Source organism: Anomaloglossus baeobatrachus, chromosome 1 (genome assembly GCF_048569485.1).
Source record: "Anomaloglossus baeobatrachus isolate aAnoBae1 chromosome 1, aAnoBae1.hap1, whole genome shotgun sequence".
Taxonomy (NCBI): domain Eukaryota; kingdom Metazoa; phylum Chordata; class Amphibia; order Anura; family Aromobatidae; genus Anomaloglossus; species Anomaloglossus baeobatrachus.
The window spans coordinates 323907883-324052061 of NC_134353.1; the positions used below are offsets into that span (position 1 = coordinate 323907883).

General features: G+C 49.3%; 1 protein-coding gene and 1 pseudogene across 3 annotated transcripts; both read right to left on the bottom strand.

The window, feature by feature from the left end:
- Positions 1 to 354: 354 nt before the first annotated feature.
- Positions 355 to 109893, bottom strand: YTHDC1 (YTH N6-methyladenosine RNA binding protein C1). 3 transcript variants are annotated; one of them, XM_075351743.1, is made up of 17 exons: positions 109526 to 109893; positions 99591 to 99692; positions 70103 to 70428; positions 67458 to 67812; positions 51194 to 51283; positions 50714 to 50767; positions 45812 to 45906; positions 19262 to 19370; positions 18674 to 18791; positions 17852 to 17936; positions 15990 to 16156; positions 11653 to 11735; positions 4851 to 4887; positions 4724 to 4763; positions 3175 to 3237; positions 1993 to 2127; positions 355 to 1456 (listed from the first exon to the last, which is right to left on the bottom strand). In XM_075351743.1, the coding sequence occupies exons 1-17, from the start codon at positions 109554 to 109556 to the stop codon at positions 1250 to 1252; spliced, it is 2097 nt and encodes a 698-aa protein (XP_075207858.1). In that variant the 5' UTR covers positions 109557 to 109893; the 3' UTR covers positions 355 to 1249. The 3 variants fall into 3 exon arrangements, with proteins under 3 accessions (XP_075207858.1, XP_075207864.1, XP_075207871.1); XM_075351749.1 differs by lacking the exon at positions 51194 to 51283 and having other exon boundaries at positions 109526 to 109892; XM_075351756.1 differs by lacking the exons at positions 50714 to 50767; positions 51194 to 51283.
- Positions 64280 to 64393, bottom strand: LOC142258676 (U6 spliceosomal RNA; annotated as a pseudogene).
- Positions 109894 to 144179: the final 34286 nt, after the last annotated feature.

The following is a 144179-nucleotide window of genomic DNA, read 5'->3' on the forward strand; positions in this document are numbered from 1 at the left end:
CTTGCCAGTGAACTGTAAAGTACTGTACTGCCCTTATGCCGGATCTGCGAGTGCCGTAGAATACCACTGATCTGAAACGGCCCTAAGCCAACTAATTTGATGTGTGCTGTTCAACTTCAGCATTTTAAAAAAAAAAAAAAAAATACACCAAATCATCATCTAACATGAGTCACTTCGACAATACATCTACAACCCCTTTTGCGTTTAACGGACTTAAAACTTATTGAAAGTTCCAAACTAAAAATAATAAAAACTATCTACAATTGGTTTATGTTACTTGGCACATGATAAAATGTGAATATCGGAAGTCAGTGTTAGAGATTTGCCCTGATTGCAATTACGGAGATGAACACATTTATAAACTTCCAGTGGTTTTATTATAAAAATGGCACAGCATTATGGTATGACTACACAAAAAGATACATTGCAGTAGAGAACATTAGCTGAATCGCCGCTATCAAATGGCTTAAGAAACCACTGCAGTAACAAATTAAATTACAATTAATCAAATACAAAATAACATAAGCTAACATAGTCATACTAGCTAGCACACAAGGTTATGCACTCCCTGTTAAGAGTCTGTAATTCAGACATGTAAGGTGGAGCTCAAATCAAAAAGTGAACCAATTACATATTTTAAACAAATTTAAAAATATTGCTTTCATCATTGCCAAATTGGATGGAGTGGGAAACAAGCTAGTCATTTACAACATGTTCATACAGAAATTCTAACCTTCAAAAATTGCATACTTGATAGCAGCATTATTTTTTTTTTTTTCACAGAATAAATTGCAGCTACATTTACAGGAATAGGGAGGATTTAAAAAAAAAAAAAATAAAAATAAAAAAAAAGATAAAACAAACACCCACAGATGGCAGTTCTTCAAACTTGGCCTTATGAACAGGCGCTCGATATCATGCACATTTTACTGCCTATGGAGCAGCCTTTGGATCAAAAAAGGTTTCAGAAAGTAATTTACGCTCACTTCCATATGGTTACAGCTTTAAAGTATTATAGGCTCTCTATATTGTATCAAACGTGCACCATATCGGCCATTTCAACAGGTCTCCAGTTATTACAGTACGTGCACAGAGGATCAAACAAGAAAACAGAAAAGCTAGTCATTTTACTTTTTTTGTTGTTTTAAATAAACTGCATGAACAGAAATGTTTTTTTGTAAACACATGAAGGACAAGTGGAATCTAAAGCAAAACATCCATGTGCATATTAGCAATGCTGGCCAATGATTTATCTTCTATATCTCCCGCGATCTCCTCTGTCGCGTAGTCTTTCCCTGTCCCGATCCCTGTCACGGTCACGACCTCGATCACGTCTGTTGTCTCTTGGTCGTTCTCTTTCACGTTCTCTCTCCCTCTCTCTTGGGCGGCTTCTTCTGCTACTGACAACAGCTTGTGTGCGTCTTAGAAAGTCATCCACTCTCATATCGTAATCATGCTGCAAACAGGAAAAAAAAACATTTTGGAGAAACATACGTTAGCCTTACACTTTGATACCCTTTAGAATAAATTTAGTCTACTTTCTATACCAACAGATAGCTGTGGACTGCCTAATAATAATAATAATAGTAATAATAATAAAAAAAGTTGACTTGAGTTGTTTCCCTCCATTTTAATGGAGCTGCATTTTATTAAAATTGTCCTGTAATACTGTGCTATACAGTGCTTTAAAGAGATCAGTTTCTGACAAGCTATAAAATCAGGTTTTTGTTTTACTTTTTTAGTATCACCATCTATATTTAAAAAAAAAAAACCTTGCAACTTTCACAGTGGTCAATGGAGCCATTTTAGACCCCTACTTACTGTTTCAGGAAGTTTTCAGTTGTCTCATTATCGGCGGTGGATATTGCCAATGTACATGTGGATTTCTCGAAATAAAAACTTTGGGTCTAGAATGGCTCCATTAATTTTTTTTCTATGATATCCATTTGTATCAAAACAGAATACGCAAAGATAATATACATCATAACTTACAACCCGTTTATCCCGGTAACGTGCATCATGCTGAACTGGATGGTGACCTGAAAACTGTGGATGTGCTTGGGGAGGGGGAGCATGATGTTGATAATACGGGTGATGTTGAGGTTGCTCCATTGCAGGATAGGGAGGCTGAAGAGGAAAGTGACATACCATGTAAAGTTAAAGAGCGGAGGGAGCAATGGGGCATATAATACATTAAAGACGCAAACACTGCTAAATAATCGCAGAACTACAAAACTTCCTCTTAAAAGGATATCTGTTCGTATGATCATCCCTTCTGTTTGGGAGACATCTTAATAGCTCATTTACATATTAAGTACATAAATATTGTAATTCACTATAACACACTGAACGCATCCTTTCTGAAGCAGAGGCGGCGCAGTGCTATGTTCTCGTCAACATACAAGCGCTGGCCGTCACCACCGCCTGCCCACAGCACATACGCCATCCATGGTGAGGGAGGTCAGCAGCTTCCGGACATCACATGACCTGAAAATGGCTATGCCTATATGTAGGCTGCTGACCAGTGCGCTGTGGTGCAGGGCACAGGCTCGAATTGTAAGCTGCAGGTTTAGCGTTCTTCACCTATGAGCAGTGGGGTCTCTGTGGAGGCTGCACAGTGCCGTGTGTTTAAAGTGTCCAGCAGTGGTGTCTCAAAAGTAGGATGCCCGTACAGCAGGAGATTGAGTAGGTGCTAAAACAGGTACAGCAGTCTGGAGGCTGGCATAGGTCACTGTGCCGACCATAAGAGAGGGAGCTGCTGCTCTGTTATATGCCAACACATACTATATCGGGCGGCGCAGCACCAAGTTCTCGTTGTAGTTTAATTCTTTAACAAAATCTGAGTCTGCATGTGTGTATCCTGCCAACTTCAGCGCCATTTTATTGAAAACACTGTCTCTGTGAACATCACCAGTTTCAGTTGATTTCTGCAGAGTTAGCTGCAGCGTGTGCGTACACACACACACACACACACACACACACACACACACACACACACACACACACAGTGAAGTATTCAACCACAACATGAACATAGCACTGCGCATGACATGGCGCACAATTTAAATAAAAGGGGAAAAAACAGCCAGGAAGACAAATAGATTTAAAAAAAATCCAACTCAACCCATAGTCACCCCTCCCCCCGCTCGAAAGTGACAAGATTACAATACAAACCATTCCCTGCCATGGCGGTGGTGGTCCCATATTATGGAACTCTCTCACGTAGTCGTTGTATGACTGGGAGGGAAGAAAAAAAAATACATTTTTTTTTACTTTCAAAAACAAATTTAAAGTTGTATGTGCAGTTTTCTGCCACATTCGTACAGAGGACAGCCTTTGAACTAACAGATACTAGAATGCTGACCAACGTACAAGCTTTTTTCATGTTATTAAATTCCTTTAGTTAGCACAAAAATAAGCAAGATTGCAATTAAGTTTTTCCTATCTGCTGTCATTTTCCTGCAGGGTGTTCAGCCCATTTCCAAGGAGATTGGCCACTAGACCCTGCCCAGTAGTTACATTTCAGGAAAGGCGTTAACTCTGAAGACTCCAGATCTCCAGCCCACGGCTTTCTATACAGCTATACCTCCCTCGTCTCCCATCTAAGTTTTTAATCAAATGGCATTAAATCCGGCCTGTAGAAAATCACAGCCACCAGCATAAACAGTTTCCAGAACAGTTCTCCTAATCATTGCTCTCACTTTCCTGAGCAAAGTGCTTCTTTAAATACCATTAGCTCTATATGCAAATACAGTGATAGTGTACACTACTAAACTATGACAGTAGCAGAAGGAAATTGACCAAAACTGGTGCTCAGTGAGGAGAGACCATCAATCCCTTTGCCCTGCAATCGGGTGGCAAGAAGACTGGAGAGGTCAGCTACTCAAGAGACAACTTGAAACTAGTCCTTTAATAACTAGCTTTTTTTACTCACACAGCAAGAAAGGCTATGTGCCCAAGCTGTGTTTTTATGTGTAGAAAATCTGCACATATAAACGCGTGTTTTAGCAGGAAAAAAAGCAGCTGAACAAAACACGCATTTTGTATTGCTTTTGCGCTTTTTTTCCCCATGCTTTTTGTGAGTTTTTTTTAATCATGGCGACCGTGGGGATTCAGGCGCTGTATTCCCGCGCTGGCCGCCAGGTCTCTGGCTGATGTTACAACTCGGAGCTGGTTTTCTGCTCAGAGGTGCTGCGCCGCTCCTGGCAGTTTAACCCCCCTGAATGCTGCTATCAGTGCGATTGCAGCATTCAGAAAGCAATGAGAGGGATCTCTTACCTCTTCCCTGGCGATCAGGACCCTGGAATGCGATCACAGGGACCCAATAGCTACAATAGTAACCCTGGGTCATCACCATGACAAAACTGTGTTACTGCGCTATGGAGAGCTTTGTATATATGTGAAGCGAAGTGCTGCGCTATAATCCCCTGTATTGATAAAGCACTGCAGGGGATTATAAAAACGCAAAAAATAAAACTCAAACAATTGACATGCTGCTTTTTACAGCAACAAAATCTGCGAGAAAAAAGTAGTAGCATGTGCACAGCAAGTCAGGATTCTCAGACTTTGCAGGGATGCTTTTTCCTTGTTCTTATCCATTTAACAAAAAGGAAAAAACACTAGAAAAAAAAAACGCAGCTAAAAAAACCACAACGTAGGCACAAGGCATAACAGAGAAGTCATATTAAATGAGAAAAACAAAAAAAAAAAACCTTCTACTTACTCCATTTAAGAATACATCTCTGCGAACTCCTGTAAATCTTCTGCAGAAAGAGAAAGCAGAATAAATAAGACTGGATGTATAAGTATTATCATGAAGTTTGAGAACTGAACAAAAAAAAGGTATTTACCGGTCCACTTCCTGGAAGCGAGGATCCTTGACAAACCCTGAGTACACAGAAATGTACCATGTTGTTAAATTAAGTGTTACTGGCACGCAAGTCAGGCCAGTAAGATTACACTATATAATATATTACATTCAGGAATCCAAAACCCCTTCACAACCATATAAGATAATATTACACACAGCTGTTGTCTGATTGCAACAGTAGCAGCCGGAGCTCGCTCTAATCACTGCCATTTAACTTTTCAAAGGTCACCGTCAATCACTGACAGAGGCATTTAAATGACCTCATTGCCATGTGCACAAGCATCAGACTCCCACCAAATGATAGTGGGGTAACCAAGGGGGTGTCACTGCAGCAGGCCCTGTAACTACACCACCTTGCCAGCCTGAGCTTCATAGAACCACAATCTCCCTATAAACTGCAAAACTGTGGTGCAAGGCTAGTTTCACACTTGCGTTCAGCGGAGTCCGTCACTATGGAGAATAGCGTAGTCCGATAACGCACTGCGCTATTCTCCATACACTTGTATGGATGACGCACTGTAACGCAAGTGTCAGCGTTGCATCCGCCGGACGACGCAGCGTCGTTATTTTTTTGAGCAGCGGAATCCTTTGGATTTCACTGCGCATGCTCTCTCTGGCTTCCTCCACCCGTAACCAGGGTACACATCGGGTAACCAAGGAACCCTGGTTACGTGTGCCGGGAGCCCGACACTTCCCTCCTCGGCTCCGCCCCCTCCCCGCACTCCGTATGTATACACACACAATCGCGCGCACACACACACACACGTCCCCCAGCGATGCAGTCCCCGCGGCACTGACGTCCTCAGCCATGGCCCTGCTCGGCTCCACCCAAAACATATGACGCCAAAATGGTATGAATACAAATGCATGCTCAATGCACCAAAAACAAGCTTCACTGACAAATAAAAAGTTCCAGCTCTCAGAAAATGGAAAACCACTCATCTCTTATAAGTTTGTCTTGGCCCTACTGCTGCTGACCTTTAGAAGCATACTGAGATCATTTTTGCTACATAATTAATGTCCTAAATACACCGTGACAATTGCAATTTTTTTTTCCCCATTCAGTTTTAATACACTTAGAACTTTGTTTTCAGTTTCACAGAACATTTCATGGTAAAGTTAATATTGGCATTTAAAACTACAACTTGTCCCACAAAAATGAGTCCTATCACTATTTTGATGCACTTGTGTGTACAGTAGTTATCTAATCTTTGTAAACATTTTTTTACTTTATTTTTGCAATAATTTGATCACTTATGTTACACTGCAATATCACAGTATTGCAGTATGTAATGAAATTGTGGTTCTGTGGCCGAGCATCACAGGAGGGCTAACAGTAACAGGAGCCTTCAGCATGCCCCAACTGCCATGGTAAACCGCTGGCTGCCCACAATCGCATTATAGGGGCTGATGAGACGATGTGTGTGCACAGCCTATTGCATCTTTAGCGAGAATCTGTAAACAGGTTTTGCAGGTCTGAGAGCAGCATAATGTAGGGGCAGAGACCCTGATTCGAGGAATCTATCACTTACTGGGCTGTTTTGTGTAACTAATAGAAATCACTGTTTTAGCAGCAGGAAAAGTACCGTATTTTTCGCTTTATAAGACGCACTTTTGTTCCCCCAAATTTTGGGGGAAAGTAGGGGGTGCGTCTTATAAGCCGAATATACGGGGGGGGGGGGGGGTGTATATATATATGTACACTGCAGCGTCCAGGGGAGGTGGGGGCAGCAGCTCTGGAGCACAGAGGAACACTGCGGGCGGCAGCCTTTGATCTCCTGCACCCGCTCATATAATATGCACAGCCGCTGTCCATCTCCAATGGTGCTGAAATCGCACGCAGTGTGGGGCTGGGGCAGCGGTGCATATTATATGAGCCTGCGTCCCAGTGTGATCGCACATGCCCCCCCTGTGTTAGATTTGGCCCCCAGGCTGCTGCTCATTCTAAAATAAAAAAGCTTTACTTACCCCTGCAGCGTTTCTCCCCGTGTCCCTGCTTCCACTGTGATCAGGCAGGCAGAGATGTCAGTCTGCTGTGCCGATCACATGACCGCACTGAGAACCAGGAAGTGGAAGAACAGAAGCACGGAGCCAGACAGGAGGGAGCTCAGCGCTGGAGGAGGTAAGGAAAGAGGGTTTTATTTTACTTTGGGCAGCAGCCTAGGGGCCATATCTGACACAGGGGGACTTGTGCGATCTATAGGGGCCATGGGCAGCACTATGGGGGAGATATCTAACACAGGGGGACTTGTGCGATCTATAGGGGCCATGGGCAGCACTATGGGAGAGATATCTAACACAGGGGGACTTGTGCGATCAATATAGGGGCCATGGGCAGCACTATGGGGGCGATATCTAACACAGGGGGACTTGTGCGATCTATAGGGGCCATGGGCAGCACTATGGGGGCGATATCTGACACAGGGGGACTTGTGCGATCTATATAGGGGTCATGGGCAGCACTATGGGGGAGATATCTAACACAGGGGGACTTGTGCGATCTATATAGGGGCCATGGGCAGCACTATGGGGGCGATATCTAACACAGGGGGACTTGTGCGATCTATAGGGACCATGGGCAGCACTATGGGGGAGATATCTAACACAGGGGGACTTGTGCGATCTATAGGGACCATGGGCAGCACTATGGGGGAGATATCTAACACAGGGGGACTTGTGCGATCTATATAGGGGCCATGGGCAGCACTATGGGGGCGATATCTAACACAGGGGGACTTGTGCGATCTATAGGGACCATGGGCAGCACTATGGGGGCAATATATAACACAGGGGGACTTGTGCGATCTATATAGGAGCCATGGGCAGCACTATGGGGGCGATATCTAACACAGGGGGACTTGTGCGATCTATAGGGGCCATGGGCAGCAGCATGGGGGCGTTATCTAACACGGGAACGTGTGCAATCTATAGGGGACCATAGGCAGCACAGGGGAACGTGTGCCATCACAAGGGGGCTATATTCAATATAAGGGGGCCATATCCAGATTAAGGGGGCTAATTTTAGGATGGGGGGCTATGAAGGACATATACCCTATATGATTTGTTTGAGGGACACTGGCATTATAAGATGGACCCCATTTAACATTAAAAAAAAAAATTCTCTTTTCCTTCACCAAATTTGGGGGTGCGTCTTATAATCAGGTGCGTCTTATAAAGCGAAAAATACGGTATATATAAACTCTCCTTCATGACTGATTGGCAGCTTTATGTAAATTGGACACAGATAGCTGCCAATCAGTGGTGAGGGTGGGGTTATACTGAAACCTACTACGGTATATCTGTAGCAGAGATAAAAAAAAACAAAATGTAACTAAAAGCAAAGCGATAATTTGCTGGAATTAGGATCTTTACCTACATTATGCTGCGCTCAAGTGGGTTAGCAAAAGCATGGTGACATGTCCTTCAAATGTTACAGTCAGTGACCAAAAGCATCATTTAAAAGGCTAAATTGCTGTGATCGGAGAAAGCTCCAATAGCTGCAAAAATAAATGCGGATGCAGCTATGTAGCAAAATGCAGCAGACGCCATTATCTCATGCGTACTAGTGGTTGTGACTATCACAACTGATACAGGTGAGAGTGTATTTCTCAGGTATACCCCACCGATCGCTTTGGTGTTACACTATCAGCGCTCCTTATTTTCAGATTTACAACGTCAGATGTTGGAGAGTTGGCCAGTAGAGAAGCCGTAGGAAGAAGAGTCCTGCAATAGCTAAAGCTTGCTCCACACTACGCCTGTGCCCCCTGAAGAGAAGCATCCAACAGTGTGCATAGTCAGGATGGATAGCAAGGCTTCCACCCACATTAGGAGCTCACTGTGGCCACATGGCCCTGTGTATTTGTAGTGGCCATCAACAGCTTATACCAGCAAAAGGGGAGGTCAAAAGAACACACCTTTAGCCTCCATTTGGTCAATTGTTGCTTTCAGTGATGTTACAGTATGTTGGGAATAGCTCCTAACGTCTACTGTACGCTAGGTGCCCAGACGCAATGTGCACTGACCCTCTCTCACTTTCAACAGAGTGTGCATTGGAAGAGAGAACTTACCTGTTAACAATTAACACCAACATTTGTGAAAGGGGTTTACCCACAAAGTACATTTTAATTAATAGATCTTGGAATAAAAATAAGTTCCACAATTGGATGTGTTAAAAAAAAAAAAAAAAAAAAAAAAATAATATATATATATAAAAAAGTTCCTGTGCAGAGATAATCTTATGTATGTGCCTCTGCTATGTACTGTGTAATGGTCGTCTGACCATACAGGAACATGGTCTGACCATACCACAGCTCCTGGCCTGGGAAAAAAGGAAAATAACTATACACCCATTACAGCACAGGGTCCTAGCTGCTGCTTACTGAGGTAACATTTTCCCCACCTGTTATTAAACATGTTTTACCTCACAGAATATAAATCAACTTTAAGATCATCCTCTGAGCTTTTAGCTAATATTTACAGGGACATGTATATAAGAATATCTCAGAACAGGAACATTTCTTTTGATACATCCAATTGAGGAATAATTTATTTTAAGATTTATTGATGAAAATTTACTTTGTTCATGGGACATGGCTCCTGGGGTGGTCTGATTGTCAATTAAAAAGGTAATTCACTATGTTAACATTGATGGCCTATCCATGGGTCATCGATGTCTGATCGTTCCAACACCCCCCACCGAGCAGCTGATTTTGCCGCCAGCGGCAACCAGATATGCTCAGCTCTGGAGGTGCCCCATCTTCTGATAGCGGATGCGCAGAGTACTGCACATCAGACTCCTATTGATTTGAATGAGAGTCAGATGTGCAGTAACCGGCTACCACCAGACAGTGATTACCTGTCCTAAGGACAGGCCATCTATGTAAAAGTAGTGGAAAACTTGTGTTGTGAGATGTGGTGACTGATCCCCATTCAAACTTAAAGAACTTTTCAGGCAATTAATGCTACCCAAACCAAGTGCAGCAAGAATCGCAGCCTGGCTGCATGATTACAGCGACATATATTAATGTATTTTATACATCCAGGTGGGAACCATAGCCAAAAAGCAGACTAGTCCAGCTCTGCCCCCGGCTGGCTTTTACTAGAGCTATGGCAGCTGATTGACTGGTGTGTGTGTGTGTGTGTGTGTGTGTGTGACCTACAAGTGTACATAAAGAGACCTGTCAATCACCTCCAGCAGCACTCGTAAGAGGTCTTCAAAGTATATTACCCAAAGCACCAGTGTTTTACAGTAGAATATAAATGACTAATTGTGCTCCCAGGTGGCAAATCATGTTACCCGCAATTTGGATAGCATGAATCGAGTGACAGGATCACTGTAATATTGTCATATTAACCACCTTCCAACATTTAAAGGTACATGTGGGATGCCATCTGTGTTATACAGACAATACCTGCCTCTAACGATTTGTAAATGTCTATTAGCAGCATGTAAGTGGTTTTAACAAGGGTAGGGGGAGAGAAGTTCAGATGCCAGTCATCCACCTCCCCCACCGAGAAGTAATCTTAGATGTCAAAGAAGATTGCCAATTTCACCATATACGGAGGTATATGTATTGTGAAAACGATTCAAATTATTTAATAATTATGCAGTGTGTATTGAACCTAGTGACATACCTGCATCCCTTGGTTTCAGAGTTTTTTGTTTTTTTTTTTAAGTAAAAACTAAAGCCATTATTTATTGTCCTGCTGATATAAAATAGCAAAGGTCTATTTTGTGAGGGTGTGAAAAAAAAAAAATTATAAGACTTGGCAGCATGTTTCTCCAGGTCAGTCTGATTACAGAGATACCTTAGGCTAGTTTCACACTTGCGTTCAGCACATTCCGTCACTATGGAGAATAGCGCAGTCCGTTAACGCACTGCGCTATTCTCCATAGACTTGTATGGACGACGCACTGTAACGCAAGTGTCTGCGTTGCATCCGCTGGACGACGCAGCGTTGTTATTTTCACGCTGCGTCGGGCGGATGGAACGCAGCATGTAACGTTTTTCTGCGCTTGGCGGAGTGTCAAAAAAACGCAACCTGCAGGAATCAGTTTGGCGTCCGTTGTTTTTATAATGGACGCCTATGGTGGCGGATTCCGTTACAATGCGTCATTTGACGGATTCCGTTAACGCATCCGTCTTTACACAACTGCGCATGCTCAGATGTGTAAAGTCAAGGAAAAAAACCTATAACGGATTGCGTTATTTTGTACGATCCGTAGTGCCACTATATGCAACGCATCCGTTGCATGCGTCACACAACGCAATGCTACAGATCCCGTCCAACGCAAGTGTGAAACTAGCCTTAGTTGCAGATATTTTTTCTTTATTTGGAGGCTGAAAAATGTTGATGTTTGTAAATAGAGAAAGAAACGCCATAGAGCTTTGTAATGGCTTGTTTCTTGCATGGCAGGCTGACAGATTTATTAACATCAATTTGCAGCATTTTTTGTTGTCGACGTGAGATGACTGAACAGCTCTAGTCCCGAAGTATGCATATTGCATACTCGCAGCCACGTGACCACCGTTCCAGGCTCTGACAATGGTAAATCATCACAGTGCATGCGATGTGAGGAATCACAAATCTGCAGTCACAGAGTAACTGCAGACTTGGATTTAGAATAGATAATCCCTTTAATGTCTGCAGCAATGTATCCATTGCTCAGTTGGAGACTGGAGAACAAAGAAAAAAGTCAAGCAATTCCACATGTACTATTGAGCAGATTTTGGTTTAGGTATAGTGTCTCTGAGGGGGTTAAGATAACAAAACATATTAACCTTGTCGCTGGTGAAACTCTTGGGGATAGTCAACTCTTGGTTTCTTTCTGTTGTTATGAATATCATAATCTTCTGGCCGACGCCTATATAAATTAAATTTAAGAATTAAACAGCAAACTTGGAGACATTTCTTAGTACATACCTGAAGAAAGCCAGTCTGAAGTAACATCGAAAAAAAAAAAAAGGCAAAAATAAAAAACAAAAAGATACAGGCTATAGCAATGACCACTGCGCTTCATGCTCACACAACTAACTGCGAAACACCCTGCAATCGTAAGCAAACTTACCTAACAATACAGGCAGAAACAACATTTCATTGATAAAGCTGCTCATATATACAAAAACGTAACGCTGGAATCTCTGTGCACTGCACCAATGTGATACAATATATAGTGTGACAAGTATTACACATAGGAAGGTAAAGATTTAAATGGCATCTTACTCTTTAAATGGCTGGATTTTTCCTTGTGTTAATGTCTTAAAGGGAACCTGTCACCAAAAAAAAAAAACCAAATCTGCAGATAAATTCTAGAGTGGAGCAGTTTGGTATACAGTTTTGTGAGAAAGTATTCAGTATGACCAGTTTTGCTCATTTAACCCTCTGCTCTTTCTGGAGGGGGGGGGGGGAGGGTTGTCCAGTGGCGGTTCCATCAGTGACTGACATACATAGACACATATATATATATACATACATACACACACACATACATACACACACATACATACACACACATATACACAAAGAAAGCTGTCAATCACTGATGGAACTGCCCACTGGACAAAGCCCCCCCAGAGAGAGCATGGACAAAGCCCCCCAGAAAGCGCAAACAGTGAAATCACAGGTTATACTGAATCTTGTCAAAAAGTATACATCTGCTCTGCTCTCCCAACTATTACCTGATATCAGCAGATTGGACTGCATTTTTATGGTGACGACAGGTTCCCTTTAAAGAGGATCAGTCAGCTATCCCAACGTGTGGACTAGTAAATAGGTGGCAATCCTGGATCATTGCATTAAATTGTGCAGTTATTCTTCTTGCAAATATAAAATACATCGATAATGGAAACAGTAACAGGCTGCCCGCATCCAACCAATGCTCAGTGTAGACAGGATGGAGACAGCTGGCTGTCAATGCTGTCACTGATTGTCAAAACCAATAACAGTGGAACAACAAAATGCAAAGCTCCAAGACCACAACCCCGGCTGAAATAGATGGCCGGAGAGGTGACAAGTCATCCTACAGAGGATATACCAACCTATACAGCTATCTGCATGGAAGATCAAAAACATATACAGCAGCCAAGTTACATCAGTCAGGAAAATAAATCGAATGGAGTGTATGGTAATGTAAATGGAAACCAAGAAGTGCAGACATTGCAGTAAGCAGTGAAAATTAACCCCTTCCCAACAGGGTGATTTGTCACGTTGGTACTCATTTTCCTCCTTGTATCAAGAGCTATAACTCATCTCGACGACTAAAGTCATGAAGGGTTGTTTTTTTTTTTGTGACATGCGTTGTAGTTTTGATGCAATTCTTTTTACTGTACAATGTAGTGGAAAAACAGAAAAAAAATTAAAAGCAGCAACACAGATTTTTTTTTTTTTTTAATTTCACCTCTTGCCTTCAGTGTTCAGTGTGGTAAAAGGGACCTGGCAATCTAATATTGCAGATCAGTAGGATAACCGCATTACAGGTTTTTTTTAAACTTTGTGTCACTTCCTGAGACCTGTTACTTTTTAGTTTTCCGTTGATGGAGCGGTGTGAAGAGTTTTTACGTGGCTAGCTGAGGTTTTCATTGATGCTATTTTGGGGTGCGTAAGACATGGTGTTTGCTTTTTATGGAGGAGCAACAATGTGGGGGGAGGGGAGTAAAAAAAAAAAATGCAATTCAGTGGGATTATTAAATTTTAATTCTTACAGTACTAAAGTTAATTTTATAATTGATCGATCAGACTTTTACAGCCAAAACTATACCAAATACCCCTTTGTTTTTAGTTCCTTCCTTTTTGAAAAATGGAAAGTGCTGGGATTCAAACTCTGTACTTTTAGTAATTCACACTGAGTATTTTTAGGATACTTGAAGCGATCGAATGATCACCAGCTCCAGGATGCCATAACAACCCATCAGCATCCTGCAAACGAGTTGCATGGAGGCTGATGGGAGTTGGTGCATGCGCCATGCTAATATGACCACCTCTGTTACATCAGTTATACAAAGATGGCGGCTGAATAAGGCCGGTTTCACACATCCGGCTTTTCGCCGGATCCGGCGCTCTCCCATACAGTGACTACAGTACAGTGACAGCGCAACAAGCGCCGGTCACATGCTGTCATGTGACCGGCGCATGTGACTCGGAAGTTACAGCGCTGTCACTGTACTGTATTGTCTGTACGGGAGAGCGCTGGATCCGGTAAACCGGCGAAAAGCCGGATGTGTGAAACAGGCCTAACAAAGCTAGAATCTGCTGGTTACGTTGAGGGCTCAGTTAAGGGGACCTGCCACGCGACGCACAAGTTGGGAAGGGGTTAATTGGCAACTCATTTAGGTTAATACTTCATCTTTATTGAATATTTACTGTAGTATTACTAATGATCAGTCAAGTGTAGATTTCATGATCTAGCCAAGACAACAAAATTCAGAAGTTCTAATCAATCTGCGGTTTCAGGCTGAAAATTCCTTAGTAGAAAAACAGTTCGGAGAAAATTAAAAACTACAGAAACATTTATACACAACACACAAATTAGGGTTAAAAACCTTCTAAAGCACCGACTTCTAAACAGCTCAGACACGTCACCACGAACAATGCCCAACACCTTATGTTCATATATTTGTACACTTAAATGAAACCATGACTAAATTATCTTGTGAAAATTTACACTGAGCAAGAAGCACAGCAGTTGCACATAAAGCAAAAATAAGATAATAAAAAAATTAAAAGCTGGTGTAAAGAGGGAACATACCGCATTCTTGTAGAGTGCATTTATGACCGGTATAAAATATAGCAACAGTTCATTTCATACAGAAGTCCACTAAGGATTTAAGCCGCACAAATACAAGGCGGACCTGAGGTGGTGTACTGGTGGTGTTACAATATATATTGCAGTCCATTGCAAAAGTGGAGTAAAAAAGAAAAAGAAAAATCACATGTATGCACTTTAGTATAATGGTAACCTCAGCTTACAACTTCTTTGTGCTCAGTCCATATAAAGCAAAAAACGGGAGGAAAAAAAAAAAATTAAAAAAAGTAATAGAAATGAAACGGGGGCTGTCAGGTTTCCTCCTACCTAATCGGTGGTGTCCTTTTAGGTTGAAAGAAACAGGGAAGTGGAGCTGGCTCTCTACCTACCACCGTAATGCCCACTGTAAACCAACACATCCAGTCTTTGGAGCAACCCGTTAGCTTTTTATGAAATTAGCCTATATAGGGGAAAAGTGATTGGCTGAAGGGCTTTTTAAGCATCAGTTCTTTGAAAGCCTTCTCCAATTCTGAAACCATGTTACACCCTCTTTTTCCTGGTACAGGATGTTAAGTTCATAAAGCAGTGGGAAATAACCATGTCGATCCACTAAATACTTATAGTCCACAGGTACTGCCAGCATCTGGAAGGGATGTACAGACACAGCAACAGCCACACTTTCTGGTTTGTTGCCGGGTCTCCAAGTGCAACTTGCTCCCCTTTCCACAGAACCTAAACCGGTTTCAGGAGCTCAGCAAGATGTATTCACTGTGGGGTTATTATAGATCACAATCTGCTTCTAAAACACCATGGTGAAGCCATATGGAATTAGTCCCAACAAGGCTCCTCTTGAAAACAAAAGCAACATTTTTTTTAATTTTTTTTTTAAAGCTTTATCTCCCCCATAGGGAGGTGGCATCTTCTGCAACACCATTATTGATCCTTTATAAAAGTCCCATATCTGATTGGGGATATCCTTGGTTATACCTGAAAGAAAAGGCTTTTAACAAGAAATTAACATACTTTCCTTGGGTAAGTAGATTTAATTCCTCAAACTTGTTTCTACCTGTGCATTCAGGAGGGGTGTGGTTTTGGTTTTTTACTCAACTTTAAATATCTAATTCTATTCTAGTCTAAAATATATGCTCTCCCCTGACAGATCTTGACAAATCGGAATGCAACATGAGAGTGGGTAGAATGGGTTTGGGCAGAAGGAATGGGGCCAAAATGAAATCCTCAATGAAGCCACAAACTCTTCCATGCAGCTTGATGTGAGGATTTTTTGCTCTTCATCACTGGCACCGACATGTGTGCTGTGTTGTCCGTCATGTTACTCCAGCACAAGTGCCTACTATCAGTCCAAAGAACGTTTCTAACCTTCCCACTTCTCGTGTTGCTTCGCGGCGTGAGGGACGACCTCGCGATCTGGGCTGAGAATTCATTCTTCTCTTGTGCCTCATTTTGTGAATGACTTGATACAAGTCAATGCTTTCATCCGTTGGAAACAAAAGGCAAAGCTGGGTTCCACATTCTGGTTCAATTTCCTGGAAACAGCCAACATTTATTAACATATTAAACATCCCATTACAGAATACACGCACTACACCCACAACACAAGCTCATTTCAAGACCAATTCTGGCATAATACAGTCTGCAGATTTTCCAGGCAAAAAAGCTTCACTAGAGTGCCAAAAAACCTACGAGTTATCCCTGATCCCTTGTGTCAGTGTAAAAAGCCTTGAATGACTGAAGCACCTGTGTGTCACAATGGTACTTAAAAGGGTTCTCCAACACTAGGCCAACACCTTCTGATTCCATATTTCCCCCCAGGTAAAAAAAAACAAAAAAAAACAAAAACCCAAAACCTTATACTCCCCTCCCATGCCAGCGTCATTCCATCTGTTCCCAGGACTCACGTGACATTGCTGGTACGGAAGGAGAGTATAAAGCTTTTTTTTTCTATTTTACCTTGGGGAAACATGTAGAATCAAAAAGGTATTGTCCTAGTAGTGGAGAACTCCTCTAACCCCTTCACCCCCAGCCGATTTTCAGGTCTTATTTACTTCCCTACTTTTGAGAGCCGTAACTTTAATTTTTCTGTTAATCTTGCTATATGAAGGTTTGTTTTTTGTGGGACGAGTTGTACTTTAAAATGAAACCATAAGTTTTCCCATATAATGTACTGGAAAACGACAAAAAAAAAAATTCCAAGTGCCGAGGGAAAAAAAAAAAAAGTAAAAAAGTGAGATTGCATGATTGTGTTTGAGATATTTTCTTCACCATATGGTAATATGTATTGGTGCGATGACACATGTATAGCTTTACTGTTATCTAAGGGGTTAAAAAATTCAGACGTGTAAAAAAAAAAAAAAAAAAAAAAAAAAAAGCAAGAGGCTTATTGTTTGAGTCTCAAACTGATGTTTTTAACGGCACCATTTTTGCTTTTTGCACAGATGCTATGTTTTGACTGTTATCGCATCTTGTGGCGACCAAAAAAAAAAAAAACCCTTGAATTTTGGCGTATGGAATTTTTTTTGTTTTGCCGGTTACTGATCAGATTAATTGCTCCTATATTTTGATAGTCATTTCTGAATGTCGCGATACCAAGTGTGTGTAGTTTTTTTTACCCTTTAATTTTCAATGGGGCGAATGGGGGGGGGGGGGGGGGATTTGAACTTTTAAGGTTTATATTTTTTTTTTTATAGGATCAGCAGTCTGATCGCTCATTCATTTCCGGTGATCACAGCTACTCAGCTGTGATCACCAGAAATACCTCTTGCTAAAGGCAGCACTTGCCTGGATGAAACAGGAAGTGAGTCATGTGAGCTACAGGAGTCATCACATGACCCTGTGCTACCATGGCAGTGATTACGTCACGGCGCCGCTGATGGAGACGGGTAAGTGAAGATTTACCAAGACTGGCATTTAAATCGTGCTATCAAATTTTAACAGCTCAATTTAAGGGGTTAACAGGCGTGGGTGGATCGTGGATCCACCCGTGCCTGCGAGGTACACGTCAGCTGTTCAAATCACCTAACATGGGCACGGCTCATCGCCATTACACCTATATGGCTTAGGGCGTAATGTTATGGCCTGCGGTCGTTAAGGGAGTTAAAATGGTACATAAATGTCAATGTGCAGGAAAAGGTAAAAAAAATAAAACGATTACAAGTTAGTGAAGAAAAAAATGGACAGATCTTAAGGTCTAAAACAGAAAAATTATAGAAAGGTTATCTAACCTGACCATCTCGACCAATCTTCACTGGTTTGTGTTCATTCCATGGGTTGGCCAAATGGACAGACTTTGTAAATGGCAGTTCTCTCCTGATCAGTAATAGAGTGGAGAAATTATAAAAAAAATAAAAAAACAAAAACAGTTTATGGTAATAAAAATTAGCCCTCGTTAAAATGTTATTTTATGCAGGTGGGGGGAAAAAATATATATATATTTTTATGAATGTGTGATTTTACTACCAGAGTTTTATCAACGATTTTAGCCCAGGCAATAATAAATTTAAAAATGAAATAACATTGCAAAGATACTCCTCACTTTTGCAAACTTAGAAATAAACCACAGGCAGAACAGCAAAAACAGGACATGTTAACAGCACCAAAGATGTTTGAGAAACCAAACGTCTGGATGAAGCCTAAATAAAACACCCATTCACTATTATATCCCATTTTACTACATAGATACTGTATATAATTTTTTTTTTGACCTAGGAAAAAAAAATAAAAAAAAAAAGAAAGAAAAATTACACGTAGAATAATTTTAACATTTCAATGTTGAAAATCTTAACAGCATAAACTTTGCTTATTGCCCGAGTTGCCGGACATTGAAAACTTGGAAGACACCAGGAAAATGCATTATACTTCCACTATAAATTGTCACCTGTTTATTTTCATCTGCTTTAGAAATTGCTTAACTTTAGATTTTTTTTTTATATCTTTCATTTTATTGTGATGAGAATGGAAGAGCTGGAGAAACAAGAAGCCTCTGTGGATGCAAGGAGAACTTTTTCCTGTACGATTTAGACATGTATAAAATATGCTGAGTGTACCTGCAAATCCAGTCTATCTTGAAAACTCCTCCAAGCATTTTTGCATTCATCCCTGCAGGAAGAACCCAGTGGATTGGTGATCCCCCATGGTGAGATTCAGATGACAACCGGGCAAAACCTGGGGAAAGTCAAGAAAAATTGTAGTCCTGAAATAAATTAAACCGTTTCTGCAGACACTTCCTGGGCACTGTAGTCTGTCCACAGAAAACAATGAGAGCAGAATTCTGCCAGCAATGCCATACTGTGCGGTCCCCGGCCATCTTTAACTCCTTTGTTCTCAGCATCTCAATCTATGGGGATAGGTGCGCTTACTAAATTGTCGTCTTGACCTTTTTTTTTTCCTAAAGCGTTAAGAAACAGATGACCCCCTTTGCCTACAGTAGATCCAGAAATGCTCCCGTGCTGTGAAGTCCTGGCGATCTTTCTTTGAAGCAACTATGGCCAAAATGTAGAGCTAGAAGCCAGGCGTTTTTGAACCAATCCCATTTTTTCTTTTTAATAAAAAAAACAGGCTGCAATTTTCATCGGTTTGAGCCAAGCCCAGTGATCTCAAAATGGGATTATAAAAGGAAGGACTGATTGTCTTACCTTGAAATTTTCCACTTTCTCTTACAGAGAATACCAAAATAACACTTCTAGCAGCTCTGAATGCCGCATTCAGCTTCTTTTCGTTGACTGGTAATGTTGACCAAACACCCTGCATTAAAAACAAAGAAGGGAATTTTGTTTACTTACCGTAAATTCCTTTTCTTCTAGCTCCTATTGGGAGACCCAGACAATTGGGTGTATAGCTACTGCCTCCGGAGGCCACACAAAGTATTACACTTTAAAAAGTGTAACCCCTCCCCTCTGCCTATACACCCTCCCGTGCATCACGGGCTCCTCAGTTTTGGTGCAAAAGCAGGAAGGAGGAACTTATAAATTGGTCTAAGGTAAATTCAATCCGAAGGATGTTCGGAGAACTGAAAACATGAACCAAAAGAACAATTCTTCATGAACAACATGTGTACACAAAAAAACAACAGCCCGAAGGGAACAGGGGCGGGTGCTGGGTCTCCCAATAGGAGCTAGAAGAAAAGGAATTTACGGTAAGTAAAACAAAATTCCCTTCTTTGTCGCTCCATTGGGAGACCCAGACAATTGGGATGTCCAAAAGCAATCCCTGGGTGGGTAAAGAATACCTCAATAAAAGATAGGCGAAAACCGGCCCCTTCCTACAGGTGGGCAACCGCCGCCTGAAGGACTCGCCTACCTAGACTGGCATCTGCCGAAGCATAGGTATGCACTTGATAGTGTTTAGTGAAAGTGTGCAGACCAGACCAGGTAGCTGCCTGACACACCTGCTGAGCCGTAGCCCGGTGCCGCAATGCCCAGGACGCACCCACGGCTCTGGTAGAATGGGCTTTCAGCCCCGAAGGAATCGGAAGCCCCGAAGAACGGTAGGCTTCAAGAATCGGTTCCTTGATCCATCAAGCCAAGGTTGACTTGGAGGCCTGCGAGCCCTTACGCTGGCCAGCGACAAGGACAAAGAGCGCATCTGAACGGCGCAGGGGCGCCGTGCGAGACACGTAGAAACGGAGTGCTCTCACCAGATCCAAAGAGTGCAAATCCTTTTCACATTGGTGAACCGGATGAGGGCAAAATGAAGGTAAGGAGATATCCTGATTGAGATGAAAAGGAGATACCACCTTAGGGAGAAACTCCGGTACAGGACGCAGAACCACCTTATCCTGGTGAAAAACCAGGAAGGGGGCCTTGCATGACAGCGCTGCAAGCTCCGACACTCTTCGGAGTGAGGTAACTGCCACTAGAAAAGCCACCTTCTGCGAAAGACGTGATAAAGAGACATCCTTCAGCGGCTCGAAAGGTGGTTTCTGAAGAGCCGTCAGCACCCTGTTAAGGTCCCAGGGTGCGCTTGTAAGGTGGAACTATGTGGCAAACTCCCTGCAGGAACGTGCGGACCTGCGGAAGCCTTGCCAGGCGTTTTTGAAAAAATACTGAGAGCGCCGATACTTGTCCCTTGAGAGAGCCCAGTGACAAACCCTTTTCCATTCCGGATTGAAGGAATGAAAGAAAAATGGGTAAGGCAAAAGGCCAGGGAGCAAAACCATTATCAGAGCACCAGGACAAGAAGATCCGCCACGACCTGTAATAGATCTTGGCGGACGATGGTTTCCTGGCCTGTCTCATAGTGGCAATGACATTCTGAGATAACCCTGAAGAGGCTAGGAGCCAGGACTCAATGGCCACACAGTCAGGTTGAGGGCCGCGGAATTCAGATGGAAAAACGGCCCTTTTGACAGCAGGTCTGGGCGGTCTGGAAGCGCCCACGGCTGACCCACCGTGAGATGCCACAGATCCGGGTACCACGACCGCCTCGGCCAATCTGGAGCGACGAGAATGGCGCGACGACAGTCGGATCTGATCTTGCGTAACACTCTGGGCAACATCGCCAGAGGAGGAAACACATATGGCAGTCGAAACTGCGACCAATCCTGAACTAACGCGTCCGCCGCCAGAGCTCTGTGATCTAGAGACCGTGCCATGAAGGCCGGGACCTTGTTGTTGTGCCGTGACGCCATGAGATCGACATCCGGCGTTCCCCAGCGGCGACAGATCTCTCGAAACACGTCTGGGTGCAGAGACCATTCCCCCGCGTCCATGCCCTGACGACTGAGAAAATCTGCTTCCCAGTTTTCTACGCCCGGGATGTGAACTGCGGAGATGGTGGAGCCTGTGGCTTCCACCCACTGCAGAATCCGCCGGACTTCCTGGAAGGCTTGACGACTGCGAGTGCCGCCTTGGTGGTTGATGTAGGCGACGGCAGTGGCGTTGTCCGACTGTATTCGGATCTGCCTGCCCTCCAGCCACCGATGGAACGCCTTTAGGGCTAGATACACTGCCCTTATCTCCAGAACATTGATCTGCTGGGAGGACTCCATCGGAGTCCAGGTTCCTTGAGCCCTGTGGTGGAGAAACACCGCTCCCCACCCTGACAGGCTCGCGTCCGTCGTGACCACAGCCCAGGTTGGGGGCAGGAAGGATTTTCCCTGCGATAGAGAAGTGGGAAGCAGCCACCACTGAAGAGAGGTTTTGGCTGCAAGGGAAAGAGACGTTCCTGTCGAGGGACGTCAACCTCCTGTCCCATTTGCGGAGAATGTCCCATTGGAGTGGGCGCAGATGAAATTGCGCGAAGGGAACTGCCTCCATTGCTGCCACCATCTTCCCCAGGAAGTGCATGAGGCGCCTCAAGGGGTGTGTCTGGCCCCGAAGAAGAGATTGCACCCCTGTCTGTAGTGAAAGCTGTTTGTCCAATGGTAGCTTGACTATCGCTGAGAGAGTATGAAACTCCATCCCTAGGTAAGTCAGCGATTGGGTCGGTGTCAACTTGGACTTTGGAAAGTTGATGATCCACCCGAACCGCTGGAGAGTCTCCAGAGCGACGGTCAGGCTGTGTTGACACGCCTCCCGGGAGGGTGCCCTGACTAGGAGATCGTCCAAGTAAGGGATCACCGAGTGGCCCTGAGAGTGTAGGACCGCCACAACAGATGCCATGACCTTGGTGAAGACCCGTGGGGCTGTCGCCAGGCCGAAAGGCAATGCCACGAACTGAAAGTGTTCGTCCCCGATGGCAAAGCGCAGGAAGCGTTGATGCTCGGGTGCGATCGGCACATGGAGATAAGCATCCCTGATGTCGATTGATGCTAGGAAGTCTCCTTGTGACATCGAAGCGATGACAGAGCGGAGAGATTCCATCCGAAACCTTCTGGTGCTCACATGCCTGTTAAGCAGTTTGAGGTCCAGAACGGGACGGAATGATCCGTCCTTCTTTGGCACCACGAACAAGTTGGAGTAGAAGCCGTGACCATGTTCCTGAGGAGGGACTGGAATCACCACTCCTTCTGTCTTCAGAACGCCCACAGCCTGAAAAAGTGCGCCGGCCCGAGCTGGGGGCGGAGATGTTCTGAAGAAACGAGTCGGAGGACGAGAGCTGAGCTCTATCCTGTAACCGTGAGACAGAATGTCTCTCACCCATCGGTCTTGGACATGTGGCCACCAGGCGTCGCAAAAGCGGGAGAGCCTGCCACCGACCGAGGATGCGGTTCGGGGATGCCGGGAGTCATGAGGAGGCCGCCTTGGAGGCAGTGCCTCCGGCGGTCTTTTGGGGGCGTGACTTAGACCGCCACGCATAAGAGTTCCCCTGGCCCTTCTGTGGTCTGTTGGACGAGGAGGATTGGGACTTGGCTGAGGGCCGAAAGGACCGAAACCTCGATTGAATTTTTCGTTGCTGAGGTCTCTTCGGTTTGGACTGGGGTAAGGACGAGTCCTTTCCCTTGGATTCCTTAATGATTTCATCCAATCGTTCGCTAAACAATCGGTCGCCAGAAAACGGCAAACCGGTTAAGAATTTCTTGGAAGCAGAGTCTGCCTTCCATTCGCGTAGCCACATGGCCCTGCGGACTGCCACCGAGTTAGCGGATGCCACCGCTGTACGGCTAGCCGAGTCCAGGACGGCGTTCATGGCGTAGGACGAAAAAGCCGACGCCTGAGAAGTCAAAGACACAACTTGTGGAGCAGAGGTACGTGTGACCGCATTAATCTCAGACAGACAAGCTGAGATAGCTTGGAGTGCCCACACGGCTGCAAAGGCTGGGGCAAAAGACGCACCTGTGGCTTCATAGATGGATTTCACCAGGAGCTCTGCCTGTCAGTGGCATCTTTGAGCGATGAGCCATCTGCAACTGATACTACAGATCTAGCCGCCAGTCTAGAGACTGGAGGATCCACCTTGGGACATTGAGCCCAACCCTTGACTACGTCAGAGGGGAAGGGGTAACGTGTGTCATTAAGGCGCTTAGCAAAGCGCTTGTCCGGAAATGCTCTATGTTTCTGGACAGCATCTCTGAAGTTAGAATGATCGAAAAACGCACTCCGTGTGCGTTTGGGAAACCTAAACTGGTGTTTCTCCTGCTGTGAAGCCGACTCCTCTATAGGTGGAGTTGGGGGGGAAAGATCTAACACCTGGTTGATGGATGCAATAAGGTCATTTACTATGGCATCCCCTTCAGGTGTCTCCAGATTGAGAGCAACGTCAGGGTCAGAACTTTGAGCTGCGACGTCCGCCTCATCCTCCAGAGAGTCCTCAAGCTGGGACCCCGAGCAGCGGGAGGAAGTCGGGGAAGATTCCCAGCGAGCCCGCTTAGCCGGTCTGGGACTGTGGTCCGTGCCGGAGTCCTCCACGTGAGACCTAGGGGCCACCCCGGGAGCACGCTGCGGCGCAGACTGAGAGGGGCCTGGAGGTGATGATCCAACAGTGCCCGGGGCCTGTGTAAGGACCGGTCTGGACTGCAAGGCTTCTAGTAGCCTGGCAGACCATTTGTCCATAGACTGAGCCATGGATTGTGAAAGCGACTCAGAGTTTCTCAGCAAAAGCTGCAAACTCTGTCCCTGCCGCCTGGACAGGGGAAGCAGGAGGGTCTGCCTGAGCCGAGGGTCCCCCTAGTGCCCGAGGCTCCGGCTGAGCAAGTGCAACAGGTGCCGAGCATTGCTCACAGTGAGGGTAGGTGGAACCTGCAGGTAACATAGCCGCACAAGAGGTACAAGTTGCAAAATAACCGTTTGCCTTAGCGCCCTTGCTCCTTGTGGACGACATGCTGTTGTCTCCCAGGAGAGTGATCACTGAGGGTATATAGCCAAAAGCAAAACAACCCGGCCGAGCAGAGAAAATATATACTTATATATTATATATAATATTATATTATAATATATATATATAATATTATATTATAATATATATATATAATATTATATTATAATATATATATATAATATTATATTATAATATATATATATATAATATTATATTATAATATATATATAATATTACATTATATATATTATATAATATTACATTATATATAATATTACATTATATATAATATTACATTATATATATACATACATACATATATATATATATATATATATATATATATATATATAATATAGTATAATATATATATATATATACACTCCGGCACCTAGGGGGGACCAGCACCGGGTGACCGGTGTGGCTTACCGACCGCTCAAGCGGTGTGTGTGTGTGTCCACCAGATTCCCTGCCTAGGTCTCCCAGAGCTGTGATCCATCCTTCAGCACTCGTTCCTGAAAAACTCCACCAGCAGAATGTAGTAAAAAATGGCTGCAGGAGCTCTCAGGGGAGGAGGGAGCCGTGGGCAGCGACTAATAAAGTGCGGGAATCTGGTGCCCCACAGTGATCAGTGAGGGGGGGGGGGGGGGGGAGGAAACCTAAAGTCTGCTCCAGCCCTCACTGCCGACGTCAGGTCGACCGTCCCGCCCTTACCCCTGACTGGCAGGCCCGGGGGCGGGAGTTATGGTACTAGGCCGCAATGAAGCCGGGGACTAAATTTAATACCGCGGCCGAAAAGAAGGGAATTTTGTTTACTTACCGTAAATTCCTTTTCTTCTAGCTCCAATTGGGAGACCCAGACAATTGGGTGTATAGCTACTGCCTCCGGAGGCCGCACAAAGTACTACACTTAAAAGTGTAAGGCCCCTCCCCTTCTGGCTATACACCCTCCCGTAGGAGTACGGATTCCTCAGTTTTAGTACCAAAGCAAGAAGGAGGAAAGCCAATAACAGTTTCAAAAAACAAATTCAATCCGATAACAAGATCGGAGAACTTAAGAAACAACATGAACAACATGTGCACCCGAAAAACGAAACCCTAAGAACAATAGGGCGGGTGCTGGGTCTCCCAATTGGAGCTAGAAGAAAAGGAATTTACGGTAAGTAAACAAAATTCCCTTCTTTTTCGCTCCTAATTGGGAGACCCAGACAATTGGGACGTCCAAAAGCAGTCCCTGGGTGGGTAAAAAGATACCTCGTGATCGGGCTGTCAGGCAGCCCTTTCCTACAGGTGGGCCACCGCCGCCTGAAGGACCTGTCTACCTAGGCTGGCATCTGCCGAAGCGTAGGTATGCACTTGATAGTGTTTGGTAAACGTGTGCAGACTCGACCAGGTAGCCGCCTGGCACACCTGCTGAGCCGTAGCCTGATGCCGCAATGCCCAGGACGCACCCACGGCTCTGGTAGAATGGGCCTTCAGTCCAGATGGAATCGGAAGCCCAGCAGAACGGTATGTGTGAAGAATTGGTTCCTTGATCCACCGCGCCAGGGTGGATTTGGAAGCTTGCGATCCCTTATGCTGACCAGCGACTAGGACAAAGAGCGCATCAGAACGGCGCATAGGCGCCGTGCGAGAAATGTAAATCCTGAGTGCTCTCACCAGGTCCAACAGATGTAAACCTTTTTCAAATTGGTGAACTGGATGCGGACACAAAGATGGCAAAGTGATATCCTGATTGAGATGAAAGGAAGAAACCACCTTGGGAGAAAACTCTGGAATTGGACGCAGTACTACCTTGTCTTTGTGAAACACCAGGAAGGGAGATTTGCAAGATAACGCCGCTAGCTCGGACACTCTACGAAGAGACGTGACCGCCACAAGAAAAAACACTTTTTGTGAAAGCCGAGAAAGGGAAACCTCTTTCAAAGGCTCGAAAGGCGGCTTCTGGAGAGCAATGAGAACCTTGTTTAGATCCCAGGGTTCCAATGGCCGTCTGTAAGGAGGAGCGATATGACAAACTCCTTGGAGAAACGTGCGTACTTTAGAAAGCCGTGCCAAGCGCTTCTGAAAGAATACGGATAGCGCGGAGACTTGACCCTTAAGAGAGCTAAGCAACAAACCTTTTTCCAACCCAGACTGCAGGAAGGAAAGAAAAATTGGCAATGCAAATGGCCAGGGAGAAACCCTCTGAGCCGAGCACCAAGCTAAGAATATCTTCCACGTCCTGTGATAGATCTTAGCTGAGGATGGTTTTCTAGCCTGTCTCATTGTGGCAACTACTTCATGAGATAAACCTGAGGCCGCTAGGATCCAGGACTCAATGGCCACACAGTCAGGTTCAGGGCCGCAGAATTCAGATGGAAAAACGGCCCTTGAGACAGCAAATCTGGACGGTCTGGTAGTGCCCATGGTTGGCCTACCGTGAGATGCCACAGATCCGGGTACCACGACCTTCTTGGCCAGTCTGGAGCGACGAGAATGGCTCGATGGCAGTCGGACCTGATTTTCCGGAGAACTCTGGGCAACAATGCTAGAGGTGGGAACACATAGGGTAGTCGGAATTGCGACCAATCCTGAACCAAGGCGTCTGCCGCCAGCGCTCGGTGATCGTGAGACCGTGCCATGAAAACTGGGACCTTGTTGTTGTGCCGTGACGCCATCAGATCGACGTCCGGCGTCCCCCAGCGGCAACAGATCTGCTGAAACACGTCCGGGTGAAGGGACCATTCCCCTGCGTCCATGCCCTGGCGACTGAGAAAGTCTGCTTCCCAGTTTTCCATGCCTGGGATGTGAACTGCGGATATGGTGGACGCTTTGCTTTCCACCCACGTCAAAATCCGCCGGACTTCTTGAAAGGCTTGGCGACTGCGTGTTCCCCCTTGGTGGTTGATGTACGCCACCGCCGTGGAATTGTCCGACTGAATCCGAATCTGCTTGCCTTCCAGCCATTGTTGGAAGGCTCGCAGAGCAAGATAGACTGCTCTGATTTCCAGAACATTGATCTGCAGGGTGAACTCTTCCTGAGTCCACGTCCCCTGAGCCCTGTGGTGGAGAAACACCGCTCCCCACCCTGATAGGCTCGCATCCGTCGTGACCACTGCCCAGGATGGGGGTAGGAACGACTTTCCCTGTGACAATGAGGTGGGGAGAAGCCACCAACGCAGAGAGTCCTTGGCAGTCTGAGAGAGGGAGACAGTCCTGTCGAGGGACGTCGACTTCCCATCCCATTGGCGTAGAATGTCCCATTGTAGAGGGCGCAGATGAAACTGCGCGAACGGGACCGCCTCCATTGCTGCTACCATCTTTCCTAGGAAATGCATGAGGCGCCTCAGTGAGTGTGACTGGCTCTGAAGGAGAGATTGCACTCCTGTCCGCAGCGAACACTGCTTGTCCAGTGGAAGCTTCACTATCGCTGAGAGAGTATGAAACTCCATGCCAAGATAAGTCAGTGATTGGGTCGGGGTTAGATGAGACTTTGGAAAGTTGATAATCCACCCGAAACTCTGGAGAGTGTCTAGTGCCACTTTCAGACTGTGTTGGCATGCCTCTTGAGAGGGTGCCTTTATAAGCAGGTCGTCTAGATACGGGATGACCGAGTGACCTTGCGAGTGCAGGACAGCTACTACTGCTGCCATGACCTTGGTGAAGACCCGGGGGGCTGTTGCCAGACCGAAAGGTAACGCTACGAACTGCAGGTGTTCGTCGTGTATGACGAAGCGTAGGAAACGCTGATGCTCTGGCGCAATCGGCACGTGGAGATACGCATCTTTGATGTCTATTGATGCTAGAAAATCTCCTTGAGACATTGAGGCTATGACGGAGCGTAGGGATTCCATCCGGAACCTCCTGACTTTTACGTGTCTGTTGAGCAACTTTAGATCCAGGACGGGTCGATACGATCCGTCCTTTTTTGGGACCACAAACAGATTGGAGTAAAAACCGTGACCTTGTTCCTGAAGAGGGACGGAGGTCACCACTCCTTCCGCCTTTAGAGCGGCCACCGCCTGCAACAGAGCATCGGCTCGGTCTGGTGGTGGAGAAGTTCTGAAGAAACGAGTTGGCGGACGAGAACTGAACTCTATCCTGTACCCGTGAGACAGAATATCCCTCACCCAACGGTCTTTGACGCGTGACAGCCAAATGTCGCCAAAGTGGGAAAGCCTCCCACCGACCGAGGGTGTGGGAATCGGAGACTGCAAGTCATGAGGACGCCGTCTTGGCAACGGTTCCTCCGGCTGTCTTTTTTGGGCGTGACTGAGACCTCCAAGAATCTGAGAGTCTCTGATCTTTTTGAGTCTTTTTTGACGAGGAAAATTGGGACCTGCCCGGTCCTCGAAAGGACCGATAACCAGACTGACCCCTCCTCTGTTGGGGTTTGTTTTGTCTGTGTTGCGGTAAGGATGAGTCCTTACCCTTGGAGTGTTTGATGATTTCATCCAAACGCTCTCCAAACAATCGGTCACGAGAAAAAGGCAAATTGGTTAAGCACTTCTTGGAATGAGAATCTGCCTTCCAATGTCTCAACCACAGGGCCCTACGCAATACAACGGAGTTGGCTGACGCCACTGCCGTACGGCTTGTGGCGTCAAGAACAGCATTAATCGCGTACGACGCGAATGCCGCCATTTGCGAGGTCAATGGTGCTACCTGCGGGGCAAATGCACGTGTGACTGAGTCGACTTGCACAAGCCCGGCTGAGATAGCTTGGAGTGCCCATACGGCAGCAAAAGATGGCGCTAACGACGCTCCAATAGCTTCATAGATGGATTTCAGCCAGAGCTCCATCTGCCTGTCAGTGGCATCTTTAAGTGCCGCTCCATCTTCAACTGCAACCAAGGATCTAGCTGCAAGCCTGGAAATTGGAGGATCCACTTTTGGACACTGGGTCCAACCCTTGACCACCTCAGGGGGAAAAGGATAGCGTGTATCTTTAAGCCGTTTAGAAAAACGCCTTTCCGGATAAGCGTGGGGTTTCTGGATTGCGTCTCTAAAGTCAGCGTGGTCCAGAAGAAGGGAATTTTGTTACTTACCGTAAATTCCTTTTCTTCTAGCTCTTATTGGGAGACCCAGACGATTGGGGTATAGCTACTGCCCTCTGGAGGCCACACAAAGCACTACATCAAAAGTGCAAGGCCCCTCCCCCTCTGGCTATACCCCCCCCGTGGTATCACGGGTTCTCCAGTTTTAGTGCCAAAGCAAGAAGGAGGAAGCCAATAACTGGTTTAAGCAAATTAACTCCGAATAACATCGGAGAACTGAAAAACCGTTCAACATGAACAACATGTGTACCCGCAAACAACAAAAAAACATCCCGAAGGACAACAGGGCGGGTGCTGGGTCTCCCAATAAGAGCTAGAAGAAAAGGAATTTACGGTAAGTAACAAAATTCCCTTCTTCTTCAGCGCTCTATTGGGAGACCCAGACGATTGGGACGTCCAAAAGCTGTCCCTGGGTGGGTAAAGAAATACCTCATGTTAGAGCTGCAAATCAGCCCTCCCCTACGGGGGTGTCACTGCCGCCTGCAGGACTCTTCTACCTAAGCTGGCATCCGCCGAAGCATAGGTATGCACCTGATAATGCTTGGTGAAAGTGTGCAGACTGGACCAGGTAGCTGCCTGGCACACCTGTTGAGCCGAAGCCTGGTGACGTAATGCCCAGGACGCACCCACGGCTCTGGTTGAGTGGGCTTTTAGCCCTGAAGGAACCGGAAGCCCCGCAGAACGGTAGGCCTCTAGAATTGGTTCTTTGATCCATCGAGCCAGGGTGGCTTTAGAAGCCTGCAACCCCTTGCGCGGACCAGCGACAAGGACAAAAAGTGCATCGGCACGGCGCATGGGCGCCGTGCGGGAAATGTAGATTCTGAGTGCTCTCACCAAATCTAGCAAACGTAAATCATTCTCATACCGGTGAACCGGATGAGTGCAAAAAGACGGTAAGGAGATATCCTGATTAAGATGAAACGAGGATACGACCTTAGGGAGAAACTCCGGAATGGGGCGCAGCACTACCTTGTCCTGGTGAAACACCAGGAAGGGAGCCTTGGATGACAGAGCTGCCAGCTCAGACACTCGCCGAAGCGATGTGATCGCAACGAGAAACGCCACCTTCTGTGACAGGCGAGAAAAAGAAACTTCCTTCAGAGTCTCGAAAGGCGGCTTCTGGAGAGCAACTAGAACCCTGTTCAGATCCCATGGATCTAACGGCCGCTTGTACGGGGGTACGATATGACAAACCCCCTGCGGGAACGTGCACACCTTAGAAAGACGTGCTAGCCACTTCTGAAAAAAACACGGATAGTGCTGAGACTTGCCCTTTGAGGGAGTCGAGCGACGAGCCCTTTTCTGACTCCTATTGTAGGAAGGAAAGAAAAGTAGGCAATGCAAATGGCCAGGGAGACACTCCCTGAGTAGAGCACCAGAATAAGAAAATCTTCCACGTTCTGTGGTATATCTTAGCAGACGTGGGCTTCCTAGCCAGTCTCATGGTGGCAACGACCCCTTGGGATAATCCTGAAGACGCTAGGATCCAGGACACAAAAGCCACCCAGTCAGGTTCAGGGCCGCAGAATTCCGATGGAGAAAACGGCCCTTGGGACAGTAAGTCTGGTCGGTTTGGTAGTGACCACGGTCGGCCGACCGTGAGATGCCACAGATCCGGGTACCACGATCTCCTCGGCCAGTCTGGTGCGACGAGTATGACGCGGCTGCAATCGGATCTGATTTTTGCGCAGTACTCTGGGCAAGAGTGCCAGAGGTGGAAACACATATGTGAGCCGGAACTGCGACCAATCTTGCACTAAGGCGTCTGCCGCCAGAGCTCTGTGATCGCGCGATCGTGCCATAAATGCCGGGACCTTGTAGGTGTGCCGAGACGCCATTAGGTCGACGTCCGGCACCCCCCAGCGGCAACAGATTTCCTGAAACACGTCCGAGTGAAGGGACCATTCCCCCGCGTCCATACCCTGGCGACTGAGGAAGTCTGCTTCCCAGTTTTCTACGCCCGGGATGTGAACTGCGGATATGGTGGATGCTGTGTCCTCCACCCACATGAGGATTCGCCGGACTTCCTGGAAGGCTTGCTGACTGCGCGTCCCTTCTTGGTGGTTGATGTATGCCACCGCTGTGGAGATGTCCGACTGGATTCGGATCTGCTCTCTTTCTAGCCACTTCTGGAAGGCTAATAGGGTAAGATACCCTGCCCCGATTTGAACATCGATCTGAAGGGTGGACTCCTGCTGAGTCCACGTCCCCTGAGCCATGTGGCGGAGACAAACTGCTCCCCACCCTGACAGACTCGTATCTGTCGTGACCAGTGCCCAGGATGGGGGCTATGGCCACTATAGCAGAGAGTCCTCGGCCGTCTGGGAAAGGGAGACTTCCCTGTCCAGGGAGGTTGACTGCCCGTCCCATTGGCGGAGAATGTCCCATTGCCGTTGGCGCAGATGAAACTGCGCAAAGAGAACTGCCTCGATGGCTGCCACCATCTTCCTTAGGAAGTGCATGAGGCGCCTTAAGGGGTGCGACTGGCCTTGAAGGAGAGACTGCACCTCTGTCTGCAGTGAACGCTGCTTGTTCAGCGGAAGCTTCACTATTGCTGATAGAGTATGAAACTCCATGCCGAGATACGTTAGTGATTGAGTCGGAGACAGATTTGACCTTGCCAAATTGATGATCCACCCGAAAGTCTGGAGAGTCTCCAGCGTAACATTCAGGCTGCGTTGGCATGCCTCGAGGGAGGGTGCTTTGACGAGTAGATCGTCCAAGTATGGAATCACCGGGTGTCCCTGAAAGTGCAAGACTGCTACCACTGCTGCCATGACCTTGGTGAACACCCGTGGGGCTGTCGCCAGACTGTGTTGCTGTTTTGCCGCTGCCGACTAGCTATCTAGAATTATATAGCCAAGATTGGTGACCGTACAGTGCAATGTATAGCATACAGGCATAAAGTACAAATGACCACTGCAGCACAAGCAATACAAGCAGCATAGAAGCCTGTGCCCTGGCACCCCTGCTCTTATGCTGCTGTATACTAGTCATCTAGGGGAATATAGCCAAGAGTGACCCTACAGTGCAATGTATAGCATACAAGCACAAGTACAAATGAACACTGCAGCACATGCAATACCAGCAGCATAGAAGCCTGTGCCCTGGCACCCCAGCTCTTCTGCTGCTGTAGACAAGTCATCTAGGGGAATATGGCCCAGAAGAGTGACCATACAGTGCAATGTATAGCATACAAGCACAAGTACAAATGCACACTGCAGCCCATGCAATACAAGCAGCATAGAAAAAAACCTGTGCCCCAGCACCCTTGGTTTTCTGCTGCTGTAGTCTAGCCATTCCAGAAGAATATAGCTAAGACTAGCGACTGTACAGTGCAATGTATAACACATAAACACAAATGAACACCTCAGTCGTGCAATACAAGCAGCCTAGAAAGCCTGTGCCTTAGCACACCTGCTTTCCTGCTGCTAATGTGTCGCTCCCCAAGCGGGCATATAGCGACCTGTGCAGTTAAAAACAACACATGTACACACTGCAGTTATCTGTGGTCAGCACTATGTGTGCCGCTTACCGCCCGCCTATAAGCGGGTGTATGATCGCCACCGTCCTGCCTGGTTGCTGAAAATCCGAGCTCGGACTTCAGTAATGGCTGCCGGCTTCTTCCCCAGCTCATGTGAGGAGGGGCGGGCCGTGGGCGTGCCCCCAAGGCAGAGCGGGAATCCGGCGTCCGACAGTGTGCAGTGAGAGGGCTGGAGCATGTAAAAAGGCTCCAGCCCTCGGCGCTGCTGATTGCTCAGCGCCTGTCCCCTTCCCTGAGTGACAGGGAGGGGGCGGGAACGAAGCGGCACTAGGCCGCAGAAGCCGGGGACTGGATTTATAAGCGCCGCCGCCGTAAAAGCGCGGTCGGCGCCCAGTCCCCGGCGAACTACAAGTCCCAGCCGCGCCGCCGCTCCCGGAGCGTCCGGCGCGGTAGTTCCCAAAACACAAAGTCACTCAGCAAAGCTGCAGTGACTGTAACCCATTACTGTCCCCGGCGCACTAGCACACCCAGCAAGTCTGGAGTGTGCTGTGCCTGTGTGTACGGGGACACAGAGTACCTGTAATGGTGCAGGGCCATGTCCCTGAACGGTACTCCAGCTCCGTATCCAGCAGGTTCAAATGGGTCTGTGGATGGAGCCCGGCGTCAGAGCTTTGAGGCCGGCAGGATCCCACTTCCACAGAGCCCCTCAGGGGGATGTGGAAGGAAAGCAGCATGTGGGCTCCAGCCTCCGTACCAGCAATAGGTACCTCAACCTTACAACACCATCCAGGGGTGAGAAGGGAGCATGCTGGGGACACTATATGTGTCCTCTTTTCTTCCATCCGAAATAGTCAGCAGCTACTGCTGACTAAAATCTGTGGAGCTATGCGTGGATGTCTGACCTCCTTCGCACACAAAGCTAAAACTGGAGAACCCGTGATACCACGGGGGGGGTATAGCCAGAGGGGGAGGGGCCTTGCACTTTTGATGTAGTGCTTTGTGTGGCCTCCAGAGGGCAGTAGCTATACCCCAATCGTCTGGGTCTCCCAATAGAGCGCTGAAGAAAAGTGCTTAATGTACGCTTGGGATATCTGAAATGGATTCTCTCGTGCTGCGAAGCTGACTCCTCTACAAGAGGAGCTGGTGGAGAAATATTTAACATCTTATTGAAGGATGCTATAAGATCATTAACTATGGCGTCACCATCTGGTGTATCTAGATTGAGAGCGGTCCCAGGATCAGAATCCTGATCAGTTACGTCCGCCTCATCACCCATAGATTCATCTCGCTGGGATCCTGACCATTGAGATGAATGTGAAGGCCTCTCATAGCGAGCCCGCTTAGGTTGCCTGGGACCATCGTCCGAGTCAGAGTCTTCACCCTGAGGTGTATGTGCCCGTCCCGGAGATTGGAAGTAATTCAGCTGAGGGGGACCAGGGGGCAATGATTGCACAGTGTCCGTGGCCTGAAGTACAGGCCTAGCCCGCAATGTGTCAAGAATTTGTGACATAGTGAGAGACATTCTGTCAGCAAAAGCTGTAAACTCAGTTCCTGTCACTTGGACAGCATTCACAGGTGGTACACCCTGGGTCACGTCCAGCGGAGGTCCCGGCTGTGCAAGTGCCACAGGGGCCGAGCACTGCACACAATGGGGGTCATTGGAGCCTGCCGGTAGAAAAGTCCCACATGCGGTACAGGAAGCATATAATGTCTGTGCCTTGGCACCCTTGCGTTTTGTGGACGACATGCTGTTGGCTCTCTGCAATGTGAGAGAGTCTATAGCCAAAAGGCGACCAGCGCTATGCAGTACAAAGTATTTGCAGGAACAAAATACTAAGATTACTACTGGCACAAGAGGGGGTGAGCCCGGAGGGCTGCTTACCGCCCGCTGAATAGCGGGTAAGAGGCGCAGAATTCCTTGTCTGGGTCTCCCCGGCTCCCCTCTGCAGCTCAGCGTGTCAGCAGGAATGGCTGCCGGCGTCTGTGGAGAGGGGCGGCCCGTGGGAGTTCCCAAACAAAAGTGCGGGAAACAGTGTCCCCTCTGTGCCTATTGTGAGGGCTGGAGTATGTAAAAACGACTCCAGCCCTCAGCGCTGATGCACTGACCAGCGTCCCGCCCCTCTCCTGACTGGCAGGTCTGGGGGGGCGGGAACGAACGGAACCAGGCCGCAAAAGCCGGGGACTCGAGTTATCAGCGCGGCCGCCGTAAAAGCGCGGCCCGCGCTGAAGTCCCCGGCGCACCACAAGTGCCAGCCGCGCCGCAGTCCCAGCGGCCGGCGCGACCGTTCCCCAAAAGTGTGCCCGCTTCAGCGAAGCTGAAATGAGGCCATGGCACAAGCGCCGCAGCGCTGATGTCCCCGGCGCACTACAACACCCAGCATGCTGCGGTGTGAGCGCGAAATGCACGGGGACACAGAGTACCTTGAGGAAGCAGGGCCATGTCCCTGATGTACTCCGCTCCAATCCAGCATCTTCTCCAGGGGCTGTAGATGGAGCACGGTCTCAGTGCCTGGAGACCAGTAAATCCCACTTCACCCAGAGCCCTGTAAAAAGGGATGGGGAAGGAATCAGCATGTGGGCTCCAGCCTCCGTACCCGCAATGGGTACCTCAACCTTACAAACACCTCCGACATACAGTGGGGTGAGAAGGGAGCATGCTGGGGGCCCTCTTTTCTTCCATCCGACATAGTCAGCAGCTGCTGCTGACTAAAAACAATGGAGCTATGCGTGCGTGTGTGACCTCCTTCGCACAAAGCTAAAACTGAGGAATCCGTACTCCTACGGGAGGGTGTATAGCCAGAAGGGGAGGGGCCTTACACTTTTAAGTGTAGTACTTTGTGCGGCCTCCGGAGGCAGTAGCTATACACCCAATTGTCTGGGTCTCCCAATTAGGAGCGAAAAAGAAACAGGCGCTGTCGGCGCGGAAGTCCCGGTCGTCACAAAAACCAGCCGCAGCTGCGGCGTCTGTGACACCAGCGGTCCATGCACTGTCCCCATGGGGACCCAGAGTACCTTTGGATGCAGGGCCTGTCCCTGATGTACCAATTCTCCGGTCCAGCAGATTCCCACAGGGGCTGCGGAGGGAGCCCGGTCCCAGTGAATGGATGACCGGTTAGGATCCCACTTCACCCAGAGCCTCTATGGGATGGTGAAGGAAAACAGCATGTGGCTCCAGCCTCTGTACCCGCAAGGGGTACCTCAACCTTAAGAGCACCGCCGACTCAGTGGGGTGAGAAGGGAGCATGCCGGGGGCCCACTTTTCTTCCAACCGATAAAATCAGCAGCTGCTGCTGACTAAAATGGGAGCATGAGTGGATGTGTGCCTCCTTCAACACAAAGCATAAAACTGAGGAGCCCGTGATGCACGGGAGGGTGTATAGGCAGAGGGGAGGGGTTACACTTTTTAAAGTGTAATACTTTGTGTGGCCTCCGGAGGCAGTAGCTATACACCCAATTGTCTGGGTCTCCCAATGGAGCGACAAAGAAATGCCGATTTGTGACGCTTTTTATTGACTAAAGTCAAAACATAAAAGATCTACCTACAAAAAAAAAAAAAAAAAAAGCATGCGCAGTGAAAAGAAGGGAATTTTGTTACTTACCGTAAATTCCTTTTCTTCTAGCTCTTATTGGGAGACCCAGACGATTGGGTGTATAGCTACTGCCTCCGGAGGCCACACAAAGCATTACACTAAAAAGTGTAAGGCCCCTCCCCTTCTGGCTATACACCCCCGTGGGATCACGGGCTGCTCAGTTTTAGTGCTAAAGCAAGAAGGAGGAAAGCCAATAACTGGTTTAAACAAATTCACTCCGAGTAACATCGGAGAACTGAAAACCGTTCAACATGAACAACATGTGTACCCGCAAACAAACCAAAAATCCCGAAGGACAACAGGGCGGGTGCTGGGTCTCCCAATAAGAGCTAGAAGAAAAGGAATTTACGGTAAGTAACAAAATTCCCTTCTTCTTCGGCGCTCTATTGGGAGACCCAGACGATTGGGACGTCCAAAAGCAGTCCCTGGGTGGGTAACAAAATACCTCAAGTTAGAGCTGCAAGACAGCCCTCCTCTACGAGGAGGCCACTGCCGCCTGCAGGACTCTTCTACCTAGGCTGGCGTCCACCGAAGCATAGGTATGCACCTGATAATGTTTGGTGAAAGTGTGCAAACTCGACCAGGTAGCTGCCTGGCACACTTGTTGAGCCGAAGCCTGGTGTCGTAATGCCCAGGACGCACCCACGGCTCTGGTTGAATGGGCCTTCAGCCCTGAAGGAACCGGAAGCCCCGCAGAACGGTAGGCTTCCAGAATTGGTTCTTTGATCCATCGAGCCAGGGTGGCTTTAGAAGCCTGCGACCCCTTGCGCTGGCCAGCGACAAGGACAAAGAGTGCATCAGAGCGGCGCAGGGGCGCCGTGCGGGAAATGTAGATTCTGAGTGCTCTCACCAGATCTAACAAATGTAAATCCTTTTCATACCGGTGAACCGGATGAGGACAAAAGGAAGGTAAGGAGATATCCTGATTAATATGAAACGAGGATACTACCTTAGGGAGAAACTCCTGAATGGGGCGCAGCACTACCTTGTCCTGGTGGACCACCAGGAAAGGAGCCTTGGATGACAGCGCTGCTAGCTCAGACACTCTCCGAAGAGACGTGATCGCTACCAGAAAGGCCACTTTCCGTGATAGTCGAGAGAGTGAAACATCCGTCAGAGACTCGAAAGGCGGCTTCTGGAGAGCAACTAGTACCCTGTTCAGATCCCATGGATCTAACGGCCGCTCGTACGGGGGGACGATATGACAAACCCCCTGCAGGAACGTGCGTACCTGCGGACGTCGTGCTAGACGCTTCTGAAAAAACACCAATAGCGCCGAGACTTGCCCTTTAAGGGAGCCGAGCGACAAGCCCTTTTCCAACCCAGATTGCAGGAAGGAAAGAAAAGTAGGCAATGCCAATGGCCAGGGGGACACTCCTTGTACAGAGCACCAGTAAAAGAAAATCTTCCACTTCAGTGGTAGATCTTAGCAGACGTGGGCTTCATAGCCTGTCTCATGGTGCAACGACCCCTTGGGATAATCCTGAGGACACTAGGATCTAGGACGCAATGGCCACACAGTAGGTTCAGGGCCGTAGAATTCAGATGGAAAAACGGCCCTTGGGACAGTAAGTCTGGCCGGTCTGGTAGTGCCCACGGTTGACCGACCGTGAGATGCCTGTCGCCAGAGCTCTTTGATCGTCATGAAAACCGGGACCTTGCTGTTGTGCCGATTCGTGAAACCCGTCCGGGTGCAGAGACCATTCTCCTGCGTCCACGCCCTGGTGACTGAGGAAGTCTGCTTCCCAGTTTTCTACGCCCGGGATGTGAACTGCGGATATGGTGTATGCTGTGTCTTCCACCCCTAGCAGAATCCGGCGGACTTCCTGGGAGGCTCGCCGACTGCGTAGTCCGCCTTGGTGGTTGATGTATGCCACCGCTGTGGATTGTCCGACTGAATTCGGATCTGTTTGCCTTCCAGCCACTGCAGGAAGTCTTGCAGGGCAATATACACTGCCCAGAGCTCCAGACAATTGATCTGAAGAGTGGACTCCTCTGAAGAGAGTCCTTGATCGACTGAGAAAGGGGGACGTTCCTGTGTAGGGACATCGACTTCCCCTCCCATAGCGAAGAATGTTCTATTGAAGTGGACGCAGATGAAACTGCGTGAAAGGGACTGCCTCTGGATGAGGTGTCTCCTTGAAGGAGAGACTGCACCCCCGTCTGTAGTGACCGCTGTTTGTCCAGTGGAAGCTTCACCATCGCTGAGAGAGTGTGAAACCCCAAGCTAAGATATGCCAGCGATTGGGTTTAACTTTGAAAAGTTGAGGACCCACCCGAAACTCTGGGAAGTCTCCAGCGCCATGTTCAGGCTGTGTTGGCATGCCTCTTAAAAGAGTGCCTTGACAAGTAGATGGTCTAAGTAAGGGATCACAGGGTGACCCTGAGAGTGCGGGAGTGGTCCCACTGCTGCCATGAACTTGGTGAAAACCCGTGGGGCTGTCGCCAGACCGAAGGGTAGGGCTACGAACCGAAGATGCTCGTCTTCAATAACGACTCGTAGCAAACGCCGGTGCTCTGGAGCAATCGGCACGTGGAGATAAGCATCCTGATGTCTATTGATGCTAGGAAATCTCCTTGAGACATTGAGGCAATGACGGAGCGGAGGGATTCCATCCGGAACCGCCTGGTTTTCACGTGCTTGTTGAGCAGTTTAAGGTCCAGAATGGAACGGAAGGAGTCGTCCTATTTTGTCACCCCGACCAGATCGGAGTAAAAAGTGTCTCTTGTTCCTGAGGAGGAACCGGGATTACGACTCCTACTGCCTGCAGAAGAGCCTCGGCTCGGCCGGTGAGGAAGTTTTTGCGACAAACTGTCTCTCACCCACCGGCCATTGACCTGTGGCAGTTAAATGTCGCTAAAGCGGGGGAGTCTGCCACCGACCGCGGACGCGGAGAGAGAGGGCTGAAAGTCATGAGGAAACCGCCTTGGTAGCGGTTCCTCCGGCTGCCTTCTCCGGGCGTGATTGAGCCCGCCAGGAACCCGCGCCCCTCTGAGCCTTTTGAGTCCTGTTGGACGAGGGCAATTGGGACGTGCCCGAGCCTGGGAAGGACCGAAACCTCGACTGTCCCTTCTCCTGATGGGTCTTGTTTGATAGCTGGGGTAAGGAAGAATCCGTACCCTTGGACAGTTGAATGATTTAATCCAACCGCTCACGAAACAGTCTGTCACCAGATAAAGGCAATCTGGTTAAGCACTTTTGTGGAAGCAGCATCTGCTCCAATCCCTTAACACTAGGAGCGTAACAACACGGAGTTGGCGGACGCCACTGACGTACGGCTCGTAGAGTCCAGGACAGCATAAACAGCTTGAGTCGCAATGCCGACATTGCGAGGTGAAGGACGCTACTGCGGCCAAGATGTACATGTGACCGCGTCCCTCTGCGCAATACTAGCTGAAATAGCTTGGAGTGCCTCTATGGCTGCGAATGCCGGGGCAACCGACCCGCCGATAGCTTCATAGACAGATTGCAACCAGAGGGCTATCTGTCTGTCAATGGCATCTTTAAGTGAAGTCCCATCTTCCACTGTAACTATAGATCTAGCCGCAAGCCTGGAGATTGGGGGATCCACCCTTGGAGCGCTTGAGCACGTCAGGGGGGAAGAGACAACGCGTATCCTCAATACGGTTGGAGAAACGCTTATCGGGATAAGCGTGGTGTTCCTGGACTGCTTCTCTGGAGTCAGAGTGACCAGAAAAGTACTCAATATACGCTTGAGATACCGAAATAGGGATTTCTTCTGCTGTGAAGCTGACCCCTCCACTGGAGGAGTTGAGGGAGAAATACCCAACCTTCCATTGATGGACGCTATAAGATTATTCACTATAGCGTCACCATCCGGTGTATCCGGATTGAGAGCGGTCTCAGGATCAGAGTCCTGAACAGCTACGTCTGCATCATCATACAGAGAGTACTGTGATGAAGTCGAGGGCCGTTCTTAGGGAGCTCGCTTAGGCCGTCTGGGACTGTCGTCCGTGTCAGAGCCTGCACCCTGGGATGCATGGGACCCTCCTGGAGCCATGATTTGTTTCGAAATCAGGGTGGCCAGGGGCATTGAATCAACATTGCCCAAGGTCTGTCTGGACTGCAAAGTCTGTAAGATGTTAGTCATAGTCACAGACAATCTATCAGCCGAAACTGCAACTCCGTCCCTGTCCCTGGACAGGGATCACAGGTGGTTCTTTTGGCCACCTGTAGCAGAGACCCCGTTGAGTAATTGCACACACTGGGGGTCCTGGAACAGTATCGCATGCAGTACAAGCAGCATAGAAAGCCTGTGCCTTGGCACCCATGCTTTTTTTTTTTTTTTTTTTTGCTGTTGCTGTCTAGCCATCTAGGAGCATTAGCCAAGAATAGCGACCGTACAGTGCAATGTATAGCATACAAGCATGAAGTACAATAAACACTTCAGCACATGCAGTACAAGGAGCATAGAAAGCCTGTGCCTTGGCACCTTTGCTTTTCTGCTGCCGTTGTCTAGTTATTCAGGAGCATTAGCCAAGAAAAGCGACATACAGTGAATGTATAGCATACAAGCATGAAAATAACCACTGCAGCACATGCAATCCAAGCAGCATTGAAAGCTTGTGCCTTAGCACCCTTGCTTTTCTGCTGCTGTTGTCTAGTCATCAAGGAGCATTAGCCAAGAATAGCGACATGCAGTGAATGTACAAGCATGAAAATAAACTCTGCAGTACATGCAATCCAAGCAGCATTGAAAGCTTGTGCCTTAGCACCATTGCTGTTTGCTGCCGCTGTCTAGCCATCTAGGCGGGTAGACAGCCAAGAATAGCCCTTACAGTGCAATGTAAAGCATACAAGCATAAAGGACACATGACACTGCAGCACATGCAAGACAAGCAGCATATAGAGTCTGTGCTTTAGCACCCCTGATCTTTTGCTGCTGTTTCTAGGTCTGCATCCTGAATAGCGACCGTACAAAAGTACAACAGGACACTTCAGCATTAGTGGGTCAGCACTTTAGTTGCCGCTTACCGCCCGCACAAAAGCGGGTGTGTGGCGCCGGAATCCTGTGCTGGTAGCTCAGCGCTTGTCTCCGTTTTCCCGCTCTGCGTGCCGGAATGGCTGCCGGCGTCCAGAGGAGAGGGGCGGGCCGAGGGCGTGCCCGAGACAAGAGCGGGAACCCGGCGCCCACTGTGTCTAGTGAAGGGGGCTGGAGAATGCAAATAAGGCTCCAGCCCTCGGCGCTGCTATAGAACAGCGTCTCTCCCTTTCCCTGAGTGACAGGGTGGGGGCGGGAACGAAGCGGCGCTAGGCCGCAAAAGCCGGGGACTAAAGTTAGAAGCGCCGCCGCCGTAAAAGCGCGGTCGGCGCGTCCCCGGCGCACTACAAGTCGCAGCTGCGCCGCCGCTCCAGGGGCGGTCGGCGCGGCGGTCCCCACACGTAAAGTCCCCCAGTAATCTGCAGGGACTATAAGCCCAGCGCACAGCGCTACAGTCCCCGGCGCACTAGCACACCCAGCAAGCCTGGAGTGTGCGTGGCCTGCCATACGGGGACACAGAGTACCTGAAAGTTGCAGGGCCTTGTCCCTGAACGGCACTCCCGCTCCACATCCAGCAGGTTCTATGGGTCTGTGGATGGAGCCCGGCCTCAGGGCTTGGTGGCCGGAAAGATCCCACTTCCTCAGAGCCCCTCAGGGGGATGGGGAAGGAAAACAGCATGTGGGCTCCAGCCTCCGTACCAGCAATAGGTACCTCAACCTTACAAACCGCAAGTGGGGTGAGAAGGGAGCATGCTGGGGGCCCTAGTATGGGCCCTCTTTTCTTCCATCCGATATAGTCAGCAGCTACTGCTGACTAAACAGTGGAGCTTATGCATGGATGTGTGCCTCCTTCGCACAAAGCTTGAAAACTGAGCAGCCCGTGATCCCAAGGGGGGTGTATAGCCAGAAGGGGAGGGGCCTTACACTTTTTAGTGTAATGCTTTGTGTGGCCTCCGGAGGCAGTAGCTATACACCCAATCGTCTGGGTCTCCCAATAGAGCGCCGAAGAAATAAAAGTTTTTGCCGCTCAAAAAAACGTTACATGCTGCGTTCTTTCCGCCCGACGCAGCGTCAAAATAACGACGCTGCGTCGTTCAGCGGATGCAACGCTGACACTTGGGTTACAGTGCGTTGTCCATACAAGTCTATGGAGAATAGCGCAGTGCGTTAACGGACTGCGCTATTCTCCATAGTGATGGACTCTGCTGAACGCAAGTGTGAAAGTACCCTTATTTAAATCCCTGCGATGCTCCATCACACTCCTCCTGCTTACTGTGTCCTAGGAAAATCCATGACTGCATGGTTGAATAATGTTGATAAAATAAGTCAGGCTATAGAGTGGGAGCCGGCACGAGTACAAGTGTATTCAATGTCCGGCAACCCAGCCTGTACCGAGTAGTGTGCGATCTCAGAAATAGAAGGGACACTGAAGAACTGTCTATTAGGCTAGGGGGACAGAGAGAGACTAAAATGTTCAGAAAAGATTATAGAGCAATTCTGACATGGACTTTCAAAGTAAGGTGATCACGTCTAAGATATATTTCATAATTTATGCAATTTGTATTGTAAGCGTAAGCACACATGGCGAGTAATACAGAGCTAGTGGCATGCAATATTAAAAAAAATTTTTAAAATATCGCATTCCACTCGGACCAATGTTACTTTATCGGGCAGCTCCTAATTGGACCGAGAAAAAAACAATAGCAGCATGCTGCAGGTGCAATGCGATCCTGTTTCACTTGCACCCATTCAAGTCTGTGGAGGCAAGAGAAACATTGCGTTGTACATGCTTTACAGTGGAGTGCAACACGATTCTTGCATCAGCCGGCAACGGACGCGATAAGGCAATAAATCCCTCCCTCTCTTCCACAGCGCTGGCCCTCCCCTCCGCAGCTGTGGCCCGATCGCAGGATCAGACCAGTCGCATGATACTCTGCTATGGCTGTACTGCAAGCGTGAGACAACTCTCATGCGAGCAATCGCACTAATCCCCATGTGGGCTCAGCCTAAAACCTGGAGACACATCAACTTTTAAGCAAGCTGTGTCTACATGGCTGGAGCAGTGGTATTAACATGTGACCACTGCAAGTTTGCCAATGGACCCACAGGGATTTAAAAGGCCCATATTGACCTTCTCCCATGTTATGGGCTTGAGCCATGACTTCAGTATGCATTATACAGTGCTGGCCAAAAGTATTGGCACCCCTGCAATTCTGTCAGATAATACTCAGTTTCTTCTTGAAAATGATTGCAATCACAAATTCTTTGGTAATATTATCTTCATTTATTTTGCTTGCAATGAAAAAACACAAAAGAGAATGAAACAAAAATCAAATCATTTCACACAAAACTCCAAAAATGGGCCAGACAAAAAGTATTGGCACCCTTAGCCTAATACTTGGTTGCACAACCTTTAGCCAAAATAACTGCGAACAACCGCTTCCGGTAACCAGCAATGAGTTTCTTACAATGCTCTGCTGGAATTTTAGACCATTCTTCTTTGGCAAACTGCTCCAGGTCCCTGAGATTTGAAGGGTGCCTTCTCCAAACTGCCATTTTGAGATCTCTCCACAGGTGTTCTATGGGGTTCAGGTCTGGACTCATTGCTGGCCACTTTAGTAGTCTCCAGTGCTTTCTATCAAACCATTTTCTAGTGCTTTTTGAAGTGTGTTTTGGGTCATTGTCCTGCTGTACCCATGACCTCTGAGGGAGACCCAGCTTTCTCATACTGGGCCCAACATTATGCTGCAAAATTTATTGGTAGTCTTCAGACTTCATAATGCCATGCACACGGACAAGCAGTCCAGTGCCAGAGGCAGCAAAGCAACCCCAAAACATCAGGGAACCTCCGCCATGCTTGACTGTACTGACCTTGTTCTTTTCTTTGAATGCCTCTTTTTCTTTCCCTGTAAACTCTATGTTGATGGCTTTTCCCAAAAAGCTCTACTTTGGTCTCATCTGACCAGAGAACATTCTTCCAAAACGTTTTAGGCTTTCTCAGGTAAGTTTTGGCAAACTCCAGCCTGGCTTTTTTATGTCTCGGGGTAAGAAGTGGGGTCTTCCTGGATATCCTAACATACAGTCCCATTTCATTCAGACGCAGACTGATAGTACGGGTTGACACTGTTGTACCCTCGGACTGCAGGGCAGCTTGAACTTGTTTGGATGTTAGTCGAGGTTCTTTATCCACCATCCGCACAATCTTGCGTTGAAATCTCTCGTCAATTTTTCTTTTCCTTCCACATCTAGGGAGGTTAGCCACAGTGCCATGGGCATTAAACTTCTTGATGACACTGCGCACCATAGACACAGGAACTTTCAGGTCTTTGGAGATGGACTTATAGTCTTGAGACTGCTCATGCTTCCTCACAATTTGGATTCTCAAGTCCTCAGACAGTTCTTTGGTCTTCTTTCTTTTCTCCATGCTCAATGTGGTACACACAAGGACACAGGACAGAGGTTGAGTCAACTTTAATCCACGTCAACTGGACGTCAAGTGTGATTTAGTTATTGCCAACACCTGTTAGGTGCCACAGGTAAGTTACAGGTGCTGTTAATTACACAAATTAGAGAAGTATCACATGATTTTTCAAACAGTGCCAATACTTTTGTCCACCCCTTTATGTTTGGTGTGGAATTATATTTAAATTTGGCTATGACAATTTTTTTTATTTTTTTTTCATTGAAAACAAATTAAATGAAGATAATACCAAAAAAAATTGTGATTACAATCATTTTCAAGAAGAAACTGAGTATTATCTGACAGAATTGCCGGGGTGCCAATACTTTTGGCCAGCACTGTATAGGACTACTGTAGACGTGCCAATAGGGTCGCAGGACTTTTCATATACTATAGAAAAGGCTTCTTTTTTCTGCTGTAACCCTTATTTGTTACTAAAATGGCCACAGAACTAAAAAGTCCAATGTAACTTTTTTTTTCTTATTGCCAAAATCCAATCCCAAAATGTAGTAAGAATAATCGAAAATAGCTCCAACTAGAAATGTGTTATAGTTCTGATAAGCCATGTCGCTTACCTCATGTGCAGGGCATTACAGTAGCTCAGGTATCCATGGTTACAACCACTAGCAACTGTAATGCCCTGCACACGAGTTAAGCAACATAGCTAATCAGGCAAACTATATTACATTTCTATTTGGGAGGCATTTGGTAATATTACACCTAATACATATTGGTATAGATCTTGGGAGATGGGAATACATCTTTAAGTCAGAACTGGTTAACCAGATTAGACTCTTACCTGCCAATTAACCTAGGTACAGCACAACACAATGGAAACCATGCAGGGAAAGTTCACTACACACAATGCCCTTTAGGTAAAGAACAAAAAAAACCAAAAACCTAAAAATGTACCTTTGCTTTAGCCAATGAGACATTTTCATGATTGTTGCTTTTAATGAGGAAAAAGCGGGCATCTTGGAGAATGTACCTAATCTTATTTATTCGTTCTGAAAAATAAAAAAAACAGAAGAAATGAAAGGATTTGGTAGCGATCCAACCTTTTGATTTTAATACTAAATAGGCAAAAAACAAAACAAAACAAAACACATCTTTACATTTATTACAGAGCCTGAGGGGGAGGAATCCTTCATCCAAGTTCCTCTCTCATGAACAGACATAAGTGTTACACAAGCGGAAATACAAACAAAATGATTATTCTAGTTTCTGGCAATTTGGTGTGCATTAACCATAGACCATGTTCAAATATAAGCTTCTGGTGCACAAAAAGTGTATCTAGAGGCCTCCATTAAATTAACAAAGGCTAACGAAGGCCAGGTTCACGAACCGCGTTTTTTCATTTAAACTAACCATGTTTTACCATACCAATCAAAGCTATGAGAGTTCAGAAATCTCATATACATGCATTGTTTCCTAACTTTTAAGAGCTGCATATAAAAGATATGAATGGCTGTGTGTCCAATATAACCAGCCCTGGTTTTTTTTAAAAGGGTATCTGTCAACTTGAAACTGCTACCTGCGCACAAATAAAGGGTTAATCAGCAGGTATATAGGAATACAATGCTGCCCAGCTGCCTTACTGATCGTGAAGCCGCCAGGTGAATATGTACCCAGCTTTCAGTCATGGGGGCACAACGTTTAGCGATTATAAATCATTGCTTACTATACTATTTCAGCCCTCCCCCGGCATTTTGACAGCTCATTGTGGACAGATGTTCTGCACTGCAAGCTGTTAATCAAGTGCCACACTATTATGAAGTGATGCTGTGAGCAGTGACTAGCCAATATAAGCACCTTCACATGACCGATGGTTAGGGGCTCCTGGGAGCAAAGTTAACTGTCTCTGGCAGTAACAATTTCAGAAAGGCAGCACTATTTTTGGGCAGATTAATCCCATACATGCAGGCAAATAGTGTTTTTAAAAAGGTGACAGATTCCCTTAAAAAATTGTTTTACTTGATGCATTTAAAAAGCCTCCGTTCCCCCCCCCCCCCCCCAAAAAAAAAAAAAGTTATACCATAGTCGTTCCTTTTAGATTAGGTTCACATGCATGTCGAAGCCAGAAATGGGGGGTCATGTGGCTGCGAGTATGTGATATGTATGGCCCCGGCCACATTTAAATTAGATGGGAGTGGCCTCCCTCAATGCCAGTGTATTGGACAGTCCTACTCAGTGATTGAAAGCCATCTCTGTATGCACAGGAATACAGACTGTCACTGAGTAGCACCGCCAACTGGACTCAGACACCAGGGATTTCAATTAATAAAATGCAGGGTTTGCTAAAACTTTGCCAACAAAAATGGGTAGCAATATGATCTGCTCCTCCTTCTCTAACGTTCTGCTTGCAGATCAGATGCCATTTATAATAGGACATGTTCTCTTTAAAAGGGATGCTCTAGAGAGATTTAAAATATAAAAAAAAAAAAAAAAATTCTACTTTCCCTCCACTCATACACTATGAAGCAGAGCTGGCCACTGCAGTTGTAGTATCTTTAGGTCACTTGTAAATCAGTAAGATGATAGCTGCTCCTCACCCCTCCGGTGTGGGACGTTACGTCCGGCCAGTGTATAGCTTTGTGCTGCAGCAGAGAACAGAGGGCGGTCGCCAACTCCATGCTCCTCTTACCTGCCAACCCCCTGAAACTTCTTTCTAGCCAGTCTTAGAACAGTTGGGGTGATGGGTGGGGTGCAGGTGAAAAGATCAGAGCATTGATGACCACACCCCCTGTTCTAAGACTGGATTGAAGCGAGTACCATGGGGCTGGCAGGTAAGCAGGGCATGGAGTCCAGCGGCCACACCCCCTGTTCTAAGGCTGGATAGAAGCAAGTACCATGGGGCTGGCAGGTAAGCAGGGCATGGAGTCCAGCGGCCACACCCCCTGTTGTAAGGCTGGATAGAAGCAAGTACCATGGGGCTGGCAGGTATACAGGGCATGGAGCCCAGCGGCCACACCCCCTGTTCTAAGGCTGGATAGAAGCAAGTACCATGGGGCTGGCAGGTAAGCAGGGCATGGAGCCCAGCGGCCACACCCCCTGTTGTAAGGCTGGATAGAAGCAAGTACCATGGGGCTGGCAGGTATACAGGGCATGGAGTCCAGCAGCCACACCCCCTGTTCTAAGGCTGGATAGAAGCAAGTACCATGGGGCTGGCAGGTATACAGGGCATGGAGCCCAGCGGCCACACCCCCTGTTCTAAGGCTGGATAGAAGCAAGTACCATGGGGCTGGCAGGTATACAGGGCATGGAGCCCAGCGGCCACACCCCCTGTTCTAAGGCTGGATAGAAGCAAGTACCATGGGGCTGGCAGGTAAGCAGAGCATGGAGTCCAGCGGCCACACCCCCTGTTCTAAGGCTGGATAGAAGCAAGTACCATGGGGCTGGCAGGTAAGCAGGGCATGGAGTCCAGCGGCCACACCCCCTGTTCTAAGGCTGGATAGAAGCAAGTACCATGGGGCTGGCAGGTAAGCAGGGCATGGAGTCCAGCAGCCACGCCTTCTGTCCTAAGACTGGATAGAAGCAAGTACCATGGGGCTGGCAGGTAAGCAGGGCATGGAGTCCAGTGGCCACACCCCCTGTTCTAAGGCTGGATAGAAGTAAGTACAATGGGGCTGGCAGGTAAGCAGGGCATGGAGCCCAGCGGCCACACCCCCTGTTCTAAGGCTGGATAGAAGTAAGTACAATGGGGCTGGCAGGTAAGCAGGGCATGGAGTCCAGTGGCCACACCCCTTGTTCTAAGGCTGGATAGAAGTAAGTACAATGGGGCTGGCAGGTAAGCAGGGCATGGAGCCCAGCGGCCACACCCCCTGTTCTAAGGCTGGATAGAAGTAAGTACAATGGGGCTGGCAGGTAAGCAGGGCATGGAGCCCAGCGGCCACACCCCCTGTCCTCTGCTGCAGCACAAAGCTTTATACTGGTCTGACTCAACATCCCATATGGGAGGGGTGAGGAGCAGCTACTATTTTATTCATTTAGACATGATCTAAAAAAAAGATACTAGAACAGCAGTGGCCAGCTCAGCTTCATAGTGTATGAGGGGCGGGGACAGTACAATATATTTGATTTTTTTGTCTTCAATCTCCCTGGAGTACCACTTTAATCGGCGAACTTTCAGCAAGTCCAAGTATAAGGAGATGCTCATGATTCCGTACTGCAGATCTGCATTTTACTGTATAACGAAGCAAATGAGGATATTGTTCTCTGCAGGGGATTCTGTATTACTGTAGGTGCAAATGCTCAATTCTAAGCAGATTTATCACCAGCGATTTCATGTGCTCCCACTGAAAAGGGCAAATTACTCTCTCTCAGGGTAACTTAACTCAGAGTAAAGGCCACTTTACACGCTGCGATCTCGGTAGCGAGATCGCTAGCGAGCGTACCCATCCCAGTCGGTTGTGAGTCACGGGCAAATCACTGCCCGTGGCGCACAACATCGCTTGGACCCGTCACACTACTTACCTGCCTAGAGACCTCGCTGTTACCGGCGAACCGCCTCGTTTCTAAGGGTGATTTTCTCATACAATACTAATGTTCTATTTAAATAGGGCTAAAGTAGAGCTTTCAGGATTCGTAAGCTTTATTGCTCTAGGTTATCCTGTTATCTTGTTGTACGCGCTATATAGAGTTCAGTGTGACATATGGTAGTATCTAGTCAAGCATATTTAAATACAATCTGCATATTCACTGCTTGCCAGTTCAGTGCTGGCATCAGTGAAAGTAAGGGGTACTTCACACACAGCGAGATCGCTACTGAGATCGCGGCTGAGTCACGGTTTTTGTGACCTCATTAGCGATCTCGCTGTGTGTGACACTGAGCAGCGATCTGGCCCCTGCTGTGAGATCGCTGCTCGTTAAACACAGCCCTGGTTCGTTTTTTTATTGTTGCTCTCCCGCTGATAAGCCACATCGCTGTGTGTGACAGCGAGAGAGCAACAATCCTGAATGTGCAGGGAGCAGGAGCCGGCATCTGACAGCCTGTGGTAAGCTGTAACCAAGGTGGTTACCCGATATTTACCTTCGTTACCAGCCTCCGCCGCTCTCACACTGCCAGTGCCGGCTCCCGCTCTCTGCACACGCTAAGCTAAGCGGTGTGCGCTGGTAACTAAGGTAAACATCGGTTAACCTTACCCGATGTTTACCTTAGTTACCAGTGTCCGCAGCTTCCAGACGCCGGCTACGTGCAAGCGCAGTGTCGCTTGCACGTCGCTGCTGGCTGGGGGCTGGTCACTGGTGAGATCTGCCTGTTTGACAGCTCACCAGCGACCATGTAGCGACGCAGCAGCGAACCTGACCAGGTCAGATCGCTGGTGGGATCGCTGCTGCGTCGCTAAAGTGTGAAGGTACCCTAAATCTTAACTGAATTTGCACTGCTGCCCCCACCCATATTCCCTCCCACCTCTCAGCAGTGATAGTGAATGCACTGGCAGATGGTTGGAGGGGAGCAGTGAATATGCAAATAGTATTTACATACAGTTTAGTATGCACCAGACTGAATTCTATGGAGCTTACAGTAAGATAACAGGATAAGATAGAACAATAAAACTTACTGATCATGAAAGGTCTCCTCAAATCCTATTTAAAATATAACATTAGTATTGTACTACAAAGTCACCTCAGATTCCCTTTAAACCTTAACAAATGTTGAAAATTCAGAAATCACAAACTGCTCTCCAGTCAATGCTACACAGGAGTGGCGTTGCAGTGCTGAAAGTCTAAAATGGAAATCCTAGAATCAAGTATAACATTGACAAACCTTTGACAAGGAAAAGGAATTAGAAAGGGAAAAAATTGAAAGGATACCTTTTCGAACATCGCGAACAGAGGAGGACAATTTTTCATGCTTCTTTTCTGAACCTGCGTTTAGTCAAAGTAAATGTATTCAGATTGTGCCTTCAGACAAAAATACATTTTCAAGACAGCTGTTTTCAAATGCTACAAAAAGATTATAGAATTTCTTTTTCTTGCAAAAATCAACATATGTACGTTTGAGCACTGATGTGTTCAATCTGCTTAAAGCTTTTGCCGAAAAATTTACACAGTGGGTTAATATATTTGGTTTTTCCCTGACTAGCTCCATTAGGCGTGAATGTCATCTAAATACCATAGACAAAGAACAGAGCAGTGCAACTTCCCATCCCTCACAAAATGACTATAGGCCATCCAAAACCCACACACCTTCCCACTAAAGATTTCCATGCCAACAGTGGGCTTTACTATTTCCCCTTTATGGCAATGTAGTGTGGAAGAAATCAGAAAAATTATCTGAGAAAGAAATAATACCTGCATAAGAGTCTGATGCAGAACTTCCACTTCTATCAAACACAATTGGAGAAATACCTCTAGCCCTTTTCCTTTCCTTCTTTTTCTGATCTAGAAAATGTGAAAAGATAATGTAAGCATGGCAGGGATCTAAGTGCTCCAGTAGCCACGCTCCAAACTTACAGAAATCCTACAGAATGGCACCCCAGAAAACTAAAGATCGGCTACATTAGAACAAGCGTGCAATCTATTCTTCTTACAGGGGATATGCAAATATTGGATGGCTCATAGATCAAAAAGGTAACAAGTAGGGAGCCACGTGAGTTGGGGGACCTACAATTACGGTAGTAAAATAACCATTAACTCTCAAAAACATTCAAGAAGATGTATTAACTGGAACAGAACAGCCCTCTATGGGTCAGAGTACGAATCCAAAACTGAAGGCCCACCTTACAAGCTTTATACTAAAGACATCCATCATTTTTGGATGTCGTCTCAATTCTTGAAAGTAAATGGTCTGGCCTACCATTATCACAGATGAGTTACAGTGAATTACTTAACCCTCAATTATACCATAAAGAAAAGCACTAAAAAACAGGAGCAACTGTCACAATCTTATCCTATATCTGGAACAATGACTTTACCATTATCAAAACATATTCGGCACAATATAATACCATAAAACTTAACATTTGCTCAATCATGCAAAACCTAGAACAACAAATGAGTAGATACTCTGCAGTAAGGAAATAGTAATACATGTATAAAGAAAAATAAATAAAATATCAATGGGTTTGCGCAGGAAGGTACAAACCACCCCTACCCCTATTGTGATGCTGGCACATAGTGACGTGTCACTAGAGGTAAAAAGAACCCGTCAGGTAACAAAACCAAAACACCGTGCCATTAAGCTGCAGATATGGGGTTAACCTGAAGCTGCTTGGGGGAAATTAACAATTACCAGGCCACCCCTATGACTGAAAGTCCAAGGCTGCAAGGGGCAATTAAATTACATTTCCTCCCAGCAGCAGGGCTCTAACTGCAAGCACCAGGCAGCTTCAGAATAGAATTAATGTGCAGATTAACCCCATACGTGCAAGTTCATAACATTGTCTTTATTATTTTTTATTTGTTTTACACAACTGCTACCCTTTAAGGATTTAGTTAGCTACTTACTGCACAGTATCTAATCCTTGCTTTTATTCTATTTTCTGTTAATGGCCGCAACATGAATGAGCACCTACACATTGTACTCCTAATAGTAGGGTTTAATCCCTTAAAGGCAAATGCTTTTTTATGGTCACGGGGGCGGGCTGTCTTACGTCCTTTATTAGCCCTCCTGCCGCTGTATGCTGTCCGCCATTGCTCATTTACATACACGAGGACGCCCTCCTCATGTAACTGTCCTCCAGAGGTCTCAAGCATGCCCAGTGCCACTCTCGCGGGACTGAGCACTGAGCAAAGTGTGAACGATGATGAGGTGATTGCGCAGGCGCGAGATTATGGGTGGCGCTGTGATTGTCAGCAGCGTCATCCAAGTACCCACCCATAATCTCGTGCCCGCGGTAATAGGTGACATGGGTTCATATGGCCAGTGCTAGCGCATAACTGTGGAGGCAGAGGGAAAAGCGCGGGCACGAGATTATGGGTTCTAGTCCCCTGGGCGCCGCATCAACCCATGGGCGTTTGCATGCTTTCCATTGTATCACGCCCCTGTGGGTGTGATACCATGGATTTACATGAGCAACATCACCATCGGGCTCGTTTAGATCTCTGGCGTGCACGCTTACTATTCCTGCAGCCTTCTTATACGGGTGTATGTTTGTCGGCTTCAGACGCACTCTGCGCATGATCAGTCTTCAGATCATTCTCTGGCAGGGTTTTGGACGCAGCATGTTTCAGCTGCGTTGTACAGTACAAGCATAGTAGATAGGATTTATAGATCTCTCGTGCCCACTGTGCTGTTTTTCCGCAGTAAACACTGACCTGTGGTGCGTCTTTCCAGACCGCAGCTTGTCAATTGTTTGCTGTGGATTTGCATGCATCCTCCATAGGGAGAACACAAGCGAGAGACCGCAGCGCACTGAACCCTGATCGTGGGTACGAGCAGCTGCACTCTCCTGCGGATGAGACTGACGGCTCTGCAGGTCAGGATGCAGTGAGTCCTGATCGTAGGCATATACCCCTACACTTATTTTTTTACGGACCTTTTTACTGACATGGTACCTGAAAGGGTAATATCAAACTTGCTTAGTTTTGCTTTTAAGTTAAGGTATACTTCACTCTACTCAATGTATAATCCCCAATCACACAGGGTCAGTGGCAAAAACAAATAATGGGGTAATCAAAGGTTTTGGACCAGTTTTCGGGATATAGAAAAAGTTACAAAATTACTTTCAACATGCTGTTAAAGTGGACCTGTCAGGTGCAATATGCACCCAGAACCACGAGCAGTTCTGGGTACATACTTCTAATTCATCCCTAACTATCCCTGTATCAAGTAGCATAAATAAACAGATTTTTGTGTACTCACCGTAAAATCGTTTTCTCTTAGCCATCATTGGGGGACACTGGACCATGGGTGTTATGCTGCTTATCCATAGGAGGACACTAAGTAGATGCAAAGATGTTAGCTCCTCCCCTGCAGTATACACCCCCTGGCTCAGCCAGGCTACTTCAGTTTTAGTACACAAGCAGTAGGAGAACAAGTAAACAGGACCATGGGATGTCCTAAAGCAGTCCATGGGTGGGTAAACAAACAACGCAACCCAGGGACTAGGAACCAGTCCCAGATAGTGGAGTACCTATCTCAGTAGGCGCTCCTGGCTATCGTTTGCAGAATTTTGCTACCTAGGTTCGCCTCAGCCGAAGCATGGGTATGGACTCAGTAATGCTTTGAAACAGTATGTAGGCAAGACCAGGTCGCAGCCTTACACCTCTGTTCCACTGAAGCCTGATGCCTAATGGCCCAAGAGGCGCCAACTGCTCGCGTGGAATGAGTTCGCAGCCCACTAGGAATGGGCTTGAGTTGCAAGCGGTAGACTTCCTGGATCACAGAGCGAATCCAGCGTTGCCTATTAAGCTGCCTCGCCTTTCTTAGGCCTTTCAAAAATGACGAACAAGGAGTCTATGTTCCTAAAGGGGCTATCCTAGGTACGTAATATCTGAGAGCCCTCACAAGGTCTAGCGAATATAGAACCCTTTCCACCCCAAGGCATGGGTGTGGACAAAAAGGAAGGCAGAACAATGTCCTCGTTCATATGAAACGGGGAAGTAACCTTCGGAAAAAAATCCGGAAGGGGGCGTAGAACCACCTTGTCCTGATGAAAGATCAGAAAGGGTTCACGGCAAGAGTGCTGCCAGTTCCGAAACTTGTCTGATGGACGTAATCGCCACTAAGAATGTTACCTTCCAGGAGAGAAGAGCAAGAGAAGATTCCTTAAGAGGTCCAAAACGAGATTGAGGTCCCATGGGTCCAGCGACCGTTTATACAGGGAAACTAGATGGGAAACACCCTTGAGGACAGTCTTGACTTGAGGATTGTAAGCTAGGCGGTATTGATAGAATATCGAGAGAGATGAAACCTGCCCCTTAAGGGAGCTGAGGGCCAACCCCTTTTGTAACCGGACTGCCAAAAAAAAAAAAAAAAAAAAAAAATAAATAAATAAATAAAATCAAGAATTCTGGGGATCGCCAGAGGCATAGTTTGGACATTAGATTCCCTGCACTGGGAAAGGAAAGTTTCACGTACGGTGGTAAAAACGGTATGAAGGCCGGCTTTCGGGCACTGTACATGGTGGAGATGACCGCAGGAGAGAATCTCGCTCTTGTTAAAGTCCAGGTCTCAATGGCCAGGCCGTCAGCTTCAGGGCTCTGAAGTTGATGGAAAATGGGCCCTCGGGTCAGCAGGTCTGGGATGCTTACGAGGCGCCATGAGCAATTGTACTAATTCAGCATACCAGGCGCACCTGAGCTAGTCCGGTGCTATTCGTATCACCGGGACTCCTCCTGCCTTGATCTTCCTGATTACTCGCGGCAGCAGGGGCAGAGGCGAAAAACATGTAAGGCAGACTGAAACGACTTCAGGAGACTAGAGCATCCGCGCCAATGGACTGTGGATCACATGACCTGGCTAAGAACGCGGGTACCTTTGCGTTCAACCTTGAGGCGATTAGATCCACGTCTGGTGTACTCCAGTGAGTGCAGATGTGTGGGAACACTTCTGGGTGGAGAAAACCACTCTCCGGCAGCCAGTCCTTGGCGACTTAGAAGGTCCGCCGCCCAGTTCTCTACTCCCGGTATGTGTAACGCTGAAAACACAGACCCGCATCGATTCGGCCCAGGTGAGGATCCTGAGGACCTCGAGATAAGCTGTCTTGCTGCTGGTACCTCCCTGCCGATTGACCTACGCCCCAGCTGTTATATTGTCCAATTGGACCCAAATCAAACGACCTGCTAGCAGAAGGGGGGAATGACCTGAGCGCGAGAAGATCGCGCTGATTTTCAGGATGATTTCTGGGAAGGGAAGACTCCTGGGGTGTCCAACGTGCCGAAGCAGTGTGGAGCCAGTACGCTGCTCCCCAGACTAAGAGGCTGACGTCCGTGGTCAGGAGTAGCCAGTCCACTTGGGGGAGAAAAACTCCTTCTCGATATGGAAGAGGACTGAAGCCACCAGCAAAGCGCATACCTGACAAGGTGTCAGGTAAAAAGTTCGTCCAAGGAAAAGGGGCTCTTGTCCCAGGCAGCTAGAAGCGCAAGCTGCAGTGGGCGGTGGTGTGGCTAAGTGAGCAGCACTGCCTCTATAGCCGCCGCTATCCTACCTAGCATGCTCATACTGAATCGTATGGAGCGAGGGGAGTACGTAGAGGGCAGTGTACCGCTTGCTGAAGAGCAGTCGCCTTGTCTTGAGGGGAAAATATCAAGCCCCGAAGAGTGTCCAGGGACATGGCCAGGGAGGTGACGGATTTTGACGGGACCGGGGATGATTTGACTGGAGTCAGAAGCCGCCCTAAGCGGGATAGGGTGCCCACAGATATCTGCACGCTGGTTGAGCCCTTGATGAGGAAGTCATCCAAGCAAGGCAGAACAGCCACTCTCCTGGCGTGAAGGGTATTCATGGCGGCCGCCATGACCTTGGTTAAGACCCTTGGTGCTGTGGCAGAGCAGAGGGTAGGGCCACAAATGAAAAGAAGGGAATTTTGTTACTTACCGTAAATTCCTTTTCTTCTAGCTCCAATTGGGAGACCCAGACGATTGGGTGTATAGCTACTGCCTCCGGAGGCCACACAAAGTATTACACTAAAAAGTGTAAGGCCCCCTCCCCTTCTGCATATACACCCCCCGTGGATCACGGGCTGCTTCAGTTTTAGTGCAAAAGCAAGAAGGAGGAAAGCCAATAACTGGTTAAACAATTCAATCCGAAGGAACATCGGAGAACTGAAACCATTCAACATGAACAACATGTGTACCCGAACAACCAAAAAATCCCGAAGGAACAGGGGCGGGTGCTGGGTCTCCCAATTGGAGCTAGAAGAAAAGGAATTTACGGTAAGTAACAAAATTCCCTTCTTCGGCGCTCCATTGGGAGACCCAGACGATTGGGACGTCCAAAAGCAGTCCCTGGGTGGGTAAATTAATACCTCAAGTTTGGACTGTAAAAACAGCCCTTCCCTACATGGAGGCAACCGCCGCCTGCAGGACTCTTCTACTTAGGCTGGCATCCGCCTAAGCGTAGGCATGCACCTGATAACGCTTGGTGAAGGTGTGCAGACTCGCCCAGGTAGCCGCCTGGCACACCTGCTGAGCCGTAGCCTGGTGCCGTAATGTCCAGGACGCACCCACGGCTCTGGTAGAATGGGCCTTCAGCCCTGATGGAACCGGAAGCCCAGCAGAACGGTAGGCTTCAAGAATTGGTTCCTTGATCCATCGAGCCAGGGTGGATTTGGAAGCCTGCGACCCTTTGCGCTGACCAGCGACAAGTACAAAGGGTGCATCCGAGCGGCGCAGGGGCGCCGTGCGGGAAATGTAGATTGAGCGCTCTCATCAGATCCAACAAATACAAATCCAATTCATATCGATGAACTGGATGAGGACAAAAGGAAGGTAAGGAGATATCCTGACCGAGATGAAAAGGGGGATACCACCTTAGGGAGAAACCCCGGAATCAGGCGCAGCACTACCTTGTCTTGTTGAAACACCAAGAAGGGAGCTTTGGATGACCGCGCTGCGAGCTCGGACACTCTCTGAAGAGACGTGACCGCTACCAAAAAGGCCACTTTCTGTGAAAGTCGAGAAAGTGAAACATCCCTCAGAGGCTCAAAGGGCGGCTCCTGGAGAGCAATTAGTACCCTGTTCAGATCCCATGGGTCTAACGGCCTCTTGTACGGAGGGACAATGTGACAAACCCCCTGCAGGAACGTGCGTACCTGAGGAAGTCGCCCTATGCGCTTCTGAAAGAATACAGACAGCGCTGGGACTCGTCCGTTAAGGGAGCCGAGCGACAAACCTTTTCCCAAACCAGATTACAGGAAGGAAGGAAAAGTAGGCAATGCAAATGTCCAGGGAGACACTCCCTGAGCAGAGCACTAAGATAAGAATATCTTCCACGTCTTGTGGTGGATCTCGGCAGACGTCGGCTTCCTAGCCCGTCTCATGGTGACAATGACGTCTTGAGATAATCCTGAAGACGCTAGGATCCAGGACTCAATGGCCACCAGTCAGGTTCAGGGCTGTAGAATTCAGATGGAAAAAACGGCCCTTGGGACAGTAAGTCTGGCCGGTCTGGTAGTGCCCACGGTTGGCCGACCGTGAGATGCCACAGATGCAGGTACCACGACCTCCTCGGCCAGTCTGGGGCGACGAGGATGGCGCGGCGGCAATCGGAGCTGATCTTGCGTAGCCCTCTGGGCAACAGTGTCAGAGGGGGAAACACATAGGGTAGCTGGAACTGCGACCAATCCTGAACTAAGGCGCCTGCCGCCAGAGCTCTTTGATCGTGAGACCGCGCCATGAAAATCGGGCCCTTGTTGTTGTGCCGAGACGCCATTAGGTCGACGTCCGGCCTCCCCCAGCGGCTACAGATTTCTTGAGACCCATCCGGGTGCAGAGACCATTCCCCTGCGTCCATGCCCTGGTGACTGAGGAAGTCTGCTTCCCAGTTTTCTACGCCCGGGATGTGAACTGCGGATATGGTGTATGCTCTGTCTTCCACCCACATCAGAATCCGCCGGACTTCCTGGGAGGCTTGCCGACTGCGTGTTCCGCCTTGGTGGCGATGTATGCCACCGCTGCGAAGTTGTCCGACTGAATTCGGATCTGTTTGCCTTCCAGCCTCTGCTGGAAGGCTTGCAGGGCAAGATACCCTGCCCAGATTTCCAGAACATTGATCTGAAGGGTGGACTCCTCTGAAGAGAGTCCTTGCCCGTCTGAGAAAGGGGTACGTTCCTGTCTAGGGACGTTGACTTCCCATCCCATTGGCGAAGAATGTCCTAAAGAAGTGGACGCAGATGAAACTGCGCGAAAAGGACTGCCTCTGCATGAGGCGTCTTAAGGGGTGTGACTGGCCTTGAAGGAGAGACTGCACCCCCGTCTGTAGTGAACGCTGTATGTCCAGCGGGAGCTGCACTATCGCTGAGAGAGTGTGAAGCTCCATGCCAAGATATGTCAGCGATTGGGTCGGTGTCAGATTTAACTTTGAAAAGTTTATGATCCACCCGAAACTCTGGAGAGTCTCCAGCGCCACGTTCAGGCTGTGTTGGCATGCCTCTTGAGAGGGTGCCTTGACAAGTAGATCGTCCAAGTAAGGGATCACAGAGTGACCCTGAGAGTGCAGGACTACTCCCACTGCTGCCATGAACCTGTGAAAAGCCGTGGGGCTGTCGCCAGACCGAAGGGCAGGGCTACGAACTGAAGATGCTCGTCTTCAATAACGAATCGTAGCCAACACCGGTGCTCTGGAGCAATCGGCACGTGGAGATAAGCATCCTGATGTCTATTGACGCTAGGAAATCTCCTTGAGATATGGAGGCAATGACGGAGCGGAGGGATTCCATCCGGAACCGCCTGGTTTTCACGTGCTTGTTGAGCAGGTTTAGGTCCAAAACGGAACGGAAGAGCCGTCGTTTTTTGGTACCACAACCAGATTGGAGTAAAAACCGTATCTTGTTCCTGAGGAGGAACAGGGATTACCACTCTTTCTGCCTGCAGAAGAGCATCGGCTCGGTCGGGAGGTGAGGAAGTTCTGAAAATCTAGTCGGAGGACGAGAACAGAACTCTATCCTGTACACGTGAGACAAAATGTCTCTCACCCACCGGTCTTTGACCTGTGGCAGCTAAATGTCGCCAAAGCGGGAGAGTCTGCCACCGACCGCGGATGCGGAGAGAGAGAGCTGAACGTCATGAGGAAACCGCCTTGGTAGCGGTTCCTCCGGCTGCCTTCCTTGGGCGTGATTGAGCCTGCCAGGAATCTGCGCCTCTCTGAGCTTTTTGAGTCCTTTTGGACGAGGACAATTGGGACCTGCCCGAGCCTGGGAAGGACCGAAACCTCGACTGTCCCTTCCTCTGTTGGGTGTTGTTTGATCTGGGCTGGTGTAAGGAAGAGTCCTTACCCTTGGACTGTTTAATGATTTCATCCAATCGCTCACCCAACAGTCTGTCACCAGATAACGGCAAACTGGTTAAGCACTTTTTTGGAAGCAGAATCTGCTTTCCATTCCCTCAACCACAAGGCTCTGCGTAAAACCACGGAGTTGGCGGACGCCACTGACGTATGGCTCGTAGAGTGCAGGACAGCATTAATAGCGTAAGTCGCAATGCAGACATTGCGAGGGTAAGGACGCCATCTGCGGCACAGATGTACATGTGACAGTGTCCACGTGCGCAAGACCAGCTGAAAAAGCTTGGAATGCCCATACGGCTGCGAATGCCGGAGCAACCGACACGCCGATAGCTTCATAGACAGAATTCAACCAGAGGACCATCTGTCTGTCAATGGCATCTTTAAGTGAAGTCCCATCTTCCACTGCAACTATGGATCTAGCCGCAAGCCTGGAGATAGGGGAATCCACCTTTGGACACTGGGTCCAGCGCTTGACCACGTCAGGGAGAAAAAAGGATAACGTGTATCCTTAACACGATTGGAGAACGCTTATCTGGATAAGTGTGGTGTTTCCGGATTGCTTCTCTGAAGTCAGAGTGGCCAGAAAAGTACTCAATATACGCTTGAGATACTGAAAAGGGATTTCTCCTGCTGTGAAGCTGACTCCTCCACCGGAGGAGCTGAAGGAGAAATATCCAACATTCCCTTGATGGACGCTAGAAGATCATTCACTATGGCGTCACCATCCGGAGTATCCGGATTGAGAGCGGTCTCAGGATCAGAGTCCTGATCAGCTACGTCTGCCTCATCATACAGAGAGTCCCGCTGGGACCCTAACCAGTGATGAAGCCGAGTGCCGCTCCCAGCGAGCTCGCTTAGACTGTCTGGGACTGTCGTCCGTGTCAGAGCCTGCGCCCTGGGATGCATGGGACCCCCCCGGAGCACTGATTTGTTCCAAATGAGGGCGTATCAACATTGCCCATGGTCCGTCTGGACTGCAAAGTCTCTAAGATGTTAGTCACAGTCACAGACCTATCAGCCGAAACTGCAACTCCGTCCCTGTCCCTGGACAGGGTTCACAGGTGGTTCCATTAGCCACCTCTAGCAGAGACCCCGGCTGACCAAGTGCTACAGGGGAGCATTGCACACAATGGGGACAGTGGAACCTGCCGTGTGGAACAGTATCACGTGCAGTACAAGCAGCATAGAAAGCCTGTGCCTTGGCACCCTTTCTTTTTTGCTGCTGTTGTCTAGCCATCTAGAAGCATATAGCCAAGAATAGCGACCGTACAGTGCAATGTATAGCATACAAGCAGAAAGTACAAATGAACACTTCAGCACATGCAGTACAAGCAGCATAGAAAGCCTGTGCCTTAGCACCCTTGCTTTTTTGCTGCTGTTGTCCAGCCATCTAGGAGTATATAGCCAAGAATAGCGACCGTACAGTGCAGTGTATAGCATACCAGCATAAAGTACAAATGAACACTTCAGCACATGCAATACAAGCAGCCTAGAAAGCCTGTGCCTTAGCACCCTTGCTTTTTGCTGCTGTAGTCTAGCCATCTAGGCATAAAGTACAAATGGCATTAGTGGGGTCAGCACTTCAGGTGCTGCTTACCGCCCGCCCAAAGGCGGGTGTGTGGTCGCCCGAATCCTGTGACTGGTTGCCCAGAGCTTGTCTCCCTTCTCCAGCCCAGACTGCGTGCAGGAATGGCTGCCGGCGTCTTGTGAAGAGGGGCGGGCCGTGGGCGTGCCCCAGACAAGAGCGGGAAACTGGCGTCCCACTGTGTCCAGTGAAGGGGGCTGGAGAATGCAAAGCAGACTCCAGCTCTCGGCGCTGACTTTCTGTACAGCGTCCCGCCCCTCCCCTGACTGGCAGGGCTGGGGGCGGGAACGAAGCGAAAACTAGGCCGCAAAGCCGGGGACTCTAGTAATAAGCGCGGCCGTCCTATGTGCACGGCCAGCGCGGAAGTCCCCGGCGCACCACAAGTCCCAGCCGCGCCACAGTGTAAACACCCCGCAGCGGCCGGCGCGGCAGTTTCTAACACATAAATTCACTCAGCTAAGCTGCAGTGAATAATAGCACAAGCGCTCCGCGCTGTTGTCCCCGGCGCACTAGCACTCCCAGCAATGCTGGTGTGTGTGTGCGCGATGTGTACGGGGACACAGAGTACCTTAATGTAGCAGGGCCCTGTCCCTGACGATACCCAGCTCCATATCCAGCAGGATCTCCGGGTCTGTGGATGGAGCCCGGTCTCAGTGCCTGGAGACCGGTAAGATCCCACTTCACCCAGAGCCCCGAGGGGGGATGGGGAAGGAAAACAGCATGTGGGCTCCAGCCTCCGTACCCGCAATGGGTACCTCAACCTTAACAAACACCCGACAAAAGTGGGGTGAGAAGGGAGCATGCTGGGGGCCCTAGTATGGGCCCTCTTTTCTTCCATCCGACATAGTCAGCAGCTGCTGCTGACTAAAAACAGTGGAGCTATGCGTGGACGTCTGACCTCCTTCGCACAAAGCATGAAAACTGAAGCAGCCCGTGATCCACGGGGGGTGTATATGCAGAAGGGGAGGGGCCTTACACTTTTTAGTGTAATACTTTGTGTGGCCTCCGGAGGCAGTAGCTATACACCCAATCGTCTGGGTCTCCCAATGGAGCGCCGAAGAAAAAGAAGTCCTGAACCGCGAAGCAGAGGAACTTTTGGTGAGCTGGAGCGATGGGTATGTGCAGGTACATGTCCCTGATAGCTAGGGAGGCAAGGAATTCTCCTTCGACCATAAAGGTAATAATGGACTCTAGGAAGTCCATTCTGAATCTTCTTACGTGCACATGTTTGCTCAGGTGTTAGAGGTCCAGGATGGGACGAACTGACCCGTCCTTTTTTGAGGACCACGAGAGGTTGGAAATAGAAGGCCTTGAACCTCTTGCCGTCCGGAACAGGTACCATCACCCCCGCGGTTTGGAGGGAGTGGATTGCTGAGGAGAAGGCCTCGTGGTGTTTTGGAGCCTATGGGGGGGGGGGGGGGTTTGAGAGAAAAGACTGACCAGGGGATCGGGTCCAGAATTCAATGTGGTAACCGGAAGACACAAGGTATCACACCCATTTGTGGTCTGAGGCGGCCCAGATGGAGGAGGACGAGACTCCTCGGTCTTTGTCTAGACTGCCAGGACGAGGTGGACTCGAGGAGGGCTGAGAAAGTCGGGCCCTGCGTGTCTAGTTAAAAAAAAAAACATCCTGGGCTAGAGTTGGGGGAGGGAGGTACTCTTTTCCTCCCGTGGCGTCAGACAAAAAGAGAGCCTGTCCAGATGATCGGCAAACCATCAGTCTGGAAAGGAGTACTGTGAGAGGCTTCTTAGAGACAGAGTCCGCTCTCCATTATCGGAACAAGAGGGCCTTACGGATGGCTATGGTGCTTGAGGCGGCAATAACTGCGCAGGTAGCAGCGCCGAGGGAGGCCTGCATGAGGTACTCTGCCTCCGCAGCAATGTGAACTGTTACATCTGTGAGGGTCTGAGGGAAACTGGTAGTCCTGGTGCCTGTGCGACCCACACGGAAGGGGAGAGGGACCCGCGGCCTCAAGGCAAAGCGATCGAGCTGCTCCACTTGTCTGTCTGTCGGGTCCTTGAAGGAGGATCCATCAAGTAAAAGACAGGAGTGGTCCTTCAGGCAGGCGGAAGCCGGGTGAGGGTCCACCGAGGCCGGATCAGCCCAGCCCTTAGAGACAGCTAAGCCAAAGGGGTACCGGGAGTCCATGAGTTTACGGATACCGAAGCGGCGTTAAAATCCCTTTTTTTGAGGTTTATTCACCCTTTTAAAAGGAGACCGCAGGGTCAGTAATAGTGGATGGGAGATCTTCCACATGCAGAGTCTTGGTTGATTGCTGCAATAAGTCCATCGCAGCTTGATCGCTCTGGGAGGTTGAAACCAAGGAATCATCCCGGTACAAACATCATTTCCCTTCCTCCGGCTCCTCAAAGACCGCGGAACATGTGGGAGAACCCCATCTGTGTACCCCAGAAGGAGAACCATGGGGGTCATGCCCTTTTTCTGATCTGCAACCGGTGAAGCAGAGGGCTGATTCTTATCAGAAGGACCCTCTATAGAGGTGTCATCAGGCTGCGTTCTGTCCAGGGCCCCGAGGGGTGTGAGGACGATGTTGCATAGCCAGCACCAGGTTCTGGGAACTGTGCCCATTCCGGGGGACTGGGAGCCATAGGCTCTGGGCTGCCAGCGGTTCCTGCGGTGGTGGCAGGGGGGGTAAGCTACAGGGGCACCGGACTCACAGAAGGAAGAGGTGCCATCATCCCCTAGTAGCTCAGTGTCTTCTAGTTGTTGCTGTAGTTGTGCAGGGCATAAAACATGTGACTGCAGCCCCTGGCTGATGAGCCACAAACTGATTGTAATGCGGGAGCAATGCTCTGCATAGCTAATATGCAAGTGAGTCTATAACTCACCGAGAACACCGATAGCCCTTCCCCCCTCCTCCTGTGTCACAGTTCCTGTGAGAAGGAGGATGTTAAATGTTTCACGAATTTCCATGTCATCCTTGGCCTGCTGTCCAGGGGCCATGCTAATCTTCTGTGTAGCTCTGCATTTGAGCATATGTGCTGCCGAAGCTAGCACCCTGTGTGAGGGGGGGGGGGCGTGGCTTATCAAGTGTTGGAGGGGATGGCTTAGCTCTGACAAGAAGGCATGAGAAAATATAATAAACAAAGAAAAAAAAAAAATGGTGGGAAGGGTCTCCCCTTCCCTCCTCCAGCCCTGCACAACAATGGTGGACAGAAAAACCTCTATAAGTGTACCACAGCTGCGGCTGCACTGAGCCCTGGGAGCTCTCCCCTCCCCCCGCCACAGGTGGAATGCTATGCAGGTGTCTGCAATCACAGCCCATGTGCATCCAGTCAGTGTGACCTTTGCTCCAATTTCCTGTCAGGGAGCCAGTGTGCAGATTCTGATGCTTGCTGGCAGAACTTGTATCAACTCAGACCCTGCCAGAGGGAGTGAGGAAGTTTTCATCTGCTCTGTGCTCTGGAAAAATCGGAATGATCGCACCTCAGCTCCTGTGGAGATGGCAGTCTGGTCACACTTGGTGCAGAACTTGTATCAACTCAGAGCCTGCAAGAGGGGCTGAGGAAGTTTTCATCTGCTCTGGAAAATCAGTGCCATGAGACCTGTCGTCCAGTGAGTAACAGCCCAGGATCCAGCGTCGCAGGAAGGGGTACGGGGAGGCAATACTCCGCGTTCCCGCCTGTTGATGGTTTTGGGAAATCAGTCCCCGAAGGAACCGTTGCCCTCTAAAAACAAAAAATTCTTGCTGCAGTAGTCTGCAGAGATGTGCCTCCTATAGATACTAAGCTAAAACTGAAGTAGCCTGGCTGAGCCAGGGGGTGTATACTACAGGGGAGGAGCTAACATCTTTGCATCTTAGTGTCCTCCTATGGATAAGCAGCATAACACCCATGGTCCTGTGTCCCCCAATGAGGCGTCAGAGAAAGATATTTAGTAAAAAACATTTCTTAAGATTCTGTGTTATGCACTAAGGCCAGGGACTAGTTACAAGGGTGTTAGTGCCTACACTCATTCCTCCCTCTTAGCATGTTACTATGTGCCACAGGGGCATGCTTAACATGCTATTCAATGCAGCATCACCAGCGGTGACGCTAGTACCTGTATCCGCTCTCACCGCTGATCCGAAGTCCCAGCACTTCCGGTCATGCGCACTAGACCTCTCTGAAGCCGGGACGCGTACACATTGAATAGCATGTTGGCGTGCTAAGACCGGAATGAGCGCAGGAACAAACACCCTTATGACTAGTCTCTGCGCTCATTAGCATATAAATACTTTTTCTAAAGATCTCTTTATCTATGCAGCCACCTTTATATCTGTGTCATGTATATGATCTGAAACCTGAATTATGTAAGGCAAATCGACATATTTCCCACAATGCTCTATGTCCAGAGGTTAATTAAGTATTTCATTTTATGGCTCTCCTCAACACTACTACATACAGGGACAGTTAGGCAGGGATTAGCAATATACACCCAGAACGGCTCGTGACTGAATGCATATTGCACCTGACAGGCTCACTTTAAAATGGGTAACTTTATTGTTACATGAGCTTCACCTGTTTAACATTAAGAAAGCAAAAAAAAAAAAAAAGCTTAAAAAGGGGTTAACTGGAGGTGCAGTCAATTGCAATGAGTCAAATTTACTATAATGTATGCTGAATTTGCATTCATTATAGAGACTACTGTGCCAGCTGAAAGTGGTTATAGATATCGATTGCCTGTTATGGCATACTAAATGCCAGCTTTGAAGAATCAGCCCTTAGTTTTGCTGAAACCAACACTATAAAAGTTCAAAAAGCATCACAAAAGGAACCTGCCACGCTGTACATGCAGTCATGCATCATGGTAATGCAGAGTATTAAGCAGAATGACGTGTAGGTTTGTTGGAAAAGATTCTGTATAACTTGTATTCTTTTCATGGATATCCCTGGTACGTAGCGTAGATGCATACGAGTCTAATGAGTGGTTCAGTCATTGGAGTACAAGGACTAAAATGCAAGTTTTATTGAAACCTTTCCGACAAAAACGATCAGTCTGATCAGCTCCTCTCGCTTTATAACAGACTGCCTCTGCAGGATCACAAAACATTTTCAGCAAGACAGATTCCCTTTAAAACGTTCCAAACGATACATGTCAAAAAACTAAAGTATGAAAAAAAGTGGTTTTCCTTTGGCAATGGAACAGCTGAAAGAACAATGTATTTTATATGCAAAAGGCAAAATCTTCCCTTTTCAGAAGGTGTTTTTATTAGTTAAAATAAACCCCTCAAAATCAAGCCTGCTTAGGTAGTTACAGAACAGCAAACCCAGAGCCCAACAATATACTCAATATACTAGGCAAAGTATAAAAGGGACAGCGCTATCTAGAAGACACGAGGCAAGATACTCAAATACAATTCCAGACAACTCAATAGAACAATATCATTGAATTTTAAGAAAATCTGTATTTTCTTAAACTCTATCCACTGTTGCTTCTTGTTCTTTAGGTCAGATGTGTGTGGTGCGTGGATGAAACATAACACTATGGTAAAGGGTTCTGGCACGAATATGGCCCTGCTTCTGGAGATTGTGGGACCCTAGCCCAGCAGGGACGATTCTATAGTATTGTATCAGAAGCCCCTGTAAGGTTAATGGTAGGATAGCCACTAAAGGAGCCGTACTACATTAAACACAGTACATCTGGATTTAGAAGACTTTATAGGAATGCATTGCAATATCATCTATACACAATTCCCTTTCGCTGAAGAGTCCTGCTTCCCAGGAATCAATGCTATTAATCTACCTGATAAGTAAAAGCAGGGCCATATATAAATGTAATATACAGTATATTTTAGAGATAAATAGTCATACTGTCACTTCCCCTTTACGAATAGTGCCAATAGCTTTAATTCTTAATATATCGATGACACTATGTTGCAACCTAGGTCTTGCTACTAAAATTATCCTTTGTTCCCCACCTGTCAATGGACATCTAACATGAGAAGTGACACCCAGAATCTCAAAATAATACTTAAAACTACTTAATGCCAATATCCTTTTAAACCATGGACATGACTGACAGCAAGTCTCATCTCAAAAGAAACAAATTCATAGCAATGGCACACTAAATTCAAGCTTACCTGAAATGTCTGAGCCAGAACCAGAACGAATGGAGTCACCAGAAAATGAAGCAGAATCAGATTCGGAGTCACTAGCTTCACTACGTGTATCATAATCATTGGCTTCTCGCTGGTCTCGCTCATGCCCTTCTTGGTCATACTCTTCCTCCTCCTCTCCCTCCTCCTCTTCCTCTTCTGCTTCTTCGCCCTCATCCTCCTCTTCTTCCATGCCTTCCTCATTCTCACTGTTTGCTTGATCTTCATCAGATGATTCACTACCACTGCCACTATCCCTGTCTGACCCATAATCTTCAGAGTTGCCATCAGAGGAGCGACTCGACCGACTTGGCCTTTGGCTTGAATCATTCCTTAGTTTCTGGCAAAGAGATTGAGAATTTTTTGAAATGGTATGAATTAAGAATTCCTTAGATTGGAGGGTTTAATACATGATATCTTAACAGATGTAAACACTAAGGAAAAATATCTTTCCTTAGACTGGATGCACAGATCCCACATACCAAGAAGTGTTGGCTAAGTATCTAGTGTTCTGTGCTGCGTGTACCCTCACACACTAAACTATGCCGGGGCTCAACAAGTCACTGTAGTTAGATGACCAAATAATCTAAAAATCGGTTATGGTTACAGATACCCATCTTGTTGGGTTATGTTTAATGTGGTATCGTACACCAGTAAGGCTATGTGCGCACGTTGCGTATTTGCATGCAGTTACGCTGCGATCTGCACCGCAACGTAACTGCATGCGTCCTGCGTCCCCTGCATAATCTATGGAGATTGTGCAGGAAACATGCGCACGTGGCGTATTAGAGCGCAGCGCTTCGCCTGCTGCCCGAAACGTGCGTTCTAAGAAGTGACATGTCACTTCTTTCGTGCGCTCTGCCTGCAGGTCCCACTCTGTCTATGGGAGGGGCTGCACTCAGAGTGCATGGAATCGGCGTTTTTTTAATTACGGACTCTTTCTGCAGCGATTTGAAGCGCACGTGTGCTGTTCAAATCGCTGCAGAAGTTTCTGCAGGGACAAACGCTACGTGCGCACATAACCTAAGAAAGGCAAGTTGGCTCATGATGCCCACACTTGCTGAAACTAACAAGGGAGAGAGCAACAATGAGGATTATTGCAACTGTGGGGTGAGTGTTTGTGAATGCCGGACATCATCGCATCTACATCAAAACCTCCAACTTCTATACATATGGATTGCTCGGCCCAGCAAGGGACTCTTAAAACAAAAAAATAAATAGATTTAAAAAAAAAAAAAAAAATCAAGTAAAACGTCTGGTTAAGATTTTACCGACTCAATAGGTTTAACCCCTTCATGACCATGGACGGATATATCCGCCAAGGAGCGTGTCCCGTTAAGCCCCGCCCCCTGCCGCAGGCAGGCGGCGGCGGGCGGCACACATCAGCTGTTTTCAACAGCTGACATGTGTGCCTGCTAGCCGCGGGTGGAATCGCTTCCACCCGCGGCCATTAACCCCTTAAATCTCGCTGCCAAAGTCTGGAAGCAAGATCTATATGCGCGCGGCCATGTTTTTTACTTACCGCCGCCCCCACCGGAAGTCACGTGCGTGATCACGTGACTTTCGGTAGTTGCAATCGTAGCACAGGGTCATGTGATAGCACAGGGTCATGTGATGACGCCTGCAGCTATGAAGTTTCACTTTCGTTTTCCCTCGGCCGCGAGCAGAGAGAAACAGAAAGAGACTGAATCTGCTGTTTACAGCTGTATAGCTGTGATCAGCAGATAGATAAGAGCGATCGGATTGCTGATCGCTATAGCCCCCTAAGGGGACTAGTAAAAGGTAAAAAAAAAAAAACCCTAAAAGTTCAAATCACCCTCCCTTTCCCACCATTGAAAATTAAACGGTTAAAGAATAAATATACACATTTGGTATCGCCGCGTTCAGAAATGCCCGAACAAAATATAAAATCAATTAATCTGATTGGTAAACAATGTAGTGGCAAAAAATTCCAAACACCAAAATTACGTTTTTTGGTCGCAAGTTTTACACAAAATGCAATAACAGGCGATCAAAACGTAGCATCTGCGCAAAAATGGTACCATTAGAAACGACAGCTTGAGACGCAAAAAATAAGCAGTCACTGAGCCATAGATCCCAAAAAATGAGAACGCTACGTGTTTCGGAAAATGGCGCAAAACGTGCGCCACTTTTATTGGACAAAATTGTGATTTTTTTTTTAACCCCTTAGATACAAGTAAACCTATACATGTTTGGTGTCTACAAACTCGCACCGACCTCATGCATCATACCAATACATCAGGTTTACCATATAGTGAACACCGTGAATAAAAACATCCCAAAAACTATTGTGCCACACTTTTTTTGCAGTTTTTCCACACTTGGAATTTTTTTGCTGTTTTCCAGTACACTATATGGTAAAACTTAAGGTTTCATTTAAAAGTACAACTTGTCCCGCAAAAAACAAGCCCTCATATGGCAAGATTGACGGAAAAATAAAAAAAAAGTTACAGCTCTCGGAAGAAGGGGTGCAAAAAACAAAAACGGAAAGTGCCCCAGGGCTGAAGGGGTTAAGTATGGGAGTGAATAAAAAAAAAAAAAAAAACAAAACACACAAACCCAAAAACAGAACATTTGTTCAATGACAACCAAGCAATTTTAGCTGGTACCTCTGGGGCCACTTCTGGAGTATTGGATTTGGGTCTTCTCTCAGATTCTCTCTTCCTTGAGCTCACTTTGTCTTGTGGTCCTTTAAAACCATCCCTGGAGGTACTGCTGGATGAATGAACTCTTCGGTCACCCTCAGGTCTCCTGTTCCGGTCGTGTCTCTGGAAATCATCACTTTTATAATCAGACGCCTGCTTTCCTTTGGTGCTGACCACTCTTTTTGCACTTCCAGACAGCCTTTGAGGTGGAGGCCTTGCTAAATGAGAGGACGGTTTTTGCCGCTTTGGTTCAGACATTTCAGCTCCTCTATCACTTTTTCTTTTTGACCCTTTGGAAAAGGAAAAATAAATTAAAAAAAACAAAAAGCAGCAAATATTTTTGAAGCTTATTAAAACATTTTTAATCTCTATAACCAACCCATACAGAATCAACATAGGAGCATAGGCCGATACCACAGATTCCATTACAGCCCTTCTGAAAACCTAAGCTAGTAGTTGAGTTTCTCTTACGTGACAAACTATTCATATGAAAACATACTAAATTATTTTGCACTTCTAGAGAGACCTGTTTATACAGGACAATTAATGGAAGAAGGGAATTTTGTTTACTTACCGTAAATTCCTTTTCTTCTAGCTCCAATTGGGAGACCCAGACAATTGGGGTGTATAGCTTATGCCTCCGGAGGTCACACAAAGCATTACACTTAAAAGTGTAAACCCCTCCCCTCTGCCTATACACCCTCCCGTGCATCACGGGCTCCTCAGTTTTGGTGCAAAAGCAGGAAGGAGGAAACTTATAAATTGGTCTAAGGTAAATTCAATCCGAAGGATGTTCGGAGAACTTAAACCATGAACCAAGAACAATTCAACATGAACAACATGTGTACACAAAAGAACAACAGCCCGAAGGGAACAGGGGCGGGTGCTGGGTCTCCCAATTGGAGCTAGAAGAAAAGGAATTTACGGTAAGTAAACAAAATTCCCTTCTTCTTTGTCGCTCCATTGGGAGACCCAGACAATTGGGACGTCCAAAAGCAGTCCCTGGGTGGGTAAAGAATACCCCGGTAATAGAGCCGAAAGACGGCCCCTTCCTACAGGTGGGCAACCGCCGCCTGGAGGACTCGCCTACCTAAGCTGGCATCTGCCGAAGCGTAGGTATGCACCTGATAGTGCTTCGTGAAAGTGTGCAGACTCGACCAGGTAGCCGCCTGGCACACCTGCTGAGCCGTAGCCTGGTGCCGCAATGCCCAGGACGCACCCACGGCTCTGGTAGAATGGGCTTTCAGTCCTGAAGGAACCGGAAGGCCAGAAGAACGGTAGGCTTCAAGAATTGGTTCCTTGATCCACCGAGCCAAGGTTGACTTGGAAGCCTGCGACCCTTTACGCTGGCCAGCGACAAGGACAAAGAGCGCATCCGAGCGGCGCAGGGGCGCCGTACGAGAAATGTAGAGCCGGAGTGCTCTCACAAGATCTAACAAGTGCAAATCCTTTTCACATTGGTGAACTGGATGAGGACAAAAGGGAATTTTGTTTACTTACCGTAAATTCCTTTTCTTCTAGCTCCAATTGGGAGACCCAGACAATTGGGTGTATAGCTACTGCCTCCGGAGGCCACACAAAGTACTACACTTAAAAGTGTAAGGCCCCTCCCCTTCTGGCTATACACCCCCCCGTGGGATCACGGGCTCCTCAGTTTTAGTGCAAAAGCAAGAAGGAGGAAAGCCAATAACTGTTTTAAATACAAATTCAACCCGAGAAACAACCTCGGAGAACTGAACTGTTCAACATGAACAACATGTGCACCCGAAAAAAACAAATTTCCTAAGAAAAACAGGGCGGGTGCTGGGTCTCCCAATTGGAGCTAGAAGAAAAGGAATTTACGGTAAGTAAACAAAATTCCCTTCTTCTTTGTCGCTCCTAATTGGGAGACCCAGACAATTGGGACGTCCAAAAGCAGTCCCTGGGTGGGTAAAAGAATACCTCGTGATAGGGCCGTCAAACAGCCCTTTCCTACAGGTGAGCCACCGCCGCCTGAAGGACTTGTCTACCTAGGCCGGCATCCGCCGAAGCGTAGGTATGCACCTGATAATGCTCGGTAAAAGTGTGCAGACTCGACCAGGTAGCCGCCTGGCACACCTGCTGAGCCGTAGCCTGGTGCCGTAATGCCCAGGACGCACCCACGGCTCTGGTAGAATGGGCTTTCAGTCCTGATGGAATCGGAAGCCCAGCAGAACGGTAGGTGTGAAGAATTGGTTCCTTGATCCAACGCGCAAGGGTGGATTTGGAAGCTTGCGACCCTTTACGCTGACCAGCGACAAGGACAAAGAGTGCATCCGAGCGGCGCAGAGGCGCCGTGCGGGAAATGTAGATCCTGAGTGCTCTCACCAGATCCAATAAATGCAAACCTTTTTCAAATTGGTGAACTGGATGCGGACACAAAGACGGTAAAGTGATATCTTGATTGAGATGAAAGGAAGATACCACCTTGGGAAGAAATTCTGGAATTGGACGCAGAACTACCTTGTCCTGGTGAAACACCAGGAATGGAGATCTGCATGATAACGCCGCCAGCTCGGACACTCTCCGAAGAGACGTGACCGCCACTAGAAAGGCCACTTTCTGTGAAAGACGAGAAAGGGAAACCTCCTTCATAGGCTCGAAAGGCGGCTTTTGGAGAGCAATTAGAACCTTGTTCAGGTCCCAGGGCTCCAATGGCCGCTTGTAAGGGGGGACGATATGACAAACCCCTTGCAGGAACGTGCGTACCTGAGGAAGTCGCGCCAGGCGTTTCTGAAAAAATACGGATAGCGCGGAGACTTGACCCGTAAGGGAGCCAAGCGACAAACCTTTTTCCAACCCAGACTGCAGGAAGGAAAGAAAAGTAGGCAATGCAAAAGGCCAGGGAGAAACTCCCTGAGTCGAGCACCAAGATAGGAATATCCTCCACGTCCTGTGGTAGATCTTGGCGGAGGATGGTTTCCTAGCCTGTCTCATGGTGGCAACCACTTCATGAGATAAACCTGAGGCCGCTAGGATCCAGGACTCAATGGCCACACAGTCAGGTTCAGGGCCGCAGAATTCAGATGGAAAAACGGCCCTTGAGACAGCAAGTCTGGACGGTCTGGTAGTGCCCACGGATGGCCTACCGTGAGGTGCCACAGATCCGGGTACCACGACCTCCTTGGCCAGTCTGGAGCGACGAGAATGGCGCGGCGGCAGTCGGACCTGATTTTGCGGAGCACTCTGGGCAACAATGCCAGAGGTGGGAACACATACGGTAGTCGGAACTGCGACCAATCTTGAACTAAGGCGTCTGCCGCCAGAGCTCGGTGATCGTGAGACCGTGCCATGAAAACCGGGACCTTGTTGTTGTGCCGTGACGCCATCAGGTCGACGTCCGGCATCCCCCAGCGGCGACAGATCTCCTGAAACACGTCCGGGTGAAGGGACCATTCCCCTGCGTCCATGCCCTGGCGACTGAGAAAGTCTGCTTCCCAGTTTTCTACGCCTGGGATGTGAACGGCGGATATGGTGGATGCCGTGTCTTCCACCCACGTCAGAATCCGCCGGACTTCCTGGAAGGCTTGCCGACTGCGTGTTCCCCCTTGGTGGTTGATGTATGCCACCGCTGTGGAGTTGTCCGACTGAATTCGGATCCGCTTGCCTTCCAGCCACTGTTGGAAGGCTTGTAGGGCAAGATAGACTGCTCTGATCTCCAGAACATTGATCTGAAGGGTGGACTCTTTCCGAGTCCACGTACCCTGAGCCCTGTGGTGGAGAAACACTGCTCCCCACCCTGATAGACTCGCATCTGTCGTGACCACCGCCCAGGATGGGGGTAGGAACGACTTTCCTTTTGACAATGAGGTGGGAAGAAGCCACCACCGGAGAGATTCCTTGGCTGCCTGAGAGAGGGAGACCTCCCTGTCGAGGGACGTCGACTTCCCGTCCCATTGGCGGAGAATGTCCCATTGTAGTGGACGCAGATGAAACTGCGCAAAAGGAACTGCTTCCATTGCTGCTACCATCTTCCCTAGGAAGTGCATGAGGCGCCTCAAGGGGTGCGACTGGCCCTGAAGGAGAGATTGCACCCCTATCTGTAGCGAGCACTGTTTGTCCAGTGGAAGTTTCACTATCGCTGAGAGAGTATGAAACTCCATGCCAAGATATGTTAGTGATTGGGTCGGGGTTAGATTTGACTTTGAAAAGTTGATAATCCACCCGAAACTCTGGAGAGTCTTCAGTGCCACGTTCAGGCTGTGTTGGCATGCCTCTTGAGAGGGTGCCTTGATAAGTAGATCGTCCAAATACGGGATCACGGAGTGACCTTGTGAGTGCAGGACTGCTACTACTGCTGCCATGACCTTGGTGAAGACCCGAGGGCCTGTCGCCAGCCCGAAAGGTAGAGCTACGAACTGCAGGTGTTCGCTTCCTATAACGAAGCGTAGAAAACGCTGATGCTCTGGCGCAATTGGCACGTGGAGATAAGCATCCTTGATCTATTGATGCTAGGAAATCTCCTTGAGACATTGAGGCGATAACGGAGCGGAGAGATTCCATCCTGAACCTCCTGGTTTTTACGTGTTTGTTGAGCAGCTTTAGATCCAGGACGGGACGGAACCAGGGCTGTGGAGTCGGAGTCGGAGTCGTGGAGTCGGAGTCGGAGCTCATTTTGGTGGAGTCGGAGTCGGAGTCGGTATAAAATGCACCGACTCCGACTCCTAAAATATATAATAAATTGGGGACAGGAGTGCAATGCAGAATGTGCTGAATATTTTACTAAATAACAACATTTAGTATAATGCTTATATTTAAGTGAAAAATTTATTGTAGTACAATGTGAACATCAGACATTTAATTGTTTTTATGATACAATAATCAAGATATTTGGATAGAACATAAAATATTTATTGGAATACAACTTTAGAACACAAAAAAACTAATAAATTGTAAATATGTAATATATATAATATATATATATACAGTGTATATACACACACACACAAGATATATATGTAATCTACTGTATATTACATAGTGTATTACATATTTACAATTTATTACAGTTTTTTGTGTTCTAAAGTTGTATTCCAATAAATATATTTTATGTTCTATCCAAATATCTTGATTATTGTATCATAAAAATTATTAAATGTCTGATGTTCACATACACATATTCATGTGCTACAATAAATTTTTCACCTAACTATAAGCAATATATGTAGGAGGAGTCGGAGTCGGAGCCGGAGTCGGAGTCGGAGTCGGAGTCGGTGCAAGAGAATTTGAGGAGTCGGAGTCGAAGGTTTGGCTTACCGACTCCACAGCCCTGGACGGAACGACCCGTCTTTCTTTGGCACCACAAACAAATTGGAGTAAAAACCGTGACCTTGTTCCTGAAGAGGAACAGAAGTCACCACTCCTTCCGCCTTTAGAGCGGACACCGCTTGCAGCAGAGCATCGGCTCGGTCGGGCGGTGGGGAAGTTCTGAAGAAGCGAGTTGGAGGACGAGAGCAGAACTCTATCCTGTACCCGTGAGACAGAATGTCTCTCACCCAACGGTCTTTGACCTGTGACAACCAATGTCGCCAAAGCGGGAGAGCCTGCCACCGACCGAGGATGCGGAGAGAGGAGGCTGAGAGTCATGAGGAAGCCGTCTTGGTAACGGTTCTTCCGGCTGGCTTTTTTGGGCGTGATTGAGTCCGCCAAGAATCTGAGCCCCTCTGATCCTTCTGAGTCCTTTTGGACGAGTAGAATTGGGACCTGCCTGAGCCTCGAAAGGACCGAAAACCAGACTGTCCCCTCCTCTGTTGAGGTTTGTTTTGTCTGGGCTGAGGTAAGGATGAATCCTTACCCTTGGAGTGTTTAATGATTTCATCCAAACGCTCACCAAACAATCGGTCACGAGAAAAAGGCAAACTGGTTAAGCACTTCTTGGAAGAAGAATCTGCCTTCCATTCTCTCGACCACAGGGCTCTGCGTAAAACCACAGAGTTGGCTGACGCCACCGCCGTACGGCTCGTAGAGTCTAGGACAGCATTAATCGCGTAAGACGCGAATGCAGACATTTGAGAGGTCAAGGGTGCCACCTGCGGAGCAGATGTACGTGTGACCGTGTCGACCTGTGTAAGCCCAGCTGAAATAGCTTGGAGTGCCCATACGGCTGCGAATGCTGGCGCCAACGACGCTCCAATAGCTTCATAGATGGATTTTAACCAGAGCTCCATCTGTCTGTCAGTGGCATCTTTAAGTGCCGCCCCATCTTCCACTGCAACTAGAGATCTGGCTGCAAGCCTGGAGATTGGAGGGTCCACCTTGGGACACTGTGTCCAGCCCTTGACCACGTCAGGGGGAAAAGGATAGCGTGTATCTTTAAGCCGTTTGGAAAAACGCTTATCTGGATAAGCGTGGTGTTTCTGGATTGCGTCTCTAAAGTCAGAGTGGTCCAGAAACGTGCTTAATTTACGCTTGGGATACCTGAAATGGAATTTCTCCTGCTGTGAAGCTGCCTCCTCCGCAAGAGGAGCTGGTGGAGAAATGTCTAACATCCTATTGATGGACGCTATAAGATCATTCACTATGGAGTCACCATCCGGGGTATCTAGATTGAGAGCGGCCCCAGCATCAGACTCCTGATCAGTTACATCCGCCTCATCACACAGAGTCGTCCCGCAGGGACCCTGACCAGTGTGATGAAGTTGAGGGTCGCTCATAGCGAGCCCGCTTAGGTTGTCTGGGACTGTCGTCCGAGTCAGAGCCGTCACCCTGGGGTGCATATGACACCCCCGGAGCTAGGAAGTGGTCCAGCTGAGGGGGACCAGGGGGCAATGGATCAACAGTGCCCATGGTCTGAGTTACTGGTCTAGACTGCAATGTTTCAAGAATTTTAGACATAGTCATAGACAATTTGTCAGCAAAAGCTGCAAACTCCGTCCCTGTCACCTGGACAGCATTTACAGGTGGTTCTCCCTGGGTCACCTCTAGCAGAGGCCCCGGCTGAGCAATTGCCACAGGGGCCGAGCACTGCACACAATGGGGGTCAGTGGAACCTGCCGGTAGAGTAGCCCCACATGCGGTACAAGCAGCATATAAAGTCCGTGCCTTGGCACTTTTGCTTTTTGCGGACGACATGCTGTTATCTCCTTGAGAAATCTAAGGAGGGTATATAGCAGAAAACCACCAGCGACTGTACAGTGCAAAGTATTGCCAGCACAAAATACAAAAGTACACTATGGCACAAGTGGGGGAGAGCCCTTGAGGGCTGCTTACCGCCCGCTGAAAAGCGGGTGTGAGGTCGTAGAATCCCTTGTCTGGGTCTCCCAGCCTCCCCTCTGCAGCTCAGCGTGCAGGCAGGAATGGCTGCCGGCGTCCTGTGAAGAGGGGCGGACCGTGGGCGTCCAAAACAAAAGAGCGGGAAGCTGCGTCCCCCTGTGCCTAGTGTGAGGGCTGGAGTATGTAAAACAGACTCCAGCTCTTAACGCTGCTGGACTGTACAGCGTCCCGCCCTCCTCCTGACTGGCAGGTCCGGGGGCGGGAACGATACGAACTAGGCCGCAAAAGCCGGGGACTGTAGTAATCTAGCGCGGCCGTCATATATGCACGGCCAGCGCGGAAGTCCCCGGCGCACCACAAATCCCAGCCGCGACCAGTAAACACTGACCCCAGCGGCCGGATCGGCCGATCGTACAAAGTCACCTCACTCAGCAGAGCTGTAGTGAGTAACGGCACCAGCGCAGCAGCGCTGTTTACCCCGGCGCACTAACACACCCAGCAATGCTGCAGTGTGCGTGCGATAAGCACGGGGACACGGAGTACCTTGATGGAGCAGGGTCCTGTCCCTGAGAAAACTCTGCTCCGTATCCAGCAGATCCTCCAGGGGCTGTGGATGGAGCACGGCCTCAGTGCCCGGAGACCGGTAAAGTCCCACTTCACCCAGAGCCCTAATGGGGATGGGGAAGGAATCAGCATGTGGGCTCCAGCCTCCGTACCCGCAATGGGTACCTCAACCTTAACAAACACCGCCGACAGAAAGTGGGGTGAGAAGGGAGCATGCTGGAGGCCCTAGTATGGGCCCTCTTTTCTTCCATCCGACATAGTCAGCAGCTGCTGCTGACTAAACAGTGGAGCTATGCGTGGATGTCTGGCCTCCTTCGCACAAAGCATAAAACTGAGGAGCCCGTGATCCCACGGGGGGGGTGTATAGCCAGAAGGGGAGGGGCCTTACACTTTTAAGTGTAGTACTTTGTGTGGCCTCCGGAGGCAGTAGCTATACACCCAATTGTCTGGGTCTCCCAATTAGGAGCGACAAAGAAAGAAGGTAAGGAGATATCCTGATTGAGATGAAAAGGGGATACCACCTTCGGGAGAAATTCCGGAACCGGACGCAGAACCACCTTGTCCTGGTGAAACACCAGGAAGGGAGCTTTGCATGACAGTGCAGCTAGCTCAGACACTCTGCGAAGTGATGTGACTGCCACTAGGAAGACCACCTTCTGCGAGAGGCGAGAAAGAGAAATATCTCTCATTGGCTCGAAAGGTGGTTTCTGAAGAGCCATTAGCACCCTGTTCAGATCCCAGGGTTCTAGCGGGCGCTTGTAAGGGGGGACTATGTGGCAAACCCCCTGCAGGAACGTGCGTACTTGCGGAAGCCTTGCTAGACGCTTTTGAAAAAACACAGAGAGCGCCGAGACTTGTCCCTTAAGAGAGCCGAGAGACAGCCCCTTTTCCATTCCGGATTGAAGGAAAGACAGAAAAGTGGGCAAGGCAAATGGTCATGGAATAAAACCCTGATCAGAGCCCAGGATAAGAAGATCCTCCACGTCCTGTGGTAGATCTTGGCTGACGTTGGTTTCCTGGCCTGTCTCATAGTGGCAATGACCTCTTGAGATAACCCTGAAGACGCTAGGATCCAGGACTCAATGGCCACACAGTCAGGTTGAGGGCCGCAGAATTCAGATGGAAAAATGGCCCTTGAGACAGCAAGTCTGGTCGGTCTGGTAGTGCCCACGGTTGACCCACCGTGAGATGCCACAGATCCGGGTACCACGACCTCCTTGGCCAGTCTGGGGCGACGAGGAGGGCGCGGCGGCAGTCGGATCTGATCTTGCGTAACACTCTGGGCAGCAGTGCCAGAGGAGGAAAGACATAAGGCAGTTGAAACTGCGACCAATCCTGAACTAAGGAGTCTGCCGCCAGAGCTCTGTGATCTTGAGACCGTGCCATGAATGCCGGGACCTTGTTGTTGTGCCGGGACGCCATTAGGTCGACGTCCGGCTTCCCCCAGCGGCAACAGATCTCTTGAAACACGTCCGGGTGAAGAGACCATTCCCCTGCGTCCATGCCCTGGCGACTGAGAAAGTCCGCTTCCCAGTTTTCCACGCCCGGGATGTGTACTGCGGAGATGGTGGAGGCTGTGGCTTCCACCCACAGCAGAATCCGCCGAACTTCCTGGAAGGCTTGCCGACTGCGCGTGCCGCCTTGGTGGTTGATGTATGCCACCGCCGTGGCGTTGTCCGACTGAATTCGGATCTGCCTGCCTTCCAGCCACGGCTGGAACGCCTTCAGGGCTAGATACACTGCCCTTATCTCCAGAACATTGATCTGAAGGGAGGACTCTGGCTGAGTCCAGGTACCCTGAGCCCTGTGGTGGAGGAAGACCGCTCCCCACCCTGACAGACTCGTGTCCGTCGTGACCACAGCCCAGGATGGGGGCAGGAAGGATTTCCCCTTCGACAAAGAAGTGGGAAGAAGCCACCACTGAAGGGATGCCTTGGCTGCCCGAGAAAGGGAGACGTTCCTGTCGAGGGACGTCGATTTCCTGTCCCATTTGCGGAGAATGTCCCATTGAAGAGGACGCAGATGAAACTGTGCAAATGGAACTGCCTCCATTGCTGCCACCATCTTCCCTAGGAAGTGCATGAGGCGTCTCAAGGGGTGCGACTGGGCTCGGAGGAGAGATCGCACCCCTGTCTGTAGTGATCGTTGTTTGTCCAGCGGAAGTTTCACTATCGCTGGGAGAGTGTGAAACTCCATCCCGAGATATGTCAGCGATTGTGTCGGTGTCAGTTTTGACTTTGGGAAATTGATGATCCACCCGAACCGCTGGAGTGTCTCCAGAGCAATGTTCAGGCTGTGTTGGCATGCCACCCGAGAGGGGGCCTTGACAAGAAGATCGTCCAAGTAAGGGATCACTGAGTGTCCCTGAGAGTGTAGGACTGCAACCACTGTTGCCATGACCTTGGTGAAGACCCGTGGGGCTGTTGCCAGGCCGAAAGGCAATGCCACGAACTGAAGGTGTTCGTCCCCGATGGCGAAACGCAGGAAGCGCTGATGCTCTGGTGCAATCGGCACGTGGAGATAAGCATCCCTGATGTCTATTGATGCCAGGAAGTCTCCTTGGGACATCGAGGCGATGACGGAGCGGAGAGATTCCATCCGGAATCGTCTGGTTTTCACGTGTTTGTTGAGCAGTTTGAGGTCCAGGACGGGACGGAAAGATCCGTCCTTTTTTGGTACGACAAACAAGTTGGAGTAAAAACCGTGACCCCATTGCTGAAGGGGAACGGGGATAACTACTCCTTCTGCCTTCAGAGAGTTCACCGCCTGCAGAAGAGCATCGGCTCGCTCGGGGGGCGGAGATGTTCTGAAGAAACGAATCGGAGGACGAGAATTGAACTCTATCCTGTAACCGTGAGACAGAATGTCTCTCACCCATCGGTCTTGGACATGTGGGAACCAGGCGTCGCAAAAGCGGGAGAGCCTGCCACCGACCGAGGATGCGGTTTGGGGAGTCCGCAAGTCATGAGGAGGCCGCTTTGGGAGCGGTTCCTCCGGCGGTCTTTTTAGGACGTGCCTTAGACCGCCATGAATCAGAGTTCCTCTGATCCTTTTGAGGCCTGTTGGACGAGGAGAATTGAGACCTGCCTGAGGGCCGAAAGGACCGAAACCTCGATTGTACCTTCCGTTGTTGAGGTCTGTTAGGTTTGGACTGGGGTAAGGACGAGTCCTTACCCTTGGATTGTTTAATGATTTCATCCAATTGCTCGCCAAACAGGCGGTCGCCAGAAAACGGCAAACCGGTTAAAAATTTCTTGGAAGCAGAGTCTGCCTTCCATTCACGTAGCCACATGGCCCTGCGGACTGCCACTGAATTGGCGGATGCTACCGCTGTACGGCTCGCAGAGTTTAGTACCGCATTCATGGCGTAGGACGCAAACGCCGACGCCTGAGAGGTTAATGACACAACCTGCGGAGTCGCGGCTCGTGTGAGTGCATTAATCTCAGACTGACAGGCTGAGATAGCTTGTAGTGCCCATACGGCAGCAAATGCCGGAGCAAAGGACGCGCCGATAGCCTCATAGATGGATTTCATCAGGAGCTCTATCTGCCTGTCAGTGGCATCCTTTAGTGATGCACCATCTGCCACTGCAACTATGGATCTGGCCGCCAGTCTAGAGACTGGAGGATCCACCTTGGGACACTGGGCCCAACCCTTGACTACGTCAGGGGGGAAGGGATAACGTGTGTCATGAAGTCGCTTAGTAAAGCGCTTATCCGGAAAAGCTCGGTGCTTCTGGACTGCGTCTTTGAAGTCGGAGTGATCAAGAAACGCACTCCGTGTACGTTTGGGAAACCTAAAATGAAATTTCTCCTGCTGAGAAGCTGACTCCTCAATCGGAAGGGGTGGAGGAGAAAGATCTAACACCTGATTGATTGACGCTATAAGGTCGTTTACTATGGCGTCCCCTTCAGGCGTATCAAGGTTGAGCGCGGCGTCAGGATCAGAGTCCTGATCTGCCGCATCTGCTTCATTCTCCAGAGAGTCCTCATGCTGAGACCCTGAACAGTGTGATGAAGTCGAGGGACGCTCCCAGCGAGCCCGCTTCGTCGGTCTGGGACTGCGGTCCGTGTCGGAGTCCTCCCCTTGGGACCTATGAGTTGACCCAGGAGCTCTTTGCTGCTCCGACCGAGGGGGGCATGGGGGCAATGAATCAACAGTGCCCGGGGCCTGTGTTACAGGTCTGGACTGCAAAGCTTCCAGTATCTTAGCAGACCATCTATCCATGGACTCAGAAAGTTTGTCAGCAAATACTGCAAACTCTGTCCCTGTCACCTGGACAGTGGGGGCCGGAGGTTCCACCTGGGCCGGGGGTCCCACCAGTGGCTGAGACTCCGGCTGAGTGAGTGTCACAGGGGCCGAGCATTGCACACAATGAGGGTAGGTGGAACCTGCAGGAAGCATTGCCGCACATGAGGTACAGGTTGCAAAGTAAGCCTGTGCTTTGGTACCCTTGCTTTTTGCAGACGACATGCTGTTTCTCCTCTTAGAATAATCAGTGAGGGTATATAGCCAAACGCTAACAGTGAGGCCGTACAGAGTAAATGTATACACTGTAAGCATATAAATATACAATTCGGCACCCAGGGGGACCAGCACCTAGTAACAGGTGCGGCTTACCGACCGCTCCCAGCGGTTGTGTGACCACCAGATCCCTGCCTGGGCCTCCCAGAGCTGTTTGGAGCTCAGTTGTCTCCCCTCTGAAGTTCTCCAGCGTCTTGTAGCAATGGCTGCCGGCGTTCAGAGAGGAGGAGGGGGCCGTGGGCGTGCCTGTAAAAGTGCGGGAATCTGGTGCCCCACGGTGCTCAGTGAGGGGGGAGGAGGATACAAAGTATGCTCCTGCCCTCAGCGCTGACGTCCAGTGCAGCGTCCCGCCCTTACCCCTGACTGGCAGGCCCGGGGGCGGGAATATGCGGCACTAGGCCGCAAAAGCCGGGGACTAAAGTTATAAGCGCGGCCGGCAAACAAGCGCGGCCAGCGCGGTAGTCCCGGCGCACTAACACACCCAGCAGCTGCTGCAGTGTCCATTACCCAGGCGCACTATGCGCCGTCCCCAAGGGGACACAGAGTACCTCAGAGTCGCAGGGCCTTGTCCCTGATGATACCCGGCTCCTGTCCAGCAGATTCCCCCAGGGGCTGCGGAGGGAGCGCGGTCCCAGCGCCTGGTGACCGGTCAGGATCCCACTTCACCCAGAGCCCCTAAGGGATGGGGAAGGAAAACAGCATGTGGCTCCTGCCTATGTACCCACAATGGGTACCTCAACGTTAACAGCACCGCCGACCCGAGTGGGGTGAGAAGGGAGCATGCTGGGGGCCCTGTATGGGCCCACTTTTCTTCCATCCGATATAGTCAGCAGCTGCTGCTGACTAAAATGTGGAGCTTGCGTGGATGTGTGCCTCCTTCCACAAAGCAATAAAACTGAGGAGCCCGTGATGCACGGGAGGGTGTATAGGCAGAGGGGAGGGGTTTACACTTTTAAGTGTAATGCTTTGTGTGACCTCCGGAGGCATAAGCTATACACCCCAATTGTCTGGGTCTCCCAATGGAGCGACAAAGAAATAATCTTTTCCCCTGCATGACGTTGCCCACGTCTCTGAGGAGCTTTGGTGAGACATGTAATGACACACAGACCTGTTCGCCTTGGTAATCTCTGCACCTATTGTGTAGCATACAGCAAAGCTATAAGTTGTTACAAACACCTTTTGCAGTTTTCATCTCCGGGCACGGTCAACTCTGGCCTATCCTACAAAGACTGCTGTGAGTAGAAAGCTGTTCTGCTGTACTCTATACAGTAGCTGCATAGGTCAGAGGAAAGTAAGGCCATGTCTCATAGGATCAAGCGTGCTCTAAGCTTCTTTAAGAGCATGTACTTCTTCCACTGCCTCAAATGATTGGGCAAGGTCATGCTGGGGGAAGAAAGAAAGAAAAAAAAAAAAAAGCCTAATCTCTGCTAGTGCCCCCTTGGTTGAAGGGAAGATTAGAACCTAAACTTTACAAACCAGCATTCCATAATGGAGATGAAAATTTAAAACTATCTTTTAGTTTGGCAGCCACAATTCCATGATGCGGCCACTGGCGAAAGGTCCTCTTTAACCCTTTCGCACCAGCGCATGTTTCTGCCTTCGTGACCGGGCCAATTTTTTTTATTTCTGACCAGTGTCACTGACAGGTTATAACTCTGGAACGCTTCAACGAATCCCGGTGATTCTGAGATTGTTTTTTCGTTACATGTCGTACCTCAAAATAGGGGTAAAATTAAGACTATATGTTTTGCGTTTATGAAAATATCGTAAATTTGGCAAAAATGTTGAAAATGTTAAACCAGAAAGTTATGCTACAAAAAATAGTTACTAAATAACATATCCCACATGTCTACTTTACATCAGTGCAATTTGTCAAACGAAGGGAATTTTGTTACTTACCGTAAATTCCTTTTCTTCTAGCTCTTATTGGGAGACCCAGACGATTGGGGTATAGCTACTGCCTCCGGAGGCCACACAAAGCACTACACTAAAAAGTGCAAGGCCCCTCCCCTTCTGGCTATACCCCCCCGTGGTATCACGGGTTCTCCAGTTTTAGTGCCAAAGCAAGAAGGAGGAAAGCCAATAACTGGTTTAAACAAATTAACTCCGAGTAACATCGGAGAACTGAAAAACCGTTCAACATGAACAACATGTGTACCCGCAAACAACAAAAACATCCCGAAGGACAACAGGGCGGGTGCTGGGTCTCCCAATAAGAGCTAGAAGAAAAGGAATTTACGGTAAGTAACAAAATTCCCTTCTTCTTCAGCGCTCTATTGGGAGACCCAGACGATTGGGACGTCCAAAAGCTGTCCCTGGGTGGGTAAAGAAATACCTCATGTTAGGGCTGCAAAACAGCCCTCCCCTACGGGGGTGTCACTGCCGCCTGCAGGACTCTTCTACCTAAGCTGGCATCCGCCGAAGCATAGGTATGCACCTGATAATGCTTGGTGAAAGTGTGCAGACTGGACCAGGTAGCTGCCTGGTACACTTGTTGAGCCGAAGCCTGGTGTCGTAATGCCCAGGACGCACCCACGGCTCTGGTTGAGTGGGCTTTTAGCCCTGAAGGAACCGGAAGCCCCGCAGAACGGTAGGCCTCTAGAATTGGTTCTTTGATCCATCGAGCCAGGGTGGCTTTAGAAGCCTGCAACCCCTTGCGCGGACCAGCGACAAGGACAAAAAGTGCATCGGAACGGCGCATGGGCGCCGTGCGGGAAATGTAGAGTCTGAGTGCTCTCACCAGATCTAACAAACGTAAGTCCTTTTCATACCGGTGAACCGGATGAGGACAAAAGGAAGGCAAGGATATATCCCGATTAAGATGAAATGAGGATACGACCTTAGGGAGAAACTCCGGAATGGGGCGCAGCACTACCTTGTCCTGGTGGAACACCAGGAAGGGAGCCTTGGATGACAGAGCTGCCAGCTCAGACACTCGCCGAAGCGATGTGATCGCAACGAGAAACGCCACCTTCTGTGACAGGCGAAAAAGGAAACTTCCTTCAGAGGCTCGAAAGGCGGCTTCTGGAGAGCAACTAATACCCTGTTGAGATCCCATGGATCTAACGGCCGCTTGTACGGGGGTACGATATGACAGACCCCCTGTAGGAACGTGCGCACCTTAGAAAGACGTGCTAGACGCTTCTGAAAAAACACGGATAGTGCCGAGACTTCCCCCTCAAGGAAGCCGAGCGACAAGCCCTTTTCTAACCCCGATTGCAGGAAGGAAAGAAAAGTAGGCAATGCAAATGGCCAGGGAGACACTCCCTGAGCCGAGCACCAGGTTAAGAAAATCTTCCACGTTCTGTGGTAGATCTTAGCAGAGGTGGACTTCCTAGCCTGTTTCATGGTGGCAACGACCCCTTGGGATAATCCTGAAGACGCTAGGATCCAGGACTCAATGGCCACACAGTCAGGTTCAGGGCCGCAGAATTCCGATGGAAAAACGGCCCTTGGGACAGTAAGTCTGGCCAGCCTGGTAGTGACCACGGTCGGCCGACCGTGAGATGCCACAGATCCGGGTACCACGATCTCCTCGGCCAGTCTGGGGCGACGAGTATGACGCGGATGCAATCGGATCTGATTTTTTGCGCAGTACTCTGGGCAAGAGTGCCAGAGGTGGAAACACATATGTGAGCCGGAACTGCGACCAATCTTGCACTAAGGCGTCTGCCGCCAGAGCTCTGTGATCGCGCGATCGTGCCATAAATGCCGGGACCTTGTTGTTGTGCCGAGACGCCATTAGGTCGACGTCCGGCACCCCCCAGCGGCGACAGATTTCATGAAACACGTCCGGGTGAAGGGACCATTCCCCTGCGTCCATACCCTGGCGACTGAGGAAGTCTGCTTCCCAGTTTTCTACGCCCGGGATGTGAACTGCGGATATGGTGGATGCTGTGTCCTCCACCCACATGAGGATTCGCCGGACTTCCTGGAAGGCTTGCCGACTGCGCGTCCCTCCTTGGTGGTTGATGTATGCCACCGCTGTGGAGTTGTCCGACTGGATTCGGATCTGCTCTCTTTCTAGCCACTGCTGGAAAGCTAGTAGGGTAAGATACCCTGCCCCGATTTCCAGAACATTGATCTGAAGGGTGGACTCCTGCTGAGTCCACGTCCCCTGAGCCCTGTGGCGGAGACAAACTGCTCCCCACCCTGACAGACTCGTATCTGTCGTGACCACTGCCCAGGATGGGGGTAGGAAGGATCTTCACTGTGACAATGAGGTGGGAATAAGCCACCATTGCAGAGAGTCCTTGGCCATCTGGGAAAGGGAGACTTTCCTGTCCAGGGAGGTTGACTGCCCGTCCCATTGGCGGAGAATGTCCCCTTGCAGTTGGCGCAGATGAAACTGCGCAAAGGGAACTGCCTCCATGGCTGCCACCATCTTCCCTAGGAAGTGCATGAGGCGCCTTAAGGGGTGCGACTGGCCTTGAAGGAGAGACTGCACCTCTGTTTGCAGTGAACGCTGCTTGTTCAGCGGAAGCTTCACTATCGCTGATAGAGTGTGAACTCCATGCCGAGATACGTTAGTGATTGAGTCGGTGACCGATTTGACCTTGCCAAATTGATGATCCACCCGAAAGTCTGGAGAGTCTCCAGCGTAACATTCAGGCTGCGTTGTCATGCCTCGAGGGAGGGTGCTTTGACGAGTAGATCGTCCAAGTAAGGGATCACCGGGTGTCCCTGAGAGTGCAAGACTGCTACCACTGCTGCCATGACCTTGGTGAACACCCGTGGGGCTGTCGCCAGACCGAATGGCAGAGCTACGAACTGAAGATGGTCGTCTCCTATCACAAAACGTAGAAAACGTTGGTGCTCCGTAGCAATTGGCACGTGGAGATAGGCATCTTTGATGTCTGTTGAGGCAAGGAAGTCTCCTCGAGACATTGAGGTAATGACGGATCGGAGGGATTCCATCCGGAACCGCCTGGCGTTCGCATGCTTATTGAGCAGTTTTAGGTCCAGAACAGGACGGAAGGAGCCGTCCTTTTTTGGAGCCACAAAGAGATTGGAGTACAAACCCTCGCCCTCGTTCCTGAGGGGGGACAGGGATCACCACTCCTTCTGCTCTTAGAGCGTCCACCGCCTGCAGCAGGGCATCTGCTCGGTGGGGAGGTGGGGCCGTTCTGAAGAATGGAGTCGGAGGACGAGAACAGAACACTGTCCTGTGCACGTGAGCACAATGTCCGTCACCCACCGGTCTGTGACCTGTGGCAGCTAAATGTCGCCAAAGGCGGGGGAGTCTGCCATCAACCGCGGATGCGGAGAGAGAGAGAGAGCTGAGAGTCATGAGGAGACCGCCTTGGTAGCGGTTCCTCCGGCTGCCTTCCTTGGGCGTGATTGAGCCCGGCCGGAATCTGAGCCCGTCTGAGGTTTTGTAGCCCTTTTGCACGAGGACAATTGGGACCTGCCCGAGCTTGGGAAGGACCGAAACCTCGACTGTACTTTTAGGACAGCATTAATAGGGTAAGTCGCAGTGCAGACATTGCGGAGTTACGGACGCCTCTGCGGTACAGATGTACATGTGCTCAAGGCCAGCTGCGCAAGAACAGCTGAAAAGGTTAGGTTGCCTATACGGCTGTGAATGCCGGAGCAACCGACACGCCGATAGCCTCCTAGACAGATTTCAACCAGAGTCCATCTGTCTGTGAATGGCATCTTTAAGTGAAGCCCCATCTCCAGTGCAACTATGGCTCTAGACGCAAGCCTGGAGATTGGAGAATCCACTTTTGGACCCTGGGTCCAGCGCTTGACCACGTCAGGGGAAAAGGGATAACGTGTATCTTAAAAACGTTTGGAGAAGACGCTTATCTGGTAAGCGTGGTGTTTCTGGACTGCTTCTCTGAAGTCAGCGTGGCCAGAAAAATACTCAATATCCGTTTGAGATACTGAAAAGGGACTTCTCCTGCTGTGAAGCTGACTCCTCCACTGGGGGAGCTGAGGGAGAAAGATCCAACCTTCCATTGATGGACGCTATAGGATCATTCCGTATGGCGTTACCATCCGGTGTATCCGGATTGATTGCGATGTCAGGATCAAAGTCCTGGAGAGCTGCCTTATCATACAGAGAGTCCTCCTGGGACCCCCCCGTTCCAAATGAGGTTGGTCAGGAAGATTGCCCATGGCCTGTCTGGACTGCAAGTCTCTATCTTATGACAATATATCTGTCGAAACTGCAACTCCGTCCCTGTCCTTGGACAGGGATGACAGGTGGTTTCTTTGGCCACGACTAGTAGAGACCCCGGCAGACGAAGCGCTAGAGACCCCGGCAGACGAAGTGCTACAGGGGAGCATGCACACAATGGGACGGTGTCATGAACAGCATCCCATGTAGTAAAAACAGCACTGAAAATCTGTGTTGCTTTTTTGCCGCTGCCGACTAGCCATATAGAAGTATATAGCCAAGATTGGTGACCGTACAGTGCAATGTATAGCATACAAGCATAAAGTACAAATGAACACTGCAGCACAAGCAATACAAGCAGCATAGAAGCCTGTGCCCTGGCACCTCTGCTCTTCTGCTGCTGTAGACTAGTCATCTAGGGGAATATAGCCCAGAAGAGTGACCATACAGTGCAATGTATAGCATACAAGCACAAGTACAAATGCACACTGCAGCCCATGCAATACAAGCAGCATAGAAAAAAAAAAAACCTGTGCCCCAGCACCCTTGGTTTTCTGCTGCTGTAGTCTAGCCATTCCAGGAGAATATAGCTAAGACTAGCGACTGTACAGTGCAGTGTATAGCATACAAGCATAAACACAAATGAACACTTCAGTACGTGCAATACAAGCAGCCTAGAAAGCCTGTGCCTTAGCACACCTGCTTTCCTGCTGCTGATGTGTCGCTCTCCAAGCGGGCATATAGCGACCTATGCAGTTAAAATACACATGTACACACTGCAGTATATATTGGGGTCAGCACTATGTGTGCCGCTTACCGCCCGCCTATAAGCGGGTGTATGGTCGCCACCGTCCTGCCTGGTTGCCGAAAGTCCGAGCTCGGACTGCAGTAATGGCTGCCGGCGTCTTCCCCAGCTCGTGTGAGGAGGGGCGGGCCGTGGGCGTGCCCCAAGTCAGAGCGGGAATCCGGCGTCCGACAGTGTGCAGTGAGAGGGCTGGAGCATGTAAATAAGGCTCCAGCCCTCGGCGCTGCTGATTGCTCAGCGTCTGTCCCCTTCCCTGAGTGACAGGGAGGGGGCGGGAACGAAGCGGCACTAGGCCGCAGAAGCCGGGGACTGGATTTATAAGCGCCGCCGCCGTAAAAGCGCGGTCGGCGCCCAGTCCCCGGCGAACTACAAGTCCCAGCCGCGCCGCCGCTCCCGGAGCGTCCGGCGCGGTAGTTCCCAATACACAAAGTCACTCAGCAAAGCTGCAGTGACTGTAACCCTTTACTGTCCCCGGCGCACTAGCACACCCAGCAAGTCTGGAGTGTGCTGTGCCTGTGTGTACGGGGACACAGAGTACCTGTAATGGTGCAGGGCCATGTCCCTGAACGGTACTCCAGCTCCGTATCCAGCAGGTTCAAATGGGTCTGTGGATGGAGCCCGGCGTCAGAGCTTTGAGGCCGGCAGGATCCCACTTCCTCAGAGCCCCCCAGGGGGATGTGGAAGGAAAGCAGCATGTGGGCTCCAGCCTCCGTACCAGCAATAGGTACCTCAACCTTACAACACCATCAACGGGTGAGAAGGGAGCATGCTGGGGGCCCTATATGGGCCCTCTTTTCTTCCATCCGAAATAGTCAGCAGCTACTGCTGACTAAAATCTGTGGAGCTATGCATGGATGTCTGACCTCCTTCGCACAAAGCTTGAAAACTGGAGAACCCGTGATACCACGGGGGGGTATAGCCAGAAGGGGAGGGGCCTTGCACTTTTTAGTGTAGTGCTTTGTGTGGCCTCCGGAGGCAGTAGCTATACCCCAATCGTCTGGGTCTCCCAATAGAGCGCTGAAGAAATACATTTTTTTGTTAGGAAGTGAAAAGGGGGTCAAAGTTCATCAGCAATTTCTCATTTTTTTAACAAAATATACAAAACCTTTTTTTTCTTTTTAGGGACATTACATTTGAAGTGACTTTGAGAGGCCTATTTGACAGAAAATATCCAAACGTGATACCAGTCTGAAAACTGTACCCCTTATACTGCTCAAAACCACAGCCAAGAAGTTTAACCCTTCAAGTTCTTCACAGGAACCAAAGTAATGTGGAAGGAAAAAATAAAAATAATCTTACTTTAGCCTCAGATTTTGTATTTTCACAAGGGTAACAGAAGAAAATACACCATAAAATGTATTGTGCAATTTCTCCTGAGCACGCCAATACCTCATATGTGGTGGAAATAAATTGTTTGGGCGCACGGCAAAGCTCGAAAGGGAAGGAGCGCCATTTGAATTTTTGAAAGCTAAATTGGTTGGAATCATTAGCGGACGCCATGTTACGTTTGGAGACCCCCCGAGGTGCCTCAACAGTGGAGCTCCCCCACAAGTGATACCATTTTGGAAACTAGACCCCTCAAGCAATTTTGACATTTGGCGAGCACCTTGAACCCACAGGGGCTTCACAGAAGTTTAAAACATTGAGCCATGAAAATAAAAAATTACCACAAAATTGTTACTTCGACCAGGTAGCTTTCTTTTTTCACAAGGGTAGCAGGAAAAAAAAATGCACCATAAAATGTATTGTGCAATTTCTCCTGAGTACACCGATACCTCATATGTGGTGGAAATCTACAGTTTGAGTGCACGGCAAGGCTTGAAAGCGAAGGGGCGCCATTTGACTGCAAAATTAGCTACAATCATTAGTGGATGCCATGCTACGTTTGGGGAACCCCTGATGCGCTTAAACAGTGGAGTTCCCCACACAAGTGGCCCCATTTTGGAAACTAGACACCTCAAGGCATATATCTTGATGTTTGGTGAGCAACTAGAACACCCAGAGACTTCCAATATTATAAAATTCAGTGAGGTGTGAAAATGGAAAAAAAAAAAAAAAAAAAAAAGTTACAACAAAATTGTTACTTTAACCAAATAGCTTTTTTTTCCACAAGGATATCAGGAAACAACGCACCATAAAATTTATTCTGCAATTTCTCCTAAGTAAGCCGATATATGGTGGAAATCTACAGTTTTGGGCAGGGCTGTGGAGTCGGAGTCGTGGAGTCGGAGCTCATTTTGGTGGAGTCGGAGTCGGTATAAAATGCACCGACTCCGACTCCTAAAGTATATAATAAATTGGGGACAGGAGTGCAATGCAGAATGTGCTGAATATTTTACTAAATAATAACATTTAGTATAATGCTTATATTTAAGTGAAAAATTTATTGTAGTACAATGTGAACATCAGACATTTAATTGTTTTTATGATACAATAATCAAGATATTTGGATAGAACATAAAATATATTTATTGGAATACAACTTTAGAACACAAAAAACTGTAATAAATTGTAAATATGTAATACACTATGTAATATACAGTAGATTACATATATATCTTGTGTGTGTATATACACTGTATATATATATATATATATATATATATATATATATATATATATATATATATATATATATATATATATATATATATATACAGTGTATATACACACACAAGATATATATGTAATCTACTGTATATTACATAGTGTATTACATATTTACAATTTATTACAGTTTTTTGTGTTCTAAAGTTGTATTCCAATAAATATATTTTATGTTCTATCCAAATATCTTGATTATTGTATCATAAAAATTATTAAATGTCTGATGTTCACATACACATATTCATGTACTACAATAAATTTTTCACCTAACTATAAGCAATATATGTAGGAGTCGGAGTCGGAGCCGGAGTCGGTGCAAGAGAATTTGAGGAGTCGGAGTCGAAGGTTTGGCTTACCGACTCCACAGCCCTGGTTTTGGGTGCATGGCAGGGCTCTGGAGGGAAGGGGCGCCATTTGAATTTTAGAGCGCACAATTGTCTGGAATAGATAGCGAATCCCATGTCAAGTTTGGAGAGCCATCCATGTGAGGTCTTGTACCATTTTTGGATCTTTTTTTATTCTCATAAAACAGTAACTCAGGAATTGTTTTTTTGCGATTTTTTTTAGAATTATTTTTTGCATTGCGGTATTCACAGAGCTGTAACTTTTTAATTTTTCTGCTGATAAGCTGCCACACAGCTCTGTTTTTTGTGGGACAAGATGTAGTTTTCAGTAATCCCATTTTTGTTTATGTCAACTTTTTGATTGCGTTTTATGACACTTTTCTGCAGTATGATGAAAAACGGATTTTTGTGTACTCACCGTAAAATAGTTTTCTCTTAGCCATCATTGGGGGACACAGGACCATGGGTGTTATGCTGCCTATCCATAGGAGGACACTAAGATGCAAAAGCATAGCTCCTCCTCTGCAGTATACACCCCCTGGCCGGGCCAGGCAACCTCAGTTTTAGTACACAAGCAGTAGGAGAGAAAAAAAAAAAAACACAGTAAAAACTTCTCAACAGAGGAACATGAGAAAAGAAGAGTCATAACCAAATAAGGTACTGAGAGAACCAAGGCCCAACAGGGCAACAGGGTGGGTGCTGTGTCCCCCAATGATGGCTAAGAGAAAACGATTTTACGGTGAGTACACAAAAATCCGTTTTTCTCTGACGCCTCATTGGGGACACAGGACCATGGGACGTCCTAAAGCAGTCCATGGGTGGGAAACATAAAAGAAGACAACACAACCCAAGGACTAGGAACCAGTCCCAGACAGCCTGGAGCGCCTACTGAGAAAGAGGTGCTCTACTGCAGTTTGCAGAATTTTCCTACCCAGATTTGCCTCAGTTGAAACCTGGGTATGGACTCTGTAATGCTTTGAAAATGTATGTAGGCTAGACCTGGTCGCAGCCTTACACACCTGTTCCACTGAAACCTGATGCCGAATGGCCCACGAACCGCCAACTGCTCGTGTGGAATCAGCCCGCAGCCCACTAGGAATGGGCTTGAGTTGCAAGCGGTAGACTTCCTGGATCGCAGAGCGAATCCAGCGAGCCAGAGTCGCCTTTGAATCTGCCTGTCCCTTCTTAGGCCCCTCAGGAATGACGAACAAAGAGTCCGTTTTCCTAAAGGGGGCTGTCCTGGATATGTAATATCTGAGAGCTCTGACGAGGTCTAACGAATGCAGAGACCTTTCCACCCTATGAACCGGGTGTGGACAAAAGGAAGGCAGAACAATATCCTCGTTCAAATGAAACGGGGTAAGAACCTTTGGAAGGAAATCCGGAAGGGGGCGCAGAACCACCTTGTCCTGGTGAAAGATCAGAAAAGGCTCGCGGCAAGAGAGTGCTGCTAGCTCCGAAACCCGTCTGATGGACGTAATTGCCACCAGGAATGTTACCTTCCCGGGCAGAAGAGCATGGGAGGATTCCTTGAGGGGTTCAAAGGGAGACCTCTGGAGACCGTCCAGAACGAGGTTGAGGTCCCATGGTTCCAGCGGCCGTTTGTACGGGGGAACTAGATGGGAAACGCCCTGGAGGAAGGTCTTGACTTGCGGTTTTTGAGCCAGGCGGCATTGGTAGAAGATTGAGAGCGCTGAGACCTGCCCTTTAAGGGAACCGAGAGCCAACCCCGCTTGCAAGCCAGACTGTAGAAAGTCGAGAATTCTGGGGGATGGCCAGAGGCATAGGCTGGACGTTAGTTTCCCTGCACCATGAAAGGAAGATTTTCCACGTACGGTGGTAAATGCGGGATGAAGCAGGCTTTCGGGCGCTGATCATGGTGGAAATAACCGCGGGGGAGAATCCCGCTCTTGTTAATACCCAGGTCTCAATGGCCATGCCATCAGCTTCAGGGCTCTGCAGTTCTGATGGGAAATGGGCCCTTGGGTCAGCAAGTCTGGGATGTCTGGAAGGCGCCTCGTTGCGTCTGTGAGCATTTGTACTAATTCGGCGTACCAGGCGCGCCTGGGCCAGTCCGGTGCTATCAGTATCACCGGGACTCCCTCTGCCTTGATCTTCCTGATTACTCGCGGCAGCAGGGGTAGAGGTGGAAATATGTAAGGCAGGCGGAATTGGTGCCAGGAGCAGAGTAGAGCATCCGCGCCGATGGACTGCGGGTCGCGTGACCTGGCTATGAACGCTGGTACCTTTGCATTCAACCTTGAGGCCATCAGGTCCACGTCTGGTGTGCCCCAGCGAGTGCAGATGTGTAGAAACACATCTGGGTGGAGAGACCATTCTCCGGCAGCCAGGCGACTTAGAAAGTCTGCTGCCCAGTTCTCTACCCCCGGTATGTGTACCGCTGTTATCACTGTTCCCGACGATTCGGCCCAGCTGAGGATCTTGTGGGCCTCGAGATAAGCAGCTTTGCTGCGGGTGCCCCCCTGCTGATTGATATAGGTTACAGCTGCTGCATTGTCCGATTGGACTCGAATCTGACGACCCGCTAGCAGAGGGCAGACTGCTCTGAGTGCGAGGAAGATCGCGCGGAGTTCCAGGATGTTTATGGGTAGGAAAGACTCCTGGGGCGTCCAACATCCTTGAGCAGTGTGGTGCCGGTACACTGCTCCCCAGCCTAGGAGGCTGGCGTCCGTGGTCAGGACCAGCCAGTTCACTGGGAGAAAAGATCTCCCCTTCGATAGGGATGAGGACCGAAGCCACCAGCGGAGTGCATACCTGACTGAAGGCGTCAGGTGAAGATGTCTGTCCAGGGAGAATGGGCTCTTGTCCCAGGCCGCTAGAAGGGCTAGCTGCAGTGTGCGGAGGTTCAGTTGAGCAAAGGGTACTGCTTCCATAGCTGCCACCATCCTGCCGAGCACTTTCATGCTGACTCGAATGGAGCGAGACGGAGGACATAGAAGGCAGAGTACCGCTCGTTGAAGAGCGATCGCCTTGTCGATCGCCTTGTCCTGAGGAAGAAGGATCAAGCCCCGACGGGTGTACAGGGACATGCCCAGGAAGGTGATGGATCGTGATGGGATCGGGGATGATTTGGCCAGATTCACTAGCCACCCTAAGCGGGATAGGGTGTCCACAGTGATCTGTACGCTGGTTGAGCAGTCGCGGAAGGAGGGGGCCTTGATGAGGTCGTCCAAGTAAGGGAGAACGACTACTCCCCTGGCGTGAAGGACGCTCATGTCGGCCGCCATGACTTTGGTGAAGACCCTTGGTGTGGTGGCAAGGCCGAAGGGTAGCGCTACGAATTGAAAATGGGAATCCTGAATTGCGAAGCGGAGGAACTTTTGGTGATCTGGGGCGATGGGTATGTGCAGGTACGCGTCCTTGATGTCTATGGAGGCGAGGAATTCCCCTTCGACCATGGATGCAATAATGGACCTTAGGGACTCCATTCTGAATCTCCAGACGTGCACATGTTTGTTTAGGTGTTTGAGGTCCAGGATGGGTCAAACTGACTCATCCTTTTTGGGGACCACAAAGAGGTTGGAATAAAACCCCCCGAACTTCTCGTCGTCTGGGACAGGTATTATCACTCCTGCTGTTTGGAGCGAGTGGATTGCTGAGAAAAAAGCTTTGCGTCGTTTGAGTCTTTGGGGGTTTGAGAGAGAGAACCGACTCAGGGGTCGGGTCTGAAAATCTATGTAGTAACCGGAAGACAAGGTCTCGCACCCATTTGTCGTCTGAGGCAGCAGCCCAGATGTGATGAAAGAGCCGCAGTCTACCTCCTACCATGAGTGTGTCTTCCGGGGCGCCGAAGGAGTCATGAGGGGGGAAAACGTCGTGGCTGAGTCTCCCTAGTCCTGGACTGTTTCGGTCTAGGCTGCCATGACGAAGTGGGTTTCGGGGAGAGCCGAGAAGGTCGGTCCCTGCGTAGTCCGCGGCTGGTGGCGGGGACAGCACGGAATGTCGACCAACCAAATGAGTTCCGAAAGGAGCGGAACGAGGACGTCTGGTGAAGGACGTCCTGGACTTCAGCTGGGGGAGGGAGGTACTCTTTCCTCCCGTGGCGTCAAAAATGAGCTTGTCCAGACGTTCGCCAAACAATCGGTCTGGAAAAAAGGGAAGGCCCGTGAGAGACTTCTTGGAGGCAGAGTCCGCTCGCCATTGTCGAAGCCAGAGAGCTCTACGGATGGCTATGGTATTTGAGGCGGCAAACGCTGCGCAGGTAGCAGCGTCCATGGAGGCCTGTATGAGGTACTCCGCCGCAGCGGCAATTTGAGCTGTTACCTCTGTGAAGGTATGGGTGAACTGGGATTCCTCAAGCGAAGTGTTAAGAGATTCTGCCCAGACCGAGATCGCCTTTGAGAGGGAGGAACCTGCGGCCTCCAAAGCAGAGCGGGCGAGGTGCTACACCTGTGTCTGAGCGTCTTTGTGGCAAAGCGGGAAACCGGAAGGGGGAGGGGGGGGGGGGGAGGCAAAAGGGTACCGGGACTCCATGAGTTTTCGGTTACCGAAGCGCCTGTCAGGCTTCTCCCTTTGCTTTGTGAGGATATCCTGAAACTCTGGGTGATCAGCGAAAACCTTTTGGGGTTTCCTTGCCCTCTTAACGGAGACCGCATGGTCAGTGGTAGTGGATAGGGGATCCTCCACATGCAGAGTTTGGTTGATTGCTGCTAAACGGGAGTCTATTGCAGTTTGATCATCTGGGGAGGCTGAAACCAAGGAGTCCTCTTGGTATAAACAGCATTCTCCCTCCTCCAGCTCTTCAGAAGCCGTGGAGCGTGTGGGAGAGCCTGCCCTGTGTGCTCCCGAGGGAGAGCCCACTGGAGACACCCGGCCGTGTGCTCTCTTCCTGATCCCTGCAACCGGTGAAGCATGTGCCCGGATTACCTCAGAAGGATCCTCCATAGGGGTACCCTCAGGCTGCGTTCCGTCCAGGGACCCAGAAGGGTGTGAAGGACGACATTGCATAGCCAGCACCAGGTTCTGTGACAGTTTTTCCATGGATTGGGACAGAAACTGTGCCCATTCCGGTGGGCTGGGAGCCCTAGGCTCTGGGCTGACGGTTGCGGCAGTGGTGGCAGGGGGGGTCTTGGGGGGGGCTATAGGGGCACAGGACTCAGAGAGAAGAGGTGTGTTTACGTGGTAGCTCAGCGTGCCAGGCAGTGCAGGCTGAATAATAGATATGTGGGCCTTAGCACTCTTAGTGCCCTTAGAATTCTGCATGTTCCTAATAGGAGTATGCCAGGAGGGGGAGCAATGCTCAGCAGATCTACAAGTGAAGCAAGCACCTCACCAGAATCAGCCGATGGCCCTGTCCTCAGGAAGGATTAAGCTCTATGGAGATCTTCGCACGCTTTCCTGGGGGGCGGGCTTAGCGCTAAAAGAGCGCGAAGATGAAGTCAGTGTGCCCCCCCCCCCCCCCCCCGTGGGTAGTAAAAAAACGGCGGGAAGGGAGCTTCTGATAGTTTTCCTCCCTCCCCCTCCAGTCAGCACAGCTTGTCACTGGTGGTTATCAGCCGGCTTTTCTGCTAGAGCAAATAAAACAGAGCAAATAAGCAGTGTGAGTCCCTGAGCCCTGGGCCCTCCCCCTGCCACAGGGAAATTATCTGCAGGACTTTCTGCAAACAGGAGTGACTTCCCCCCTCCTCCAGCCAGCAAGCTAGAGAAAAGTTAACACTGTGTGCAGGATCCTTGGGGCTCTCCTCCTTGCACTCAGCAAGGGACTTTCTCATAAATACTGTAAATGTCCTGGGAGCCTTCCCTGCAGCGTCTTTTCTCCCTTTGTCTGGGAAACCAGTCAGGGGGGATCTCACCTTAGAACACTGCTTCAGGCCAGGCAGTGAAAATAGCAGAGTCAGCTTGCTGTGTCCGGTCACACCGGTGCCATATTTAACTCAGAGCCTGCAAAGAGGGGCTGAGGAATTGGGCTATAGGGGCACAGGCCTCTACCCTGGGCTTTGGAAAATCGGTGTCTGTGGAACCCGTCGTCCAGCCCAGGATCCAGCGTCGCAGGAGGGGGTACGTGGAGGCGACACTCCACGTTCCTGCCCGTTGATTGTAGTGGGAGATCGGTCCCAAAAGGAAACAGTCGCCCTCAAAAAATAACAAACCTTGAAAGGAAGTGCCTCCTACAGACACTAAGCTAAAACTGAGGTTGCCTGGCCCGGCCAGGGGGTGTATACTGCAGAGGAGGAGCTATGCTTTTGCATCTACTTAGTGTCCTCCTATGGATAGGCAGCATAACACCCATGGTCCTGTGTCCCCCAATGAGGCGTCAGAGAAAAGTCATTTTTTGATGCATTTCTTTTAAAAAACTATTTCCTAAAGGAGTTAAATAGTGTGACACTTATATAGATCAAGTCGGGCCGGACGTGGTAATACCAAATCCGTGTACTTTTTGTTTTTATATAAATAAATGTATTTTTGGATATAATTTGTGATTTTTTTTCTCATTTTGCAAGTTTTTTTTTTTTTGGGGGGGGGGGGGGGGGGGGGTTAACTGTTCTTAACTATTTTTTTTTACTTCTTCTCTATATGGAATGTTAACTTTTCCAAGTCTGATCGCTGGTATAATGCATTACCCTGCAGCAGCAGGACAGAATTATACTGGCAGTGTCAGGCTTCAGATCACCTATCAGATCCTGCTGCAGGCTGGGTCTGACAGGACACCGTACATGGCAGACCTGAAGGGCATCATTTGACCTCCTGTTGCCATGACAACCTTCAGATCCTCAGTGATCCTGACACAGGAAACCCGGGAGAGGTAAGAGAAGCAGCTCTCTGTACCTCTGAAAGTTCTATGTGCCAGTGATCACTACTGATCACAGCACATAGACGATCACAAAGGGATAACATCACCAGGACCTGATCCAATCAGATTCTGGTGATGTCTCCGGAAACCCGGTGATGGCAACATGCAGGGGGTTGCGATCCCCTCCTGACCACAGACCGTTGATAAACGCCGCCTCTGTACAAAGCCCAGCAGAAGCCAACGTTTATATACCGTAGGCGGTCCTGAAGCAGTTAAAATAAGGATTAGTGAAAACAATAGTCAACTATGTGTAACTACTAAACATAACTTATGAAATGCAATGCCTTGCACATTACAATAGGGGGGGGGGGGAGGATCATGCCTTGTAGATTGCAGAGCTTTACCCCATGGATTTTATCAATTGTAATACAAAGATCTGCAATTTACAGCATTGAGCTGCAGATTATCAGGATATTTCTTTAGGGTGCAGAACATATCTTACCTTTTTTCTCATTCACATCCTGCTCACTTTCAGGGTTATACAATTCATCATCTTGATCTGGAGCCTCAGTTAAAATGTCATCCAAAACATTAACTTCACCATCTGCAGAGGGTGAGGAGAAGAAAAATAATCTATTAAAAACGTAAAGCAAAATACCAGTGTCAACTTTAAACCATTCCTTTTATAAAGTTGCTTTATTGGAATAAGAGCTCAGTTTCATACCAGTTCTTTTGTATCCATAGTTGTCACAGTCACATTATGCTTACAGTTAGCGACTGGTATAATTTTAGGATTTTAAGGCCTAAGCCAGACGGCGAGAAAATCGGTGCGAGTGGAGTGCGATAAAACATTGCATTCCACTTGAACCAATTTTAGCCTGTGTGTCAGCGCACATGAGCGATTATTTTCTCAGCCCTAATCGGACCGAGAAAACAAATCGCAGCATGCTGCGACTGTAATGCGAGACTCTTTTCTCTCGCACCCATTCACGTCAATGGGGCGAGAGAAAAATCGCACTGCACTCGCAGTACACCGGTGTACCACGCGTGCAGAGAGAATCGAAATAGCCGGCTACGGAGGAAAGAGGGAGAGAAATCCCTCCCTCCTCTCCTCCGTGCCGGCCCGCCCCTCCGCAACGCTGGACTGCCCCCCGCAGCTGAGGTCCGCACGCACAGTCGGACCTCAGATGCAGGGATACTAGCATGACACTCTGCTCCTGCTGTACTGCCAGCGCGAGCCGAGTGTCAAGCGAGCATCGCAGTAGTGCCCCGTGTGGCCCCAGCCTTACATGCAGTTACAGCCCTTGTGATTCTGTCACCAGGTGTATGTTTCCAATCTGATAGCAGAATAAAAAAGGGACAAATTCTTATCAAGTTGTCATAGTAGCACAGGGTCATGTGGTAACTCCTGTACTACACATGAATTGCTTTCACTTTCACTGTGCCCGCGGCCCAGTGAGCGTATCTGCTGTTTACAGCTGTGTAGCTGTGATCAGCAGATAGTGCAGAGTGATCGGATTGCTGATCGCTATAGCCCCCTAGTAAAATAAAAAAAAAAAAAAAAAGTTAAAAAAAAACTTAAAAGTTCAAATCACCCCCATTCGCCCCATTGAAAATCAAAGTGTTAAAAAAAAAAACCACATTTGGCATCACCGCATTCAGAAACGCCCGATCTGTCAAAATAAAAAAAATCAATTAATCTGATCAGTATACGGCGTAGCGGCAAAAAAATTCCAAACGCCAAAACGACTTTGTCGCCACAACTTTTGCGCAAAATGCAATAAGAGGCGATCAAAACGTAGCATCTGCGCAAAAATAGTACCGTTAAAAACATCAGTTCGAGACACAAAATAAGCCGTCACTGAGCCATAGATCCCGAAAAATGAGAACGCTACGGGTCACGAAATGGCGTAAAACGTGTGCCACTTTTTTCGGACAAACTTCAGGCTTTTTTTTTTTTTTAACCCCTTATATAAAAAGTAAACCTATACATGTTTGGTGTCTACGAACTCGCACGGAACTGAGGCATTACACCCACACATCAGTTTTGCCATATAGTGAACACAGTGAATAAAATATCTCAAAAACAATAATGCTATCGCACTTTTTTTGCAATTTTTCTGCATTTGGAATTTTTTTGCCGTTTTCCAGTACACTATATGGTAAAACTTATGGTTTCATTTAAAAGTACAGCTCCGCAAAAAATGAGACCTCACATGACCTTACTGACTGAAAAATAAAAAAGTTACGTCTCTCAGAAAAAGAATGGCGAAAAAAAAAACGGAAAGGGAAAAAAAAAAATCGGCCAGTCGTGAAGGGGTTAAAGAGGTGCAGTTTTCCTAATACATTGGCACAAGTAAATAAGGCATTACAGCAGTTAAACACTACTATACTCTTGCAAGGCCAGCCATACTGTGTCACTGTGGTAGCAATGTGGAACAAAATCCTACCATATAGGCCTTGTGCGCACACTGCGTTTTTTGACGAGTTTCTGCGTGTTTTGGGTATGTTTTGGTCCCAAAATGCATGAATTTCCTTCCCCAGGTAGCAGCTTGTCAATTCTTCCTGCGTTTTTGAGGTCTTCCAGTCAATAGATTTGACTAAAAACCACAGTGGTTATTAACGGGGTAAAAAACGTAAAATGCGGCAAAAAAAATGCTTACCGAGGGTGCGTTTTTTGGGCCCAAAAACATGCATCTGTGTGGTCACCACAAAGATGCAGCGTGCGCACAGCCTTACACTAGAAAGCCAAAGGAATGGTAAAACCACTTTATAATTGTTTGACTAAGGCTGCTTTCACACTACGTCTTTTTAACATGCGTTCTGAACGTTTTTTTAACGCAAAAACGGATCCATTGCAAATGCGTTTTCATTTCAATGCATTTGCAATGGACTTGCGTTAACATGCGTTCACCTGCGTTTGCGTGCGTTATAGTGAGGATCCAGCGACTTGCAGTTTTTTAACATCTTTCAAAAACGCTACTTGTAGCGTTTTTGAGCTGCGTCCAACTTCTGCAAATTGCTGGATCCTGACTAACGTAGGTGAACGCTGGCATGCTGATAGACAGGATCCTGCTTGCTCTACTGAGCATGCCCAGACACCAGCCTCGCGTGATCAGTCTCTCTACTACTCCCTCTGTCTCTCTACCCCTCTCTGTCTCCTCCCTCTCCCTTTCCCCCACCTGAGAGCTGCGGACACTCGTAACCAAAGTAAATATCGGGTAACCACTTATCTTAGTTACCCGATGTTTACGTTGGTGATGTGTGCAGGGAGCCCGGCTCCTAGCAGCTGCAGACGCTCATAACCAAAGTAAATATCGTGTATCCAAGCAAGTATACCCGATGTTTACCTTGGTTACGAGCCCAGCTGTCAGATGCCGGCTCCCAGTCTGGCACGTTTAGTTCCCCTCACTCCCGATCACATGACTCCAATGCCCGCCCCTAAACATCCAGTGACAGGATCCTGCAAAATAACACATGCGTTTGCATGCATTTTTTGCTGTAAAAGCAGGATCCGCTTTTGCAGCAAAAAAACGTTCAGGACGCATGTTAAAAAGACAGTGTGAAAGCAGCCTTATTTAGAAAGAATGCATGACTTTCAAGAGTATTGTCATCCATGTGCCCATTTTTACATCTGGATTTAAACAGTTTAAAGGGAACCGGTCTCCAGATTTGGTGACTATAAGCTGCGGCCAGCACCATTAGGCCCTTATACACAGCATTCTAACATGTTGTATATAAGAGCCCAGGCCGCTGTATAGAACGTAAAAATCACTTTATAATACTCACTTAAACGGTTGGTTCGGCGCAGACTGGTCAAATGGGTATCTCCGTTCTCTGGGTGCGGTACCTCTTTCGGCCATCTGTGTCCTTCTGAAGCCTGGGTGCATGGCGCATCCTACGTCATTCACACAGGCTGGCATTGAGGTCCTGTACAGGCTTCATGGACGCGTCATGCACCCAGGCTTCAGAAGGAGGGCAAAGATAGCTGAAAGGAGGCGCTGGTCCGGAGAACAGTGCCACCCATCCGAGCAGTCTGCACCGCACCGACCGTTTAAGTCATTTTTACGTTCTACACAGCGTCCTGGGCTCTTATGTACAGCATGTTAGAATGCTATATATAAGAGCCCAGTGGTGGTGGCCGCAGCTTATAGCCAGCAGTTTTTTCATGTATGAGCTAATTCCACCACGTTCCTTAGCACCCATGTTGCATTCTGAAAAGTAGTATATTATGCCCTGACCCTCTTACATATCCCCCAAAAACCCTTTGAATAGCTCCTGCGCTGTATGCAAATGCAACCGGTCCGATGGGCGTCGTAGAGGCTCCTGTCCCGCCTCTCCGTTATCCTCCTGATGTGAATGAGGTGTCCTGCATCATCCACACAGCCGAAAACAATCTCACGCCTGCCCAGGAAGATCGCGGTTCACGCAGGCGCATTTTACTTTGCCCAGCTGCAAGCAAAGCCCGAAACCTAACTGCGCATGCGTCAGCAGTAGCCTGCAGCAGGGCAAAGCAAGGTGCGCCTGTGTAAACCGTGATCTTACTGCGCAGGCACGAGATTATGTTCGGCTATGCAGAACGTGTCATCCACATCACTGAGAACATTCAATAATCCACATCAAAGGACAGGCATTACCAGCAGCGAGGCGGGACAGGAGCCGCTACAATGATGCTCATTGGACCGGACCAGTCGCATCTGCGTACAGCGTGGTAGCTATTCAAACGTTTTTTGGGAGTATAAACATTATCGCTACGCAGCATCACACATACTTACCTGGTCGGCAGCGTCGCTGTGACTGCCGAACAATCCCTCCTTCAAGGGGGAGGGACGTTCGGCATCACAGCGACGTCACCGCAACGTCACTAAGCGGCCGGCCAATGAAAGCGGAGGGGCGGAACTGAGCGTGATGTAAACATCCCACCCACCTCCTTCCTTCCTCATTGTGGCCGGCGGCAGGTAAGGAGACGTTCCTCGCTCCTGCGGTGTCACACATAGCGATGTGTGCTGCCGCATGAGCGATGAACCACAACGCTAAACAACCCTTACCGATTTTTGAGTTTGGGACGACCTCTCCATGGTGAACGATTTTCACCATTTTGAGGTCGCTTAAGGTCGCTGGTCAGTGTCACACTCTGCGATACCGTTAATGACGCCGGATGTGTGTCACTAACAACGTGACCCCGACGATAAAACATTAACGATATCGTAGCGTGTAAAGCCCCCTTTAATCTCAAACACGATATACTGGCTCTGACAATTGGGGGAGAAGGGGAGTAAGACAGACACTCTTGGAAGTGGGATTCTTATTATTTATTCATGAGAGATAGGATTTCTTACAAAAATCTGTCATAATATCCCACTGAATTATAATGGGTCAGTTGGCTTCAGTTTCTATTCTGTCAGACAGAATAGTCCTAGTTTGCTTATCAAAGGCAACAGAAACCTGGATTAACTAAAGCGAAATACCTTGGAACAGATTTGAAGAGAATGGAGATCTTTACTTTACCAGAGATTGCATAAGGGGTGCTTCACACACAGCGAGCTCGCTGCCGAGATCGCTGCTGAGTCACGCTTTTTGTGACGCAGCAGTGACCTCATTAGCGATCTCGCTGTGTGTGACACTGAGCAGCGATCTGGCCCCTGCTGCGAGATCGCTGCTCGTTACACACAGCCCTGGTTCGTTTTCTTCAAAGCCGCTCTCCCGCTGTGACACACAGATCGCTGTGTGTGACAGCGAGAGAGCGACAAATGAAGCGAGCAGGAGCCGGCGTCTGACAGCTGAGGTAAGCTTGTAACCAAGATAAACATCGGGTAACCAAGGTGGTTACCCGATATTTACCTTAGTTACCAGCCTCCGCAGCTCTCACGCTGCCTGTGCTGCCGGCTCCGGCTCTCTGCACATGTAGCTGCTGTACACATCGGGTTAATTAACCCGATGTGTACAGCAGCTAGGAGAGCAAGGAGCCAGCGCTAAGCAGTGTGCGCGGCTCCCTGCTCTCTGCACATGTAGCTGCATTACACATCGGGTTAATTAACCCGATGTGTACAGCAGCTAGGATAGCAAGGAGCCAGCGCTCAGTGTGCGCGGCTCCCTGCTCTCTGCACACAGCGCTGGTAACTAATGTAAACATCGGGTAACCATACCCGATGTTTACCTTAGTTACCAGTCTCCGCAGCTTCCAGTCGGCGGCTCCGTGCAAGCGCAGCGTCGCTTGCACGTCGCTGCTGGCTGTTCAGTGGTCGCTGGTGAGATCTGCCTGTTTGACAGCTCACCAGCGACCATGTAGCAATGCAGCAGCGATCCTGACCAGGTCAGATCGTTGGTCGGATTGCTGCTGCATCGCTAAGTGTGAAGGTACCCTAAGGCTGTAACCAGCAGGCAGCCTCCATCTGATCTAGAGATCATGCGAGTTCTCTATATTATGGTCCTCATACACAGATAAAAGTCAGCGAACTCGCCCACCACCAGATGTGTATGGGGGCAGACTCTCCCCTGACGAAATAAGGATTGGGGGAAGCTGGAATTCACATGTGTGGGCAGATCAGGCTGATTTCACATCAGTGGTTTTTTGACGGACGTAAAAAAAAAAAAAAAAAACGGCAAACATGTGACGGATCCTTGACAAATGCATTGTAATTTCAATGCATTTTCAATGGAATCGCGGTAAGATGCGTTGGCATGCGTCATATACCGGATCCGTTGATCTGTAGCGTTTTTGAGCTGCGTCCAAACACTGCATGTCACTGGATCCTGACTGAATCGCACGCAACCGCATGTGAACGGTGGTATGCTGAAATAAAGGGTCCAGTTTGCTTTACTGAGCATGCCCAGAAAGGTGTCCGAGTCCCTCTCAGTCAGCCCCTCCCTCAGCCCCCCGCATATTTATCACATACACATGAATGACTTACCAACTACACCACAACTACCTTTATCAACAGAAACCTGCTTTCAGCAAGCATCTATTAAAAGGAAACTCGTCAAGTCTAAAAACATTATTAACCTGCAGATATGGTGTTAATCTGTAGGCTAGAAGCATTTGAAGCCTGTCCCGCACTGACAGCTGGAGTAGCTGCGGCAGGGGTGGGTACAGTTAGAGACCGCTCTCCATACACAGAGCGGTGACTGAGGGTACTTTCACACTTGCGTTGTTTTCCTTCCGTTACAATCCGCCCTTTTGGAAAACAGCGGAATCCGTTAACGGATTCCGCTGTTTCCCATAGACTTGTATGGATGACAGATTGTACCAAAAGGACCTGCGTTGCTTCCGCTGGGCGACGCTCCGTTGCTTCCGCCCAGCGGGAGGAACGCAGCATGTAACGTTGTTTTGAGCAGCGGAATCCTCTGGATTTCACTGCACATGCTCTTTTTTTTTTTTTTTTTTAAATCACAAACTTTATTTTGGCTCGCGGTGACCGAACGTTCAGCTGAGCGCCCGGCCGTCGGCAAGTGACAGCGCTCAGCTGAGCGACCGGCCGTCGGCAAGTGACAGCGCTCAGCTGATCACCCGGCGGTCGGCTGCAGGGAGCGATCAGCTGATCACCCGGCGGCCGGCTGCAGGGAGCGATCAGCTGATCACCCGGCGGCAGGGAGCGATCAGCTGATCACCCGGCGGCCGGCTGCAGGGAGCGATCAGCTGATCACCCGGCGGCCGGCTGCAGGGAGCGATCAGCTGATCACCCGGCGGCCGGCTGCAGGGAGCGATCAGCTGATCACCCGGCGGCCGGCTCCAGGGAGCGATCAGCTGATCACCCGGCGGCCGGCTCCAGGGAGCGATCAGCTGATCACCCGGCGGCCGGCTCCAGGGAGTGATCAGCTGATCGTTCACAATAGTCTGCCGCCGGTAAAAAACTGTATAAAAAAAAAAAAAAAAAATCAAAACGGATTCCGTTGTTTTGCAGCATCCGTTGTGCCACTATATGCAACACATCCGTTGCATCCGTCACACAACGCAATGCAACGGATGCCATTCAACGCAAGTGTGAAACTAGCCTGAATCTGCGTCAGAGCCTCCCCTGTGACTGAAACAGGAACACTGCCGGGAGGATTAAAGTTTTTCCTCCTGGCAGCGGAGTTCAATGTGCAAGTTTCAAACACTATTAACCTGCAGATTAACCTCATATCTGAAGGTTAATATTGTTTTTTTTTTTTTTTTTTTTTTTTTTTACATGTGACAGGTCCCCTTTAATTATGTTCCATATCACAAGAAGGTGTCCACAGTTGCCAGACTAGAAAAGGGTTCCTTCATCACGATAAGGGAATGATGTTTAGAGATGAGCGAACCTGAATAGTAAAGTTTGGTGTTCGTGCTGAACACTGACCTTACAAAAAAAGAAAAGAAAAAAAAAAAAGTGTTCAAGTTTGGGCGCTTTACATATGTTAACAACTTGATCAAGCATCAGTGTCCTCGACCCAGTAGTGCGAGCCGCCCTGCGTCCCCTGGAAGTGATCCGTTTATGGCTGGCTGTATGCAGGCAGAGCCGAACTGCCCAATCAGTGACTTCCATTGAGGTTCAGGTCAAGTCCAGGTCCCGAACTGTACTTTAAAGTCCTGCTAAACCCGAACGTCAATGGGTCCGTTCATGTCTATTGGTGTCATGTGATCATTAATGTGGGCACACATTGCCAACGTGGCTGAGGAATTAATAGGACTCACCCTATAATCAAAGGCATTGAGGGCAGATGAGACCAATAGGTTGTCTAGGACTAATTAAAGAAGCCTTTCCAGAGGTGGTTGTTTACTCCTATATTACCTTACAGGGTGGGCCCGGGCCCCCATATGCCCTCCCCCCGGCAGGGTGGGCCCGGGCCCCCATATGCCCTCCCCCCGGCAGGGTGGGCCCGGGCCCCCATATGCCCTCCCACCGGCAGGGTGGGCCCGGGCCCCCATATGCCCTCCCACCGGCAGGGTGGGCCCGGGCCCCCATATGCCCTCCCCCCGGCAGGGTGGGCCCGGGCCCCCATATGCCCTCCCCCCGGCAGGGTGGGCCCGGGCCCCCATATGCCCTCCCCCCGGCAGGGTGGGCCCGGGCCCCCATATGCCCTCCCCCCGGCAGGGTGGGCCCGGGCCCCCATATGCCCTCCCCCCGGCAGGGTGGGCCCGGGCCCCCATATGCCCTCCCCCCGGCAGGGTGGGCCCGGGCCCCCATATGCCCTCCCCCCGGCAGGGTGGGCCCGGGCCCCCATATGCCCTCCCCCCGGCAGGGTGGGCCCGGGCTCCCATATGCCCTCCCCCCGGCAGGGTGGGCCCGGGCTCCCATATGCCCTCCCCCCGGCAGGGTGGGCCCGGGCTCCCATATGCCCTCCCCCCGGCAGGGTGGGCCCGGGCTCCCATATGCCCTCCCCCCGGCAGGGTGGGCCCGGGCTCCCATATGCCCTCCCCCCGGCAGGGTGGGCCCGGGCTCCCATATGCCCTCCCCCCGGCAGGGTGGGCCCGGGCTCCCATATGCCCTCCCCCCGGCAGGGTGGGCCCGGGCTCCCATATGCCCTCCCCCCGGCAGGGTGGGCCCGGGCTCCCATATGCCCTCCCCCCGGCAGGGTGGGCCCGGGCTCCCATATGCCCTCCCCCCGGCAGGGTGGGCCCGGGCTCCCATATGCCCTCCCCCCGGCAGGGTGGGCCCGGGCTCCCATATGCCCTCCCCCCGGCAGGGTGGGCCCGGGCTCCCATATGCCCTCCCCCCGGCAGGGTGGGCCCAGGCTCCCATATGCCCTCCCCCCGGCAGGGTGGGCCCGGGCTCCCATATGCCCTCCCCCCGGCAGGGTGGGCCCGGGCTCCCATATGCCCTCCCCCCGGCAGGGTGGGCCCGGGCTCCCATATGCCCTCCCCCCGGCAGGGTGGGCCCGGGCTCCCATATGCCCTCCCCCCGGCAGGGTGGGCCCGGGCTCCCATATGCCCTCCCCCCGGCAGGGTGGGCCCGGGCTCCCATATGCCCTCCCCCCGGCAGGGTGGGCCCGGGCTCCCATATGCCCTCCCCCCGGCAGGGTGGGCCCGGGCTCCCATATGCCCTCCCCCCGGCAGGGTGGGCCCGGGCTCCCATATGCCCTCCCCCTGCAGGGTGAGCCCGGGCTCCTATATACTCTCCCCCTGCACGGTGGGCCCGGGCTCCTATATACTCTCCCCCTGCACGGTGGGCCCGGGCTCCTATATACTCTCCCCCTGCACGGTGGGCCCGGGCTCCTATATACTCTCCCCCTGCACGGTGGGCCCGGGCTATATATACTCTCCCCCTGCAGGGTGGGCCCGGGCTCCAATATACTCTCCCCCTGCAGGGTGGGCCCGGGCCCCCATATGCCCTCCCCCCGGCAGGGTGGGCCCGGGCTCCAATATACTCTCCCCCTGCAGGGTGGGCCCGGGCTCCTATATACTCTCCCCCTGCAGGGTGGGCCCGGGCTCCTATATACCCCGCATGGTGGCCCAGGCTCTGCGGCACCGCTCACCTTTGCTCTGTTCTCCCCTCTCGGCCTCCATTCTTCTCCCAGATCTCCTACTACTCCGCAGTGGCCCCCGCCTGTCTCGGTGGTGGGCCTCTTTGGAGTCTTGGCCGCTGGCGGATGTCACAGTGTCCCCCCCGCCCCGCCGGGCGCCCCGCTCTCCTGCCGTGGCGAAGCAAATCCCTTGGGGGACCAACCCGTCCTAAGGACCAGTGGGTGATATATAACTGGTCACAGAACGGGTCCTGTGGACGGTCCAACGTCCTGTGCCGTCCTTCACAGCTCGGTACAGCAGGGTCTTTCTTCTCCTCACTCCGTTCTATGCACAAAATGGCGGCTGAAAGCTGCAACCTCCTGCGACAACAACACCCACCTCCCAGCATGCACCGAGAACGCTGCTTCAGGCGTGACGTCACCACGCTCCGCCTATTAGCGTGTAGAGAGGAGCGCGAGTGCCTGACGTAATGTGAGTGACTGAGGCACCGCCTTCACTGGGCTGCAGAGGTGACGCTTCGGGTCACTGCTGGATAATGTGTTCTCCTTGATAAAAACTAAAGGAAATTATTTTGTGAATACATTCCTATATGCCTTAGAAGGAGTTGTGGACGACTGGGCAACACCAGCTTAATGAAGTCATAGGAAATAAGCACGCCGTGTCCTCACCTGCAGAGCCTCTGATGTCGGCGCTGCTATTCCCAGAGGATGATGTAATCGTGTCAGGTGACCCCCTGCAGCCAATCAGTGGTGGCTGACTGGCTGCAGCCTTCACTATTACATCAGACGTCCAATCTGACAGAATAGTGAGGAGGAGTTGCCGCCGCAGATTGCAGTGGTCACGTGACAGCAGTGTCCCATCACACAATGTGCTTCACAAGAATGAGCACAAAATGGAAGGAAAAAATGACATTTTTTTTAACTATAATGTGACTTTATTCCCCAATTTTTCATTTACACTAGGGTAACGGAGAAATTACACAACTAATTGTGGTGGCCATGGTCTCCTGAGTACGATACCCCACATGTGGATGGAATCTACTGTGATGTGGACAGGGATATCCTCACTTGTACAACTCTGGGAAGCAGGGACACCTCAGCAGGGACTGCCATCTGCCTCCACAGCAGGGTGAGACAGCAGTTCCTCCAGACTGTCTCCATACAGAAACCTGGCCACCCAGTACAGGTCTCACAAGAAATTGGACCGTGCCCTATGCTCGGGGACAGGAAACTGGATTTCCCAATAGATACTGGAGCAGCCAAATCCATTACGCATGCTAGCAGTATTTTTGACTATGATATTATTGATGATTTTGTTCAATGTGTTAGTGTAGATGGTAACTCCACTGACACACCCCTCACAAAACCACTGAGGGTTACCCTACAAGCAGTGGCGTAACTAGAGTGCGATGGGCCCGGTGCGAAATTTAGACCTGGGCCCCCCTCCTGACGTTTGTCAGTAGAGTTCTAAGTCATATATATATATATATATATATATATAATGCAAAAATAGGAGCAGCACTTAACCTGTTGTGGTGCAAAGTCCTTCCAATCAGTCTCACCCGATTTCAATGAGCAACATATATATGTCGCGGGCGGAGGAGGGGACGCCGCGCTCTCCCACTGCTCGGGTCTGGCTGCTGCTGCTGCTACTGCTCGGTGGTGGCTCGAGCGGTGGGCCGGATCCCGGGGACTCGAGCGGCGCTCCTCACCCGTGAGTGAAAAGGGGATGGTTGTGGGGATTTGGGTTATTGTCCGTGACGCCACCCACGGTTGTGGTGATATTGGTGACACCACCGCTTCTCTAGACGGGACTCCCGGGAGCGATGACAGGGAGCAGCTTTGTTGTTAGTTCTCCCCTCCGTGGGTAGGGGGTTGGTTGTCCCGGGGCCCGGTGATGGGGTAGGTAGGGATGGATGGCAGGCGGGTTACGGGGCCTGGTGAGGTGCAGGGTCGCAGGGGCAGCGCTGTGCCGCACGGCACGGTGGTACTCACTCAGCCAATGACGAGGACACAGTTCTCGGTAAAACACAGACGGCTGCGGTGTTGTTTCTCCCGGCAGGTTGATGGTGACTGCCTTTCCCTGCACCTGTGTAATGTTTGGTTCTGATGGGTTCCCACCGGTAACCTGCTCCCCGACTTGGATATGGGCCGGAGGAGCCCCTTTTGCCCGCAGGCGCTGGCCCTGGGAAACGGTTGCCTTGGCGGTGGCGGTGCTTCCCTCTCACGGTTGGACTGTTGCCTTCTGTCGTGACTTGGTTGCTGGGAAACCCAGGAGGTTCCCTTCACTAACGGATTTGGCAAATTCACGGCGACTCCTAGCCTTGCCGGCGTCCGCAAGCCCTGGCCAGATGGTTCTGACTTCTCTTCGTGTACCGGTCCGGTACCGCCGGGCCACCGCCCGTCCACGGTCCTTTTCGGTAAACTCCGATAGGCCACTCCTGCAGACGGTCACCACCGTCTGCCAACCTTGCTGATCTGTCCGGGCCACACACCCGGACCAATTCCAGGCTGCTCGACTGCCACTTTCCTTCCTCTCACTTCCACTTCCACCACTAAACTGCCTGCCTTTTCCCGCCTCCAGGACTGTGAACTCCTCGGCGGGCGGGGACCAACCGCCTGGCCCCACCCCCTGGTGTGATCATCAGCCCCTGGAGGAAGGCAACAAGGATTTTCGTCTGACTTCGGTGTGCCTGACCGGGCATGTGGGGTGTGTTGTGTTGTTCTCTGTGGCCCCTGGCTTGTCCAGGGCGCCACATTCCCCCTTAGTTAAATGCAGACCGTCCGCGGGCTGCCCGTCCATCACCGGTTTTATTTTTCACAAACTGGAAAATAGAAAAACGGTAAAAACACAGATTACAATTAGAATAACATCTTCCCACATCGGGAGGTACTCTTAAACGTTGCGTAACAGTTACGGCTTCCGCTCTCTCCCACCCAAGCAACCTGGCCCTGATGCTGCCCCTAAGCAAACAGGCAGCACCCCTTGACCCCAGTCCGGCACAAGTTGCCCGAGCGGGTTCTGTCCTTTCCAGGGGACCCACGTCCATGGGGAGCCCCTGGAACCCCCAGAGGATCGCCACCGGTTCCGGTGGTGGCTGGGCCCCAGCCTGCTCCACTGCGGGCCCTTCCTCCAATCTGCCTCTCCGGAGGCGGCAACGGTGAAAGCCATAACATATAAAACATATTTACAAGCCACAAGTTTGTGGTTGCCCTGTTCTCGGGCTTGTCCGTAGCAGTTTCTACGCGGTAGTTTGTAAGGGGGTCCCTACGGGGACAACGGTGCCGGCAACGACCGGTTTCAATCACGCAGCAAATCAGGTAACTTTTCGGTAAATCATTCTTATCATTCTTTTAAACGGTACTTTCAACACACACACAGTTTTCCCTGTACCTAAGTGGGGGTCTACCTAGGTTGGGGCGAGTGGACCTTCACGGTCCGGTATCAGTGGTGGCAGGCAATGGGGCAGAGGGAACCATCAGTTCCTCCTCCCGGCTATCGTGCGGGGCAGGCGGAGGCATAGGGGAGCTGGGTACAGGTTCATCCCTGGGCACTGGCTCATGGCTGGCTACTTCCATCACTTCCTCATCCACGGGTTGTGGGAACAGTATCACTGGAAGTATCACCGCGCCGTTCTGTGTAGGTCAGTCTGCTGGAAAATCACCCATCATGGTGTGGATTACCTCTTTTGCCTTTTCCGCCGGTTTGGGAACCGGAGCTTCAGCCGATACCCTCAATGCTGGGGGGCACTTCTTTAGATGGTCCCGGGAAACCGTGGCCAGAGTTCCCCCCTGGTCACGACTGATCTGGTAAGCCTTCCCATTCTCCCATCCTGTGGGCTGTACGACATAGGGGGTTTGTTCCCATTGGTCATCCAGCTTGTGGGTCCTCCTTTTTCGCTTCAGCACCACATCTCCAGGCTGGAAAGGGCCAGCAGACGCGTTCTGATTGAAGCGCTGCTCCTGCTGTTCCCGACTCCGACTCAGGTTCCTCTCAACGTACTCCTGGATTTGTCGGTACTGCACCCTCCGCTGAGTGTCCCATTCAGGCGTCGAAGGGAGTGCTTCCGGGGCTTCTAACCCCATGTCCAGATCCACCGGTAGCCGGCCGGGGCGAGCCCTCATCAGGTATGCAGGGGTGCATTTCGTTGAGCTGGAAGGAATATTGTTGTACATATCAACCAGGTCAGGTAGCTTTTCCGGCCACAGGTTCCGCTCTTCTAGCGGCAACGTCTTAAGGAGGCCCAGGACCAGATGGTTCATCTTTTCACACAAAAGGAGATAGGACCTAGCATCACCTGGGGTAGGTGCTCAGGAGTAATAAAGTCAATACTGAGAAAAGGAGAACTCCGGCACACTTATAACTTTCCCAAAAAAGAAGGTTCACACTGATTCATGTAATTCTTAATCTGCTTTTCTTTATTAAAGAAGGTGAAAAAATGGTGCTTTACAAATATAGAAAGTCCGCCAGGACGTTTCGGCCTTGGGCCTTCATCAGGTCGGACGATCTGACCATATCAAGCAGAGATCCGAAATGAGAAGAAATGCAAGCAGCCGTTTATTGTCTGTATATTTACGTATACAAACACACGCACCCCTTTATACAAGATCCAGCATATGATTAGATCCTGTGAAGAAACAGAGGCATTGAAGTAGTGTCAAAGAAGGACTATGTGGACTAGGCGGACTAATGTAGTAAGCCTAGATAGGTGCAGGTTGGCTTGTTCTTATCAGACTGAATCCATATAGTACCGATAGGAAAAATCAACACATTAAATAGCACTGTGGTTATTGGTACTGGAATAGGTCAGTGGAATAACGTCAAATCCACATGTTTTTCCTTATAAATAGGGAGCATGTGTATGCTGGTAGCGGTAATAAATCGGTAACAGCAGGAGGCTGGAACAGGTCCTGCTAAAGGTTTAATGTGTCTGGCAATTGGAGGAAATTCCAGTGGAATTGGCCATAGGAGGGCTTCTAGTCCACATAGGCACTAGGGAAAGCGCAAGCTTATGCTGGTGACACCAATATGTCAATTGGAACAGGAGGCTGGATGAAGACCTGCAACAGGCTAATGTGTCCGGGAATAGGAGAGACTCCAGTGTGGGCTGACCTCCATGTGCGGTGGTGGCTGTGCCAGACACATTAAACCTTTAGCAGGACCTGTTCCAGCCTCCTGCTGTTACCGATTTATTACCGCTACCAGCATACACATGCTCCCTATTTATAAGGAAAAACATGTGGATTTGACGTTATTCCACTGACCTATTCCAGTACCAATAACCACAGTGCTATTTAATGTGTTGATTTTTCCTATCGGTACTATATGGATTCAGTCTGATAAGAACAAGCCAACCTGCACCTATCTAGGCTTACTACATTAGTCCGCCTAGTCCACATAGTCCTTCTTTGACACTACTTCAATGCCTCTGTTTCTTCACAGGATCTAATCATATGCTGGATCTTGTATAAAGGGGTGCGTGTGTTTGTATACGTAAATATACAGACAATAAACGGCTGCTTGCATTTCTTCTCATTTCGGATCTCTGCTTGATATGGTCAGATCGTCCGACCTGATGAAGGCCCAAGGCCGAAACGTCCTGGCGGACTTTCTATATTTGTAAAGCACCATTTTTTCACCTTCTTTAATAAAGAAAAGCAGATTAAGAATTACATGAATCAGTGTGAACCTTCTTTTTTGGGAAAGTTATAAGTGTGCCGGAGTTCTCCTTTTCTCATCTTTTCACACATGCCGTTGGTTTGGGCATGGTAAGGTGTGGTCTGGATTTTCTTGCAGCCGTACAACTGACAAAATTCTTGAAACACCTCCGCTTCAAAGGCCGGGCCCTGGTCAGTAAGCACCTTCTCAGGGTACCCATGTGGTCGGCAGAAATAAGCCTGGAACGCTCTAGCGGCGGTACGGCCGGTTAGGTCCTTGACTGGAACAACCACCATGAACCTCGAATAGTGGTCTACAATGGTTAGAGCGTAGGTGTACCCACTTCGGCTGGGGGTGAGCTTTACATGGTCCAAGGCAACCAGCTCCAGCGGTTGATGTGTAACAATCGGGTGTAGGGGCGCCTTCTGGCTGGCCTCATCTTTCCTTCTCAGCGTACAAGGGCCACAGTCTCGGCACCAAGCCTCTACTGATTCCCGCATTCCGCTCCAATAAAACCACTCTCTCAACAGCATCTCTAGTTTCTTCCATCTGAAGTGTCCAGCACCGTCATGGTACGCTTGCAGAACGGTGGGCACGTTAACTTGGGGAATCACCAACTGGCGGATCTTCTCATGGGTCTTTGGGCTAATCAGCTCACGGTATAACTTTCCCTGGTGTAGATACAGCCGGGTCCGTTCTCGCCACAGACGTTGGGCTTCGGCTGGGGCGGCAAGGTCCATCCCCGTAGCACCTTGTTCCACCAGGATTTTGACTAGGCGGACAGCGGGTGCCTGGTCCTGAGCTTCTTGCCACTCCTGGCTTGGCAGCGGGTCCAGATTTACCCGTTGTTGATAGACGTGCACCTTCTCAGTTGGCGGCTGATGAAATGCAGGCAACTCAATCTCTTCGAGGTCATCATCCTCGGGACCTTCTTCTGACAGGTGGGGCACCCGAGAGAGGGCATCGGCATTAACGTTGGCACGGCCGGCCCTGTACTTGATGGTGAAATCGTAGTTGGCTAGCCTGGCCACCCACCGCTGTTCCAACGCGCCCAGCTTGGCTGTGTCCAGGTGGGTCAGCGGGTTATTATCCGTGAAAGCGGTAAACATAGCTGCTGCCAGGTAATGGCGGAACCGCTCGGTGATAGCCCACACCAGTGCCAGGAGCTCAAGCTTGAAAGAGCTGTAGTTCTCGGGGTTCCTCTCAGTCGGTCGGAGCTTTCGGCTGGCATAAGCAATCACCTTTTCCTTTCCGTCTTGGACCTGAGATAGGACTGCCCCCAAGCCTACATTGCTGGCATCGGTGTAAAGGATGAAGGGGTGGCTGTAATCAGGGTACGCTAGAATTTCTTCTCCGGTCAGGGCCGCTCTCAGCTGGCGGAAGGATTCCTCATGCTTTTCTTCCCACACCAGCGGTGCTCCTAGTGGTCTACCACCTTTGGTCTGTCCCACGAGGAGGTCTTGCATGGGGGCAGCCATCTTCGTGTACCCCTTGATGAAGCGACGATAATACCCCACCAGGCCCAAGAATTGCCTCACCTCCCTCACCGTGGTCGGCCTCGGCCAGTCCTGGATGGTGGTGATTTTCTCGGGATCAGGGGCGACGCCTTCTGCACCAACCACATGCCCTAGGTACTGCACTCTGGGCTTCAGCAGATGACACTTCAAGGGCTTCAACTTCATCCCATATTTAGCAAGGGACGCGAACACCTCGGCTAGGTGCTCCAGGTGGGCCTCATATGTCTGGGAATACACAATCACATCATCCAGGTACAGTAAGACGGTCTCGAAATTTAGGTGCCCCAGGCAGCATTCCATCAGCCGTTGGAAGGTTCCAGGGGCATTGCACAGCCCGAACGGCATGCTATTAAATTCACAGAGTCCCATAGGGGTAGCAAATGCAGTCTTCTCCCGGTCTTCTGGTACCACAGCCACCTGCCAGTACCCACTGGTGAGGTCAAGGGTGGAAAAGTAGTTAGCGGTTCTCAGTGCAGCCAGGGACTCTTCAATGCGGGGCAGAGGGTAAGCGTCCTTATGTGTTATCTGGTTAATTTTCCGATAATCCACACACATCCGCATAGTGCCATCCTTCTTCTTAACCAGTACCAACGGGGCGGCCCAGGGACTACAGCTGTCCCTAATAACCCCTGCCTCCTTCATGTTCCTCAACATGTCTTTAGCACATTGGTAGTGTGCAGGGGGAATAGGCCTGTACCTCTCTTTGATAGGGGGGTGCTCACCGGTGGGGATATGGTGTTGGACCCCTTTAATCTGCCCAAAGTCTAGGGGATGTTTGCTAAAATCTTGCTCGTACTCCCGTACCACCCTGTATACCCCTTCTTTGTGATGTGTAGGGGTATCGTCAGTGCCTACGTGTAGCTATCGGCACCACTCGTCTAACTCCCCTTGGGATGGGTGAGTGCTGGCAGTAGGTGGTGAGATTGGGGGAACGGCTTCTTGGATGGTGTGGGGATCTAGAGTGAGCAACTTGGCGAGGGTGGCGTACCGGGGAAGCCGGACCTCTTCTTTCCCACAGTTCAGTACTCGCACGGGTACTCTCCCCCTTTTAACATCTACTACCCCTCGGGCGGCCATTACTGTGGGCCAGTGTTCGGAGGACATGGGCTCTATCATGGCGGGGTAGTCACGCCCTTGGGGTCCTACTGCTGCCCTGCACCAAATCATCATCTCGCTTCTGGGAGGCACAATCAAAGGGGCAGCATCCATCACTCTTACTCCACCAATCTCTCCTCCTGTCGAGTTCACATGCTGACGATACATCAGGGCCCGGATCTCACGCTGCACAGCTCTCTGTCGGCTCCCCGCCGCTGTGGCAGCCAGCTGCTGCAATAGGGTCAGCACGTCACTCATACAGTGCTCCATCACATTCGTCCCTAATACTACCTTCAGGTTATGATCACTGGATTCATTCATTATCACAATCATACCCTGGTGTTGCAGCTCAGCTCGTCCCACAGTCATAGCCACTTGTTTGTACCCCACTTGGGTCAATGGGAGTCCATCAGCAGCGATCAATGTCATACTGGCGTCTGGGGGGGCTAGTTCATCCTTTCCCCAATACCGTTGATACAGTGTGTATGGTATGGTGGTTACCTGTGATCCAGTGTCCAGGAGGGCCATCAGTGGGATACCGTCCACTGCCACGGGGATGATGGGTCGGGCTCCGATGTACCGGTCCCGCCAGTCGGGAGGGCCATGGGGTTCTACTCCTGAGGATTGGCCCGTGCCCCAGGGGTTGCTCGTTTAACGGACACCGTCGGTAGTAGTGGCCGGGCTTGCTGCACCTGTAACAGACTGAGGGTCCATACCGTGAGTCATTGGCCCTTCTCCGTTGCATCCAGGGAACGTCCTCAGGGCTGTCGGCGAGTTGCATCATCGCCGGGGCCTGGGATCTGGTCGGAGGCTGGAGTGCGGCGAGGATCTTAGCGAGGTCCCCATCCATGCGGCGGACCTGAGCGGCGAGTTCTTCCATCGCTCCTCTTGGGGCTGCAGGGGCTGGAGGTGTTGATAGGGTCGGGGCCACCACGACGGAAGCAGTCTCAACCGGCCACGGGGCTGGCTCAGGGACTTCAGATACGGGGGGTTGCAGAGCTTTAATGGCTCGTTCCTTTAATACGGCAAAGTCCACGTCGGGGTGTTCTAAGGCCCACAGCCGCAGTTGTTTGCGGTCCTCTGAGGACCTCATCCCCTGCACAAACTGCTCACTTAACATTTTGTTACTGTCCACACTGTTGATGGTATCCACCCGCTTCAGGGTGCGGAGTGCGGTTTGCAAGCGCAGGGCATAGTCCCGAATGCTATCTGCGGGCCGTTGCCGGCATTGGTAGAACTGCATCCGCAACTCTGCCTCGGTACGGGTCTCAAAAGCAGTCTGCAACTTCTCGAAGATGGTGGCTACAGAGGACCGGTCCCCCCTCGGCCCAAGTCTCCGCCTCTTGCTCAGCCGCGCCGGTTAGCTGCCCCAGCACTAGCGCTGCACGCTGCTTATCAGTCAGGGGGTACAGTTCTAGTAGCGGACTAAGCTTCTTCCGGAAAACCTGCAAAGCATCAGGTTTCCCATCGTACTGCGGTAGCCAGGCAGCTCCGTGCACATAGGGCAAGGAGAACGGCATCACCTGAGCGAGAGCTGGGGCCGCCGCGCCCCCCGCCAGCGCGGCCGGGCCTTGGGCAGACCCATTCCCATCTACGGGTGCCCCCGCGGCTGCGACCGCCGCTCCTCCAGCGGCTCCGTCGGGCGCAGACATCTTGTTTCCGCCCCCCTTAGTCTCTTTCCGGCTCCTCTACAGGGGCGGGGTTTTGGCCTTCGCGCCTCCACTGCTCGAGGAGACGCTCGAGCGGGAATTCTTCGCGCCCAAAATGGCGGCTTCTCGAAATTTTCGGCCAGACACCTCCGGCGGTTACAAGGCGCACCTCTACCGAACGGCAGAGCGGTAAGATCCTGTTCGTGACGCCAAGTTGTCGCGGGAGGAGGAGGGGACGCCGCGCTCTCCCACTGCTCGTGTCCGGCTGCTGCTACTGCTCGGTGGTGGCTCGAGCGGTGGGCCGGATCCCGGGGACTCGAGCGGCGCTCCTCGCCCGTGAGTGAAAAGGGGATGGTTGTGGGGATTTGGGTTATTGTCCGTGACGCCACCCACGGTTGTGGTGATATTGGTGACACCACCGCTGCTCTAGACGGGACTCCCGGCAGCGATGACAGGGAGCAGCTTTGTTGTTAGTTCTCCCCTCCGTGGGTAGGGGGTTGGTTGTCCCGGGGCCCGGTGATGGGGGTAGGTAGGGATGGATGGCAGGCGGGTTACGGGGCCTGGTGAGGTGAAGGGTCGCGGGGGCAGCGCTGTGCCGCACGGCACGGTGGTACTCACTCAGCTAATGATGAGGACACAGTTCTCGGTAAAACACACGGCTGGATGGACGGGTTCCACAGACGGCTGCGGTGTTGTTTCTCCTGGCAGGTTGATGGCGACTGCCTTTCCCTGCACCTGTGTAATGTTTGGTTCCGATGGGTTCCCACCGGTAACCCGCTCCCCGACTTGGATATGGGCCGGAGGAGCCCCTTTTGCCCGCAGGCGCTGGCCCTGGGAAACGGTTGCCTTGGCGGTGGCGGTGCTTCCCTCTCACGGTTGGACTGTTGCCTTCTGTCGGGACTTGGTTGCTGGGAAACCCAGGAGGTTCCCTTTGCTAACGGATTTGGCAAATTCACGGCGACTCCTAGCCTTGCCGGGGTCCGCAAGCCCCTGCCAGATGGTGCTGACTTCTCTTCGTGTACCGGTCCGGTACCGCCGGGCCACCGCCCGTCCACGGTCCTTTTCGGTAAACTCCGATAGGACACTCCTGCAGACGGTCACCACCGTCTGCCAACCTTGCTGATCTGTCCGGGCCACACACCCGGACCAACTCCAGGCTGCTCGACTGCCACTTTCCTTCCTCTCACTTCCACTTCCACCACTAAACTGCCTGCCTTTTCCCGCCTTCAGGACTGTGAACTCCTTGGCGGGCGGGGACCAACCGCCTGGCCCCACCCCCTGGTGTGATCATCAGCCCCTGGAGGAAGGCAACAAGGATTTTCGTCTGACTTCGGTGTGCCTGACCGGGAGTGTGGGGTGTGTTGTGTTGTTCTCTGTGGCCCCTGGCTTGTCCAGGGCGCCACATATACATATCTGGCTGGGCGTCCTCTGAGCACCACGGGCCCCCCCCCTCCCCCGGTAGCTGACCTACTGTTTGAAAGTAAAGTAACAGCTGAGAGGAGCCGGCTGTTTCTCTGAATGGCGGGCGCCAGCCGCGGGCCCCAATCCTGCCCGGGCCTGGTCGCAGTGGCGACCGCGGTCGTTACGCCACTGCCTACAAGCCTCTCAATCACGGCTTACCCCATTTCTAGTGAGTGGCACAGCCCCTGTCAAATGTCTTGTCTCCTATGTACTTTAACCCCTTCACCCCCGGCCACTAAAACACCCTAATGACTGGGCCATTTTTTGCAATTCTGACCAGTGTCACTTTGACAGGTTATAACTCTGGAACGCTTCAACGGATCCTGGCGATTCTGACATTGTTTTTTCGTGACATATTGTACTTCATGTCAGTGGTAAATTTAGGCCGATATTTTTTGCGTTTATTTGTGAAAATTTAGGAAATTTGGCGAAAATTTTGAAAATTTCGCAAATTTCAAACTTTGAAAATTTATGCCCATAAATCTGAGAGATATGTCACACAAAATAGTTACTAAATAACATTTCCCACATGTCTACTTTACATCAGCGCAATTTTCGAAACAAATTTTTTTTCCGTTAGGAAGTTAGAAGGGGTCAAAGGTCATCAGCAAATTCTCATTTTTCCAACAAAATTTACAAAATAATTTTTTTAGGGACCACATCACATTTGAAGTGACTTTGAGAGGCCGAGGTGACAGAAAATACCCAAAAGTGACCCCATTCTAAAAACTACACCCCTCACACTGCTCAAAACCACATCCAATAAGATTATTAACCCTTTAGGTGCTTCACAGGAACCAAAGCAATGTGGAAGGAAAAAATGAAAATTTTACTTTTTAACACAAAAATGTTACTTTAGCCATAAAATTTTCATTTTTACAAGGGAGAAAAGAGAAAGTACACAATACAATTTATTGTGCATGTTCTCCTGAGTACGCTGATACCCCATATGTGGTAAAAATCAATTGTTTGGGCGCACGGCAGAGCTCGGAAGGGAAGGAGCGCCATTTGAATTTTTGAACGCAAAATTAGCTGCACTCATTAGCGAACGCCATGTCGGGTTTGAAGACCCCCTGAGGTGCCTAAACAATGGAGCTCCCCCATAAGTGACCCCATTTTGGAAACTAGAGGCCTCAAATAATTTTTCTAGATGTTTGGTGAGCACTTTGAACCCCTGGGGGCTTCACAAAAGTTTATAGCGTTGAGCCGTGAAAAGAAAAAAAAAATGTTTTACCACAAAACGGTTGCTTCAACTAGGTAGCTTTTTTTTTCACAAGGGTAACAGGAAAAAATGCACCATAAAATGTATTGTGCATTTTCTCCTGAGTACGCAGATACCTCATATGTGGTGGAAATCAAATGTTTGGACACACAGCAGTGCTCGGAAGGCAAGGAGCGCCATTTGAATTTTTGAGTGCAAAATTAGCTGCACCTGTTAGCGGACGCCATGTCGGGTTTGAAGACCCCCTGAGGTGCCTAAACAATGGAGCTCCCCCACAAGTGACCCCATTTTGGAAACTAGAGGCCTCAAATAATTTTTCTAGATGTTTGGTGAGCACTTTGAACCCCTGGGGGCTTCACAAAAGTTTATAGCGTTGAGCCGTGAAAAGAAAAAAAATTTTTTTTACCACAAAACGGTTGCTTCAACTAGGTAGCTTTTTTTTTCACAAGGGTAACAGGAAAAAATGCACCATAAAATGTATTGTGCATTTTCTCCTGAGTACGCAGATACCTCATATGTGGTGGAAATCAAATGTTTGGACACACAGCAGTGCTCGGAAGGCAAGGAGCGCCATTTGAATTTTTGAGTGCAAAATTAGCTGCACCTGTTAGCGGACGCCATGTCGGGTTTGAAGACCCCCTGAGGTGCCTAAACAATGGAGCTCCCCCACAAGTGACCCCATTTTGGAAACTAGAGGCCTCAAATAATTTTTCTAGATGTTTGGTGAGCACTTTGAACCCCTGGGGGCTTCACAAAAGTTTATAGCGTTGAGCCGTGAAAAGAAAAAAAATTTTTTTTACCACAAAACGGTTGCTTCAACTAGGTAGCTTTTTTTTTCACAAGGGTAACAGGAAAAAATGCACCATAAAATGTATTGTGCATTTTCTCCTGAGTACGCAGATACCTCATATGTGGTGGAAAGTAATTGTTTGGGCGCATGGCGGGGCTCAGAAGAGAAGGAGCGCCATTTGACAGCAAAATTGGTTGGAATCATTAGCGGACACCATGTCACGTTTGGAGACCCCCTATGGTGCCTAAACAGTGGAGCTCCCCCACAAGTGACACCATTTTGGAAACTAGAGCCCTCAAATAATTTTTCTAGATGTTTGGTGAGCACTTTGAACACCTGGGGGCTTCACAGAAGTTTATAGCGTTGAGCCGTGAAAAGAAAAAAAAAATTTTTTACCACAAAACGGTTGCTTCAACTAGGTAGCTTTTTTTTTCACAAGGCTATCAGGAAAAAATGCACCATAAAATGTATTGTGCATTTTCTCCTGAGTACGCAGATACCTCATATGTGGTGGAAAGTAATTGTTTGGGCGCATGGCGGGGCTAAGAAGAGAAGGAGCGCCATTTGACAGCAAAATTGGTTGGAATCATTAGCGGACGCCATGTCACGTTTGGAGACCCCCTATGGTGCCTAAACAGTGGAGCTCCCCCACAAGTGACACCATTTTGGAAACTAGAGCCCTCAAATATTTTTTCTAGATGTTTGGTGAGCACTTTGAACACCTGGGGGCTTCACAGAAGTTTAAAGCGTTGAGCCGTGAAAAGAATTTTTTTTTTTTTTTACCACAAAATGGTTGCTTCAACTAGGTAGCTTTTTTTTTCACAAGGGTAACAGGAAAAAATGCACCATAAAATGTATTGTGCATTTTCTCCTGAGTACGCAGATACCTCATATGTGGTGGAAAGTAATTGTTTGAGCGCATGGCGGGGCTCAGAAGAGAAGGAGCGCCATTTGACTTTTCAAACGCAGTGCACTGATCGGCCGCTGCAGGACGCACGGTCGGATGCGATAAAAAAAAGCGTCGGGGATACGTAAAAAAAAAAAGTCACGCCAAAAATTGACCATGGATGCAGATACGTTATGTGCATCCCTGATCAGCGCTTGGCGGGACGCACGGACGGATGCGATACAAAAAGCGTCGCAAATACGGAAAAAAGTCACGCCAAAAATTGAGCAGGGATGCCGATCCGTTATCTGCATCCCTAATCAGCGCTCGGCGGGACGCACGGACGGATGCGATACAAAAAGCGTCGCGAATACGGAAAAAAGTCACGCCAAAAATTGAGCAGGGATGCCGATCCGTTATCTGCATCCCTGATCTGCGCTCGGCGGGACGCACGGACGGATGCGATACAAAAAGCGTCGCGAATACGGAAAAAAGTCCCGCCAAAAATTGAGCAGGGATGCCGATCCGTTATCTGCATCCCTAATCAGCGCTCGGCGGGACGCACGGACGGACGCGATACAAAAAGCGTCGGGGATACGGAAAAAAAAGTCACGCCAAAAATTGAGCAGGGATGCCGATCCGTTATCTGCATCCCTAATCAGCGCTCGGCGGGACGCACGGACGGATGCGATACAAAAAGCGTCGCGAATACGGAAAAAAGTCACGCCAAAAATTGAGCAGGGATGACGATCCGTTATCTGCATCCCTGATCAGCGCTCGGCGGGACGCACGGACGGATGCGATACAAAAAGCGTCGTGAATACGGAAAAAAAAGTCACGCCAAAAATTGACCATGGATGCCGATCCGTTATCTGCATCCCTGATCAGCGCTTGGCGGGACGCACGGACGGATGCGATACAAAAAGCGTCGGGGATACGGAAAAAAAAGTCACGCCAAAAATTGAGCAGGGATGCCGATCCGTTATCTGCATCCCTGATCAGCGCTTGGCGGGACGCACGGACGGATGAGGTGTAAAAATGGACAGGGGATACGGAAAAAAAAAAAAAAGTTATACTCACAGTACCCAGAGGACTAGCAGGAGGATCACTGACCAGAAGAGCTGCAGAGGAACAGATGGCAGAGAGATGGACAGCTTTACAGGAGCAGCAGGCAGATCAGCAGAATGCCCAGGAAGGACCCAGCGATGGACGCAGATGTGATCAGGCCGGTGAAGACAGGTAAGAGGACGTCGGGGGAGAGCAGAGGGGGAGAGGGGGGGGTGAGAGCAGAGGGGGAGGGGGGAGAGCAGAGGGGGAGAGCAGAGGGGGAGGGGGGGAGAGCAGAGGGGGAGGGGGGGAGAGCAGAGGGGGAGACCGGAGAGGGAGCTGCAGAAGCAGAATAGAAATAATGGGGGAGGCAGTCAGATCGCAGGGGGAGCAGATCGGGATGTCGGGGGGGGGGGGGGGGGGTGGTTGGGGGGGAGCAGATCGCGGGGGGGGCACGGCAGGGGCTATCACGGCAGCGCGCAGGGGCACCACGGGAGCGCGCACGGGCTGCAAAGTGAGCACAGTACTCACTTTGCAGCAGCAGCGGTGGTAGCAGATCGGGATGCCGGGGGGGGCAGATCGGGGCGTAGGGGGGCAGATCGGGGCGTAGGGGGGCAGATCGGGGGGGGGGCACGGGCAGGGGCCTTCACGGGAGCGCGCAGGGGCCTTCACGGGAGCGCGCAGGGGCCATCGCCGGAGCGCAATACTTACCTTTGGAGCTGGCGCGGTGACAGCAGAGGCGGCGTCTGCGGCGGCAGCAGCGGTGGCGTGGTACCAAAAGTACCAGCCACTCCACGCTGCAGCCATGTTGGGGGAGGGTCCCCAGAGCAGCACAGGCCTGGGGAGGGCGGCCACCGGCAGATCAGACCGCCCCACTGCACACTGATTGGAGCGATTGCGCGTCATAGCACGATCGCTCCAATCAGTGCTGCAGGGGCTGGGGGCGGCATGTTTGAGGTCCACCTATGATATGCTGCAGCAGCTGCGGCATCTCATAGCTGGATCTCACAGGATCGCACTAATTCCGGCATTATTTTTGCCGAAATTAGTGCGATCGATGTGGTTGGCGGTTCAGATTTGAACAGCCAATCACATCGATCGTCGATAGGGGGTGGCGATGCCACCCCCCCTGGGGTCAAGCAAAGGTCCCCTGCTGTAAGAAACAGCAGGGGACATCATTTGAAAGCCGTTGCTATGGCCACGGCAATCAAATGAAGTTTAGGCCGTAAAATTACGTCCCTGGTCGTTAAGTCACGTTAAAATAGGACGTAATTTTACGGCCCGCGGTCGTGAAGGGGTTAAAGGAACCAATCACCAGGATTTTCGTGTATAACCTAAATCCAGTGCAATTCTGGCATTATCAGGCTGAGTCTATTCATACCTGTAGTGGTCAGCTCGGATGTATAGGTTTTGAAATCCAAGAAAGTAAAGTTTATAAAATCATCAGCTTCTTGAGTGACAGCAGCTGAGCATCAGATAATATCTGGGGGGGTATTTATAGTTATCCCCTCCCCCTGTTAGAATTAGCATTATACAATCAATTTAATTTTTGACTTGCAGGACCTGTGCTGAGGTCATACCCATGTGACCAGAATGGGTGGGGCCTCGGCCAACAAAGCTGATACCAGAAAGCAACATTTTTCTGATGGCTGAGACCCAGCCCCTTCTGGTCAAATGGATATGACCTCAGCACAGCTTCTGCAAGTCAAAAATTAAATCGATTGTATAATACTTATGCTAATTCTAACAGGGGGAGGGGATAACTATGAATATATTATCTGCTCCATTGCAACTGCCACTCAAGAAGTTGATGATTTTATACACTTTACTTTCTTGGATGTCAAAACCTATACATCCGAGCTGACCACTACAGGTATGTAGAGAATTAGCTTGATAGTGCCAGTAAAGCACTGACTTTAGGTTATATAGGAAATCCTGGTGATTGGTTTCCTTTAAGCTTTACATGTTGCAATGACAGACTGACAATGAAGAGCATCTTTGTCTGCTAACTGCTTGTGTAACAACCCCAGTAATGACAGTTCAGACAGACATGGCCTACACCTTAAAATCAGTAATGCCCCCGCCAAGAGTCAAACAATATCATCTGAGTCTTGCACATCAGTAATTATTATTTATTATTATAACACCATTTATTCCATGGCACTTTACATATGAAAAGGTGCATACATAGACAAGTACAATAATCGTGAACAATTCAAGGCACAGACTGGTACAGGAGGAGAGAGGACCCTGCCCACAAGCTCACAGTCTACATGGAAGGGGTGAGGATACAGTAGGTGAGGGTAGAGCGGGTCAAGCAATGCTATAGTGCACTGAGGGTTACTGCAGGCTTGTCAGAAGAGGTGGGTCTTCAAGTTCTTTTTGAAGGTTTCCGTGGTAGGTGAAAGTCTGATGTGTTGTGGTAGAGAGTTTCAGAGCATGGAGGAGGCATAGGAAAAATCTTGTATGCGATTGTGTGAAGAGGAGATAAGAGGGCAGGAGAAACGGATATTGTGATGCCAAATACCCAGGTGTAATGAGACACTAAACCACTAGGAGTCGCTAGATACACTAGTGAAGAAGATCTGCGGGGTAGTCGAACTAGCCAGGAATCAGGAGTCGGAAGATCATGTTAGTAACAGAGGGAGAGAGAGAAGCCAAAGTCAGTGTGCGAGCCGAGGGTCAATAAACCAGGAAGTCGCGTCAAGTACCAGGAAGAGAGCGGAGCCAGGGTTGGGGTACAAGCCAAGGTCTGTATCCAAGAGGACACATCGGATACACAGGAGAGAGCAGAACCAGGGTCAAGAAATAAGCCGAAGGTCAGGGAGCCACGACACAGAGCCAAGACACGGGTGTGCCTGTGAACATGTTGACACAGTTAACCCCTGCAGATCCATCTGCATATTCATTCATTTGACACTGAACTACCGATGACAGTTAAACCTTTTGGGTCCTATCTTCCATCATAGATTCATAATACACTGAACCACCAACTCTGTGATCCATTGGCCGAAACGTCAGAGTAAAAATCTGTTGATTGTTGTTCATCTTATTTGCACAGTTTTTGGCTCTTTGTCATATAGTAATAAAAACATTTTTCATTAGCATATTATGAGTGTGCAGTGTATTTGATTATATTTTAAGGGGTTATCAACCCAACTACTAGCACCTCACTTTTTACAGTGTGCACGCCCTTTCTCATAACGGTCAGGGAGTCAAGTTAGAGTAGGGGAGGAGACGGGACAGGGTACGAGGAACTTGGTAGCGGGACAAGATCAGGTCAGTGACTTACCGGAACCAGAGATGTACACTGCTGAACAGGAACTATCACTGGCGGCGTTCCGGGTGAAATAGCTCCCAGATAGAGAAAAGCAATCAATACAACTAATAAAAAACACTAGCACTTTTAAGTCCAAGATAATACTTCTTTATTTTAAATAGATAAAAATAAATGAGGAGCTGAAGGCTATGTGCGCACGTTGTTTTTTCATGCATTTACACGGCTTTTAAACTGCAGCGTAAACGCATGCGTTCTGCGTCCCCAGCAAAGTCTTTGAGAATTTAGCAAATTGCCTGCGCATATTGCGTTTTAAAATGCAGCGTTTTGCCTGACAAATTTTTGACAAAATCGATGCGTTCTAAAAAGCAACATATCACTTCTTTTGTGTGTTTTAGATGCTTTTCCCTCTCTATCTGTGGGAGAGCAAGCATCCAGAACGCATGAATTCTGCATCCATTCTGCCTTCAAAATACATCAAAAACGCATCGTTTGGGCTGCGTTTTGAAACGCACATGCAGTGACAAAATGCTGCAAAATATTTGTCACGGCAGAACGCAACGTGCGCACATAGCCTAAAGCTGCTGGTAAAAGACAGGAACCGTGTCTAGATCTGTCAAAAAAAAAGGAAAACAAATATGAGATTTTTCTACCACGCTTAGTACATAAAAGTATAGTTTTAAAATTGTATATACCTCTCACCACTCAAGTTGCTATAAAATTTATAGTTAAAGTATTAAAATCTATAATAATCCAATAATCCATATGTGATTTAAAACTTGCCTGGGCCTCTTGCAGGTGACACCTACTACCGAGTTTTGATGGGCATCAAATAGATAAATTAGGGGCAACTAGTTTCCTAACACATTACCCCAGTTAGTGTACCCAGTTTACAGAACTCGCCTGTTTAAGAAGTGGACAGGTTGCTGAACCAATATTAATCAGATTCCACTCAAATATGGAGAGCTGAAACAGATCTAGTTAGAAAAAAAGAATAGGAATGTGTTAAATAAAAGTCCTGGAGCCTGCTAGGACAAAGACATATACAATAAAGGTCCCTATACACAGTGTAGATTGCATGTCACTAGTGTATCACTTGCCTTAAGAGTTAATGCACATGGTAAGCTTCTGTATGGTGGAGCGCAAGGAGGGTGAGGACTCTGGAGGTTTACCACTAGGAGCCAATCGTTCAGAGCGCAGCAAGGAAAATGAAAGCTCTCCAGCAGAGCGAGCTGCGAGACGGGAGACAGATGCTGCACACAACACGTGTTCCAGTAGAGAGTGCTGGTTACCAGGAGCCTCAGCCGAAGGCGTGCCTGGAAACCAGGCACTTAGAGCAGACTAAGCGAGCAGGTGACGTCACACAGCTCAGGCTATGGGTGACCTTGCAGGAAAAAAGAGGGGGATATTGTTGAATCCAATCCTATGCATTTCAAAGGCGAAACGGCCTTCTTCATCAGGTATCATCAGCAAAGCAATCACCCAAAACGAGACTCCAAAGACAAGCCCCTCCCACACCACACAGTTCACCGAAAGAAAATATGAGGCCCAGTATAAGCTATGCAGGAGAGTAGAGAACCGCTAATCAGAATCATGACATATCTTGTGAAGATCGGAGGTTGCAGGCAGGTAATTACGATGAGACTAGGTCACAGATGTATAGAGTAGACAGTTGTCAGTGGCTTTGTATGTCATGGTTAGTGTTTTGAAATGGAGTCTTTGGGCAAAGGAAGCCAGTAAAGAGATTAGCAAAGAGGAAAGGCTTGGGAATAGCGAAGGAGAGGTGGAGTAGTCGGGCAGCAGAGTTTGGGATAGATTTTAGGGGTGCAAGAGTGTTAGAGGGGAGGCCACAGAGCAGGATGTTGCAGTAGACCAGGCGTAAGATAATGAGATTATGCACTAGTGTTTGCGCAGATTCTTGGTCAAGGAATCTACGGAACTGGGAAATATTTTTGAGTTGGAGTAAGCAGAAGGTGGAAAGTGCTTGGATATGTAGCTTGAATGAGAGAGAAGAGTCTAGAGTTACCCCCAGGCAGCGAGCATGCGGGACTGGGGAGAGTGAGCAGCCATTGACTTTCATGGATAAGTCAGGTGGGGGGGGTTGAGTGAGAAAGAGGAAAGAATGAATTCTGTTTTGACCATGTTCAGTTTTATAAATCGAGCAGAAAAGAAGGATGAAATAGCACACAGACATTGTGGGATTTTGGTTAGTAAGAAGGTGATATCAGGTGCAGAGAGGTAGATCTGCGTATCATCAGCATAAAGATGATACTGGAAGCCATGGGACTCTATGAGCTGTCCCAGGCCAAAGGTGCAGATGGAGAACAGCAGGGGTCCTAGAACTGAACCTTGGGGGACACTTAAGGCCCAGTCACACTAAACAACTTACCAGCGATCCCAACAACGATACAACCTGATAGGGATCGCTGGTAAGTTGCTAGGAGGTCGCTGGTGAGATGTCACACTAAGCGACGCTCCAGCAATCCCACCAGCAACCTGACCTGGCAGGGATCGCTGGAGCGTCGCTACACGGGTTGCTGGCGAGCTTGTCACACAGGCAGATCTCACCAGCAACCTGTGACGAGCCCCCAGCGCCGCATGGAAGCGATGCTGCGCTTGGTAACTAAGGTAAATATCGGGTAACCAACCCGATATTTACTTTGGTTACCAGTGCACACCGCTTAGCGCTGGCTCCCTGCACACCTAGCCACAGTACACATCGGGTTAATTACCCGATGTGTACTCTGCTACGTGTGCAGGCAGCAGGAGCCGGCTTCTGCGGACGCTGGTAACCACAGTAAACATCGGGTAACCAAGAAGCCCTTCCCTTGGTTACCCGATATTTACCTTCGTTACCAGCATCCGCCGCTCTCAGTTGTCAGTGCCGGCTCCTGTTCTCTGCACTCCTAGCCACAGTACACATCGGGTTAATTACCCGATGTGTACTGTGGCTACGTGTGCAGAGGGCAGGAGCCGGCACTGACAGCTGAGAGCGGCGGACGCTGGTAACGAAGGTAAACATCGGGTAACCAAGCTAAGGGCTTCTTGGTTACCCGATGTTTACTGTGGTTACCAGCGTCCGCAGAAGCCGGCTCCTGCTGCCTGCACATTTAGTTGTTGCTCTGTCGCTGTCACACACAGCGATGTATGCTTCACAGCGGGAGAGCAACAACTAAAAAATGGCCCAGGACATTCAGCAACAACCAACGACCTCACAGCAGGGGCCAGGTTGTTGCTGGATGTCACACACAGCAACATCGCTAGCAACATCACAAAAGTTGTTCCTGAGCAGAGATGTTGCTAGGGATGTTGCTTAGTGTGACGTGGCCTTTACAGATACAGGGCGAGATGAGGAGGTGTGAGATAGGGAGACGCTGAAAGTCCCGTCCGTATGACATGAAGTGATACAGGATAGTGCCAAGTCTGTGATGCCAAGAGATGAGAAAATATGTAGTAAGGGGGAATGGTCCACAGTGTCAAAGGCAGAAGACCGGTCTAGGAGGAGAAGGACAGAGTAGTGTCGCTTAGCTTTGGCGGTTAGTAAATCATTGATGACTTTAGTTAGGGCAGTTTCAGTGGAATGATGCAGTCAAAAGCCAGATTGTAACCAGTCCAAAAGAAAGCAGGAGGAGAGGTGGGAGGACAGTTCAAGATAGACATGTTGTTCCAGTGGTTTTGAGGAATAGGGGAGAAATGATATGGGGCGATAGTTGGACACAGAGGCTGGGTCCAGGGAGGGTTTTTTGATGATGGGTGTGATCAGGTAGCCATTAGTGCCACCATATACGAGTCATTCCAGTCAAATGCCATAAAGGAAACCCAGCCAAAAATGTACTAGGGAAAATATGGCACTGCATTACTGCAAAAGAGAGATATTTAGTTTATGTATTGGCCAATGCATGTAAGCCCGGACACCAAACGGCAAGGTATATTTCTGTAATCCGGGAACCTAACTTAAATGCCACTATCTGGGTTAAAAACATCCATATCTGGGAAAAATGCCACTATTTGGACTCCAAACCTCCATGTATGGGCAGCTAGGCTCCTGCTATAATGGTTATGAACAGCCAGGTCTTAGGGCGGAGTGCCCAGTCAGAAAGAGACTCACTAGAAATATCAAAAAACTGACCCGCACATCCAACAAATGGGAACAGGTGCTAACTGAAAAAACATAGTAACTATAAATGCAAACAGTTGCACACTGAAAAAAAGCCAAAAATGTACTAGGGAAAATATGGCACTGCATTACTGCAAAAGAGAGATATTTAGTTTATGTATTGGCCAATGCATGTAAGCCCGGACACCAAACGGCAAGGTATATCTCTGTAATCCGGGAACCTAACTTAAATGCCACTATCTGGGTTAAAAACATCCATATCTGGGAAAAATGCCACTATTTGGACTGCAAACCTCCATGTATGGGCAGCTAGGCTCCTGGCTGTTCATAACCATTATAGCAGGAGCCTAGCTGCCCATACATGGAGGTTTGCAGTCCAAATAGTGGCATTTTTCCCAGATATGGATGTTTTTAACCCAGATAGTGGCATTTAAGTTAGGTTCCTGGATTACAGAGATATACCTTGCCGTTTGGTGTCCGGGCTTACATGCATTGGCCAATACATAAACTAAATATCTCTCTTTTGCAGTAATGCAGTGCCATATTTTCCCTAGTACATTTTTGGCTTTTTTTCAGTGTGCAACTGTTTGCATTTATAGTTTCTATGTTTTTTCAGTTAGCACCTGTTCACATTTGTTGGATGTGCGGGTCAGTTTTTTGATATTTTTATAAAGGAAACCCAGTCTGCCTGTAACACTATTGTACCCAGTAAAAAGAAATCTATCCCAGGTCAACCACCCACATGCTGCATAGTTCATAACATAGGTGCCATAATTGATGTAACAGAATGTGTCACTCCCATAGTACCCAACTCCCACACCTTGTTATTATTATTATTATTATTTATTATTATAGCGCCATTTATTCCATGGCGCTTTACAAGTGAAAGAGGGTATACGTACAACAATCATTAACAGTACAAGACAGACTGGTATAGGAGGAGAGAGGACCCTGCCCGCGAGGGCTCACAGTCTACAGGGAATGGGTGATGGTACAATAGGTGAGGACAGAGCTGGTTGCGCAGTGGTCTACTGGGCTGAGGGCTATTGTAGGTTGTAGGCTTGTTGGAAGAGGTGGGTCTTGAGGTTCCTCTTGAAGCTTTCCACGGTAGTGGAGAGTCTGATGTGCTGAGGTAGAGCGTTCCAGAGTATGGGGGATGCACGGGAGAAATCTTGTACACGATTGTGGGAAGAGGAGATAAGAGAGGAGCAGAGAAGGAGATCTTGTGAGGATCTAAGGTTGCGTGCAGGTAGGTACTGGGAGACTAGGTCACAGATGTAGGGAGGAGACCGGTTGTGGATGGCTTTGTATGTCATGGTTAATGTTTTGAACTGGAGTCGTTGGGCGATGGGAATCCAGTGAAGGGATTGGCAGAGTGGCGAGGCTGGGGAGTAGCGAGGGGAGAGGTGGATTAAGCGGGCTGCAGAGTTTAGGATAGATTGGAGGGGTGCCACAAATACCTCACGATTCACCTTGGTTCACTGTAATTGACCTGGCAAAAGCCTTCTTTTCTGTACCAATACATCCAGACTGTCAGTACTGGTTTGCTTTTACGTTTAAAGACAATATTCTTGCCAAGTGTTACCACAAAGTGCCCAAAAATGCACCCCACCCAGAAGTTATTCTACTACAATGTGTCGATGACTTATTGTTTTATTGTCCAGATGAGCCATATGTTAAAAATCTTCAGTGTTTCTTATTTTTCTAGCAGATCAAGGATGCAAAGCATCAAAAAGCAAAATTACAGTTTTGGAGAGAAAAAGTGGTTTTCTTAGGTCAATGCATCTCCCAGGGTGTGAAACAACTTATAGAAAACAGAGTTGCCACAATGAGATACATAAATCCACCTACAAATGTGTCACAATGATGCACTTTCTTATGCCTCGTGTTATACTGGTGCCCCTGGATTAGATCTGCTTCACTTTTCATGCAACCACTTTAGAACTGTCTGACAACACAACCATTCACATGGATAGGAAAGGGAAAACAAATAATTTGATACTCTGAAGCTGAGAATTACTCGACCCTAGCATAAGATATACCAAAGTATAGCTAACCATTCTCTGTATACTGTACAAAACTAGAAGGACATACTACTTCAGTCATTACACAACAGCATGGCTAACAACAAAGACCAATAGCATATTACTCTGCTCACCTAGATCTAGTAGCCAGAGGTGCTCCATCATGTGTCAGAACAGTAGCAGCAGTACCACATGATTTATTTGTTCTAAGACCCAAGAAACAAAAAGATTTAAGAATGTTCAATATATTCCATTGCTTTATCCACAATCTGAGCTTTTTGTAGATGGATCCAGATACTAAGTGGATGGCAGTTTCTACACCAGGTATGCATTAGTCACACAGCATGAGGTAAACTCAGAATCACTACCACCTCATCTGTCAGCACAGGAGGAAGAGCTGAAGGTACTTATTAAAGCATGTAGACTGGTCAAAGGTCAGACAGCTAATATTTTGACAGATTCCAGGTACACTTTTGGTATTGCCCACAATTATGGTCCCATCTGCAGGCCTCACACCTTCCTAAAATGTTCAGGAAAGCCTATCAAAAATGCCAAAGCCATCAAATCCCCGATGGAGGCCTTGTTACTGCTTACTCAGGTGGGCATAGTAAAAGTAAAGTCACAAATAAAGATGGACACTCCAGAAGTTCGACAAAATCATTGAGCAAACCAGGCGGCAAAGAAATCTGCAAAAAAACCCCCACTAGGTAAGGCCCAACTACAGGATGTGACACCGGCAGTCCCATCATGCCAAAAGTACTTAAAATCCTGCAAAAGCAAGCTGCAGGAGAGGAACGGAAAGATTGGCAGAGTAAGGATACACATGATAAAGACAGTCTGTGAGGCCTAACAGGGAAACTCTGTCTACCAAGGACTTTGTAACCTATGGTGACTCAACTGGATTATGAGGTCACTAATCTGTTGAAAACTGCAATGAGTGCACTGATGGAAGCCATCTGGATAGCACCTGGGTTCAGTACTGCAGCAGCCCGCTATACGCAGGGCTGCATGGAGTATGCCAAAACAATGTAGAGAAAGTGGTATAAAAAAACAAAAACACCCCCAAGATCACTCTACCCAATTCAGTAACTGCATATTGACTATATACAATTACCAGAGGAAGGGACATTTCAGTATGTTCTTGTGTGTATGTATGTCTTTTCAGGATGGCTTGAGGCTTACCCGGTGCAGAAAACCATAACAAAAGCTACTGCAAAGAAGTTACTGAAAAAATTGATCCAAACTCAAGTGAGTTTCACTCCCTGAAACCAATAGATTGGGTGGTCATCAAAAAACATGTAAGAAGAAGCCTCAACCCAAGATATGACAGTCCATACCAAGTGCTCCTAACCACCTCTATTTCTGTGAAACATGAAGGAAAGACCAAGTGGATCCACGCCAGCTACTGTTAGAAGGTCTAGATACCAGATTCACTATCATAAAGCTGTATATCCTTTTTCTGTGTACAGTTCTGATCACATTGCTAGGATGACCCCCTGCATTACCAGTGACAAGGATCACAGCTGACGTAATATGGTGGGGCTGGGTGAACTTTTCCAAATCACGAACTCAGGACAATTTTACTTATCCTGGTTTTAGACCCTGCCATGTAACAAGTATTACTTGCCTATATTGTGCACTGTATAACATAGCTAAGGGAACACAGGCACTAATCATACACATCCCTATAACGTCTTTTCCTTAACAGCAACATACACTGCTTGCATTGTTAGTTACTACCTTTATAGGGTTGTGTATGATTAGTGCCTGTGTTCCCTTAGCAATTTTATACAGTGCACAGTGTGGGAAAGTTATACTTGTTATAAGTATAAGTTGCCCGTATTGTGCACCATATAAAATAGCTAAGGGAACACAGGCACTAATCATTCACAATGCTATAAATGTAGTAAGAAACAATGCAAGCAGTGTATGTTGCTGTTAAGTAAAAGAAGTTAATATACACAGTTTTGATGATAATGAAAAATATTGAGTTTGTATATGGGCTGTCTTAATTAAACTCAACTAATTAAGACATACAATATTCCTAATCACCATATATCTGGAAGATGGTGGATTTCTGTGTGTAAATGGTAAATGGTTCAGATATAACAAATCAAACATGATATGCCCACTTGATCTTTCAAAAGATCCCCTGTGTCTTTCAAAAAACAAGGCAAACATTCCACCAGAGGTTGAAGATGGTAATCTGTCCATCTATTCACATGTTCCAAGTAATTCCCACAGCCAGATATAATTGGCCTCCCGGTGGGACTTCCATATTTTTGTGCAGTTTAGGCAGAAGGTATAGGGTAGCAATAGAAGGTTCTACAATGCCAAAGCCAATTCCTTGGTGACAACTTTGTCACTTTTGACCACCCCGATGATGTCAGAAAGTTGTTTTTGGAACATATTCAAAGGATTAAATGTTAGTTTCTTACAGCAGGTCTTATCTTGTAATTGACGAAACGCCTCTTTTTCATACATCGCGGTGGACCATATGACAATGTTGCCACCTTTGTCAGCTGGTTTAATCACCACCTCAGGTATTTTCTGTAGCTCCCTTAACCTTCTGCGCTCTTGTCTGGTTAAATTATCCCCCCTAGGGGGGTCCCCAGACCTTCTTTTGCACTAACCTAATTTGTAACCTAATTATGTATGTGCAAGTAACCCATTGTCTTTACTAAATACTCCACTGTACGTATTTACTTATTTTTTTACCTTCTTACACAATAAATATCATCATTTTTTTGTATTAGTATCCACTTTGTCCTCCAGTTTTATTATTGAATTTGTGTATGCAAAAATATCCCATGGGTTACCTGACAAGTCTCTCCGTGTTTTTTTCTTATTTTGACCTAACCAGTTTTTCCTGATTGTGCACCTATGGATTGTTTTTGTATTTTAATAACCTTGTTATCAGATTTTTCGTTCTCAGACGATCTATATTACTGCCATTTTTGTGGCCAACATGTTGATTTCTTATTTCTTCGGATCCCTGATCTTGTGATCATAGAGGATGAAGCTACAACTGATTGAAAGAGGGGATGGATGAATATTAGGACTAGTGTTCAGCCACCCCCCTAGTGTTCGAGTTCGGTTCGGTTCGTCGAACGGCGGGTCAGTTCGGTGAATGTTCGACGAACGTTCGACGAACACCTTCGAACCCCATTGAAAACAATGGGAGGCAAACACAAACACATGCAAACACATAGAAAACACCTTCTAAGGTGTCCAAAAGGTGACAAACAACTCACAAGACACCACAAACACATGGAAAGTGACAAGTACATATACTCATGTGAAAACAAAAGAGATGGACGAGTAAAAGGAGGAGGAGACACAGATATAGGCACGTCATGCCCTTCTAAAATCATGTAAAACACAGCAAGTGGACTCCAACCAGAGTCTCCTTTTTTTCCAAAAATTGGGCCACAGACACTACTTAAGTGGCATCAGTTGTCCCCCAGTTGCAAACTTGACATGTTGATTTGCATGAAGCACAATCCAAATCCACAAGCCTTTACTCTCCCCAGGATGACACAGGGGTAGAAAAGTCCTTGCTGATCCATGACTTGTTCATCTTGGTACATTTTTAAAAAAAACAAAAAAGGGGACTCCAAGCAGAGTCTCCCTTTTTTCCAAAAATTGGGCCACAGACACCACTTAAGTGGCATCAGTTGTCCCCCAGTTGCAAACTTGACATGTTGATTTGCGTGAAGCACAATCCAAATCCTCAAGCCTTTACTCTCCCCTGGATGATACAGGGGTAGAAAAGTCCTTGCTGATCCATGACTTGTTCATCTTGAAACATTTTTAAAAAACAAAAAGGGGACTCCAACCAGAGTCTCACTTTTTTCCAAAAATTGGGCCACAGACACCACTTAAGTGGCCTCAGTTGTCCCCCAGTTGCAAACTTGACATGTTGATTTGCATGAAGAACATTCAAAATCAAAAGCCTTTACTCTCCCCAGGATGACACAGGGGTAGAAAAGTCTTTGCGGATCCATGACTTATTCATCTTGATGATCGTTAGTCTGTCCACATTGTCACTGGACAGACGCGTGCGCTTATCTGTCAGCACACACCCATAAGCACTGAAGACACGTTCCGAGAGAACGCTGGCTGCGGGACACGACAAGATCTCCAAGGCTTAAGTGGCAAGCTCAGGCCATTTTTACAGATTGGAAGCCCAAAATGAGCAAGGCTCCAGTTGCAGAGTCATGGCATCTATATTCACTTGGAGATACTCCTGTATCATCCTCTCCAGCCATTGACTATGTGTCAGACTTCTTGTCTCTTGTGGCCTTGCAAAGGATGGTCTAAAAAATCATGAAACGATTCCATAAAATTGCTGTTACCACCAGATACGGTGTTGCTGGTACAGCTTGACTGAGGATGACTCGACAGTCCCATGGTTGGCAAGTTACAACTGTGAGATTCACTCTGTGCACCACTGGTGTTTAGTGGAAAAGCCGAGCTAAGATTGCATAACAGCTTCTGCTGATACTCCTGCATACGTGCGTCCCTTCTATGGCTGGAATTATTTTGCCAAATTTTGACTTGTACCGGGGATCTAAGAGTGTGGCAACCCAGTAGTCAGCATTACTTCTAATTCGGACAATCCGAGGGTCATGTTGTTAGTAGTGCAGCAAGAAGGCGCTCATGTGTCTTGCGCATCCATGCTGACCAAGTCCTTGCTGTGTTTGTGTCGGCAAGGTGAGAATCGTACTTTCTTCCTCTGACCTCTCCCCCCAACCTCGAAAAACAGAAATGTGATCAATGTCTACCTCATCTGCTGAGTCTTCCATGCCCATCGCCAGTTCGTCCTCCATTTCTTCCTGGGCTCCTGCACCTTCCTCAACAGTTTGGCTGCTACCATGCGCCCTTGTTAATCCCTCTCCCCCACCGTCCCCTGCCTGCCTCCTTGGTGATGCTGAACGTCTGGACCTTGTAGATCTTGGTATCCCTTCCGCATATGAATCCTCCTGTACTTCCTCCCCTTTCTCTTGTCCCACCACCTGACTCCGAATACTGTTTAGAGTGTTCTCCAGCATGTAAATGACTGGAATTGTCATGCTGATAATGGCATTGTCAGCGCTAAACATCTTCGTCGCCATGTCGAAACTGGGCAGAAGGGTGCATAGGTCCTTGATCTGAGACCACTGCATCAGCGTGATCTTCCCCACCTCTGCATCTCGTTGGCCCAGGCTATACGTCATAACGTATTACACCAGGGCTCTCCGGTGCTGCCACAGTCTCAGCAACAAGTGGAGAGTCGAATTCCAGCGTGTCGACACATCGCATTTCAGGCGGTGAATCGGCAGGCCGAAAGACTTCTGGAGCTATGCACGTCGGTCAGCTGCGCCGTTTGAATGGCGAAAGTGAGAAGATAGTGAACATGCCCTGTGCAGAAGCCCATCTAGACCGGGATAGTGGGTTAAAAATTGCTGGATAACAAGGTTCAACATGTGAGCCATACAAGGCACGTGTGTCACCTTTCCCCGGCGAAGGGCCGCACCCAGGTTTGCAGCATTGTCGTACACGACCTTCCCTGGCTGCAGGTTGAGTGGAGACAACCATTTATGAAACTCGGTCTCCAGAGCTGACCACAACTCCTCAGCTGTGTGACTCTTATTTCCCAGACATTTGAGCTCTGCTGCCAGCATAGTAAGGAGGTGTGCGGGATTCCTTGTGCGCAGTTACAACGCGGGTGGCCTGACCAGACAGGCTTTGGGCGGAGGTGGAGGACCCAGACGAGGTTTAGGAGGCAGAAGCAGTGGAGGAACTTCTACATACAGAGGATTGATGCACAACTCGTGGGGACAGCAAGACTTGTACAGCAGATCCTTTTCCATCTCTCACCATAGTTACCCAGTGCCCAGTCAGCGACATGTAACGCCCCTGTCCATGCTTACTGGTCCAAGTAACGGTGGTGAAATGCACCCTATCACACACAGAGTTTCTCAAGGAAGCGGTGATGTTGTGTGCGACATGCTGGTGTAGCGCAGGCACGCGTTTCTTGGAGAAGTCGTGGCGACTGGGCATCTGGTACTGGGGCACTGCGACGAACATAAGGTCTCGAAAATCTTCTGTGTCCACCAGGCGGAAAGGCAGCATTTCTGTAGCCAACAGCTTGCAGAGAGTGAAAGTCAACCTCTTAGCTTTGTCATGGCTAGGAGGAAATGGTCTTTTACTTGTCCACATCTTTTGTGCTGAGACGGCGTTGAGTAAGGTGTCCCTGGAAAACTGCTGGTCTCTGAGGAAAGTGCAGGCTGAGACATAATGTTGCCTTCATCCAAAGTTGGTGCTCCCGATGTCTGAGAGAGCTCAACACCAGCAGCTGTTTCCACTTCCAAAACTACTGAAGACCTGCCAATCACACTGCCTGTTGCGGTTAAAGAGGTGGAAGGTCTGCGTCGCAAAGCATGTGTGACTGCTGTCCCCACAGTCATAGAGGATGAAGAGCGCGCGGATGCACTTGAAGGGGCAGACGGTGGTTGGCCTGCTCTGCTAGGCCGCATTGTAGCACAGTGAGCTTCCCACTGGGACTTATGCTTCATATCCATGTGACGGCTGATGGACAAAGTAGTCAAATTAGTGAGGTTTTGGCCTCTACTTAGAGATTGCCGACAAATCTTACAGATGACATGAGTTGGGAGATCCTTTGCGATGTCAAAAAAGGACCAGGCTAGGCAAGGCTTAGAGCCCATGCGACCTGCAGAACCACCCCGACTTGTGCTCAGAACCAGAGTTGTGGCTGAGGATGCAGTTGTTGACGTGCTTCTAGTACTCCGTCTCTGTCCAGGAAGGCGCAAGCTAACCTCGTCATCAGTCGCATCCTCCTCCACCGCCTCTGCTGACCTTATCGAGTGCCTGACTGTGGGTTGACAGTAAGTGGGATCTACAACCTCATCATCACCCTGTGTGTTTGCACTCCTCTCGTCCTCAGAGCTAACTTCTTCTTGCCCTGACCGAATAGTTAGGTTGTCATTCCAATCAGGTATCTGAGTCTCATCGTCATCAGCATGTTCCTCATTGTCTACACCAAGAGGAGTTACAGTTTGGGAATGAAGGTCTACATTATGCTCAGAAACGTCTTCATCAGGGCCTGAATCTGACTCACAAAGCTTCTGGCCATCACTGCAGATAATTTCCTGGTCAGGACTCACGTAGCTTTGGAGCAGACCTCTGATTCCCAGGCTATAGTGTGACTGAACAGCTCTGCAGACTCAACCAACTCTGTTACCCCATAATCCGCAGGGCAGGTGGAGACTTGAGAGCTGTTAGAAAGCAAGTGCAATTGGGGTGACAACTCAGAGGACTGGAGTCTTTGGGATGTTGAAGTTGAGGTGGAGGAGAGGCCACTTGATGGAGCACTTGAGATCCATTCAAGCATGTGCTTTTTTTGTGCATCATCTACCTTTGGTAGAGTTGGTTGTTTCCGTAAAAAAGGGATCACATCAGATTGTCCATGGAAAGAAGTAGACATCTTACTTTTGCTGGAAGATGGCCTTTCTTCAGCAGATGTTAATGTTGCTTTACCACCTACCCCACGGACACAAACCTTTTTTCCCTTTCCAACACGCCTGTTCCCGTTTCCACCAGCATCTGTCCTCTTGCCACTCATTTTGTTGATGACCATATTGGACACTTAAAATGTCGTCGCAAAAATGGAGAGGTGCTGTAGATTGCAGAGGTGGTCTAGCTTTATTGACAGCTGAAGAACCAACACTGACTATCCCAGACAATGAAACTATGCCCCTAAATGGAGAGGTGGGGTACAATGCAAAGGTGGTGTAGCTTGGTTGTCAGCAGAGGAACCCTCGAGTACTATCCCAGACAATGAAACTATGGCCCTAAAACTGGCAGCACTTTTTGCAATTAAAATTGCGTAGCAAAAATGGACAGGTGGTGTACAATGCAGAGGTGGTATAGCAAAATTGTCAGCAGAGGAACCCTCACGTAATATCCCTGACAATGAAACTATGGCCCTAAAACTGGAAGCACTTTTTGCATTTTAAATTGCGTAGCAAAAATGGACAGTTGGGGTACAATGCAGAGGTAGTATAGCAAAATTGTCAGCAGAGGAACCTGTGGCGCCCCAGGACCTGGTCACCACAACAGCATTGCCCCTCCAAAGGGTTAATGCTGAGCCTGGAGGTAATTGGGAGGTCTATTGGCCAGTAAGTTTAACATCCAAAGCAGTTTCTCCCTGAGGCCAGCAGGGGGAGCTCTGAACCTGGAGTTCCAGGGAGCATTCCTTAAGTCTGACCTGAGGGAGGGGTTAGTGTTCAGTCTGTAGAGAGAAAGCAGAGAAAGCAGACGCAGAGTAGTGCTGTCTTGTGGAACTGGGGCCTGGAGCTGGAGTAGCTTGGCCCAGTGAAGCAGGAGGAGCAGAGAGGCACAGAAGAGACTCGGACATTGGAGTCTGTGGTTGCCAGGGTGTAAAATCCTTCCCTGGTAGCCGAATCCGGAGGGCAGGAGAGCTGCAAGCACCTGGCCCATAAGCAACCTGAAGGTACAGCTGCATCCCAAGGGCCCGGTGTGGACTCCAGCAGAGAAGCACCAGAGAGGGCCTGCGCAGCCTACCACACAGAAAAAGGGACGAACCACCGGTCCCAGCAGCAAGAGGGCCATTGCCAATCCAGAGAGCAGGGTCCTATAACAGTAAGGAAAGAACAGGAGTAGGCCTCATACTCATCTGGCCAAAAAGATACCTCAGTTACTTCCAGGCCGGCCGGAGCCCTCTACCACCTGTAACGGTCTCCCAGGACTAACCATTTGCCAAGTAAAAGAGGAGAAGGTAAAGAGACTACTGTTTGTGCCTGTTTCTTTCACTGCCTGTCGGCCCTGCACCGTATTATTCGCACAACATCACACCATAGACTCTCACGAGCACCAACTGTTGCCCCGGGGTACCGCTCCACCTGTGTGGAGCAGGACCATCCAAGCTGCCATTCCATCAGCCCCGGAGGCCCCATACAGCAGCGGCGGCTTAATAGCCGCAAACCACAGGTGGCGTCACGACATCCATAAACTTTATTCACCAGCCCTATTTAATTGACACCCACCAGGGCCACGGAGTCGGTCCCCGCCACCACTGACGACCCCCGGACTAGTCCGGCCCGGCACCGGGTGTCCCATAGCCCTGGGGTGGGCGAGTCAACTTTGGCGTCACGAACAGGATTTCGTGCCCGGTCCCACCGGGTACTGTGCGCCTGCAGAAACTGTGCTTAAAAGACTGTGTTACTGTTTGAAAACTGCCGCCGCCATTAGCCTCGCGGAGCGCAGGAAGAAGGGGGGCGTGCCTGAAAAGAGCGCGAAGGGAGCGCGCCATCAGAGCGGAGGGTCGTTAACCCCGCGCTACCCGGAAGAGATTTTGAAAAGTGAACGGAGCCTGGTAAGGTTCACTAAGGGGGAGGAAGATGTCCGACTCAGAGGGAGAGCAGGTGGCTGCCATAGCCCGAGATGCCGCAGCATCAGCCGAAGCAATCCCAGTCGCCGTCGCCCCAGCCCCCGCTGTAGCGCCGGTAATGCCGATCACAATGCCGTACATTCCAGGAGCAGAATGGCTGCCGCAGTACTCCGTCACATACCCTGAGCGACTTCAGAGAAAGGCTGCACAGCTTGTTTAGAGTGTATCCTCTGACTGAGAGCCAGAAGGTGGGCATACTAATGGGGCAGCTAGCCGGCGCGGCCCAGCGTGAAGTGAAGTCCTGGCCTGATACAGATAAAGGGACGGCAACCCAGATATTGGCCAAGTTAAAGAGTACTTTTGACACCCGCACCGCAGCAGAAATAAAAATGAGATTCTTTGGGTGCAAACAACGGGCCACAGACAGCATAAGGGACTATGCCTTAAACCTGCAGGAGGCCCTGAAAGCAATTAAACAGGTGGACCCAGAGAGTGTACGTGAAGAAG

Coding starts and splice junctions, on each gene's coding strand:
- YTHDC1 (XM_075351743.1), bottom strand. CDS start 109,556: ATGGAGGCCGAGAGGGGAGAACAGAGCAAAG. Junction 99,693..109,525: donor GAGGGGAGAACAGAGCAAAG/GTGAGCGGTGCC, acceptor CACCCTCTGCAG/ATGGTGAAGTTAATGTTTTG. Junction 11,736..15,989: donor GCAACACGAGAAGTGGGAAG/GTTAGAAACGTT, acceptor TAATTTATATAG/GCGTCGGCCAGAAGATTATG.